This window comes from Antedon bifida, chromosome 1 (genome assembly GCF_963402885.1).
Source record: "Antedon bifida chromosome 1, ecAntBifi1.1, whole genome shotgun sequence".
Taxonomy (NCBI): domain Eukaryota; kingdom Metazoa; phylum Echinodermata; class Crinoidea; order Comatulida; family Antedonidae; genus Antedon; species Antedon bifida.
Genome location: NC_136226.1, coordinates 19,839,409 through 19,967,953, shown reverse-complemented (window position 1 = coordinate 19,967,953; position 128,545 = coordinate 19,839,409). Strand labels below are relative to the sequence as shown.

The 128,545-nt window shown below is 34.4% G+C and overlaps 5 protein-coding genes across 6 annotated transcripts in view; 2 read left to right on the top strand and 3 right to left on the bottom strand.

Annotated features, from left to right (window-relative positions):
- Window positions 1-8,241: 8,241 nt before the first annotated feature.
- LOC144845110 (max-like protein X) lies at window positions 8,242-51,425 on the bottom strand. Its single transcript, XM_078702265.1, has 9 exons — window positions 51,258-51,425; window positions 39,307-39,369; window positions 38,807-38,902; window positions 35,347-35,447; window positions 26,246-26,342; window positions 25,093-25,192; window positions 14,860-14,944; window positions 10,540-10,656; window positions 8,242-10,333 (listed from the first exon to the last, which is right to left on the bottom strand). The coding sequence occupies exons 1-9, from the start codon at window positions 51,271-51,273 to the stop codon at window positions 10,277-10,279; spliced, it is 732 nt and encodes a 243-aa protein (XP_078558391.1). The 5' UTR covers window positions 51,274-51,425; the 3' UTR covers window positions 8,242-10,276.
- Window positions 51,426-59,401: 7,976 nt separating this feature from the next.
- LOC144844521 (programmed cell death 6-interacting protein-like) lies at window positions 59,402-105,577 on the top strand. Of its 2 annotated transcripts, XM_078701469.1 has the most exons (16): window positions 59,402-59,647; window positions 67,952-68,006; window positions 69,224-69,293; window positions 69,495-69,622; window positions 70,468-70,621; window positions 76,130-76,356; window positions 76,699-76,921; window positions 79,892-80,015; window positions 87,030-87,207; window positions 88,585-88,806; window positions 89,153-89,312; window positions 89,887-90,035; window positions 90,220-90,354; window positions 91,490-91,655; window positions 98,700-98,765; window positions 104,149-105,577. In XM_078701469.1, the coding sequence occupies exons 1-16, from the start codon at window positions 59,439-59,441 to the stop codon at window positions 104,559-104,561; spliced, it is 2,679 nt and encodes an 892-aa protein (XP_078557595.1). In that variant the 5' UTR covers window positions 59,402-59,438; the 3' UTR covers window positions 104,562-105,577. The 2 variants fall into 2 exon arrangements, with proteins under 2 accessions (XP_078557595.1, XP_078557603.1); XM_078701477.1 differs by lacking the exon at window positions 98,700-98,765 and having other exon boundaries at window positions 59,403-59,647.
- A 6,246-nt stretch (window positions 105,578-111,823) lies between these two features.
- On the bottom strand, window positions 111,824-113,743 carry LOC144846623 (protein HEXIM1-like). The gene has a single exon (XM_078703564.1). The coding sequence runs from the start codon at window positions 113,542-113,544 to the stop codon at window positions 112,624-112,626; it is 921 nt and encodes a 306-aa protein (XP_078559690.1). The 5' UTR covers window positions 113,545-113,743; the 3' UTR covers window positions 111,824-112,623.
- Window positions 113,744-115,608: 1,865 nt separating this feature from the next.
- LOC144835260 (uncharacterized) lies at window positions 115,609-119,333 on the top strand. The gene is made up of 3 exons (XM_078690328.1): window positions 115,609-115,613; window positions 116,988-118,450; window positions 118,750-119,333. Exons 1-3 carry the CDS (start codon window positions 115,609-115,611, stop codon window positions 119,331-119,333), a joined length of 2,052 nt encoding a protein of 683 aa, XP_078546454.1.
- Window positions 119,334-125,397: 6,064 nt separating this feature from the next.
- Window positions 125,398-128,545, bottom strand: part of LOC144835253 (uncharacterized) — a 97,386-nt gene continuing 94,238 nt past the window's right edge. Inside the window, exons 157-158 of the mRNA XM_078690315.1 lie at window positions 127,808-128,019; window positions 125,398-126,054 (exon numbers count right to left, since the gene is read on the bottom strand). Of these exons, the coding sequence (XP_078546441.1) occupies window positions 125,899-126,054; window positions 127,808-128,019 (368 nt within the window). The 3' untranslated portion in view covers window positions 125,398-125,898. The remainder of the gene's footprint in view (window positions 126,055-127,807; window positions 128,020-128,545) is intronic.

The window sequence follows — 128,545 nt, the reverse complement described above, 5'->3', positions numbered from 1 at the left end:
TGTCTACATGAGGGTTCCACTTCATGTCAGTAGATAAGGTAACTCCTAGATGTTTATGTTGATGAAGAGCCTGTAGAGTGTGCCCAGATAACCGGTAGGAGTATTCCAAGACATTTTTCCGTGTGCTAAAACGTAGTATACTACATTTATCAGGCTTAAAGGACATAAGCCACTTCTTTTCCCACGTCTCGAGATGCTTCAAGTCATTCTGGATTGTTTCGCAGTCGGACAGGGATGTAATAGGGTTATAAATGACACAGTCGTCGGCGAACAAGCAAACTTTAGACTTATAATAATAATAATAAATAATATATTTATACAGGATAAAACAATCAGATAACAGTGTATCTGTTTTACATTGTGGTCCTGTCTTAATCAAAAAATACAAAGAGAAATTTAATTAAATATAATACATGTCAGTTTTATGAAAAGAAATGAGATTTGTATCTAGCCTTAAAGGACGTAATTGTTGGTGCCGATTTAATATTAATTGGTAAATTGTTCCATATTTTTGCGCCTGCAACTTTAAAGGACGAATTCATTTTACTAAGGGTGTATTTAGGTATTGTTACATTCAAATTTTCTACTCCAAGTGTTAAGTGGGTGTGAATATCGCGAATCAATTCAATTTCATTTACTAATCTAATTGGTGCAAGGCCGTAAACACATTTATACATTAGACATGCTAGGGAGAAATCTCGTTTCTCTTCAAGAGTTTGCCACGATAGGTTCTGGATGATGTTGTCACCCCTTACATTAATATAATCGAAGTTGTTAGTTACAATTCGAGCAGCTCTTTTTTGATGTCGCTTTAAAATATTTTTGTTTAACTCTGTCGTATTTCCCCAGACTGTTATAGCATAATCACTACAAGGCTGAATTGTACTTATATATAGAGTTTCTAGTAACGGTTTACTTAAACTACTAGCCATTTTACCTAGCATTGTTATTTTATATCCAATATTTTTACTAATACATTGAGTATTTTGTTTCCAAGTTAACATTTCATCGATTACGACTCCCAGATACCTTATACTATCAACTTGTTCTAATTTACTGGTTCCAATTTGTATATTTAAATCATTACTGTCAGCTGTATATTGTTTCTTAGTAACATAACCTTTGTTTTTTCAGTATTTATAGAGAGGTGGTTGTCATCATACCATTTACCAATGTTATCAATAATTATTTGTAATGAATCATTTACTATCTTAGCAGTATCACCTGAGGTGTAAACCACAACATCATCAGCAAAAACGCTGCAAGTTCCATTTACTATAGACTGCGAAATATCATTTATGAAAATGAGAAACAAGATGGGTCCCAGGACACTTCCTTGTGGAACACCAATATTGATTTCTTTAAGTGTAGATTTGTTATTGTTACAGTATACAAACTGTTTTCTGTTTTTTAAGTAATTACTAAACCAGTAAACAACATTTTCATGGAAACCATATTTGTAAAGCTTAAATAACAAAATCGAGTGATCTATCGTGTCAAAGCACTTGGATATATCTAAGAAACAAGCGCCGACGACCTCTGAGTCATTAAAACTTTCTAACCAATCATCAACTACTCTGTGCAAGCATGTTACAGTAGAATGGTTTTTCAAAAAGGCAAATTGATCAATGTTAATTAAATCAAACAAACTAAGAAAAGAAATGATTTGTTCCTGAACCACTCTCTCTATAATCTTTGCGATATGAGCAACGACAGATATTGGTCTGTAGTTGCTCATACTGTCTTTACTACCCTTTCCTTTATATATAGGAGTTGTCCTTGCTACTTTCCAATCAGTTGGGACAAGACCAGACATGAGAGAGAGATTCACAATATGACACAATGGATAAGCAATGTATGGAGCTGCTAACCTTAACAATTTACTATCAAAATCTAGAACATCTAAATTTGTTTCTGGCAAATTATAAAGCTTCCTTTTAATGGTATTTACATCAACATTTATAAAATTAAAGGAATATTCACTAGGTGGATTATTCCAACTTGGCAGCGTATCGTCAAATGACTGCGCCATCTTAACTCCTATGTTGGTAAAGTATTCATTAAAATGTTCGCAATCAATATTTTTACTAATGTTAGATTTCGTTTTACCAGTTAGTTTATTTAGCTCGTTCCACATTTTTTTTGGATTATTTTTATATTTTATATTTACATTATTAAAATAGTTATACTTTGCTTTCTTAATGTTAGTGTTAACCAGATTTCTAAGTCTTCTATACTCAGTTTTTAATCCTGGATTATTAACATTTACTTTGCTTTTAGTATAATCTCTTTTGTACATTAACTTTATAATTTCAGGAGTTATCCAGGGAGAGAATCTATTTTTTATTCTTGAATTTTTTATAGGCCCATGTTTATTACTTAAATTTAGAAAGCAATTTTGAAACGTACCCCATGCATTGTCAACGTTATTAATATTGTGAATATTTTGTAATTTCTGAGAATGGGAAATATCATGTAAGAATGCCCCTTCATCAAAGTTCTTATAATCTCTATAATATATTGTTTTATGTTTAGCTTCTTTTTCCTTAAATTTTAAACAGCTGTAAACCATAAAATGGTCGCTTAAAGCTATTTTAGCAACACCACTTAAATAGTGCTGATCTGGAATTGTTGTTAGTATCAAATCAATACAACTTGATGAGTGTGACGTAACTCTTGTTTTATCATTAATCAACTGGGTCATTACAAACATGTTTTCGATCATATTGATAGGATTTTTCGAGAGGTTCTCATTTAAGACATAATCAATATTAAAATCGCCGAGTAGTACAATTTCAGTGTTTTCCATACTAACTTTTTCAAGTAAATCAATAATTAAGTTAAAATATTCATAATTTGCATTTGGAGGGCGGTATAAACAGCATATTAAAATATTTTGACTTTTTTGTCCTAATAGCTCCAGCCATACAGCCTCCAGATCATTTACATATAAATCAGATCTTTCTTTATAAGATATGGTATTCTTAATATCGATGCTAACACCACCACCTTTTTTTCCAGAACGATCTTTACGGATCATATTGTATCCATCTATATCTACAAACCCATCACTGATGCCCTCATGTAGCCATGTTTCGGATACACATAAAACATCAATTTTTGCTTTTAGTGCTATTATACGAAACTCATCAATCTTATTTATAATACTTCTGGCATTAAGATGAGCTAATTTCAAGCCCTTACAATTTGATAATTTATCAATCAGATTTTTAAGCCCAGTAACTGTTTCTACAGAACTTCGATATGTGTCCGGATTGGCCGCAATTGTAGCATCTTCTATTGTTTCCTTGTCTGTATCCTTGTCTGTATCCTCTTCCGTTTCCTCTTCCGTTTCCTCTTCCGATTCCATTTTGCCTACGAAAGGATGTATCGCATTCTGTCCAGTTCTCAAGTTGGAGATTGCTCAAGAGTCGTTTTACTCCAGTTTCAGACAAGTGAAGTCCATCCGAAGATAAAAGAGTGCTCTCGAAAGTGTTGTCTCTATATTTGAAGTTGTCATCATTATTAACGAAGATTACGTTACTATCTTCCGTTACCGTCTTCATTATGTTATTAACTGTTTCAAGCTTCATAGGGTCATGATTTCTGTCCAAACGTGGTGGTATACTGGCTATCTTCACTTTATTTGCCTTTTCCTTGGCAACTTTTATGACATCGGTAAAGAGCTCAGTTATTTCATCGATGGACTTGTCCGATGCTATGTCGTTCGTTCCACACACTATATTTATTTCTTCGACTGCTTCTTTGGTTGTTAGGCACTCTTTTATTTTTTGTAGATCAGCTCCACTTATGGATTTAACTTCCATAAAATCACTTGTAGTGACGATATTCTTAATAAGAGAATCGCCAATTAATAATTTACCGACATTTTGTCTCTGTTCTTCAGCATTCAGACCATTTTCAGTATTTTCATGTTTTAAGTCTTTCACTGTTTGGGTTAAGTGATCAATCTTTTTTTCTAACTCAATTATTTTTTGCACTTGGTTTTCATTTACTTTAGCCATAGATTCAACGATCTCCAAAATTCGTGTGACTTCAGTTGGCATAGATCTACAGTTATAACATGGCCATACTCCTGTTACTTCATCATCGCTTAATTTTAAACATTTTGTATGAAACCAGTGTCCACATATACAACACCTTATAGAGTCGCCTTGCGGTTTCCCTTTTAGTGGGCAGCCTGAGGTGCAGATTTTATCTGGTTGGTCAAGCTTCTTTATTTTCCCGGTACTAGGCATAGCAGATTTGTTTACAGTTTCACCAGGTCTTACGTAACCAATCGATTTGTAAGAACAAAAGAGAGAGGATAGAACAATAGAAGTCCGAAAGGTGATCGGGTAGCGTATCGTTCCCGGTTTGATACCATCTGGACTTGATACCATCTGGAAGGTCATTGATATATATCAGGAACAACAGCGGTCCGAGGACGGTGCCCTGGGGCACTCCTGATAAAACTGGCTTGGATGATTCACCTTGAATGTTGACGACTTGTTGCCTACCAACGAGGAATGATTGGATCCATGAGTGGAGGCATCCATTTATGCCGAAGTGATTAAGTTTATGCAGGAGTCTTTTGTGTGGTACTGTGTCAAACGCCTTAGCGAAATCCAAAACGATAGCGTCCACTTGTTTAGTTGTCTCGTTGGCTTTCCATATATTGTGTTGTAAGCAACTGTGTTTCACATGATCGTCTGGCTCTGAAACCATGTTGGGAGTCACTAAGGGCATGGTGATGATCAAGATGTTTCATAACGTGACTATAAATGATGTGTTCAATTATTTTGCAACATATAGCGGTCAGCGATACAGGTCGGTAGTTAGCGGGATCCGTACGAGTTCCTTTCTTGTAGATTGCAGTGATATTAGCTTTAGTACATGCTGTAGGTAAGATACCTTCATTTATGCTTTGGTTGTAAATTTTGGTAAGAACTGGGGCTATCTCAGTGGCACATTCCTTCAGGACAAATTGGTGGATTCCATCCGGTCCCGGGGCTTTATGTGGGGATAGGTTATGCAGGGGTTTAGCTACTCCTTCGCACTGTACTTCTAAATCAGGGACTTGAGTAAGTTTTTTTCCGCTGCAGTTAGGTAGTCGACCACATCCTTCTCTAGTGAAGACGGATTTGTACTGTTTGCTTAGGGCTTCTGCTTTATCTGGAGCTGAATTCACAAATTTGTGGCCATTCCATAAAGTAGCAATACCCGATGAGTCTCGTCGTCTTTGTTTAATAAAAGACCAGAATTTCTTAGAGTCTGAGCAGAGTGAATCAAAAACTGTAGAAGAAAGGTAATCGTTTTCAGCTTTCCTTGGTTGTTTCTGTGCACCCTTCATCTCAGTATCCGGTAACGTTCCCAATTTTGATGATTGCTGACACACTTTGCTTTATAGAAGGCTCTTTTTTTCAGTGATGAACTAAATTGTGGTAGACCGCAATTATCGCACATCCAGGTGCAAGAGCTATTACCAAGCTCTTCGAAGATCTTAGTATCCATATTAATGCAAGACTTGTGTAGCCAAGTTTCACAGTTGTCACAAACGATGCAGTCCTGCTTCCACTTGCAGGCTTTAGAGCAGGCGCCACACGGGTACTTAGATGGTCCTGGGTTAGGATGAATGTCCCCACTTAAATCTAACATCAACAAAGATGTGTAGATTTGGGTCAGCATAAATAAGTTAGACATAGTAACGGCGATGTTATGCGCTTTGTAATACTTTGCCATGACATGGGAGGGAGACGTGAATAATATTTTGGTTTTGTTAAAGAAGTGTCCACTAGGCAAGGATTCAAAGCAGTTCCATAATGCAGGCGATGCAGGATAAAGCAGAAGACTCTCAACAACAACAACGGGTTGTTGTACTACTACCAGCCTGACAGTCACGGCTGTACAGTGAGATGCTTCCAATAAAAGTATAGCTCAGAATCTTGAATGTTGAGTATAGTAAAATCAAATAAGCAGGGATAGAAACCATGTGATAATAAGGCAAACATAATCAGCCAAGGCAGTGCGATTAGGTTTGGTCCAGACATCTTCGACTCAGTCAAGCGGGCGGCCATCTTTATTGCAATGCAGGCACACATGCTAAAATGGCCAGAGATAGAGAATTTAATACCTAGCTTTAGAAACACTTCTTTGTCAGAGTGAATAAATATATTCTAGTGGTAATAATAATACAATGTGTGTGCCTATATAAATAATCGATTACGTATGTGATTTATTTCTAAATGGATAATAAAAGAGAATAGGTGGTCAGGCCCGTAGCCAGGGGGTTTATGGTTCAGGCGACATGTCCAATACCTCACCCTCATCTCTGAAAATCCTCCAAATACGTGCCGTCGAGCGATATGTGTCTCTAAATTTCTAAGAGTTGCAAATGAATTGCCGATTTTCACCTGAAAAATACAAATTTTTGGTCCCTGGCTGTAACATGATAATCGTACAAAAGACACCTCCAGACAACTACGTACCTATTGTTTAGATAACTGGCAGTCAGCAAGTTGCAAAAAGTATATAGCCTTCCGACGTACATATGTGTGGCTATGAAGTATACAGTAGTGTATTATCATAAAGGATTATAGTGAATATTATATATGGTATCATGTACTGTAGTTTACATTATAGCATGGAGTAAAGAATTCTTTACTCCATGATTGTAGCATCCGATTATTTCTTTCTAGGCCACAAGCCCATACGACTCAGTATTCAGTATTCAGTATTTTATTTGCACTCACTTTAGAATCAGTGGCACACACCTTTCGGTGATGCGTCCATACAAACAACATATAAAAGTAAATGATGAGTACATAATTTACTTACATTGAACAAAATGAAAAAAAAAACAAACAAAATATAAATATATATATATAATAATATCTAACCCTAACCAAAATCTGTTTCTGTGATGGTAAAACAACACTCCATCGATCCTAAGATTGGACATCATGGCACAGGTTAATCCAGTTCCAGGCAGATTTTATTTCCTACCTAAAATCCACAAAGCAGGCAATCCTGGTAGACCCATTATTTCGGGCAATGGCACTGCTACGGAGAAAATTTCTGGACATGTGGATGATTTTACTTAACCATATGTGACTGATCTCCCTTCATACATTTCAGGACTCCACGGACTTTATCCGCAAAATTAACCAAATTCAAAATTTACCTAATAAATTCTGTTCTGGCTACATGAGATGTTTCATCGTTGTATACTAATATCCCCACGAAGAAGGAGCCGACGCATGTATTTTAAATTACAAACAAATTCCAGGCAAAGCTCATTTACGAGTTATTTTTGGAAATGACCATTACCTTCAAATTCATGGCACAGCGATGGGCACAAAAATGGCGCCATCTTCTGCAAATTTATCAGTTTTCTGTCCCTCCAACCTAATAAACCACTTTTTTGTTTGGTTTAGATACATTGACAACATCTTTATGATATGGACCCATGGTGAAGATAATTTGGAATCTTTTCTTCTCAATATTAATTCAGACTCAACTATCAAATTTACAGCTACCAAATCCACTAGTAGCGTTGATTTTTTGGACACTATTGTGACCATAGAAAATGGTACACTCAAAACTGACCTATTCCGTAAACCCACGGATAAAAATGTTTACCTGCTCCCTAGCAGTTGTCATCCCCGACACTGTACTAACAACATACCGTATAGTCAAGCATTACGTATATATCAGACGTATCTGTTCTTCAGATTTAGATTTTTAGAATCGTACCGAAGAACTAACCGGACATCTCCGGAATAGAAATTACAAGAAGAAATACATTGAAACTGCTATAAAGAAAGCAAAAGATATTCCTCGATGTCAAACACTGACGTACAAACCACGTCAGCCAAGTTCGGGCTATTATTAAGAAACATATGCCCATTCTACAGTCCACAGAACGTACGCGCGGTCTTAAAATAAATCTGTAGTGTACTATACATTATATTATGAAAATGGTCCAAAATATATTAATCCGCACCCACCCAATTAAAATCCTGCTTACGGCCGGCCCTGATTGGGCAATTTTTTTGTCAAACTAGTTTGATTGTGTAGACAGAGCTTAAAGCCAAACAATTGTGAAAATGTTATGAAATATAAAATATATTATTAAATTAATTATTTCTGATCATGGTATTTTAATATTAAAAGAGGATGTCTTCATTTGTATTTGCATATTAAATGTACTATAACAAATACCAAACACGTTTTCTTCAAAATTCTATTTAATTTTTGAGAAAATGGGCACAACAACTTTTCATATGAATAGGCCTACAGTATTTTATTAAACTACTTTCTAAAAATAAAATCACTTCTAATGGGCGTATGGCCACACGGCAGATCACATGGTGATCTAGTCCAGTAAAAGTACAAATTGTAACAGAATTTCTTTTTGTTTTGTCTGGTTGATATGTTCCAAATGAACATCATATCCAAAGTTTACCAAAATCTGATCGAGAAGTTGGTTAATAAGCATAAATTCAAAATGGCCACTATTTACATTATTCATTCCAATTAGCATATTTAAATTACCATATGACGTACCTACGACGTCATATATTATTCCTATTTTAAAAAATGTAGAAACTGCAGGAAAACAAGTTTCTTAACATTATCCAATGGAAAAAAGTTTACCAAAATCGGACATCAAAAAGGGGTTAATTAGCATAAATTCAAAATGGCCGATATTTACTATATCATTTTGAAGCCATGTATCTTCATAACGGTTGGTTTTAGACCACCTAAGTGCATTACTAGTTGATACAAAGGTGATAATTAATCTTTCAAGTTAGCATATTTTAGCATATTTTTTATATCAATATGGTGTTTCTGAACATGTTTCTGTTGAAATGAACATCATATAAAAGTTGACCAAAATTGGAAGGTTGTGTTGGAAATTATGCGTACCATATGAAGTACCATAAGATAGTTATGACATCATATTATATCACAGTAATGCTCATAATCACAAGGGAAAATGTAAAATCTGCATGAAACCAACTTTCTTAACATTTTTCCTGTTGAAATTGATCATTTACAAAATCTCATTCTACAGAACATTTAACACTGAAGGTTATGATCATCAACTGATATAAAGTATTTCGGCAACGTACATGTACTCATATGGTACACTAGCACTAGAAAACTCAGATATCAAGATCTGAGTAATCTAGTTTCCAGAATGGAACTAGATGAACCCAGATTATCAAATGGATTGTTCCATTTTTAATCAGAGGGTAGCTTGTTTGAAAAACTACAGTATTATACGTATATATCTAGATACATGTCTAGATCTAGAAATGTCAGATATCTGAATTTTCTAGATCTAGAAAACTCAGATATATCTGAGATCTGAGTTTTCTAGATCTGAGTTTTCTAGACACTTGGTATTTCTTTATGATTTATTCGTAGGCCGCTACTACAAGTTAAAATAATTATTATTCTACGATTCTACAATTTACGATTTTTTTTCTCTTTTTATTAATATGGATGATATTTCCGAAATAAAAAGAAATTGAATTATAGTAATAAGAAAACCTATAATACTATACTGTAGTATTTCAAACAAGCTACCCTCCGATTAATAATGGAACGATCCATTTGAAAATCTGGGTTTTCTAGTTCCATTCTGGAACTACTATAGAAAACTCAGATCTTGATATCGGAGTTTTCTAGATCTAGAAAAGTCAGCAACCCTTCAGCATGCCTTCAACAAACACTGGATGTAGCCAAAGTAATTGTACCTGTTCATTTAAATACTCACCTTTCTTTTTAATATTGTGCGCCACAACATCTATAAATATACAGATAGCTCCTTTCATCTGGCCAGACGCAACACATGGCATTTAATTCTGTTGCAATTTGTTCTAGGTTCACTCTAATTTTGACTTATCTTTACTGGACTAATCTCCTTATCCCCAGACCGTACTTGGAACTTTTCCGTCTTTTAACTTTAATGCTCCTCCTTTATATATCGGACAATATTCATCTTACTCTTCCTTTACATACATTTATAACCATCTCTTTTTAATTTATTGTTTTCATTGATTTCCCTTTTGATTCTAGTTTTTTTTCCCCATTACTTAATTTAATTTTGTTAATTTTTATAAATTCTATTTATTTTAATTAAATTTTTATGGTTTGTATGTTATTGTATTTTTGCGAGAATCCATAATGATCAGCTTCGGCTGGATGGACCACCATTGTAAAATATTGAAATAAATAAAATCTTCGCATTGCTTGAATATGTCTATCATCTTAGTTGATTGCCCATCTGCCTAAGCACACTTACAACTAATTCTTTGAGTGTCTGTCAATAAGAAAACATTACAATAATTATTATTATTATTTTGATCTTGTTGGGTAGTTTAAACTCATTTATGAAAACCAACATTGAATGAAAGTTTCTATTATTGTACTACTGTAATATTCTGTAAGTAATTAATTTGCATTTCTTGCATTTATATATCTTCACACATAATTAACTGGTACAATAGATGACTGTATAAATCATACCTGTGGTTTACAATACTCTTCCAACCAACTAAAAACACAAGCAGAAAGTTCAGCAAAACTGGCAACAGAAATTGACTGATTAAAAGTTTCAAACTGTGCATCCATTATTGCTTTGAACTGTGTAAAACAACAAGTTTTTAATTTTGAATTAAAACACTAGCCCTTTATTCATCATTGTTAAATGCTAGGTGTTTGTATGCGACGCACACAATGACATGTCGCACATAGAATAAGTGAAAATTATCATTTGAAAAGTTTGATTAGCAATAACCAGAATCAATCTGAAGTCCAACTTCGAAACATAGGGCCTATTTCTGCTACAAAAATTAAGTGATTAATTAACTGTGTGAATGAATTACCCCCAATTTCTTGGCAGCAGAAACAGGACAATTGTTGATGGTTGGCCATTTACTTGGGTATAAATAAGTGAATTTACAGTTTGAATCATAAAAAATGGTAATTAAGTAAAAGTAAAATTATATAATTGCATTAGTCCATACACATACCATTGAAAAATGTGTTTTAATTGTCAATAACTAATTAGTAAACAGGGTTACATTAGGTGGTTAAAATCAGTACTAAAAGTATATAACAACTTTCTATAACATTGAGTACAAATTCTAGAAGAATGTGCAATTTACCAAATGTTGCCCTTATCTAAACTTATCATATAAATACCTTTGTGGGTTTATGCGAATCTTATGCGCATGCTAATGATATTCTTTACAATGCAAAAAAGTCTATGTGTATGTTGTTTTGCCCAAAGGTGAGGAAGCTACAAGGTAATGCTAGGACTGTTTTAAACGATATCGAATTAGAGTACTGTACATCTGTAACATATCTTGGCCAGATCATTTGTAATGATGATAACATTAGGCGGCAATACAGATCTTTATGTATTCGAGATAATACACTAGCACGTAAATTCAGCAAATACTCTGTTGGTGTTAAATGCTTGCTGTTCAAATCTTATTGCATGAGTATGTATTGCACTTCTCTGTGGTCTAAGCACACTCAAAGTGCACTTAATGCCCTACAGGTATGTTACAACAATGCTCTTCGATTATTGTTAAGATTGCCTAGACACTGCAGTGCTAGTGACATGTTTGTTAATAATGGCATCCAATCTTTTGGTGAGTACTGTTGCTAAAAAAATCTGTCTTTTCACTGTTACAGAGAATGTCTGCTAGCAAAAATGAAATGATAGAATGTATTATGGTATCATCATTTGAATTATCCAGGCTCCAATACAAAATGATGGCGAGCCTGAAATGATCTGATACCGCTGTTTTCATTGTTTTTGTGTGTGTTTGCCTTTTTTATTTAAACTTGGTTTTATTATAATACAAGGCAAAAAAACAAGAGGAAACTTATTTTTACCTAAAATTAAATAATCATAGGTAAAACTTCTATTTCGTATACAGGTCCATTTAAAAAAAAATAAGTTACCCAATTAATTAAGAATAATTTAACAAGATCATTATCTTTTCAAATTCACTCGTTTGATTTTGCGTTGCTGTTCTATTGTTAGTCAACTGAAGCTATTGTTAATTGAAAGGCTTGTTACATAACCATTACACCAAACTCGGATACACATGCTTGTAGTGAAATTAGCCTAAATCACAAACAGCATTCAGACACACACAAATATATATATATATTTTTCCCGGAGAAATCTTATGAAGGAGAATTTTACAGTAGGCGGAGGTATGCACTCTCGGAGTGGCTTTCTAGTATAAATATGTAGTTCAAATTTGATTTTGAAATGAATTAGGTAATAAAAGAAGAAAGTGGAAGCTACCTTTCAACATAAGTAAATATACATTTGTGCCCCTTGGAAGAAAGTCACTGAACAAAACATATTAAAAGTTGCTTATTTAGCCTAAAAAGCACTTAAAATTCGATTCGATTGTAAATTTAATTAGCTTTCATTTGATACTAATATAAATGTATAAATTAACCAGCTATTGATTTAAAAAAACTTGAACATTTTTTACCTCAAATGATGTTAAATTACCTAAAATGAACCTTTTGCATGGTCAGATCTATATAAGTGAAATTAACTTAAAAACCTCTGTACACAATTATTTCACAGTTATCCCTTATTATTATTTATTACGGTCCATCTACTACAGTATATTAAAAAGGTCTGATCAGGGAGTTTACAAGAGCTTCTTTTCGAGATGGGTTTCTTTTCAAGATTACTTTTGCAAACTAAAGAGGGACTTCTTTTCAAAATGAAATAAAAATTTTGTGAATGCTACTACAATGATTTGATTTTTGAAACATCATCTGCCAATTTTACATATTTGTGATACCATTTTAAACTGTAAAATGAATGTATGATATAAACTCGATCATACACTACTGTTATCTGGAATTCAGTTGTGACTTTTCCAAAAAGTAGCCTATTCAAAATTAAAACTGCCCTTTCAGTGTAATAACCAAACAAATCCTTTTATTTAATTGTTTTCCCGTGATGGGATTCGAACCCGGTACCTTCGATACCAAAGTCGGTTGCATTACACATCGAGCCATATGAGAATCCGAAGAAAGAGTCCTCGTTCATTCGGTATGTTGTGAACCCCCTCGATGCAAGTTGATTATTACATATCGAACTTAAATCATAATTTTTACTATGATGAAATCTTCACAAATTTTAAACAGTGACATATTATGAAAGTGCATACTTTCAAGTTGTATATATTAACATGTAAAGAAAAAAGATAAACGTTATGTTTATTGTTTTACTCTTTGAATATGTTTATGTTTGTTTGATGATAATTATTTCAAAAATTACATTTAATATGCAAATAATGCAGCCATCAAACACTTTTTAACATTCAAGACTATAATAAATTAGACCTATGATTAATACACTGCAAGAAAATAAAATAAAAAATGGGGGTAACCTTGCATTCTGATGAACTGTTTCATTTTTAAAAGTAGACATATTTTGGAACATTTTCACAATTTAAAAATTAAATTTTGATATTCAAAAAGTCTCGAAAAGAAGCCTGTACTACCGTATCTTAAAAAGAAGCACAGTGGGCTTGATTTCGAGATGGGCTTCTTTCAAGATTAATTTTGCAGACCAAAGAAGGAAGCTTCTTTTCGAGATGGGATTCTTTTACAGTATGTACAGCCTGGCTTCCAAAGTTTGTTGTGATATGGTTCTTTTAGAGATATCCAGTAGAAAGCTAACCAACTTGCTGTGAATAAAAAATCTAAACAATATGATGACAGTATGGAATGCATAAACATTCTGTCATTGGAGTATAGTACTGGAGAAGGTGTAAATTCAAAAAATTTCAAAATTAAGAAAATGTGATTCAAAACCAATTGAAGAAAAAATGTTTTCACTATCAGTTGTAAATAATTGGAACAGTTTACCACACTATATTTGTTATGCTTCTTAAATATACAATTTTGAACGCATCTTGAAAATCATTGGAAAACTTTTTTAAACGCATCTTGACCATGGAGATCCATGTCCTAAATTTTATTTGCATGTATTTTAAAATTGTACATACATTAGCATGTTGAACCTTTGCGTATATATCGAAATCTTATTATAAATATTTGAGATATTGATACAAAACCGTAACTGGTTAATAGTCTAATAGTCAAGGTAAATCAAAGTAAATATGCCAGCATCTTTGATTTTTGCCTTCAGGTAAAAATGCTGACCAATGATAAGACATGACTGCAATTATCAGCTCAAAGAAAAGCATTTTATTTTTTTTGGTGTAATGTCTTAGAGTTAGTCTTTAGTTAGCAATGTAACTGTAGCTTTTTAAGTCTTTTATTTAGTTCATTTCGATGTGAAGCACGTTGTCACTTAAGTTTAAAGTGCTATATAAATCATTAATATTATTTTTATCTAGGCTTATGACAGTGAATCAGAAAATAGTACGTCGGCGATATGATTTCACAAAATTAATTAAAATTAAACCGATAATAATTATTTTTAAATTACTATCTTCAACGAAGCTCTCACCCCTAAAACACTAGACTTGAAAAATATACTACACACCAGGGAAGCTTCCCTAATACACACCATTCGCCAAAACCATTTACCATAGAGGAAGGATTAATTTGACCATTATATTCAATGATCAATGCCTACATTGACAGCCAGACTACCTGTCTCATAGACTCTCTTCGCCCAGACGTTCTTTAGGGTTTGTGCATGCCCAGTCCGAGTTTCCAAATACCCATTTTTACAGCCGTAGTAAGTAATAAGCTTCCATGTCTTGAATAGCTGCCTAAAAGGCATGGCGCAAAAACATAGAGAGGTTCTATAAACAAGATACTTACAACATTAAACTTGACATGGTCCGATACTTGGTTTTGCCCTTGACCAGGTTGACTCTGATGGGCCTTTACTATCTGTTCATAGTTACTAAATAGAATAAAACAATTAAATTTTCATTATTTTTACTAAGGTGCCTTCGGTAAATTATTGAAAATGACAATAACAATCAACCGTACACCTCATTAAAATTCATAAGCTAAATTCAATACAGTACAAATTACAACATGAAATATAAAATAGAATCATTAAAATTTATAAAATGTTCAAGTAAAGATAATACAAAATGTTAACATGTTTATACAATTTATTTAAGGCCAACAAAAATAAAATGTTTCGCCGGCATTCTTTTTTGGGGCCACCTCCGTTTTTTGTTATTTGTTAATTTTAAAATTTTAGTCCGGTGGCAGGAGGGGGGAATCACCACCCGAAAGGGGACAAATTGCAATCCAACTTTTCTAGACCAGAATTTTCCGTAGATTACGAATATGGAAGGTAATCGATCAGGATAGGAAGCGTTTTCGAGATATAAGGGGTCAAAGTTCTAAATTGACCAATTACAACAATGTATTATGTATATGTATTATAACAAATTTATTGAAGCACAATTTGGTCTTTTATTACATTTTTATGATTATAAGTGTCTATTCAATCACCTTATGAAAAAAAATCCTTTGTAATTAAGGGTCAAATGTCAATATTGACCAATCATAGAACGTACCTATAAAACCAAATAAAAACTTATATTTAATAAAAATTGAATGTTTTCTCATCCTGTTAATCAATCATACCCAATGTAAAAGAGCGAATACATCATTTCATCAGTTGACATAAGGTCAATTTCATCAGTTGACATAAGGTCAAAGGTCAACATTTTAATACACGTATTAGTTAACAAATAAATGCAAAGTTGTCCAAACTATAATATTGATGGTTTTACAAGTAATCAAATTATTTGATTAGTAAAGTTATGTTATTTCATTATAATTTTGATTAATATAATTATAATACTGTATTTAATCAAATCAGACTTTGATCAGGATAGGAAGCGAATAGGAAGAGATAAGGGGTCAAAGTTCAAAATTGACTAATTATAACAATGTATTATATACATATGTATTATAACCAATTTATTGAAGTTCAATTTGGTCTTTTAATACATTTGTATGGTTATAGGTATCTATTCAGTCGCCTTATAAAACAAATACTTTTCAATTAAAGGTCAAATGTCAATATTGACCAATCACACAATTTGCATATAAACCCAAATAAAAACTAACATTTAAGACAAAATATACACAAAAGATTCTAAAATAACCCATATGGATTTGCCCGAATGAACCCTCTAAGGACCCTTTTGGGATCTCTATGTGGTGTGCTACATAAGGCCCTGTATTAGAAATTAATATGGGGTAAATAGTTCATAGATGAACTATGGAATAAAACTAAAATGTTCACCCTCAATCTTTAAATAACATTTATGGATTTGCCCAAATGAACCCAAGGGCCGATCCTTCATGGACCTTTCGGGGTTCTCTATGTGGGTCTACAAGAGACCCTATATTGGAAATACTGTATGTGGGGTGAAAATTTGGGTTCATAGAGATATAATAAATATCCCTGTGCACCCTCGATCATCCATAAGGAACATTTTATGGATTTGCCCAAATTAACCCAAGGGCCGGTCGTTCTCCATGGATGGACATTAAGCCCCATAATGGAAATATAAGGGGTGACACTGTGAGTTCATATAGACAGGCGCGGCCCATGGAATAAAGCTGCCTGTGCACTCTCGATCCTTAAGGAACACTTATGGATTTGCCAAAATTAACCCCCCAAAGGCCGGTCCTCCATGGATGGACATTAAGCCCCATAATGGAAATATAAGGGGTGACAATGTGGGTTTATATAGACAGGCATATGGAATAAAGCTGCCTGTGCACTCTCGATCCCTAAGGAACCGATTTGGATTTTGCCTAAAATGAAACAACAGCAGGTCATCTATTTAGACCCTTCTCTACTGTATGTTCAGTTCTACATTTGGCCCCTGTATCGGATCAATGCATTTGGCTACATAAGTTACTGTGTTAGAATTATATCGGGTAACTAAAACTGTAGGTTCCAATATTAAGCCATGGGAAAAGCCTGTCTGTGAACCCTCAATCCTTTTAAAAGGAACCCATATGGATTTGCCAAAATGAACCAAGGGTAACTTCTGAATTCTCTATGAACCGTACTTTCCGTTTATTGGAGATACATGGATACCTGATTGAAATTGCTCAAATGTTTCTGAAAGACATTGTACTGTATAGTAGTAGTATTCCCCTTACACACCTCTTTGCATTAAATCCGCCCGATAGGCTCTTATGTACAGGATTTCAAAGCAATAATCACACTTGTTTTTTTCAAGCAGTATAATCTATTAGATTGAATAAAAATATCTATTATAAACAATTTGCCGTTAGAAATCTCTATGCCATGTCGTTATTTAGATGAGAAAAACAGGTCAAAGGTTAAAATTACAGAAAAATAGTGTTTCAGTCACTTTTTGAAAAAAATGTTGCATTATGGCAAGTATAAACATATATATTGTTAACAATTTGATACCAAAATTGGCTCCTTACGACAAATATTTATTAATTTATGTTTTTATAACCTTATTCAATTATGTCAAAGGTTAATAACCACACTTCCGGTCATTTTCAAGCAATATCATCTGTAACACTGAATATAAATGTATATCTTGGGAACAATTTGCTCCAATTTTTAATTCTCTGCGACCTGCCGTTACTTAGATATAGAAAAAAGAGGTCAAAGGTCAAAATTGCTAAAAATGGGGTTTCCGGTCAATTTTACAAAGAAAGTTCTGTTAGAGGTATTTGACACCAAAATTATCTCACTAGGTCCAGAATTTCCAGAGATATAGCATGTTTTTATATTGGTCAATTTTGAACTTTGACCCCTTATATCTCGAAAACGCTTCCTATCCTGATCGATTACCTTCCATATTCATAATCTACGGAAAATTCTGGTCTAGAAAAGTTGGATGGCAATTTGTCCCCTTTCGGGTGGTGATATCCCCCCTCCTGCCACCGGACTATTTCCATAGAAAATCGTCGTTAATACACTTATTTATGTTATGATTGGCATAACAACAAAACATATTTGCAAAAATGTTTTCATCAAACTCCAGTTTATTTCGATTTTATTATGCTGACGGAAATTTGGCAACTTATTCATGACATCACCTTAAAATTGGGTGTCGATCAAGGCTCACAAAAAAATCTGTAAATGCAGCAGTTGATATACACACTTGTTATTTCAAAACCCAGCCATGAAGAAAAACTAAGAGCACAGTACTGTAAGTCATGTGCACTGCCAGCACAGTTAAAGTCCTATTTCCTACGTTTTTTAGATCTAAATTAAGGTCACAAACTACATTTATTTTAAAAATAAATACTACTATACGATAACTTTTTTCGTCTTTAAAAGATTAAAAATGTGAAAAATAAGTTGATTCTAATAATTTGAGCATGCATTGCATGCAGACTTTAAAAAAAAAGTGTTTCCCACAACGGATTCTGGCAAAAACAGAAAGATAATTATTGCAGCAACTAAACAATGTTGGGCTAGGCCTATAGCTAGCGTACAATATTCGTACGTTACTGCAGGACCTACAAAACTAAGCCTAGCTAGGCTAGGCCTAAAGACTGTCCTCGAGCGGAATTCACCACAAGTTATTTAGGTAGTGCATTGTTTCTTTCTTTTTATCATAATTTACCATAAAACGTACATTTAAGACAAGGAATGACCTGGTTTAATGTTTTAAAGTAATACTTATGCATTATTTTACAAAATGTCAACAATTGTAGGGAATGGGTCTTTCACAATGCATGGTTAACCCAGGAAGCTTTATAACCCATTCAATCTAGGGTATTTAATAAATTTCTGATTTGTCAAATGGTCAGTCACATGATATCAGATTACGCGATTGCCTATTAGGGAGGTAACCAATACCTTCGATTTTGATCATACTAACATTTTCCATCTTCAAGAATTTCTATATTATTTTATGATAATAATGCACAAATAAAGCATTTCAATATTCAGTATTTTTTTAATCACACAGTGGTCAAGACACTAGTAAAATTAATTAGATTAATTAAAATAATGACACCCTCGTAATTAATTCGTATATAAACTGAAAATGTATTCATTTCTACCTGTATCAGGTCATCAGTAAAACAAATAAACATTATATTGTTTCTGTATCTACAATATTGTTTCATATATCAACATAATGTAAAGCTGTATCACAGGTCATCAGTTAAAAAACATACAATTATGTCAATGAATCTTCAATGAATGGGACCTCGTCTACCGATCCCACCAGGTTCTTGGGTTCAAATCCATGATGTCAGGGATTTTATCCCAGTACAAAATATAATTTATATATCGATAAAGATTCGGCTGATCATGTCCCATACAACGTATATAAAATACATCGAGCCATCGGCCACTTTTATAAGAACTTCTAACAGTCGGATGTTGAATGTTTTTTTTTCTTGTGTTAAAGGAAGATAAGCAATACAATAGTTTGAATAAATTCATCTGGTTCCAAATAATATTTTTGTGGATTTTTACTTTTATGTTGAACCAAAGAAACGATAAGGAATAAATTACCTTCGTGACGTTTCGCCGACAATCTGTCAGCTGCTTCAGACTAAAGCCTGGGTTGGAATGGTCTGGTTTTTTGTAAGTGACGCTGAACAGCGCCACCAGCCGTCTGGTTGGTATTGACGGTAGAGCGTCTCCGCTGGCCCCCTCCTGCTTCAACTTTTTCCAGTAAACTATCATATGTATGTGGGAGGTCATACCCACCAATGTCTCTGTTGATATTATGTGGTCTTTTTCTTATGCAGATAGATTCTTTTATCTTTCTTTTGTCTGTCTGTGCTTCTTTTTCAATAACTCTCGCATTCCAATTTGGAATATGGTCATTCCCTATAGCGTGGTCAGTTATAGCTGACTTATGTAAAACCTGGGACGAAGAATTTCTATTTGCACGCGTTCTAACTACTTGGTTGTGTGTTGATACGTCTTTTTTATGTTCCCCAATTCTTGTATTCAGTGCCCTTCCGGTCTCTCCTATATATACTTTCTCACAGTTTAGACAGTTCACTTCGTATATAACTCCGCACATGTCTTCTGTTTTTATTCTATCTTTTGGGTGGACCAGTCCATTCTTTAATTTATTACTTGGAATGAAGAAAGTGTTCACTTTGTGCTTAGAAAAAGTGCGTCGAATCTTTTCAGAAATTCCGTGTATGTATGGGATACCTATGTGAGCTTTCATCTTCTCCATTTCCTTTCTTTGGCGTTCTTCTGGTTTGTTTTTTGACTTTTGTTCTTTTCTCTTGTTTACGACTCTGTCTACTGACCATTTTGGATAGTTGCAAATTTTCAATGCTTTTCTAATGTGTTCCAACTCATGTTTTTTATCTTTCTCTTCACTAACAATTGTGTCTGCTCTATTCACTAACGTGTTAACCACGCTTAGTTTGTGTTCTAAGGGATGATTAGAGTGGAAGTCCAAGTATTGGTCGGTGTGAGTTGGTTTTCGGTATACCTTGGTAGCGAGTGTTCCATCTTGTTTAATCGTGATAATCATGTCCAAGAATGGTATTTGTTTCTCTGACATTATTTCTGTGGTAAACTTGATGTTACCCGACGGGTCAATGCTATCAAGATGGCGATTGAGGGGGAGAGGTGCATCTTTATGGACAATGGCAAAAACATCATCAACATACCGTCTCCAAAAACGTGGTTTGATGGTTCCATCTGCGCTCTTAATGGCTTCCTCTTCTAACCATTCTAAATAGATATTCGCTATCAGAGGGCTTACCGGGGATCCCATTGCAATACCTTCGTGCTGTTCATATATCTGTTGTTGAAATGTGAAATATGTTGCATCAATTAACTGGTAGATGAGTTCCATGATGTCTTCTACTGTTAATTTCGTTCTCTTATGTAGTGTTGTATCTTTTTCCAAGTATGATCTTACAACCTCCAAGGCTTGACCTGTGGGTGTTTTTGTAAACAAAGAGATGACGTCAAAAGACACCATCACCTCATTTTCCAGGAGTATCAGCTGTTTTAGGTCTTCCGCCAGTTCTTTCGCATTTGTCACATGATATTTACTTAGACCAACCAAGGGGCTTAACACCTCCTTTGCGATAAACTTAGACACGTGATAAAAAACAGAGTTGATGTTGTCAACAATAGGTCTGAGAGGCCAGTCAGGTTTATGGATTTTAGGCAGACAGTAAATTCTAGGTACTACCTCTGCGGTGGGGTACAAACTACATTTTTGTGCCCATGTGATCTTTTCTTCTTTTAAAAATCTACCCAGTGTCTTTATTAGTTTCTCCTTGTATTTTTTGGTCGGATTGGTAGTCAACTTTCCATATACCTTTTTATCACTCAGCATTCGATTGACTTTATTTACATAATCCTCTGTGTTTATAACCACCGTTGCACGACCTTTGTCAGCTGGCAATACCATCACTTCTTTATCTTTCTTTAACCCTTCTAAAGCATTTCTTTCTGTTCTACTTAAATTGGGGAGTGGGGGTTTAGATGATTTAAGAATGCTAGTTACCTTTCCTCTGATGGTATCCTTCTCTTCCAACGGTATGCTATCCAATTTACATATCATTTCCGTTGAAACAATTATTTCTTCAATGGACCTGCTGTTGTTCCGATCACCACTAACCGCGTAGTTCAACCCCTTACTGAGCACGTTTTGTTCGTCTGACGATAGTGTCCTAGACGATAGATTTACCACCCACTTTTCTTTCAATAATTTCCCACTTAAATCGATTTCCGTTTGTAAACTAGTATTTATTTTCTTTGCTTTGTCTTCCCACCATTTAAGCTTCTTAATCTGTCTGGATTTAACACGTGCAAATTCCGATTCTCTAACATTGTTTAAATGCTTCCAGGTGTTGTCGCGAACAACATGGCTACTTGGATTGACGCCATTATTATTCGTCCCAGGTTTTACATAAGTCAGCTATAACTGACCACGCTATAGGGAATGACCATATTCCAAATTGGAATGCGAGAGTTATTGAAAAAGAAGCACAGACAGACAAAAGAAAGATAAAAGAATCTATCTGCATAAAAAAAAGACCACATAATATCAACAGAGACATTGGTGGGTATGACCTCCCACATACATATGATAGTTTACTGGAAAAAGTTGAAGCAGGAGGGGGCCAGCGGAGACGCTCTACCGTCAATACCAACCAGACGGCTGGTGGCGCTGTTCAGCGTCACTTACAAAAAACCAGACCATTCCAACCCAGGCTTTAGTCTGAAGCAGCTGACAGATTGTCGGCGAAACGTCACGAAGGTAATTTATTCCTTATCGTTTCTTTGGTTCAACATAAAAGTAAAAATCCACAAAAATACAATAGTTTGTTTGCCATTTTGTTACAAATTAAAAATATAATTATATTTTAAATCCGATTGTTAGTCTAGGACCTGGGTCAGATTTGTATGCATTTAATTTAGGAGAGAATATCTCAACTGTTATAGGATAATTTGACCCCCACGAACAACATGAGTGTGTATACATGCTACCTAGTACATACAGATTATCCAATATGTATTGAAAATAAATCATTTTTTTTGGAAAATATAGAGTTATATAATATTATAAATAAACCAAAATAAATTTACACTACTTATTACTGTATACTCATTTTTGTCAAAAAAAAAGAAGAATATTTTCAAAAAAGTCGTAATTAAAGATTTTCAATACAAGTTGTGTACCAATGGATAGTATATTGTATGGGGTTTTATTTTTTATACCAAATATAACGCTAGAATTATTTAAACCAAAATAAATTTACACTAATTTATACTCATTTTTGTCTAAAGTTATTAAAATATGCACATTTTCCAAAAATAGCATCACATAATTAAAGATTTTCAATACAAGTTGGGTAGCTATGGATAGCATATTTTATGTGCTTTCCTTTGATACCAAATATGTCTTCCAAACATTTGAATTATTTAATATCATAAATAAACCAAAATAAATTTACACTATTTAATATACTCATTTTTAAAAAAAAAATAATAAAATATGTACATTTTTAACAAAATTAGCATCATAATTACAGATTTTTAATACATGTTGGGTAGCAATGGATAGAATATTTTATGGACTTTCATTTGATACCAAATAGTTTTTCCAAACACTTAAATTATTTAATATTATATAAATAAACTTAACAATTACGCTACCAAATATTCATATTTACATCATATGCACATTTTCCATACAATTAGCTTCATAATTAAAAATTTTCAATACAAGTTGGGTAGCAATGGGTAGCATATTGTGTATGCTTTCATTTGATACCATACAGTTTGTCCATTGGCATTTAAAAAAATAATTTAACCCGAAAATGTGTTTTTTGGTCATTTTTGGGTCAAAGGTCAGTAAAAGCATTTCCGGTCATTTTTTCGCTAAAAGTTGTGTTAAATTGAATATAAATATGTATATTCTGAACAATTTGACACCAAAAGCAAATCTGTACGACAAGTGGTTGTCGAGATATAAGAACCACACATTTTTAACATTTGACCCCGATTTTGGGCATGTTCGCCCCGGATTGCGAATTTGGCACACATTCCATGTTGTTCGTGGGGGTCAAATTATCCTATAACAGTTGAGATATTCTCTCCTAAATTAAATGCATACAAATCTGACCCAGGTCCTAGACTATGTACTGTTGTATTTAGGATCCGATTGTATTGTAGTTTAACATGTTTTAATTCAGATTGTACTGTAAGTGTAACCACTGTAGTATTTAGGATCCGATTGTAAATAATTTTAATCCTGAACGTACTGTAGTACTGTATTAGGATGTCTTCATTCCGATTTTACTGTAGTTAGAATTCCAATTAATTGCAGTATTTAAGATTTTTTAATTCCGATTTAAGGTGTTTAAATCCAGTATTTAAGATATTTATTTTATAGTATTAAGATATGATGGTTAAATCCCAGTAGGCCTAATATTTAATATATAATAAATATATGTTTAAATCCGGATTGTACAGTAAATATAGTATATTTTCAGATGTTTAAATCCCGATGGTAGGCATATAAGATTTAAGATAAATGTCATTGTAACATTGTGTTTATTGTAGTATTTAAGATGTGTAAATCCAGATTGTAATATTATAGGTACAGTATAAAGTATTGCTTGTTTTATTATTTTATAGTAATATTGTTTAAAAATCTTGGCATTCCGCAAAAGTGACCTAATAATCAATAACATGCCTTATTTAAAAGTACACGCTTTTTTTCTGTATTGTTCCTTGTACTGTAGGTTACATAACAAGACAACTGTTGTCTTCCCATTCAACAGACACCCTTTTCTACATAAAACAATACACTACACCCGTATTATAATAATAGTCTACAGTAGTCCATACAGGTCGAAGGTGGCCAAAAACAGCACCTGATCCTCTTGGGTATTAAAGTCACCTATGAAATGCAATAATAACTACCAAATTGACAGTATTGCAAATACTAACCAGGCCTAGCTAGTAGGGTGGTAATGTAGGCCTACTTCAATTTTTGTGCACACGACGGTCACGTCCACATCGTAGACAGATATACTTTAAGTGGACATTTACGTTGACATGCCAGTGGACAAATGACGTAATAAACTTGGGATCTGACCTTGTTGTAATCTCTATAGTAGTGCTCGTTCGTGGTGCTATGCGTGTACTTCCACCGGGCCAGCCCGGTGAAGTACACAGGCTTAAGTCAAGCTAAGTGTGTACTTTAGGCCTAGCCAAGATTCTTAATTTCTGAACGAAGGCTGGTGCCCCAGTGATAAGACCCAGACCATACTGTATTATTAAAAGCTTTATTTCAAATAACCAATACAAATCAATTATTCACAGTTTGCAAATATAATTTTACTGAAATTCAATTTACAACATTATCAGAAAATCATTGCGACACATTCTCGGCCATAATTTTGTTAAACATTTTCAGTGTTATGACGTCATGCGTTCACTAGTACTCATGTCAGAGAGTGAACGTCAAAATGCCCCTGAACAAATGCTCAAATTTGCCTTAATTGCACATGAATAAAATACCTGCACAAATTTCATTGTGAAATGCTAAAAAAAAATGAATATGAACTTACGCTTTCATAATCTTAAGAGCCATGACTTCTTTGCGTAATGCTTCAATGTTATCATCTTGTTCTTTTCTCTTTTTTACAAGATGCTGGATGTAGTCAATAGCTTAATAATAACAACAATATTTCACTATATTAATAATCTGATAAAAACATGACTACAGCCAAATAAGTAGATTATTTATTCGTCCATAAACTGGAAATTTGGCTTGCCTTTGGCAATTAAATAAAACTAGATGTACGCTCGCTTCGCTTGCGTACCATCTAGGTCGTGCCCACAGATGGTTCTCGAATACACAGTAATTTCACCGTAAAAAAACTGGCGATTTCAAATGTACATACCGCAGGACTATAATACATTATCGTTTACAGAAATGAATAGACACAATGATTTATGTCGTCAACTAAAATTGGCACCCTGGGAATTACTTTCGAAAGAGAAATTGAAACAAAATGAGTTTTTGATTTGGACTCATTTAAACAAACCAAATTTGTGTTTTGTATGTAACATTAGGGTTGGGGATGGGGAAGAGGATGGGTACAAAGAGGAACAATTTTTAAATATATTCTTTATCCACTCAGTAACTAAATATTTGTTCATGTTTTATAGGGCTATAAATAATATACCACTAAATACAGTAAAACATTTGCGATTTAATACTTTGTTAAAACTGTCACTGTCATAGTTGATCGAAATAGTACAACAAATAACGATACACCACTTGACGTTTATATTTTTTGTAATTAATAATTAATGCAAACGTTTAGAAGTAACTGTCAGAAATAAAGTCTAACAGTACCCACACTCACAGTAAGAAATTTGTGATTTAAATGGCGACCAAAAATGATTAATACATATTTACAGTATTGTCAAAGTATTGCAATACTATATCTAAAGGTTTTAAGTTTATCCACCAAGGGCCCATAAAATAAACCAAATGCTTATACTGGGAGACTGAGAGATTGGAAGGTTCCATTCATCGCAAATCAATACTATAAACGTATATTAAATCTATCAAAATAGTGTTTTTTTTTAAATCTTCCAACATTATGTACTCGAGCTGTTCAACTGGTTTTCAGCTATTAAAAACAATTATCGTAGAAGGAGATAAGGTCTGTAATAACTTGGAGTGGATGCCTTCAAATAGTACATGCTTACATCGTTGTAAAACAGTGGCTTTAGACAGTTTTCCAGAACCAAGTGGATCTGACTGATGACATGTTGGAACAATACTTTGCAAATCTTCATAACCTTTCTGAAATTACAATAAAAAAGTATTTCAGCATATGTATTTGCGCAAATTGAATATATATTTTTATACTTTATTTTATGACGGTGACATCTCAATGGTGTTTTTCATGAAGGCCGTAAGGAACTTTAATTTCAACGGAATACAAAAAGTAGAATAGGAAAAAAATACCAAATCAATGGAAAAAAATAGTAACATCACCAATTGTCGAAAATGTGAACAATAAATATGTAGATATATTAATTATTAAAAACAAATCTTTGATATTTTATAGAAACATTGTTAATAACAAAGCCTCCATTCCAATATCTCAAGCAAAGTGGGAATTTTAATTAGGCATTGAGTTTTAAATTGAAATAAAATATTTGTTAACAAAGTTGGTCGAAACTGATGTATGCAAGGAATCTAAAACTGAAATAGAAAATGAAAAAACATTATGATATTTCTTTGTAAAACAATCCAAAAATTCTGGAGAAACGAAACACGCCATCAATTTTCTAGTTGGATAAACATTGTTACAGGGAATACTAACAGCAAACTCATAAATTAATTCATTTCTATTTTCTGTTTTTGTATATATAAGTCATGTATAACCTATAATAATTCATTAAATGAAGAAAACATTTCACAATATAGAACATATACAAAACGGTACTTTCCAATTTAATTATATATGAAAAAGCATCTAACTATATCAAAAATGAGCTAACATAGATTTTTTTAGTATGTTAGATAGTTATGAATATATATCTATGCTCCGCCGTACCATGACGAGGATGTAAAAGATTCGCCATCAATTTAATTTGAACAATACCATAAAAACCCCAGTGTTCTAAGGTTAAGAAAATCTGCATATCAAGCAGAATGTTCCGGGTTCGAATCTTGGTTGTGGCGACTTTTCCATCCTTAGCGTTTTTTTCTGTGCCTGTTATGATTATATGTATATTATATATTGAATTTTTTCAATTCAATTCAAGTAAACATTTTTTTCTTTCATATTCATATTTAAGTATTAAAACATTATAATTTCTGATATTTTATATATATTTTTTTTGAGTTATAATACAGTAAATCATAATGTATGAAAAAGGTGATTCAGTTATATAAAATGAAAGAGGCAAAAAACCCAAGAAAGTTATCTATCAATTGGAAAAAAAAAAATCCAACTGAAAACTTGTATATTGGGAAGCCATGTAAGAATATTATATACTTATATATAAATGTAAACATAACTGCACATATACATCACAGACACAGACACACACACACACACACACACACACACCAACAGAAAAGGAAGCAATTTCGAAAACTTTCTAAAGTTAAACAATATTACAAAATAGAGAAAACAATTAGTTATAATTTGAAATAAGATAATCTTTAAGTTTAAAAGAGAACATTTTGCTAGAGGACGATGATGACATTTCGGGAGGTAGATTATTGAATAGTTTAGAACCACTATAGCCAATGTTATGTTTCATTTTAGTTAGTTTAGGTTGAGGAAGATGTAAATTATAGAAACAGTGCTGATATTCGGAACATGATCACATAATCGCGTCGAGCATAGCTCATTGGCGAAAGTTCCGTAGAAATATATACATATACATACACACACACACACATACATACATACACAATAAACACACATACATCACAAAATTGAATAGCTATACAAATATCTTAATATTGATGTATAAAAGACCTTTTTACTATAGAGTACAGCTAAAAATTACTGCAAAGTAACCCACATTCCAGCTTTGTGGCTATGAGGTATTGTTTTTTATCGCGATCCTACGAACTGCATTGTTTTTTTCTCGCGATCCTACAAGAGGCATGTAGGCTACGAAAGGTTACGAGTGGGAACGAAGCAGTAATTAATAGCTGTACTGTACATATATAAAGTGAGAATTCGTTAATTGTATTTCATAGATCTACTATATTGCACTCTTTTAATTTCATTAAAGACATCATTCCTTTCTAAATATCTCATTTTCAAACTTTTGCATTCATCTCATCTATTTTTGTCTTGGTGAAAAAGGAAAGTATTTTATATTCCTCCCCTGAGTTTATATCCTCTCTACCCGAACATGAACCTAACCCTCATCTATCTACTGCATTGACTACAGTATGTCTGAAAAACTAAAGGCTAAGCCAAACAAGAGGTTCTGTTGGACGTACGCCCAAGAGTTGGACCTCATTGATATTTGATGAGAGCCAGATTTCAATGAAAAAAAAAACGGAGGTGTTTTGACAGAAGGCAGCCATGAAAAAATGGCCCGGATGCAACGGATGCAGGACTTGGGCCATGCTGTTACTGCGGCAATCATAATCAGAATCTAAGGTCAGAACCGGAGTCATGCTTTGGAGAACTAGGATCAGAGGAAGGGTTCGGCTCAGCAGTGACATACAAGAAGTGTTTCGAAAAAGCTGAAAGTAAGTTTTATTTAAAAGAAATATATTACAAATGCAATTTTTTAGAAAGTTGAATGATGGCGTAGGCCTAAGTAAGTCTTGCCGTATGTGCTTCAATGAATTAAAAAATGTAATGTAATTGTAATGCATGACAAAAACATTTAAATATTATCTATTCATAATAATAATTAGTTAATGTTATTGTACTCTCCGATTAATATTTTTGTCATCAAGTCTTGGGCAGATGCTAGACACGTACACATTTCCTGAGATTCTTAAAAATATGCGAGATGTAAGATTTTGGAAGTAAGCTTTGCAGCAATTGTTGGTTCCTACATGAATTATAACATTATCTACATCACTGTCTTTCATTAAATTAAGCAGTTGCGATATAGTGGCTCCTCAATGTTCATCAAGTTTTCAGCCAGAACTTTCCTTATGCGGTGATATTGAACAAAATCCAGGCACCGCAGAGGAAAACAAGGACAGGGCTAGTGATAACACAAACACAAGTAACAACAGTAATAATCCAACATTTTATTACCAAAATATAAGAAGCCTTAAAAACAAGATGGACACATATCATTCTGAACTGAATGTGCACCTCATTAATAATACGTTCGACTTTGTTGCATTTACCGAGACTTGGCTAAATTCAACGGTTCTTGACTCCAAACTTTACTGTGATGGTTTTACAATTCATAGAAGGGACAGGAACGATGGCAGAAGAGGTGGTGGTGTTCTTTTCCTAGCTTCTAATCAGTATAAGTCTCGACGTCTGGAGCACCTTGAGAAACCAAATATTGAAATCCTCTGGGTTGAAATTAAGCTAAGCAAGACAAAACGAGTGCTGGTTGCTGTTATTTACAGGCCACCCAACAGCGGAAGAGATGTCATGTTGCAACTAGCACAATCAGTTGAAGATGCATCAGCCATGTATTCAAGGCATCATATTGTTCTTATTGGAGATCTGAATCTTTCTGAAATTACGTGGACCAATGATGGATCTGGAACTGCACCTGCTAACTCATTGGGTGAACTTTTTATTGACTGTTTTATTAATGGACATAATTTGTTTCAGTGCAATGTCAATCCAACGTGCAATAGTAATGTTTTAGATTTAATTTTGTGTAATAATTCAATTGATTTAATCTCGGATATTTCTGCTGGTCAGAATATTTTTGAATCTGATCATTCTTCAATTTAATTTATTCTTAAAATTTCAATTCAAAAACACTTTTCTAGGGATTCAAGACATATTGTTTCAAGGCTGTAAATAATGATGATCTTTTAAATGCTTTTAATGTTATACCTTTTGATTTAATCCATATGTGCAATGATATTAACGATAGTGTTTCTCTTTTTTATGATTTAGTTGATGCTGCTCTCCGTGATCTTGTGCCTATTGTTAGACCTAAAAGAAAAATGCCGCCATGGTTTGATAATGAAGTTAGAGTCGCTCTTAAAAACAAAGAGAAATGTTTTCGTATCTCTAAACGACTTAATACACATGAATCTAAACATGCTTTTTCCGTTGCCAGAAAAGAATTTAAAGTCCTTACGAAACTTAAATATAAAAGTTATATGCAATCACTTTCTGGGAATCTTAAGGCAAATCCCAAACGCTTCTGGTCGTGGATAAAGACCAAAACTAAATCGTCTTCTTATCCGTCGGTTATGTCGCATGGGCACAAGGTCGCGGAGACAACAAATGATAAGGCCAGTGTTCTCCCCAGGCCTTTGAAGCGTCACGGTACCGTGACGCTTGGGTTCTCTACCGTGACGCTTTACGGTCGGCCGTGACGCTTAAAACCTTATCCGTGACGCTTAAAAATATCAACCACAACCAATCTAAAAATAGATTAATAACAGGCAGGTACTTACTAGAGCTGAGGCGCGGCGTGGCATGCATAAAGAGCCTAATGCATACGAGACACGTGACATGACCACAAGCCATGCTTGAAACAAGAAAGAAACAAAAGACTGCGTGTTATAACAACTGAGACACGCTTTCACCGGCCGCCGTCGAGAGATGTAAACACATGTTTTGTTACTGCCATGTCTCTCTTTCGATCTATTGGCTGTTGTCAGAAAAAAACTTGTATATTGTAAATAAAACAGTGAATTGATTGTATTGTTTTTCTTGTAAAAATGTTATGTGTATTAAAAAATAAATATCAATGATATTTTCAATATCACACTGAATCGACTCTCTATGGATCGGTGGGATTTACTCTTTCGTCGGTAAAGTACAGGCCTCGAATTTTACCGCGGCCTCAGTGCCGTCGGTGCCCTCCCAGTTGGCCTCAATGTCCTCGAAAATGAACAGCACCCACGGCCACTACTGGACTGCCCTTTTTTGCGTTGGCCGTGAGTGCCCTTCCCGAGTTTTACCACAACAAAAACCACTGAAGTAGATAGAAAATAATGTCAAGAAGATTTGTTTCCACGACTCAGACGAGACGCAAAACTATCGCCTGTCTTCATTGCAAGGGATTTCCCTAAACGCATAATACACAGTAGACAAAACATCGAACATATTTGTGTAAACCAAAACAATATCGTCCCGGCCGCCGTGTGCGTGGTAAATCGTGGTATAGATAGTTACATACATTAAAATACAGGGGTGTACACTTTTAATAATCAAGCTAAAAATGGTCCTCGATCGGAGGTCACTGAAAGTAATAAAGTCGCACCACCCCCGCCTCAATAATCGAGCTAGCCGCCTTCGTTGAAAAAAAATTACACGTACTCCTAGCTTATCCTCCCACCACCGCCGATCCGATCGAACACACGCAATTCAATACATTGGGAAAACAATTCCATTTGACGCACACGCACCCTCTGATAAGAAATTTCACACGTGTACGTGTACGACACGAAGGATCGGATCGTTGGAAAAACAATTCCTTTTGACGTACACGCACCCTCTGATAAGAAAATACCATGTGCGTTCCTGCATGGTGTAGTCCATTATACGTGTAAAATTAGGGGTGGCCACTTTTAGTACCAAAGTTAAACCCACACCTCAACTCGGCGATCGTTGGAAGTATATTATATTTATATTTTATCGCACCCACCTCAATAATCCAGCCGACAGATCATCGAAAAATCTTGTTTAACAACGTCGTTGAACTACAGTTGTCCTACTGATGAGTAGGCATATAGTTTTATTTCATCGGGGACTTCCCCTTGACGTTCGTAATGAACGCAAAAAATGTTTCTTATCGCGTAGGCCTATGTTTACCGGCGGTAAAAGTAGATTACGATCGTGCTCTTTGCTAGCACGCTATAAAGTGTCCTTTCCGGCCAACTACAGAGTTGTTCTACTGATGAGTAGGCCTATAGTTTTATTTCATCGGGGACTTCCCCTTTGATGTTCGTAATGAACGCAAAAAATGTTTCTTATCGCGTATGTTTAGCGGCGGAAAAAGTAGGCTAGGCTACGATCGTGCTGTTTGCTAGCGCTCTATGAAGTGTCCTTTGGGGACGGAAAACTAGTTTTATTTCATCGGGGACTTCTCCCCGACGTTTGTATTGAACGCAAAAACATTTTCTTATCGCGTATTCCGGACAAACTAGAGGTGTCACTCAACATGAATGTTACGTGCGAGAGTACCATTTCCCGCCATCTAGGGTGTCAATTACCAAAAATCGCCTCGCCACAGCCCCAACCATGGCGGGGCTGTGACTCATGTACTTAGTGTCGGAATGGTCCCCCCCGGGGGCGGAAGCGTGACGCTTGATGTGAATCCTGGTGAGAACACTGATAAGGCTGCTTTATTTAACAGTTATTTTCATTCAGTTTTTAGATCTGGACCTTCTGTGACTGATGAACATCTGCCTGAGGCTTCTGTCGGCATTCTCAATGCTCCAATTATTCAATCTGAAATTGTTAACTCGTTACTGTCATCCATTCAGACTCATAAGGCATCTGGATGTGATAATCTCAGTAACCATGTTCTTAAAGTTTGTTCTCGTCCTCTTTCTATTCCTATTTCTTTCCTCTTTAATAAATCTCTTCAAAACCGGAAAATTTCCTTCCGTTTGGAAACGTTCCAATATTGTTCCTATTCATAAGGGGGGGGACCAAGAAATTGATTTCTAACTATAGACCTATCTCTCTGTTGCCTACCATTTCTAAATTGTTTGAAAAATTGTTTTTAACCATATTTCGACTCATGTTTCTCCTACCATTGCTTCCTGTCAGCATGGCTTTGTAACTGGTAGGTCATGTGAAACAAACCTTGCCACCCTGTTGACCACAGTTTACGAAGCCATTGATGACAAGAAGCAATGTGATATTATTTACACAGACTTTTCTAAGGCGTTTGATCTTGTTCCTCATAATTTACTCTTATTAAAATTACAACGTTTTGGTTTTCATAATGATTTTATCTCCTGGTTTCGTAGTTATCTTAATGGTAGGTTCCAGAGAGTGGTCATTGAGGGTATATCCTCTGAATGGCTTCCTATTCATTCCGGTGTCCCTCAGGGATCGATTCTTGGTCCTCTCCTTTTCAATCTTTTTGTCAATGATATCCCAAAACTCTTCACCCATTCCAGATGTCTTATGTTTGCTGATGATGTTAAGCTATACAAAATTATTGGTAGTGTTGGGGATGCTGACAGGCTTCAGGTGGACTTGGACAAACTATGTTCTTGGGCAGCTTTATGGGGTATGTCCCTCAATCCAGTAAAGTGCAATATTTTAACTATTACTTTGAAAAAGAACATTTTATTTTATAATTATTTAATTAATGACAATCCCATTAATAGGGTGCAATCGCAAAAAGATCTTGGTGGTTTTATTGATAGTTCCCTTTGTTTTTCTTTTCATATTGATTATCTTGTTGGCAAGTGCAATAGACTGCTTGGGCTGATGTGGCGTAATTGTAAACATTTTGACAGGCAAACCAAAATCCACCTTTATTATTCAATTATCCATCCCATTCTCAACTTCAGTTCTGTTATTTTTAATTCTATTTCGAAAACTCAGTCTACGCGCATAACCGTTTTTTACGCTACATCAGCCACAACCAGAATCCTGACTTTCATTTCCATGTCCGATCTCCTGAGTCTCGTAGAACCTTTTTTGATCTTGTTTTTTTGTATAAATGTATTAATTCTTTATTTTACTGTAACTTAGTTAGTAATTTTTATCTTAGAGTCCCTAGTCGTCGTCTTAGAAGAAATACTACTTTTCATATTCCTTTTAGTAGAGTAAATGTTTTAAAAAATGGTTTTATTAGTAGATTAAGTCAAACTTATAATTCTTTTACTTTAAGAAACCCTGAGTTAGATATCTTTAGTAATAATTTCCGTAAGTTTTGTAACATTGTTAGTAGTTTAGTTTAATGTTTTTTATTGTATATGTTCGTGTTTGTCTGTGTTCCCTCCTGTAAGTGGTGAACCATGAGCTCACTGTTGGTTGGGAAATGAATAAATAAATAAATAAATAAATAATAAATAAATAAAATAAATGAGTATTATGTAATCCCCTTATTTTGATATGTTTCACCATTGAATCACCAATAACCAAGTTTCGGATCATTGGTTTTGTAGATTTTTTGGCATACATATGTTGTATTCAGATTCACATCAGCATTGTCATGCAAAGCTTCATATTGGTTTTTAGTAGGCAAAGACTAGATACAAATCAACATTATAAATGTATGTTGTTAATTGAGTCGTTTCAATAGCGGGTATTGGCAAACTGCAAGCCAACGATTCATGCGATTAGTTGGAGTCAACGGCCCGCGTGACCATGTTAATTGCAATTCACGCAAGTCAGTACAAATGTAACTGCAGTATTGTAAGTGACATTGACAATGACAATAATTTGATATAAATTAGTGTATCAGAGATAATAATAAATTGACTGGTTTAACCATGTGTTTTAAAATCACAATGGGCCTGTTGGGTCTCGCTATCAAACGTCAAATGGACATATTGTACCCATCTGTATCGATAATAAATCTACCTAGCTTAATTAGTGTATACAAATAATGTTATGAGTTGGATGGTGGAGAATATTTTAAGTAGAATGATTGACTGCTATATTTAATGTGGTGGCAGACGAATTAAATATATAGCAGGCTATCTTTCAACGATATAAAAATATTCCACCATCCAACAAATACAACAAATTTTTTATTTGTTTTTTAATTATGTCAACAACTTATTCCTATGCCAGGCTAAACCCTGAATAGCAATATGAAAAAACTGAAACTGATCTCTAGGCTAATTCTGATTTTTCCAATCATTCAACACATCATTGTATAATTGTTCCAATTAATCAATCAAAAATCATACAAAATATCTGAAGCTAATTTAAATGATCTTTTGTCTTCAAAAATGTTAGATCTAAATAAGTGCCATTTTGAATGTTATTGTTTTATGACAAAAACAAGCAAAACAACAGGCAGCGCTATTGGATTTCACGCAGGGATGATGTTCACAGTTGGCCTTGGAGACTTTTTTTTCGTACAAAAAAAAACAAAAAATACTATCACAAAATCATTTCAACATTTTACCCACAATTGTCCAATCAAATGATTAGAATCTATTTAGGTGTGTTATAACATTATTTTTTTACCTTAATCGCATCCCTTCTCTTTTGCTCGGCTGCGGTGTGCGCACTTCGCCGACGGTCTCTTGGGCTTAAATATGAATTTTGATCACCTTCTTCTTCTTCATCTATAAGACATACAGTATGTTTTGAAAACATAACATTTAAACTTCCTTTTTCATGTTTTAAATCTATTGTATTGTAGTTAATAATAATAATAGATACTGCATTTATTCGATTAAACGTCCTGGTTGTCCTGGAAAGCCTTTTGGGGGGTGGGGAAGGGAAGTTTAATCACATAAATTCCTGCTAGATATGAAATATAACTAGTATTAAAAAGTGATAACATACAATAAAAATTGTATCAAAATGTTTGGTAGATCACAAATAGAAATGTTGTATATACATATGGCAGGGTGTTCTATGGGGGTGGGGGGTGGTGTAATTTATTCAATGCAGAGCGTTTATTTGAATAAATACGGTAAGTACATTTAACTGAATAAATTATAATCCCTCATAAGAATATAATATTACTTTGCTGCAGTATTGATTTAATATATGATATAACTATTCAATACTCTGGTTTGTTGCAATTAGTAAATTTATATCTACAAATTATTACATGCTATACCATGCAGACAAACATGAAAAACTAATAATCTTGCACTCTTTGGCATATTGTCTGACAATGATACTGACAATAATGTCATAATGATGTCATCGTACATCATACTAAACAACTACAGTATGATTGTCCCACTTTTGGAAAATGTTGAAATGTAATATGTTCTGGTGGGACAGGCAGCCTGTCCTGTTTTTACTACACACTACTGTACCTGAACACCACCATGATTCAGGCTCAGGAGGGGAGAACTATAGAATATTTAAGGGTAACGGGACGATTTGGCCCTGAGACGATTCGGCCCGGGACGATTCGGCCCTGGGACGATTCGGCCCGGGACTATTCGGCCCGGGACGATTCGGCCCTGAGACGATTCGGCACACTTACATTTATCGGCTTTGATATGCATTTATAAGCATAAAATAAGCTTTTTTCCCCAAACTTTATTTTCAGAGAGACTATGGGGTAGCACTACTAGGGATAAAGATGCAATAAAGCAAACATTTTGAAAACATTGTCGAAAATAATCATTTTTTAGTCACGCGAACGATGTAAACAAGTTACGCCCTCTGTTGGCCGTTTGACGAATGCACGAAATAAACAAGGTTTTCGAAGTAATAAATTGAATATAAAATTACGTTTTTTTAGTAATTTATTATATATATTATATCAACTTTGTCAATATCAATAAAATATGGATTGTTAAACACCTTTAAAAACTTGATAAATAAAAAAAAAATTAATATGAATTTGGTCTAAAGTGAGACGTTTCGGCCCAAAAAGTGGGATGTTTCGGCCCAAAAGTGGGCCGAATCGTCCCACCAAAAGTGGGCCGAATAGTCCCGGGCCGAATCGTCTCAGGGCCGAATCGTCCCTGAACCGAATAATTACCTCTAGGCCCTTGTCAATTGTAGCACAAACATTTCTAGTATAACACACTTTTTGAATAAATCGTAAAAAATATTTAAAAATGTTGAATTTTTTAATTGTTTCTGGATATTGAGTGTTTCTTCAAAATACCAGACTAAACATTTTGGCAAATTTAAGCCTAATACAGGTCAAATTAGCAAATTAAGTGACGGTACCTACAGTTATCTCTTGTATGTTAACATGACTCAAGAGGTAGATTTTACCATACACTTATATATCATAAATCTCGCGATTGTTCTGAAATCATTTGTACATGAAGGTTTTACTGTACATGGTTTTTAAAATTTCCTAAAGAAAAAATCTGCGACATTTCGCAAATTTGACCTTAGCGTGAGCGTAGTATGGGAGTTTGTGACTATCTTTAGATTACTGACCCTGTTTATCTTCAACAAGATGAACAGTAAGTCACAGTAAAATTCTAATTACATTCATCTTCAAATTCCAAGCCTACAACACCCAGTTGATAGCAGACTAGCTAGACCACATGGTGCACTCTCCAACAAGCTAGCTAGCAAGAGTAGAGTCTGACACAGACTAGGCCTAAGTAAAGTACTTAGTACAAAAACAACGATTTGATTACATTAAACATCCAAAGAGCACCAAAAATTACATGGCAGGCCTTTGAAATAAATAACAATAGAACCAATGACTGACATTTGTAATTACACTGCTGAATCAATTGTTTATGTACATAATGCAAATCAGCAAGAATTGTCTTGTATATTCACATGTGTGACTGCTGTAGGGTAGTCACCATTATCATTTTAGTTGTTTAAAAAATAGGCCTACGTAGTGAAAGAACTTTATGATATATTTATCTTCGGAAAATACCAACAACTGAGCTTTTTTCAAAACACGTACTCCTCCTACTACCAAAGATTATTTAGCGCAGCAGCGATATACAATCTTTGCTACTACCCGAGTCTAGCTAGCTATCTCTCTACACATGAATGCTGACATCACAACTCTCCAAAAATGCCAAAGCGTTGATCATTTTCCATTTCAGTTAATTACCGCCATGGTCCGTGTGCACATGTTATTCTTATTTACACCCCTGTGCAGAGTGGAGTGTATTATCGGAACTTTTTTCTCAAGTACAAAGGTTTTTATATAATTAAATAATGGTATGTAGTGAAAATAAAAAATAGACGAGAAACATAAGGCATAAAATAGGCATATTTGGCGTTTTATTTAGAGACACTGCGATCACTGCAACCATTATACTAAATTACATTGAGTTATTCACCTGGTTGTAGGGTATATATCTGAGGTTAACAGACCAGGTTCACCTCAGGCGTACAGTGGGGTGTTTTTCGATCAAAGATCCGTATTTAGGAAGGAAATTAAATTTACATTATCTAACATTATGGAATGTGATGGAAACAGTATCTTGCAATTGAGGATGCCCTATAACAGTGTGTAAGCATTTATTTTTTCGGCGCTATTGCGAGTAGCGAATAGGTGAATGAGAGAGATTGTGGTGCAAAAGTGCAGTAGCACCGGGCCATCTAGGGCCCATGGTCGATTGAGCCCACGGACGATCGGGCCCATCATAGAGACGATCAGGCCCATTTCTTTATGGGCCCGATCGTCTTAATTGTTGATCGTACATGGGTCCCACTGACTGTGCATCCTGTGTAGCATGTCGTGGTTGATGTTGATTTTATTCTTTATGTTCTTTTTTGCTACCAAAAATATACCGTTTAGCAGACAATTATAAATCCAAATCATTTTCGTGGACCGATCGGCTTCCCTTTATTTTAGAATGGGCCCGATCGTCCACATACGTGGGCCCGAACGTCCACACAGTTGGGCCAATTATTGTCAATCGGAGACAGAGGTGGCTATTTCTTGCTCTGTGAGGTGAAACATGATTGGCAAGGCTGGTTGTGTGCATTGATTTACCGACAGTAGCCTACATATAAGGTAACTGACCTGTTAACTGGAGGGAAGATGAGCTGCCATTTCGAGGCAAACTATTCTGTCGAGACAATGATTGTGCTTCCACTTTTACATCAGTTTCGGTGAAGCCTGTTGACAAAATCAGCATGCATTGAATGTGAATGTTAAACCTATAAATTTGATACTTGCATACCTATTTTTAATTTAGTTTATGCATTATAAAAAATTCATGAAAACAAATGTAGAACTGGAGATATCCACACTAAAACAATGCTTACCTATTTCGAGTATGGTACTCATGCATAACAAAGCACAATCACCAAATAAAATATTATTGAAAAAGAATGAATAATTGCAGTAAAAACCAATTATGTGATTTCATAAAGTTAGACTGAAAAGTGTGCAGTGGTTATATTTCTCCTGCAAGCAGTTTTAGAGGAGATTGAAATATGTAGTATGTACAATTATCATAGAATCATATAACATAATGCATGGCACAAAAATAAAACTTAGGTTTAAAAATGTAATCTTACTATGATCAAAACTCGAGTCTGCAAAACTTGAATCAGCTGACATTGTGACAAGAGACTTGTCATCTGAAATTAACAATAATAAACACAATAAAACATCAAGCTGCAACAAATAATTTGTAACATAATAATGCTCAATATATAACTGTGTAAAAAGAATTTTACTATAATTTGACCAACACACCAAATTCAAATACTACCTCCAGATCAACTTGTGTGTATCATGGAGGAAATGTTTTCCTCCTTGTGTGTATATACTGTAGATTGTTTAAATACTGACATCACATTTTCCCCACAGTACTTAAGGAGCAGCCATCTTGGTGGGCAAAAATTGGTTTTGTCGCAGCATACTATAGGTTGTCAACGAAATGGATTAATTTTCATTATTAATATTATTATTATTATATTAGTCTGAATAAAACTTTCATACTTTTGAGGAGATTCTGGCATAAAAATTGTTAAATAATCAACTGGCACAATGCTTCAGAAAAAGATATAGGCGTAATGTAATTTTTAACCGATTTCTGACATTCCCTGCAATATACTCAGATAATTTATTATTTTATTTGATTGCTATTTTGCAGTACAATTTTCATTTTGCTAACTTCATGCGTGGCCCATGAAAAAAGCAAAATATGAATGTCGCTGCCAACGGCCAACATTACCAGCTAGATCAGAAAGTGATTTCATCAACCCGGAAATTACTTATACCGCGGATGGTTGAAAATCTACCGATGAAATCAGAAATTCTGTTTAATAATATCTTCTTACGACTGCTAAAATGTTACACATGGACCAGCTAGGGTGACGTGCGTTTTACAGAATTAAGCATAATTTATATATAGATAAAATACAATTAACACTCTAAATATAGCCTATTTATATTTTAAAGATACTAGACCTGCAATTTTTGATGTTTTGTAAAAATGCATATATATATAACTTTAAAAACATTAAACCAGGTCATTCCTTGTCTTAAATGTGTGTTCTAAGGTTAATTATGATAAAAAGAGAAAAACAATGCACTACCCAAGTAGCTCGCGTCGAAAGTTCATAGACGTTGTACAGTAGGGTGAAATTACAGGCTTACCATATCTCAGAAACTACTAGTCAGAGAGAGTTGATTTTTCACTCATTTATTCAGCATGTACATTGCTCTAATGAAACATTTTACGAAAAAATGACCGGAAGTACAACATTTGATTCTCAATGTTTGCATACATAATACGATTAAAATGTCTGTAGAGACTTTGTTTTGGCCTCAAATGACTCAGATACAGGTTTCCAACAGCCATCGTAATTTTCGCGGTTTGTGAAAAAGGTGTGATTTTGGGAATTACAAAGCGGTCCTATTTTTTCATAAATATGTACATTCTGAATAAATGAGTGAAAAATCAACTCTCTCTGACTAGTAGTTTCTGAGATATGGTAAGCCTGTAATTTCACCCCAATTTTATTTTATTTTATTTCCAAACCCAACCAACAGCAAGAGAAATTCGCCAATAATAGGAGGGTATACACAAAACGGATACAAATACAAGAACAAATGCTAAAATAGTAAACATTATAATAAGGTAGCATTTGAACATTATAATAAACTTAACACTCTGTTCTTTACTGGTACTGGTACTGGTTCAAATAACCGTCTCATAGAGACATCTGGTAGCCATTGACTTAAAGTTGGCATTTGGATGTGTTACTTTTAAATGTACAGTACGAGAGTGAACAAATATGAACAAATATCAAGGCCATTATCTTTAACTGAAAGAGAATTATATAATTTACTAAGTCTACAACAATCCATTTGACAGGCATTCACCATCCTAATAGGAACATGAAATGTGATTCTTAATCTAAGAGAAGGTACATGGATAAAGAAACAAGAAATAAAATTACAATCAAAATTACTATGTACAGAATTATATAGAAACTTAAGATTAAGGTATTAAAGCTCGAAATAATTTAGGTGATAAAAATTTAATTAAAAAATTTAAAAAGAATTAATTTGCTCAGTTTGCTTATATGAGAAAAATCACATAAAACAATGATGGAACCTTTCAATACGATTGACATGAACCACACTAATTGAATTATAAATAACAGAACCGAAATCAAAAGGTCGAATTAGCATCTGATAAAGAGAAATTTTGGTTTGGGGGTGAAGATCTTTACAGTTTTTCCACATGAGTCCCAACATACGGTTAGCCCTTTTAACGGTTTCATTACATGAACAGAAATATTAAGTTTAGAGTCACCATAAACCAAGATCTTTTTGGGTAGGAACTCTTTCAATAAAATTATCAGTAATGGTATAATAAAAAATAATAGGAGCTTTCTTAAGGTAATACTTAAAATGTTACACTTTCCGGGGTTGAGTTCCAATCCCCACTTCTGTGACCATTCACACAATCGGTGAAGGTCATCTTGAAAGAGACTTGAATCTTCTCTGAAACTAAATGTTTTATAAATTTTAAGATCATCAGCATACATCAATATAACACAAGATCAAAGAATCCATTATATGTTGAAAAACCAAAAACTGAATACAAAAAAATCGCGGTGCTAAGTCTTGCTAAATTCAAAGAGCATATTTTAATTTAAATGCACAAGACTTGTAGGCAGGTTAATTTCTATGTTTTATGATGTATCTTTTTTATATTATACAGTACCTGAATTTGCATCTTTTAATTTTAAATTGTTTTTCTTTTTTATAAATTCTGTTCATTCATAAATAATCCTTTTTACCTTTAAATCAAATTATTATTACTTGCTTGAATGTATTGTGTACTGTAGCTTACAGTATGTTAAAATTGTTTTTATGTTTTTATCATGGGAAAATTTCCTCTATGGTTTTTATACCACACTGTATACCTTTGTTGTTAATTTTAAAGTGGAGCTACACTCAGACTTTCTCAGCTTATATTATGTTTAAGTATGTTTAATTGAAAGTGATTACATACAAAAAACAGGGAAGATATGGCAATATTTTCCAAAAACTAATTTCTACAAAATCGGTCAGAAAATAGTGTTTTTTACTACATTACACTTTTTCAGTAACTTAGGGGTTATTAGTTTACAATACGTCGCAAAACGCGTTACACTTAGAGACTGACGCGTTTTAGTCGCCGGTGAACGCGTTGGTGAAATGTCTCCCCTTTGGTAAATTATGTGTTGGGAAAATGGCGAATCAATTTTATACCAGGGAGTTGTAAAATAATTTTTACAACTCCCTGTTTTAATATACACACAATTAATACGATTTGTTTAGGCCCAAGTAATATTTCCGATAAAAATGTCAGCATAATTTACATGTAACATCATGATTTTCACTGTACAACAACAGCATATAATCTTAATCAAATTGCTTATTAATTTTAAGCTAGGCCTAGCTAAATCGTCTGCTCATCCTAGCTAGCTAGGCTTGAATTTATGTCTAGGTAGGACTGTAGTCATGGGTTCGAAAATGCTTGGTCGTTTCGTCCCATTTATCGTTCCTGGGTTTTCTCGCACATTAAGAATTGTGAAACACAAAATTCTCTACAAAACAAGACTGGTATTGCTCAGAATAGTAAAGAATAGTAACGGATGTGGAAGCTTATGTCTGAATGAAAAGCAACTATTCAGGCACCCTATCATGGCCCATGGGTAGGCCGAGATTGGGTGCCAGAACAAACTTCACTGCTGTAGTGTAAGGCTATCAGGCAGCCAGCTAGAGGCCAAGCAGCATCGTTACATACCGGGTGTGTAGAAAGCGACGACCTCAGAGCCATATATATAAAGAGTTACGACATTGAATTATAGTCACGTGATATGCAGATCAATTTGTGTCAAACTTGTCTCCGTTAATGCATGTAAAGTATAAGAGCAAGAAAATACTTTAAACTTTTTCTTATATTTAAAAAAATGTAATTGCACATTTTACAGTGAAATATCGATGTGCACAGCGTACAGAAGTACTTGCGGCAAAGAATATTGCGCGCGCGTGCGCTAGTACATTATAAAGTTCGATTGATTGATTTTGGAACGAAACATCCCATAACTACGTCCTATTATTAACAATTATGTAATATTTTCAATTCATAATGCATGCTTTGATGACTAAATAAAATAATAAAGTGTCGTGGATATATTTGTTAATATATTGAATAGAGTATGAACAAGATTAAAATAATAAAGGCAAATTATTACAAATGAAATGATGAACGAGTCTCTGAAAGTTTGTGTCAAAAACACACAGAGAGCCATATACTGTATAAAAAGAGGGGTGAATTTGTGTGTTTTTTGTATTGGTTCATGCTTTGATGTATCCTGACTTGCATGTAGGCCCTAGCATTTATTCTTTTGTTATTATAGACAAAATATATATATGTTACCAAATTAATACCATTAATAAAATTAATTACTAAAATAAAAACTGAATATAAGCGTTATTTCATAGACAAAAAAATCTAAAAATAATGCATGAACTATAGGAAAACGCTATACAAAAGAGACGCGCGCGCCCTCAGCGTGCGAATTCTTTGACACAAAAATGGCTTCTAATTTTCAATGTCGTAACTCTTTATATATATGGCTCTGGACGACCTCGAATTGGACGACCCCAACGACCCGGGCGACCTCGAATTGGACGACCTAGAATTGGACGACCCATTAACACGAAACCGACGACCCCTATAGCCTAGCCTAGCCTAGGCCTAAGTGTGGTATAACATCCCGAAGCCGAACATAGCCAAAGATCTTTAAACCATCTTATATAATACTCGCAAGCAAGCAATTGATTGAAAAAATACAGAAATATCGCCATTTGATACTGAATGTGTCGACACGAACAAACGAACAGATATGGAACGCCAGGAGTGCATCATTAAAACTGCATTCGACATAAATATAAATTAAAAAGAAATAAATATTATACATTACATGGTTAAACCATGGACGTATAATTACATCTTGTCTTCTTATAACGAACACTATAGGCCTACCAAGCAGCGTGTTGCGAACATGTGCATGGGGAGGGCCATAAGAAAGCTTTACAATACATTTCACATATGCATTGTATACGGTCAAAACTTACCCGCCGCTGAAAAAGGTTTACCATGTTTATGATATTTCGTGTGCTAATCGAGTCGAATGCAGTTTTAATGATGCACTCCTGGCGTTCCATATCTGTTCGTTTGTTCGTGTCGACACATTCAGTATCAAATGGCGATATTTCTGTTTTGATTTTTCTTTTTTCAATCAATTGCAATTGCTTGCGAGTATTATATAAGGTATGGTTTAAAGATCTTTGGCTATGTTCGCCTTCGGGATGTTATACCACACTTAGGCCTAGGCTAGGCTAGGCTATAGGGGTCGTCGGTTTCGTGTTATGGGTCGTCCAATTCTAGGTCGTCCAATTCGAGGTCGCCCGGGTCGTTGGGGTCGTCCAATTCGAGGTCGTCGCTTTCTACACACCCGTTACATACCTATACTCTAGTAGGCCTAGGCCTAGCTTTATTGAATATATAGCCACGTCTTTCTCAAATCTTGTTAAATTTGACATTTTAGTAATAATCTCATAATCACTTATTACACTGTGAAACATGATAGGGTCACATCCAGAATGTTTTAATATACTTTTCGCCCGTCAAAAATAACATCGCGACAATAACAGATCGCCAGCTGTGCAGTGTGAAAAATGTCGTGAGAAATGTCACGTGATCATACTCCCTAGCAAAGTAAAAAACCCAATTGGACCCAACGGGGGAAAGTGTCTATTTACGCGAAATTGCGCAATGTATTCGCAATAACAATACCAGAAATAAAAAGATCTGGAAAAATTACATATAAAAACATTTTACTTTTTTTTTTTAGTGAAGAAATTAATTTTTTAGGAATATTCAAATATACCCCCCTTTTGCATGTAAAAGAATAGGAAATTACAAGGTATCCCCCCAAAACGCAAAAAGGCGTGATTTTCAAGAAAATCATACTCATTGAAAAAATTTTCAAAAAAATATGAAGTATGAGGGATGATATTTTAAAAGAATAGTTGAAATGTATGAAAAATAGCAATTTTCTGGGTGGAGCTCCACTTTAAGAATAATTTATGGCCTTGCACAGCCTTGACGAAAAACACCTTTTGGTGATCAAGTTCTCCGTGTTGAAATAAAGCATTTATTATTATTATTATTAAACAATGTGATGATTTAAAGATGGTACAGTAGGAATGTCATTAACGTATAAATTAAAAAGTAAAGGGCCTAATATGGATCCTTGGGGCACTTCTGATTTAACAAGAAGCAAATCAGATGAAATACCGTTAATGACAACTCGTTGCTGTCTGTTGTTAACATAACTAGAAAACCAGGAAAATAAATTACTTGAAATGCCAAAATGTTTTAATTTTAAAAGGAGATGATTATGGGAAAATTTTACTCGATCTTGTCAAAAGCTTTGCTAAAATCCCTATAAATGGTGTCGCATTGTTTCTTGTCATCGATGGCTTTATAAGTAGTTTCCATGAGGCTTGCAAGATTGGTCTTGCATGATCTATTAGGCACGAAGCCGTGTTGGACATGAGTCCAAACACGGTTAAAAATAATTCATTCAAGGACTTAGATAGTCGGGAGTATATTAGGGAGCCATGTCCATGCTGTTAGTGTTTATGAGAAGCAGTCAAAGCCAACATAACTGTTTTCCTTAATTTACTACAAAACAGATTAAAACATATTTTATTTTACATTTGATTGTCTATAATTTATTAAATGGTTATATTTAGATAATACTTTAATTAATAAATACAATGCAGAAAGGTCATGGGTCAATCTAGCGTAAAGAACTTTTAAAATACTGACGGTTAAACATCATTTTCTCGAATTGTTGCATTTTTAGGTTCAACACTACGATTTTCACATAAGAATATTATTTTCATAATTATCTTAAAGAAATAATATAGTAGTAATAGTAGCCAAAAATTGGAACGAGAATGAATGATAGGATTTTCAACCGATGGCCTAGGCCTATACTCACTCAGATCTTGATGTCTGAGTGAGTTTTCTAGATCTATAAAACTTGGATATATCTTTGAGATCTGAGGTTTCTAGACAGTGAACAGATGATCGGGCCCATTTGTTTATGTGCCCGATCGTCTTATATGTTTGGCCTGATCGTCTTAGGCTTGGGCCCGAACGTCCACAAAGTTGGGCCCGACAGTCTTAACATTGGGCCCGATAGCCAAGTGTATCGTTTGTAAATCCGTTTCTCGGCAAAATAAATAAATGAGTATCGAAATGCACAATTTCTTTGGTATTTTTATTGTGTTTGGTATAGAAAAACAATAATGTACCCTTAATAGGGGTAATCAACCATTTGGCACACTCAAAGGTGTCTCCATTCCTTTATCCACTTTTGTTTCGTGGGAAAGTGTCCCATCAATAGAGGGTGTCCCAATAATTCTTTGTTTTTTTTTTATTGTGTTTGGTATAGACAAACAATGTCGCCTTAATAGGGGAATCAACCATTTGGCACACTCAAAGGTGTCTCCATCCCTTTATCCACTTTTGTTTCGTGGGAAAGTGTCCCATCAATAGAGGGTGTCCCAATAATTCTTTGTTTTTTTTTATTGTGATTGGTATAGACAAACAATGTCCCCTTAATAGGGGAATCAACCATTTGGCACACTCAAAGGTGTCCCCATCCCCTTAATATATCCACTTTTGTTTCGTGGAAAAGTGTCCCATGAATAGAGAGTGTCTCAAAGAAGATTCTACATACTGTATGCGCTCTAGCTCTACATACTGCACGATTTAAAAAAAAACTCACTAAAACATTATTTGTATGTAGACCACAGGGGTCCCAAGTTTAAAAAGTCAATTCGCAGGAGATTTTTTGATGCATTTTTCAAATGGTGATATGGTGGCGCTCATTGCTCCCAAACCCTTCCCACCATTCATCGCGCATGCTATTTGCGATAAACCTTTGCATTGTTGCATGCTGTTCATCGATTTTTTTAAATAAACAAGTTCGTTCATCGCCTCATAATTGCAAATTAATATAAACAGTAGGGAGTGGTATAATAAGCAATTTTGTTCTTGTCTTTATTATTGTCTCATGTTTTGATTTTTTAACCAAGGCGCCAAGCATTTCCAACAATGTGTACTAGGCCTACCTCATGAAAAGCTATAACAAAGGAGATTTTAGTTCTCGCAGTAGAAAACGTAGTGATGGCGGTAGATGGGTACAAACAACGGTAGACTACCGCGAGTAGCGGTAGACTTGGGAGGTCTGAGACCATGTGGATACTCTTTACAGGTCTAAGCCTCATGTACATACCGTATTTGTATCACAAACTCTTGGAAAGAACACCCTTAATTTTATGGTGAACAATTATAAATCCATTCGTTTTCGTGTACCCGATCGTCTTTCCTTTATTTTATAATGGGCCCCGATCGTCTAATTATATTGGCCCAATCGTCTTGGCGTTGAGCCTGATCGTCTTAGGCGTTGAGCCCGAACGTCCACAAAGTTTGGCCCGAACGTCCACAAAATTTGGCCCGAACGTCCACAAAGTTTGGCCCGAACGTCCGCACGCCTTTTCGGCGCTAGCTCCATTTCGCACCGGTCATTTATTTCGACTCAAAATTTGTTAAATAACTTTATCGTGAATACCACACCTTAGAATTAGGCCTCAAAAATACTTTTACGAAGGAGTTCACATAAAAAGTAACAAATAAATCCTTTAAATTGATGAATTTACAGACGTGTTTCTCGCACATCGGTTCGTAAATTTTTCGCATACGCCATGTTCAATGTTGTTGTTTCTATGGAGCGCCAAAAGAGCAACTATAATAGAGGGCTAAAAACTCAGTATAATGCATATATTTAATGCATTTATTGGTGAAAATTACGTTAAATTTTAATATATTTTGTCAATGTCAATGCAACAAAAATGTTGTAATAAAAATCGACAAATTCATCATCATATTACATGTACTGTAGATTTATACCTCAATGATCTAAATAATATTCCTCTTAAGCCCCTTTCTCACAGAGCTGTGTGCCAGGAATATACCATTACCATGACGGTATGGTTTTCTGTGAGAACAGGTCGTCTTGGCATCATGCCGGCATCATGCCGGTTATATTTCCGGCACGATAGTCCGATGAGAATGGGTATATGCCGGTAACGATACCAGCACGGCGCCAGCACTGTACCGGTATATTGCAGGCACATCTGTGAGAAAGGGGCTTATGTCTTAGGCCTAGGCTAGGTAGTGATGTTGATACTTGAAAACAGCACAATGATTATTTATTTAATTATTTACCAGATTTCTATAGCGCCCTTTTCATGAAAACTCATGCTCAAAGGCGCTTCACATCATAAAGACAAACATCATAAGCAATAATTACAAAAGTAACCTCAAATTATACGAAATAAGATTTCTTAAACTAAGTTATAAATATTCTTACTGTACATTAATTAAAATCGCATAAAATAGAAAATAAAATGAACGATATACAAAATAGGTCGGAATTTCTTAAACTACGATTACAAAAATACAATTTATTTACATATTAATTATTATTTAATTTATTTTTTTTAAATTTTTATTTTAATTTAATTAAATTGATTAAAAATTAAAAATATTATTGCACAATAATTGACCAAACAAATTGCAGTAGAAAAATACAAGATTACAAAAATAGGCATCAATATACTATATTCAAATTGAAATAAATCATTGAGACAAATAAGTGTGTTTTAAGTTCCCCCTTAAAAATGTTCAAGGAGGAAGCACTGCGGAGCTGGTATGGAAGAGCATTCCATAGAGTCGGCGCAACCTTCATGAAACACCTGTCACCATACGATTTAGTTTTAACTCTAGGAACACATAAAGTAAAAGAATCCTGTGATCGTAATGGCCTATTTGGTTGATAAACCTTCAGCATATCATTGATGCAAGTCGGCTCCTGATCATGCAATGCCTTGAAGGTGTGTACAAGAAACTTATACTTTATGCGTGCCTGCACCGGTAGCCAATGGAGCTCCTTCAAAATAGGTGTAATGTGCTCATATTTACAGGTTTTCATAATTATTCGCGCTGCCGTATTCTGGACTTTTTGTAATTTATCAATAGTTGTAGTCGACAGACCATAAAGTAAGGCGTTACAGAGATCACCAGCGACTGTATCAATGATTTCGTGGCATCATATGTTAGATGACGTCGGATATGAGAGATGTTACGTAAGTGCATATAACACTGCCTCGAGATCGATTGTACATGTGAATCCATAGTAAGATGTTTGTCGAAAATTACTCCGAGGTCTCTCACAGTCGACGTTGGTTTTAGAACTATGTTTCCGACATTCACGTCCAAATTTATACTGGTCTTATTGTACCGCGACGAAAAGAGTATCACTTCCGTTTTTCCTTCATTTAATTTAAGTATGTTTTGGGTCATCCATAACTTGAAATCTGAAACACATTTTTCCATCGAAATTAGAGCAGATTGTATTTACTGACTTGTCATTTGGGCGAAAAGAAACGTACATTTGCGTATCTTCCGCATACAACTGGTAGCCGAGTCCATGTCGCCGAACGATGTCTCCAATGGGCTTCGTGTACATCGAATAAAACTTCGGTCCAAGGACCGATCCTTGCGGTACTCCATATTTAAGGGGAAGTGGATTCGAATGCGCATTATTAATGAACACTGATTGATAACGATCCTTCAGATAAGATGCAATCCATGCTAGGGCATTTCCACGTACTCCAAAATGATGATAATAATGATAAAGCCGTTGAAGTAGCAGTAACATGTTACAGCATTTTTATTGACAAAATATATTGAAATTAAACTTGTATTTCAATAATGCATTAAAAGAAGACGCATTCCACTGAGTTTTTAACCATCTATTATAGTTGCTTTTTTTTGGCGCTCCATAGAAACGAAAATATTGAACTTCGAGTATGCTAAATTCGCGAACGGTATGCAAGAAACATGTCTGTAAAATCATCAATTTTAAGGAGTTTTTTGTTACTTTTTATTTGATTCTTTTTCATAAACGTACTTATGAGGCCCAATTCTAAGGTGTGGTATTCACAATAAGTTACTTAACAAATTTGGAGTCAAAAGGAAGTCGAAATAAAAACAGGTGCGAAACGGAACTAGGGGCCTAGCGTCCGCGTTTGTACCCGATCGTCTTAAAAAAAGTCCGATTGTCTGGCCCTGACCGTCTTTGGCCCTAATCGTCTGTCAATCTTCTAGACACCCGAAGATCGGGCCCATAAGAAATGGGCTCGATCGTCTCTTTACAGGTAGGCCTAGGCTAGTATTATGATGGGTTCGGGGACGATTCGGCCCGGGACTATTCGGCCCACTTTTGGGCCGAAACATCCCACTTTAGACCAAATTCATATTCATTTTTTTGGGTATTTATCAAGTTTTTAAAGGTGTTTAACAATCCGTATTTTATTGATATTGACAATTTTGATATAATATATATAATAAATTATCAAAAAAACCTAATTTTATATTCAATTTATTACTTCGAAAACCTTGTTTATTTCGTGCATTCGCCAAGCGGCCAACAGAGGGCGTAACTTGTTTACATCGTTCGCGTGACTAAAAATTGATCATTTTCGACAATGTTTTCAAAATGTTTGCTTTATTGCATCTTTATCCCTACCTAGTAGTACTACCCCATAGTCTCTCTGGAAATAAAGTTTGGGGAAAAAGCTTATTTTATGCTTATAAAATGCATATCAAAGCCGATAAATTTAAGTGTACCGAATCGTCTCAGGGCCGAATCGTCCCGGGCCGAATCGTCTCAGGGCCGAATCGTCCCAGGGCCGAATCGTCTCAGGGCCGAATCGTCCCGTTACCCCGATACTAGGCCTAGGCCTAGTGGATCGTCCGTGTGTCGTGTGAGCCCGATCGTCTGTTTACCTGAAAAACAAGTTTTAAATTTACCATTAAGATTCTCCATAACCTCGAAATCATTCAGATTAGACTTTCACCTAAACTAAAACAAAAGTCAGAAGCGGTTACAGTCCAGATAGGCCTACCCTAAGCCTACCACCACTCTAGTAGCTAGCCTAGGTGATGATGGATGATAAAAATTGGTGCTGCAACCTGCAATCAGTCTCCAAATAGTGTGTAGTAGAGGCAGTGTTGCCAGCGATAAAATTTAAATTATGCCGTCCTGTCTCAAATAATGCCAGATTGGGAAAAATAATGCCAAATCCCCAAAATGTGGCCATAATTAAAAAACGTCTGTAAAACCCCAACTGACACAAAGTGGGCTAAAACTGTTATCCCATGTCGTTAATTACAAATTTATATTTTAGTTTTGTGTGTAATTACTAATAACTAATATAATTCCCAATATCTGAGGTGCGAAAATGGTAATTGCAAATGTCACCAATTTCAAAACCTGCTACAGCCACGGACTTTTTAAATTTTTTTGCTGAAATATGTTTGGAAATATCCTAAAAATATATTTATTTATTATTTATTATATAAGTTGGGGACCCCTTGTGAAACGTCACAAAATAAACATGAATATTCATTAGTCATATCCATAAGGTGTTAGTTATATTTAAGAAGTAAGTACTGTAGTTCGGCTATCTTTCACATGGGGTCCCCAACTTATGTACGAAAAAACAAATCGCCGGCCGGAAATGGCACAAATGAAATAATTAATATATTTATTAGTGCCTCCAGGATCTCAGCCCACCATGTTACGAAAATGGCACTTATAATTTAAAATAGGAAATAAAAATGTATGGGGCTGAGGTAAGAAAATTTGGAAAAATAGAGCTGCTCGATGGCCGGAAATAAGAGTCTCTAGGACCTCGGCCCACCATGGTCACTGGGGCTGAGGTAAGAACATTTGGAACAAGGCCATACATGGCTGCAGTGCAGTCGCGTGCTAACCTTAGTGTTTACCGACTAACCGACCGACATAGTGAGCTGTAGAGTCGCGTTGCACGCGACTAAAAATAGGGCTGCTACGATGCAAATGGAACTGAATTTGAAATTTGGAAAACAAATTCTCTAGGAGAAAATGTTTTTGGTTATCCGCACTTCGCGGATAACCCCTTGTTATTGTCAGGATCTTTTTTTTTTCTTATTTTTTCTTATTCTTCTTTCTTTCCACGAATTTTGCTGTGCGTGTATCTCCCAATCTTCTCAACATAACATTGTATAACTATATCAGAAGATTATGACCTGTATCTGAAGATGTCGTAATAAGATTTTCGGTGCTGTCCAAGTTGCGCAGCGTAACATACGCATGCTTATACAATTTTTTTAAATTTATCTTAAATTCAGAACCAAAAGACATTTGTTATTGAAACTTAAGAAAATGATAATTCATTTCAAGGGTCAAATTTCTATGGAGTAAAAATGGAGTGTTGCACGCAAAATTACGCGCGCACGCGTGTTTAAAATTTTAAAATGCGAACCATCAAATCAAATTGCTCTAGTAACTATCGTTTGGATTCTCTCAGCTATACTAGCTGGGGATCAAATCTGTATGCATTTTTTAAAATAAATACAAAATGTTAAAGAGAGATATTTAGAGAGTCAAGTTAATTTAGGATAATAAATGTAAAAGATTAATAACATCAAAATTCAACAGTGTGGCGTGTTGACCGCCGCGAATGACTAACAATTTAATGTCAGAAAAAAAGGAATTATAACTCCCTTCGTTACGTGTTTAGAAAAGAATTTATATCTCCTCGTTGGTATGTCGGCGTTGTTATGCAAATGAGTTTGTACAGGTGTAGTGGGAAAGATGATTTTGTTAATCATTCGCGGCCAACACGCCACACTGTTAAATTTAGATTTTTGTGCTAAACATAACATTTACAACATCAAAAATCGGGTGGCGAAAGCCACAGAAAAATAAAAGATGTTATGGTGTGCTCTCTCTGCCTCAGCACTAAGGACAAGTGAAGCCAAATGTGCTCCTTCAATTTTTGTACTCTTGGGTGGGCTTCTTTTCCAGATGGACTTCTTTTCGAGATTACTAAATGAGGGGATCTGCTAGGTTCCCGCCCTGAGAAAGTGGTTTTTTTTACATGATTTGAATAATCTTCTAATGTAAAGATTAACAACATCACAATTCAACAGTGTGACGTGTTGACCGCAATGACTAACAATACCATTTTCCCCACTACACCTGCACCAACTCATTTGCATAATAACGCACGGCATACCAACTGTTCAATATTTGTATAGGGATAGCAATCAATGGGTTGGTTGGATGGCAAGGCTTGTTCATCATTTAATTCATTGTATCAGTTGTTTTGATTTCTCATTATCAATTATTCACTTAATTCAATATCATTTATTGATGCTCAAATACATTAAAATGTAGTACATGGTTTGAAATCCTTTTCGTTTGTTCAAAGTTAAAATACACAACAAATTGTGAAAATTATTTATTACAATAATGTATATGTATTTAAATAAATAGAGAGAATACACTGGCCAGGCCAGGCATCGGCATCTTTACACATTTCTATTTATTTGTTCCTAATTTTCTGACATAACTTAGGTGTTCTTAAAATTGAGGGCGCCAAACATAAAATTATGAGATCGGAAAGAGGCAGGTAGCCAAAAAAAAAAAAATGATTGTGTGCTCCCTTGCCTCTAGCACGGTAAGGCTCTCTCACAGCCTTGGGGGTACCACACATCAGATGCTTTGATGTTATTGCCTTATGATGTGTGGTGGAAAGGGGGACGTTTAAATCTGTGAACCCCAAACACAGAAGCTCGCATAGCTTTAACTCTTTTCCACCGACCGGCATGGGGTTTGAACCCACGATAATCGTGTTCCACGACGCTCTACCGACTGAGCTATCCGGCCCTCTGGTTTATAGCAAGGTTAAAACTAGATTCGTTTCCTCAAAATTACGTAATGGATATGCAAATTTATGACGTACCGATTAGAATGACGTAATATGAAGCGAGTATAAGACTATACTATTGTCACCTTTTATTACTCGTGTACATTGTGGCATAACGGGTAGTGCTCTAGTAACTATCGTTTGGATTGGATTCTCCTAGCTCTACTAGCTGGGGTTCGAACCTCTACGGATTTTTTTTTAAAAATAAATATAACATGTTTTTCTTTTATTTTGAAAGAGAGATATTTAGAGAGTCAAGTTAATTTAGGATACTATAATTTAAAAGATTACCAACATCTAAATTCAACAGTGTGGCGTGTTGACCGCCGCGAATGACTAACAATTTAATGTCAGAAAAAATGGAATTATAACTCTCTTCGTTACGTGTTTAGAAAAGAATTTATATCTCATCGTTGGTATGTCGGCGTTGTTATGCAAATGAGTTTGTACAGGTGTAGTGGGAAAGATGATATTGTAAGTCATTCGCGGCCAACACGCCACACTGTTAAATTTATATTTTTGTGCTAAACATAACATTTACAACACCAAAAATCGGGTGGCGAAAGCCACAGAAAAATAAAAGATGTTATGGTGTGCCCTCCCTGCCTCAGCACTAAGGCCAAGTGAAGCCAAATGTGCTCCTTCAATTTTTGTACTCTTGGGTGGGCTTCTTTTCCAGATGGACTTCTTTTCGACATTACTAAATGAGGGGATCTGCTAGGTTCCCGCCCTGAGAAAGTGTTTTTTTTTAACATGATTTGAATAATCTTTTAATGTAAAGATTAACAGCATCACAATTCAACAGTGTGGCGTGTTGACCGCAATGACTAACAATACCATCTTCCCCACTACACCTGCACCAACTCATTTGCATAATAACGCACGGCATACCAACTGTTCAATATTTGTATAGGGATAGCAATCAATGGGTTGGTTGGATGGACAGGCTTGTTCAGGCTGCTATTGTTCATCATTTAATTCATTGTATCAGTTTTGATTTCGCACTATCAATTATTCACTTAAGTCAATATCATTTATTCATGCTCAAATACAGTAAAATGTAGTACATGGTTTGAAATCCTTTTCGTTTGTTCAGAGTTAAAAATTATTATTTTTATTAAATTATTTATTACAATAATGTATATGTATTTAAATAAATAGAGAGAATACACTGGCCAGGCCAGGCATCGGCATCTTTACACATTTCTATTTATTTGTTCCTAATTTTCTGACATAACTTAGGTGTTCTTAAAATTGAGGGCGCCAAACATAAAATTTACGAGATCGGAAAGAGGCAGGTAGCCAAAAAAAAAAAAATGATTGTGTGCTCCCTTGCCTCTAGCACGGTAAGGCTCTCTCACAGCCTTGGGGGTACCACACATCAGATGCTTTGATGTTATTGCCTCATGATGTGTGGTGGAAAGGGGGACGTTTAAATCTGTGAACCCCAAACACAGAAGCTCGCATAGCTTTAACTCTTTTCCACCGACCGGCATGGGGTTTGAACCCACGATAATCGTGTTCCACGACGCTCTACCGACTGAGCTATCCGGCCCTCTGGTTTATAGCAAGGTTAAAACTAGATTCGTTTCCTCAAAATTACGTAATGAATATGCAAATTTATGACGTAACGATTAGAATGACGTAATATGAAGCGCGTACAAGACTATACTATTGTCACCTTTTATTACTCGTGTACATTGTGGCATAACGGGTAGTGCTCTAGTAACTATCGTTTGGATTGGATTCTCCTAGCTCTACTAGCTGGGGTTCGAACCTCTACGGATTTTTAAAAAAAAATAAATATAAAATGTTTTTCTTTTATTTTGAAAGAGAGATATTTAGAGAGTCAAGTTAATTTAGGATACTATAATTTAAAAGATTAACAACATCTAAATTCAACAGTGTGGCGTGTTGACCGCCGCGAATGACTAACAATTTAATGTCAGAAAAAATGGAATTATAACTCTCTTCGTTACGTGTTTAGAAAAGAATTTATATCTCATCGTTGGTATGTCGGCGTTGTTATGTAAATGAGTTTGTACAGGTGTAGTGGGAAAGATGATATTGTAAGTCATTCGCGGCCAACACGCCACACTGTTAAATTTAGATTTTTGTGCTAAACATAACATTTACAACATCAAAAATCGGGTGGCGAAAGCCACAGAAAAATAAAAGATGTATGGTGTGCTCTCCCTGCCTCAGCACTAAGGCCAAGTGAAGCCAAATGTGCTCCTTCAATTTTTGTACTCTTGGGTGGGCTTCTTTTCCAGATGGACTTCTTTTCGAGATTACTAAATGAGGGGATCTTCTAGGTTCCCGCCCTGAGAAAGTGTTTTTTTTTTACATGATTTGAATAATCTTCTAATGTAAAGATTAACAGCATCACAATTCAACAGTGTGGCGTGTTGACCGCAATGACTAACAATACCATCTTCCCCACTACACCTGCACCAACTCATTTGCATAATAACGCACGGCATACCAACTGTTCAATATTTGTATAGGGATAGCAACCAATGGGTTGGTTGGATGGCCAGGCTTGTTCAGGCTGCTATTGTTCATCATTTAATTCATTGTATCAGTTTGATTTTTCACTATCAATTATTCACTTAATTCAATATCATTTATTCATGCTCAAATACAGTAAAATGTAGTACATGGTTTGAAATCCTTTTCGTTTGTTCAGAGTTAAAAATTATTTTTATTAAATTAATTATTACAATAATGCATATGTATTTAAATAAATAGATAGAATACACTGGCCAGGCCAGGCATCGGCATATTTACAAATTTCTATTTATTTGTTCCTAATTTTCTGACATAACTTCTTATGTTCTTAAAATTGAGGGCGCCAAACATAAAATTTACGAGATCGGAAAGAGGCAGGTAGCCAAAAAAAAAATGATTGTGTGCTCCCTTGCCTCTAGCACGGTAAGGCTCTCTCACAGCCTTGGGGGTACCACACATCAGATGCTTTGATGTTATTGCCTCATGGTGTGTGGTGGAAAGGGGGACGTTTAAATCTGTGAACCCCAAACACAGAAGCTCGCATAGCTTTAACTCTTTTCCACCGACCGGCATGGGGTTTGAACCCACGATAATCGTGCATCTGATGTAGTGGGAAAGATGGTATTGTTAGTCATTCGCGGTCAACACGCCACACTGTTAAATTTTGATTTTTGTGCTAAACATAACATTATGCACTTGTCAATTGTATGACCCACTATACGACCCCCGGGAGAGGTGCGTCATGGGTGCGTCATTTACAAATAATTACTGACGCAGGGGTGCGTCAAAAAACCTAGATGGTACGTCACATCAATGAACAAGGTGTGTCAATGTCCGTCACTTTACCACCCACCATATCATAAACAACATGGTCACAGTGCGTCAAAATGGGTGCGTCATGGTCACCTAAAGGTAAGTCACCTTTTTGACGCACAGGTGCGTCATGGTATTCAAAAGTATGACGCACATCGGACAAATGACGCACCTCTCCCGGGGGTCGTATAGTGGGTCATACAATTGACAAGTGCATTAACATCACAAATCGGGTGGCGATTTAATTTAATTTAGGTTAGGCAGGGGCTGGTCTTGGAGACTTATATTCTTTCCATATTTCGAAGTTCAATTTCCGGGCAACTCTATTTTTCTAAATTAATAACTCCACCCAACCATGGTGGGCTGGTCCTGTAGACTTATAATTTCGTTTCATATTGTTTTTATTTAACCATGTTTCATGGGGGTAGCCCATCGAGCAAAGCTGATCGACAATACAATACATAATTGGTCAATCGCGGCTAGCCTCGTCGGTTTCGTTGTGCTGCCTATCGCACACACGGTGGTTTGTGAGCAGCCTTCCTATCCTTAGAGTCGATCGAGTCCGAAACAAATAAAAAAAAGGATGGATGCACTATTGTACGAAAAAACCTGACAAACCTGTTTTGTACGATATGATATTGTGTAAGGTGATATGTACGAAATTGCAAGATTAAACAAAATATTATTCTTGTTCTGTGGTATATTATTTTTTTAGTTGTTCAAAAAACACAAAATTATGCCAGATTATACTAAAAACGGATAAATAATGCCGCGGCATTATGCCAGATGCAGTGTAAATACCATGTAAATTCGCCATCACTCTCAACCCATAATCCGGCCCTCGTGGCAGTTTTCAGACGTAGTAAACATTCCCAGTACAGTTTCGGTCATGGTGATAGGCGTACACCCCCACCCAAATTCCCAGCCCCTTCCCAGGGATAATTAAAATACATTAACAATTTCCTACCACAATTCTGGGAGTCTAGAAAACTCAGATCTAGAAAACTCAGATATCTGAATTTTCTAGATCTAGAAAAGTCAGATATCAAGATCCGAGTTTTCTAGTTCCAGATTATCAAATGGATCGTTCCATTATTAATCAGAGGGTAGCTTGTTTGAAATACTACAGTAGGCCTATTATACGTTTTCTTACTAATAATAATAATTATTGTAACTTATAGTAGCGGCCTACGAGAAATGCAGAATACTCTTTTTAAAATGTAGGCTTAGCATTTAGTTTTCTAGACACTCTGATTTAACGTGTAGTAGCCTATACCTATATGGATGTGTGCACAGCTTCTCGCTATGCTCAGGATAGAGATGGGTGGAATGTCATCATAAGCAGGAGCACAAAGGGTCAGTCATGACTCACAGGACCACGACGACGAGCCTATACCGAATGCAAAACATCTTTGTATAAAATCCTTGTCATCATTTTACTGTGTAGGCCTACTATGTTTAGATCTCTCAACCGAGGAAAACTTCAAATGTTAAATTTTTATTTTTCACTATACTATTGAGAAAAAATGTAAAGCTTGTTGGTGCTGTGGTGGCGTACCACCACTAAGTTTTATTTCTTTTCTTGCATTATATTAATATGTTCATATTATCGTTTATAAATTGTGGAAATGTTATTATTATTTGTTAATTTTGTAACTTCTGGGAGGGGGGGGGGATCCGCGGCCCTGTCTCTAGCTATCTGTTTTTAGGTTCTGTTGACTTGTTATCCCGTGATAATTTTTCAGCAGATGATGATGCCGCCCGCGCATGAGTCACACTAAATGACGTCATTTGACTGTCATACACACTCGCCCCTCTATTTTTAATATATACAATCTTTGCTACTGTACGCGATATCCGAGGCAATATCATCCAGCCTCGACTCCTGGTGGGTCGGCGTCTAAAGAGCAAAATGGCTGCGTTTATTTCAGTTCCTTTAAAGAATAGTCAGGAGGTTAACCTTGTTCCACCATTGAAGAAGTTCATTCAACGTACATACAATAAAGATGGTGGTTCTGATGAAGATACTGTTCAGGCCTTAACCGATTTAAATACACAGAGAATTAATGCTGTTTGTCGAAAACTAGACAAACATGAAAATTCGATTGACACTCTTCAACGGTACGTATCAATTGGGAACATACATAGGCCTAGGCCTAGGCCTAGGAGGCGTGTAGGTCTAGCTAAGCTCATAATGGATATATATGATGCTAATCTAGGCCGAAACCCCGTTGTCTTATTATGCCGACTTTTAGGTGCGAAACTGCAGTAGCGCCGTTGTAGGCCAGGCCTAGCCTAGGCTAGCTAGGCCTAGAGGCTATCTAGTAGGCCCTGAGGAGGTTTACGATGAAATCGGTCGCGATAAAATCAACTTCCGGTATTTTGTATGGCGCGCCGCTAGAGTTATAATACGTTTGAAATCGGTCGCGCTATTTTGTATGGAGCGGGATGCAAGCGAGCGGGATATACATTTTCTTCGGTTATGAGGTGTATAGATTTAATTGATATTTTTTAGGAACTAGGGTAGATGTACCAGACCTCGGCAATGTGCCAAACCTCGGCAGGTTGTATTTATATTATTTATAATTAATTTGTGACGTTTTGTAAAAATAATACATATATATTACTTCAAAAACATTAAAATACGTTTTATGGTAATTTATGATAAAAAGTGAGAAACAATGCACTACCTAAGTAGCTCGCGGCGACTGACCTCTCGTGGACGGTCTTTAGGCCTAGCCTAGCTAGGCTTAGTTTTGTAGGCCTAGCTGGTAAACATCGGTAACGTACGAACATTGTACGCTAGCTATATACCTAGCCTGACGTTGTATAGTTGCTGCATTAATGCACTTGTCAATTGTATGACCCACTATACGACCCCCAGGAGAGGTGCGTCATTTGTCCGATGTGCGTCATACCTTATGAATACCATGACGCACCCATGCGTCAATAATGTGACTTACCTTTAGGTGGCCATGACGCACCCATTTTGACGCACTGTGACCATGTTTTTTATGATATTTTGGGTGGTAAAGTGACGGACATTGACACACCATTGGTCATTGATTTGACGTACCATCTAGGTTTTTTGACGCACCCCTGCGTCAGTAATTATTTGTAAATGACGCACCAATGACGCACCTCTCCCGGGGGTCGTATAGTGGGTCATACAATTGACAAGTGCATAATTGTCTTTCTATTTTTGACAGACTCCGTTGATACAAATTGGGGAAAACCCGGTATTTTCTCTGAAAAGTTAGGAGTCTTCCATTTGTTTTGGCCTCACGATCGATCGAAAAGTGGGTGAATTACAGAAGAAAAACAGAAATATCAATCCGTGCGCAATGCATTTTGGGATTTATAGCGGGCCACTATAATTATTAGAATCGACTTATTTTTCACATTTTTAACCATTTAAAGACGAAAAAAGTTATCGCAATAGGACCATATAATATTATTTTTACATTAAATATAGTTTGTGATCTTAAAATAGATCTAAAAAACGTAGGGAAGGTGTCTTTAAATAATTGATATTTGTTGTTTATTTTAACGTATAATATAATTTATTTATAGGTGGTAAATATAAACCACTAATCGTTTACTAGACAACAGCGAAACATGTCTGCCAGTAGCCATAAAAACTGAAACCTGAAACCGGAAGTGACATTTCAGCAAAATAGACCAATCAGCTAACACGTGATTGCTCCATTTAAAAGTCCAGGGTACGAAAAATTACACACGAGGGACAAGTCTGGGATTGAAATAGGCTCCTACTGTACTGTAGCAACATTCCAGAATATTCCATTTTCAAGCCAATGAAAAAATATAGGGTTTATGAGGGGTGTTAAGATGTTTGGTTGATAATTAATGATATGTGCCAGACTTGGGCACCTGACGAAAATAATTAATTAAATGAAATTGTTTGCAATGTTGTTTATTAAATTTTATTCAAAATATAATTGTTGGTAAAATAAAGATAATATTGCTATTTTTTTACTCATTTATTTCACATCTGGCCATGGCTAGGCCTAGCCTAGCTAGGCCTGCTATTTCATCGACGATCGATTGCGCAATCGCTCGCACGTAATTTCAGTGCGTGCGTGGGCGGCGTATGCCGAGGATTGGCACACACATGCCAAGGTTTGGTACATAAATAAAAAATAATTTTTTATTATTGTTTGTTAATTATAAATTACTAATTATTAATACTATGGGGTTTATGGCGCACCCTCCGAAAAAGAAAACAAATTTGGGAAAAAAAGCGTAAGAGTAAAGTACTTTCACTTTTGATTAAAACACATTGATTCAGTGCCGTGCTAAATTACTTTTTATTAGAGGTCATCATTTTGGTCCCTGGATTTAACATGATATTGACGCGTGTATCGTACCCATACAGCGAGCTGGGGGCATGAACGATTCGTACAAAGGACACCGCCATACAACCGCGTAGGCCTACCTACTGATCCATCCAGCAATTGCTGATCAATAGGGACCTTCAGAGGTTCACAAGACAAACATACGCAAGATGCTCTACATAAACAAGTAAGCAAGTCTTTGGGAGGGGAGTTGTAATTTTGTCCTTAGAAAAAATCCTGACATAGCCAAGCATCATAACCACCAAGCCACAACTCCACTCCAATGTTAATAATAATATAGCACACTAACTGTGGTAATATATATATATTATAGCAACCAATTGATTATATTAATTATTATCCACCCAACTGTATCAATAACTATTAATATTTATATATTTAATTTCCTCAACAAATTGATGTAAATAAATATTGAGCTATAATAAGCATTCAATTTTGCGCTTTTTCAGGGCTTTCCCTAGATGTACGTTCGCATTGAACTCGAACGCAACGCAATAAAAACTAAATGCTGAGTGAATGAAATCGGCAAAATGTTATCGTCCTTTAATTTAATAGTCACATGTGTTTATTGGAGGAAAAAAGTATGATCGTTTTGCTCATTGGTAGCATGCTACATATGAGAGTGTCTTTTCCTGCAAATTAGAGGTGCCATTTATCATGAATTTTATGTGCGAGACCATTTCCGGCCATCTGGGGCGTCATTTAACAAAGTTCGCTTTGTCATGGGTCCTTTCGACGGCCCTGGACAAGCACCTTTTTCCGCCATGTGCAAACACTGACTTTGCGCGAAGAGCCCAGTTGTGACGCTTTTACTCAAAATAGGCCTATGCGGAAAATGTAACCCTTTAATAGGCTAGTACCTTAGTTTTCATATTTGAAATATCAATTTTTAATACATTTATAATAACGTGAGAGTGCCATTTCCGACCATCTAGAGGTGTTATATTTTCATCTTTAAATCATCTAAACTCAGCCTCAACCATGGTGGGGCTGAGTTTGTGTGGACTCTCTACACCTTTCACTAAATCCTGGATCCGCCCCTGCTACTGTAGGCCTGGTAGATTAATTTATAACGGCATTATCTATATATTATATTAGTCCTAAAACCATGCTCACGTCAGAGTGGCGAATCAAATGCAAAAATCATCATGCATCATCTTCTTTTTTTATTGCAGGTATAGAATGAGTTTCGTAATTAACTGTGATTTAAAAATATGCAATAGGCGCATCTACTTTTTGTATTCAATTATTTCAACATTTTCAAAACTTATAAACAGTGGCATGCCAATCTTTTCAAAAACTTTCACAATAAAAAATAAAAATAAAAATATTTTTAAAACAATTTTCTAAAAGAACACATTAAAATTTATTAAAACCTGTAAGATAAAATGAAAACTCAAATTATTTATAAATAATAAGATAAATATTTATATTTACTGTACTTAAAAAATAATACCGATCGAGGTTTAAAAAAATGTTAATAGTATTAATACAATATCTATATATATATATAATGAGCGTTTTCATTAAAAACGCCTAGAAAGAGCGATAATGTATCTAGTGCGCCCCATACAAATTAGCACGACCAAATTATTATAATATCAGCCTAGATTGACTGTCAAATGGGAGTCATTGTAAATACTGGCCTATAGGTTGACAGCCAAAATAAAGTTTTGATTATTTGACAGTGAATTATTATAATATCGGCCTATGTTGACAGCAAGAACCAAGTCATTATTTATTTTAAAAGTTTTACAGATTATGTATCTCAATAATACTGTATTATCATAAAATTTTCTTACTCTCTTCTCCCAGGCGTGCTTTGGGGTTTGTAATTTGAGTATGGGTGTGTCGCTCGAACGCATTGTTAACCGTGTACTGTAACTGGTAGTCACCTGGCTTTACGCTGCGGGAGGTACACCCATTCGAGGGTAAATTGCGTGTTCTCCACAACCATGTACATTTTTTTACCGGAAGTCGTCATCGTAATCTAGCCCATCATCGCATGCCTGGCTGTTTGTGTGAAGTGTTTAAACTGAAATTATGGAAAAAGTGTGGAAAATACCTTTACTTTCATCAAAAATAATTTGTAACTGTGAAAATGGAGGTCATGCGGTTCAAACAGTAAAATACGATTCTAACATTGGTTAAATATTGAGTTGTACTAACCAAAGATGACATATTCTGTGTATTAAGAATACAGAGACCATGTGAACTAAAGATCTTTAGAACAAATGTCTATAGTTTACTTTTGCATAAGAACGAGTCCTCTGCTCTCAAAATGACGCAAATACAGAAAATATAGAGATATAGTACCTCAAAATAGAAACTTTCGTAACGCCCTAAATTTTTCAGTTTGAGATGGATGAAAATGAAAAAAAAATCCAACCATTAAAAATAGATGCGGTTTGTATTCATATAGTATTTAAATACCCTTAGTGTGTTAAAATTGATCTAAACAGAGATATTTAGTATTCGTTAAATAAATGGTGCTTTAATCCAGAATCCTAGAATACAGTAAGTAAGTGAGTGGAACTGTCATTATGATACTTACTAGTAGTAAAGTCGTTTGCAACTGTTGTTCCTTAGTTTATTTGTAGTTAATTTGATTTTTTTAAAAATAAATCGAAGATAATTTAAATCTTACTACTAATTATCAGAAAGCTAAGTTTATTGGATGTTTTGCTCTACTCCGATGTAATTTTACTGAATTCTCAGTGCAGCGAGAATTGGTCCAGAGTATGGCCAAAACATCTTAAAATTAAGTCCATTGAGTCGAGTCCAACCCAAGAATTATTTAGAAATGTTTGTGAACAATGTTTCAGAAATGTAAGGGTACTAAGAGTTTTTAAAATGACTTTATTTAAAAAGAAAAATTTATTATCAGAATAAGCTATACTGTAGGGTGTAAAGTAAATGACCTACTGATCCTATATTAATGTATTAGTTATAATATTCAATTTGTTCAAAATGTTTAAGGTATATATAATCATTGACCTACTGTATTGATCTCTGGGTGGGAGGGGTGTGGGCGCAGTGTGCAGACATCAATCTGCTGCAATGTCTATATATACTGTATATGCTATGTTTTTAGTAGTAGTAAGACTACTTATGCAAATTGAGGATAGGATAATTTGAATGGTTTTACATTGTGACCTTTGACTTGACCCAGTGACCCCAGGGTAAGATGAAAAATCAAATGTGCTATTCTGAATCTTAAGGGTCATGTTTATATTTCATTCTTATTCAAAATACCTATTGGATTAAATATTAGCATATTTCAGATGGCATACTGAAATGACTTTTGACCTTGACCCCACAAACAAATAAAATAAATTATTCTGAATCTTTGGGGTCATGTTTATATTCGTGTTTAATACATTCTTATAAAAATTTCTTTATGGTTTAAGAGATAATTAGGATGAAAGTTGTCAAATGGCAGCCATTTTGATTGGAATCCGGACCACGGTTCCAATTCTTGACCACTTTTTAAAATTATTTTCAGACTTGCTAGTGTTAAAAGATAGGACAGAAATTTCAAAAGCCGGTGAGCAGTCTTAAAGTAACAAGTAAACTAAAATTGTATTTTCTCAACACTACTTGTCCAAAAAACTTCATTTTTGTACAAGAGGCAAGAATTATATTTTGTGATTTGTAATTTTAAAACATAATTTGATTTAATGTGCACGTTTTTTGATGCAAGTAGTTTAAAACACCTATTTCTTTTCAAATTCACTCGTTTGATTTTCGCGTTGCTGTTCTATTGTTAGTCGGCTGAAGCTATTGTTAGTTGAAAGGCGGGTTACATAACCTTTACACCAAACTCGCATACACAGTGAAATTAGCCAAAATCACACACAGCATTAACTTTCCGGTGACTAAATCTGATGTAGAAGAATTTTACAGTAGGCGGCGGAGGTATGCACTCTCGGAGTGGCTTTCTAGTTAATTATCTAATTACAATCAACTTACATCAAAATAAACAGACATTGCTTTATACATTGATACCAAAAATTATGAGCAGGAAAACTGCACTTACAGATATTTGTGTTCCCTACCCCAAAATTGTCCAAAACTGTGGAACTGATTGGTATAATTAGAAATGCGTTAAAATCCCACCTTAACATCAATTTTTGTGTTAACTGGATATAGGTAGGCATGCATAAAGATACCAAAAAATGTACGTAGTGTAGACCTCTCATATCCCATGTACTGTAATTTTGTTGCTTGTAACTCGTTTTTCCCTTCACTACTTCAATGTTCAAACTTGTGGCCATGTCAAGAACTCCTGATTTTTGTTAATCTTCCTCTGGCCAACAGAATAGACCACTTTCATTAGTATAGTGTGCAAGGCTATCAAACAACTTGATAGCCTTGGTCTGTTCCCCTTCTAGGTGACATTTTCTTTGAAGTTGTCTTTTCTATAAATATATTGGATGGAATAACTCAGTCATCATGTACTTCATCGGAGTAATAATCTAAGTTCTTGAACTAATCTGATACTATAAAGACTCTTTTTTAAAATTATGATTTTATTAGGTTAAATAATTTTTCGTTTCCATCAATTTTTTTTTTTGTCAAAGTGAATAAAAAAAAAAAAGTGTGGAGGGACCTTTAACCTTGTGTCTCCAGAAAAAAGCACAGGTTAAATTTTATTTGAAAGCTTTTATATTTGTACCTAATACATTCTTATTCAAAATACTCAAGTTTAAGATATAAAATAATTGTATAATAGTGTAATAAATTGACCTAGACTCCAAAGGCAAAATTAAATTAGTTATTCTGAATTTTAAGGATAATGTTATTGTTTGTATGTGTTTAAAACTTTCTTTACAAAAGAGATATAAATTAGGGAAAAAGTTTTCAAATGGCAGCCATTTTGAATGTATGGAAAATAAGTTTTAGATACTAATATCTATATAGGCCTATATTTTAGTATGTTTTAACAACAACAAAACAACATTGTGGACTGAAAAAGCTATACCACCTATTTCTATATTACAAATAACATGAGAAAATGCAAATTTCAACCATTTATCTAGAAACACTACACAGAAATGACATGATTCCCCACGATAATTTTAATGGAAACAGCAAGAGCAATCGTTCAACTGCCTGCACCTTGGTTGCTTTTGAAGCGTTACCATCGGAGTAGCTCTTTGAAAAACATAAAAAATTCCCATGTATGAAATTCCTGAAATCACCCCTAAGAAAAATAATGGTATTTCCTAAATTCAATAATTGATTTACGTAAATTTTTGATTTACATTAGAGCAAGATTGGTACAAAAAGATTTCACAAAAACAATTCACAAATTCTTTTTCGTTTTTCATTGGTGCCATATCTAAATAAGGGCAAAATTCACATGCCAAAATGGTAAAATTTGCGTTTTTTGGGGGGAAAATCACACACCTGTTACTATGGCAACCATTTTTTTTTTTATATTTTAGTTTTTTTATATTTACCTAAAGTGTGAAGAAAATCCATTTTTTGGCATTTGGCCACTTAACTTTTGAGATAATTGTTATATTTATAGTGTAAAAATAGTGTACAGAGAGAAATAAAGAAAAAGAATAAAAAGAATAAAGATTTCATACAATAACAATAGGTGATCATTTTATTCTAAATGATCACTTAATAAAAGAAGCACTATATATAAAATGGAATAACCCATCTATAAACAAATAACTTTATAAAATCCATCTGAATATTTAAATACTCACCTGTATAAAGGTATAAACAAGAATGTCTAATACCGTATTTCATTGCACTGATGATGTTGTTCAGCGTAACAATGAAACATGTATGCACAAATGTTTTTTATCAAACTCAAGTTTATTTTAATTTTGTTATGCTGTTGGAAGTTCGGCAACATTATTCACGACATCACCTTAAACACTTCAGTGTCAATCAAGGACTTAAGAAAGTTGGAAAAGCTCTCGAAAAAATCTGTAAAAGCAGCAGTTGATAAACTACTTAAAAAATATTGATTCTATTATGAATAAATATTTGCTCATTAGATTGACAAGTACTTGATTTTATTCCATAGATACTATGATCAGCTTGCTGTGATGGATGCAAAATTACCTGTATCAGAAGACATGGTATGTAAAATTGCAGTCTTATGCTGCCACTTTGCTTTTCCTAACTCTATAAAGAGTCACTAGTGTCCGATTATCAAGGATTGTGAACATTCAGGGTTCTTACCACACTGGCAGCCCCATCCAACATGCTCCTGCCCAGCACTATATTTTAAATTGTCTATAATAAAAAACTTTATTTTTAACAGGGACATACTGTATTAAATTTGTATGTGTAAATCAAAGAATATGGGGTATTAGTAACAATTACTCATTTCTTAGACAATGAGCATCCTAGTGAAAATAGATTTAAGACAAAGCTTGTCACTTGCGTTGCTATCATTAAGTTCAGCACTATTTTTTAAATTGTCATTAATAAAAAACTTTATTTTTAATTGTAACAGGGACATATGGGACATTAATAACAATTACTCATTTCCTAGACATTAGGGACGTTCACATAAGATTTATCGTGCTTTCGTAATATCGTGATATTGAATATCACGTTAGCAGGAAGAATGTTCACATAGAATTTAACATCATGTTACTGCATGCTAAAGGCCCATTTACACAGACAACACAATACTACTGTAGGTCTTTTCTATAAGTCAGTTATGGAAAGTATTTTGATATATGGCTGTTTGGTGTGGTTCAGACCTTAGTTAATTCATTTATCAGAGTAATTTTTGTTTTTTCAAATATTATTGTCTTTTTTTGTGTTACTGTTACTAACCTTCAACTAATTTTTGAGCAATTGTATGTTAACATGAATTTCTTTTTGACAAATAAAATTAACTATGAATAAAATGTAGGACAAGCCACCGCTTATGTAGTAAATCATCCAGCTAATGTAGACACACCAACAGCTAAATATATCTTAATAAATAAACGTCTAAAACAAATTTATGCAATGGCTCCCTGTAGAGCTGGGTAATATTGTTTGAAGGTTTGCATCGTGAAATCAATATGTTGATTTACAGTTTGCGGTACATAACCTATATGGGATTTGTTTACGTCATTGGGTTTATGAGAGGAGGTCCCATACCGTATGTAAAGTGGTCGCTTACAAGAGGTGGTCACCAATGAGGGTGTTCTCTAAGGATGGTCTACGCTCGCGCTAAGGTCAAATTTTCGGTTTAACTTAAAATTTATTTGCCATTGCAAGAATTGTGTTTTTATTTATTTTTTTTTTTTTATACAAAGTCGTTGATCCTTTCCTCCTCCTTTTTTTTGTATTTTAGGCTGTTATTAAATTTACTTGGCAAGATACATTTGACAAAGGGTCCCTCTTAGGAGGAGCAAAAAAACAGAGTAAGTATCACCCTGGAAAAGTTTAAATTTTAACAACAAATGCAATATCATACAATTCTGAATATTATTTCTTAAAAATTCTTAAAAACATATTCCTAAATTTGTTGTGGTTTAAAATAAATAAATAAATGAATTGCAAGACTTTTTAAAATAATTCATTCTAAAGTCAAATTTTTCTTTCCAAATTGGTTTGTACTGTAGGTGTTGTGTCATTGGGATATGAACAAGTGTGTGTTTTGTTTAACTTGGCAGCAATGCATAGTAACATTGCAGCTTTACAAAGTTTAGATGATGATGGAGGATTAAAAGTTTCAGCAAAGCATTTCCAGGTAATTCATTATTTTCTTACTACACATATTATTGAATTGGATGAAGAATTGGAAATTATGTTGTCAAATGTATATTCCATTTAAAATTCATAAATAGATCAAAATAATTATTTTTCTATTTCTGCAACATTTGCAAAATAGAAAATATGTTAAAGGGTTCCAATTGTCTTGCTCCATAGGTTCCCAGTTATTTTAGATACTAAAGACACTTTCCATGCAAGCAGTATAATAAACTATTTAATTTCTTTTCATAAGTGTACATTTTATGGTCAATTATGATAAAAAGAGAAATCAATACAACGTAAATCGCAGGGCATGCTTCACCTACGCTAGTTTGTAGGCTCTCTTCCTAACCTGTTAACAGCGGTAATGTACAAATATACCCTAGCTATAGATGCTAGGCTATGTTATTTCACTAAAGTGGGTAAATTATAAAAGTGAAACGAGCATCAATTCATGCGCTTGATGCATCCAGTATTTATATTGGGCCGTTTAAATGATCAAAATCGACTTATTTAAACAACATTTTTATATAAAAGGGAATAAATTATCACAATAGGCCCATTTCAGATTGATTAAATATGTAGTTTGTGACTTTGAAATTGACTGAGGAAATGTAGGGAAGTGTCTTTAATTATCATTGTATAAAAGAATACCACATTTGTATTCAGATTTTAAAGAAACTGTGTTTTCCTTAAGCAGATTGCTATAATTCAGTACTGTATAAAAGTATCTTTGTTTATTTTAACCTTTAAAAAAATCTTGATGACAAATACACCTACTGGAAAATATTAAACAATTTTGTAATTTAAAATTGTTTTCAAATAAATAACTTTTTGACACAGAGTGCAGCTGGAATATTTGAACATTTAGATAGCATGGTGTGGTCATATGAAGCTAAGATAAGCACACAAGACCTACAACCAGATGTTCTAAAATCACTGAGTTTAATCATGATTGCACAAGCACAAGAGAGCTTCTTAAAAAAGGCTAGACAAGGTTAGTTTAACATTATTATTTATATAGCGCCACTTTACATGGTGAGCATCACATTAGGGGAACCTCAGACATTCCAACCCCTGGGCTTTCAAAAGCGGGACATTTTTTTAAGGGGGGGGGGGGTTGCGTTCGTTCTGTGTAGAAATGTCTCCGGACAAAGCCTGAATACCATCACGTACCCTGCCTGATTAATATTCTTCCGTTGTCACATGGAAGACCTTATGACTCGCGTATCAGGCCTGTAGCCAGGAAAGGTTTTATGGTTCAGGTGACCCCCTAACCGACTGCGAACCCCCATCCTAGACAAGCCCAATACCCTCACCTAAATCTCTGAAAGTCCTCCAAATTTGCCCCACAGTACAAAAGGTTATTCGTAAATTGAAAAATTTGTAAGCTCGACCGTACGTGAATAACTCACACCTTCTTCCCTGTATGTGCGTACATCGAGTGATACGTTGCAATGAATTGCCGATTTTCACCGGAAAAATAAATACGATTTTTGGTTCCTAGATGTTACATGATATTGACGCGAATACCGCACTACTGCGAGCTAGGTAGGCCACGAACGATTCGTACAAAGTACACCGCCAGACAACTGCGTACCTATTGTTTTAGATGATTGTTGACAGACGATCGGGACCAAGGACGATCGGGCTTTTTCAAGACGATCGGGTACCAGCGCGTCTGGACGTTCGGGTCCAACTTTGTGGATGTTCGGGCTCAACTGTGTGGACGTTCAGGCAAATATAAATGAACGATCAGGCCCATTATATAAATAATGGATATTTTAATTTCTTAAAAGGCCCAAGGGGACGGGGACACGTGCAATATGAACATTTAATTAAAAACTGCGACACTGACTTATTTGCTGTTATTACGTTTTCATTTTAATTATAATGATTATTACTGTATTATGTACTTAGGGCCTATACTAAAAACGAAATAGATAGTACTAAAAACCATCTTTATCGCCGACGATACGCAGCTCAAACACGTGCAGGTAGCCTTTCAGAACGTTTATATTAGTTTAGTAAATAAGACGATGTCCGTTTCTAGCCATGGAAAAAACGATCGTACGTCATTCATTTGACACACATAATGCATATTTTAACAACCAAGCTTTTTCGTTAAGAACTATCTCAACGCTCAAAATACTCTGTTAAATAAGGGACGGAAAGGTAAATCAACGGAAAAAACTATATACTCAACGGTAAAAGTCCCAACCTTCACTGCCCCGTTTAATTGAATTTCGGTAAAAAATATTGTCGTAATGCCGTCTAGCCAGGGAGGTATAGCAATTTTCTTTGAAGTGAAAAATGTTTTTACAAGAAAGCCCATGGAACAGCAAAATAATAAATTATAGGCCTAAACTTGTAATTTTAGTACGATTGCAGGCAGTCTTCAATTTACAAAATTAATTGTACTGGGTTCGCTAACCAGATGTGTAAACAATTCAACGCACCAACCGCATCCATCTGTCTGCTGGGTTCCCTGCTCTCTAGCTGGAAGTCACGCGAGGCTGGCCACCACCAATGTCTTGCATGCGAGTCAAGTGAGTTTTAACCGCAGATGATTGATACTATAGATAATAAGGAACCTAGGCCTGGGCCTACTTTCGTTAGTCGTAACAATCGTAATCCAATCGTTGTGTAGTCTGTACTTCAGTTCATATAAAATTCACCGATTCACCTAATAATTCATCATATCGACATTCAATCTTGGTAGTTTTCAAAATATTATTTCATTATTTTTTTTTCATCATAAAATATTTTGAAAGCGGACAATTCAATGGTTGGGCGGGACAGCGGGACAGAGCATCAAAATGCGGGACAATCCCGCACAAAGCGGGACAATCCAGCTGAAGCGGGACAGTTGGAATCTATAGAACCTTCCATTAAAACTGAAACATCACTTTCATTTTCACATCTTGATTGACATATTTAATGTCATTACAATAGCTAGGTTCACATTCAGAAATTCGTGAGTTTCTTTATCATGATGTTCTATATGAACCTGCAGGAAGTTGTTAACGTGATCTTGTTTATCACATTAATTCTGGTTAACATGCTCTCGGAGAGAATGTTAATTATCATGATCTTACGAAGTTACCATGATATATGCAGAGACGAAATTCAACCAATCAGCCCTTGGCTATTTACTGCGTCATCGGCCACCCACCGGAAGAAGTCACCATTGTTGTTGTTGTGATTTCGTTGACCGCCAGATTCAACAAGTTGTATTTGCTTTGATAGTTAAATTGCTTAGGTTTAACCACTATATCGTTTCGGACATCATGCATCAAGTTAGTTAGACGATTAAAGAATAAAATACCTGATCGAACCAGAAATTAATGTGAAACAGCCAGGACTATTTCGGAAGCTAGACCGTCAAACCCACTCGATCCACCACAAAGGCATTCACGACCTTTGAAAAGGCTGACACTTCTGCTATTTGCACGTAAGCCGCAACTTGCCTTTATTTTGTAAATTATTGATTTTTAACCACGAAATGGATAATAAAATATCGTTGTGGTGCAAGTGTAGATGATTTCATATTCTTCAATATATAGACTTGACGGGGAACTGATTTTTAAAACAAAGCTAATTCCTAAAGCGACATCGTAAATTTTTTCACAAAGTAAAACAAAATATTGTTGTCATGAATTTCAGTAAAATAAAGTAATGTAATAATAAAATATTCGATGTAGTACAGTTGTGGTGTGATTTATTTTAGACCAATGTATCATGTGACGGGACACTAAAAAATACGTATAGCCTGGTGAATAAATTCGTCCACGTTCAATCCGTCGTGCAAATAGAGGGTGTACGGTGGAATGTTGATGTCCTTATAAAATTTATAAATGAATGTTTTTCCACGACAGACAAAAAACTGTTAGACAGCGTACGATCTGATAGATCATGGTACACTTATTGAAAAAATTAGGAAACTTGTGATAGATTACCAGCACCAGCATATGTAATGTGGTTGGTGTTTTCCTCTTTTTTTGATTTTCCTCAATCTCATCCCTGGTACCAATACATACATCAAGCCCTATTGACAATGTTGTAAACTATCGTCCCATCTCCCTGACGTCAGTGGTTGGGAAAATGCTCGAGCGCTTTATTGGAAAGCACATGGTTTCTCATGCCGATAAACTTGACCTTTTGCCTTCCACACAACGTGGTTTCTGTAAAAAAAGATTGTGTGTAACTCAGCTTGCCACAATTTACCACCAATGGGCTAAATTTTTGGATGTTAACAACCACCAAGAGTTGATGCTGTGTTTTTAGATTGGTCACTCAGCATTTATTGAGTTCATAATCACTGCATCTATCCACTTAGTGTAATCTACTTAAGCAATCGGCCACCTCATTCTGATTACAGGGGTGATAATGCATAGTATAATTGTAAGAATCTACTATAATAAAAAATGACCATGTATGGTCCCATGAAATCTATGTGTCTATGTCGAGACCATGGTTCTTTGGAATCCTCCCACATACTTAAAGGCATCTCGGCAGGTTTTTTCCTGATATTTGGTACATGTTCTAACACATTTTTCCAATTCATTATCTATTCACCATACATATTGTCTACTTATTGGCTTCATTAGGGCTTTTCCTGGATGACAATCATTTAATTCTTTAATGATAAGATTGTGACCCCCACAATAAACACTCAATTCATCTTTACGTCTGAAATAGTGAACTCATCTTGCAAGTCAATGTGCAATGTCTAACATGTAATAAAATGGGATCTTTATCTGTCCACTTTCTGATATTATCAGACTTTACTGGAGAGGAGGTGTTGTTGATATGTTCCATCAACAAGACCATGCCACCGGCACAGGAACATTGCTCTGAGTAACGGGTAAAGGCAATCTACTTAAGCAATCGGCCACCTCATTCTGATTACAGGGGTGATAATGCATAGTATAATTGTAAGCAGTCAAAGTTAAGACCCATCTCTGTATTCTAGCAGAGGCCATTGACGGAATACCTAAACAGAGATTGGAGTGGCTTATGATCTGATGATAATACAAATTGCAACCCATACAAGTGTTGGTGGAATTTCTTCCTTTTCGATCATGCTGTAATTGCGCTCTGCCAAAGACAGAGTGCATGAAGCATACGCAATAGGCTTATCAACACCATTGATGTGGTGTGCCAAAACAGCCAAAATACCGTAGACTGATACATCACATAACAATCTAATTTCTTTAGGCTCATAATGCACTAGTATTTTTATCACTCTTTGACCAACACCACTGAACACCTTTGCGCAAGAGTCTGTTTAATGGCTCTAGCACGGTTGATACATTGGATAAAAACGCACATTAATGATTTAAAAGTCCAAGAAATGTTTTCAACTGAGTCATGTCTGTTGGTGGTGGAGCATCCTTGATTGCTTGTACCTTCTCCTCGGTTGGACTTACTCCTGTAGCAGTCACACGTTTTCTGAAGAATACCATGTCCGGTTGGTAGAAGAAATCTTTCTTTAAACGCAGTCCGCATCTTGACAAACATCTCGAAACCTCAGTTAGGTTTTTAAGATGTTCTAACTTCGAGCTACCAGTTAACAATATATTGTCAAAACGAATCCTTAAATACCTGACTTCCCTGCATATTCATATGGAGCTTGGTGTTATTGCTGGCCGGGCCTGTAGCTCAGCTGCATCAATAGGCCTATCACTTGAAATGGGCCTAGAAGAATTATTACTGACCTTTCTGTTGTAACTTGAACCAAAGACTAGTCCCACCAATGTTAATATCTTTTTCACATTCGTGTCTGCTTCCAAAATTGCATTTGCAATTTCCACTGCCGTTTTAAAATTCAGCGTGGTTTTCAACACCATCTTTCTTCGAATTCGCTTGTCATTTATGCCAAGGACGAGTCTGTCCCTCAACATTTTCTCAAGCGTATCGCCGTATCGAACGTAATTGCTTACTGATTGACCAGCTGGTCTTGTACATGAATAGAACTTGAATCGACTTACAATTAAACTAGATTTAGGCTTTTAAATCTTCATTAATTCAGTCAAATCCTTCAAAACACAATTGTTCATTAGAAACATAGAATGGAAGGGTTTACATTTACCCGGTTTTCGTTATGCAATTAACTGCTTGATATATTTTCCCTTACCGCCTCTTTACGTACTCCATGAGTGGTGCCTATGTTGTTTTTTCACACATGGTTTCTGTCTTGATTGTGGCTATGGTAGTAAATTTGTTACACGGAACTTGTTTTATGTTTTTAAATTGTTGCTTATTTCAGAGCTGTTGTTAAGTTCGACAAAGGGGCCATAACTACAACTATTTGCTTGCCTGAACTAGAGCCCTGTCAGCAGCAGTTGTACAACTACAGGTGTACGCTGTGCATACTGTGGTTGTCACCAGCTAAGAATGTGCATATTTCAATGTGTCATATTACACGCATGTTATGCTTTAATTCCTGCTTGCTAATTCAAATAGTAAATTTGTATTTACATTTCTCAATTTCCTTTGTTAGACAAAATGAAAGATTCAGTAGTGGCTAAAGTGGCACACGCAACATCAAACCTGTATCAAGATGCCATGAAACAATGTCAGAAGCTTAATGTAAAGGGCATTCTTCCAAAGGATTGGATCACAACTGTAACCGCTAAACACTCTTACCTTCAAGCTCTTGCCCAAAAATACCAAGCAAGCGTCGCAAAATATGCACAGGCATTTGGTGAAGAAATTTCGAGATTACAGGTAAATGGAAGTAAGGTATATTTTATTACTAATTGATTGGTTGCCATTTTGCCAGGTATGCCTGCATGTCAAGAGGGATGATTAGAATTGCCCAACAAGTAGACTGACCTACATATTTTGCCACTCACTTAACTTGAGTGGTCACAATCTTGAATTGCAGATAATTTATGGTAATCACAATCACAGTAGTAATTCAAACTAACATTTTTTATTATATATTTTTTTTAATGGTAAACAGCATGCATTTGCTATATCTGAAATATTGATGTTAGGAATACTATTCAAACCAATGCATAGGTACTATTTAAAAAAAGTAAAAATCTCATCTTTTGTTTTTAAAAGCAAGCAAAAAAACTTTTAGCTGATGCTGCAGCTGTTGGTGGTACCCTGCTTGATTTCACAGACTTGCAAGGTACAATACAAAGGTCACTTGCAGCAGCAAAAAAAGACAACGACTTTATCTATCATGACGTTGTTCCAGAACCTGCAGCTCTTAAACCAATTGATTCAGCAGTAATTGCAAAGCCTACAGCAATCTCAAAACCTATGAATTCTAAATCTATTGGTGAGTTTTAAAATGTTGATATTAGTAAAGTAGTACAGCTAATAAAAGTATTTATTTATATTTTAATACCAAAATCAAGTCTCTAGCAACACAAATTGCCGAAAAGTTAAAATGGCTTTAAACTCTTCTGGTGCATGGAAAAATGTAATTTATGAGCACTGAATTTGGTTTAACATGATAGTTGTTTGTGAAGAAATTGTTAAATTTGATTTCATTAAATTGGCGAGACCACATAATTTTTTATTGCGATTCCTCGGCATAAAATTATGATTTGAAAAAATTGATGCAGCTTGATGATGGATCTCAAAATAATGCTATATATATTGAAAGAAAAGAACAATAGTTTTTAAAAATATATGTGATATCTTGCAAAACTGATTTGTACAGTACAGAAAGAAAGTACTGCAACTTTACCTACGAAGTAGCTTCGTAGATAGAACGTAGGCTACGTTGTTGGCTTCGTAGGTTCCATTGTTTGGCTTCGTAACCTCAATAAACAACTTTCAATGAGCTACGTTCTGAACTTTGTAGGGAGTTCGTAACCTATATAAACAACCCTGCGATGTTCTTAGTGAAGTAATTAAGAAGGTGTGAAATTAATGTGTTAAATTTAACTGGCGGAGGACCAAGTTGTAAATTACTAAAAAATAAATAATATTTTTTAATCGTAATCTTTTCCTTCGTGCGTGTTTACCTACTCAACGGCGAATATAAATTTCCCACGATGTAAACGTAGAGACACGATCCAACACAGGTGAACCGCAACGAACAGGCCAACTAATAATAATATAGCGAACGTCCAGTCCATCCAGAAACGATGCCGAGAAAAAAAAGATCGTAAACAATTCATTCTAAATATAGTATCAGAACGTTCAATCGGTCGCTCAAAAAGACTGCCGACAGAAGACCGTAATTAATACAGACCTAGTTTTTTTTGGTCACATGGCATGAAACGCGATACTCTCTGCTTTACCGCAATCTTCCACGTGTTTTTTTTTAACTTAGTACAAGAGGGTGGCTGCCGGTCTGACGACGATTAATAAGATCGTGTACCTGGATTTTGTGTCACATGACATGAAACATAATACTCTCTCTCTGAAACTGCTCACATGTTTTTTCCACTCCAAATTCTGTTCGGGCTTTTTTCTTTACACATGTCGTAATCATTTTAAAAGGCCTAAGCCAGGCCTATGTTAAATCTTAATATGGAATATATATTTATTTTGCATATATTTTGTTGGGTTAGGTGTCGTTGTTTTTATAATTCGTAGGTATTCCAAGGTAGGATTAAATAATGTTTAGTGTAGGCCGCCGAAACAGGCTAGCCTCGACTCTCTCTACGTGAGCTGAGGTCCACCGGCCCGATGTCGTTTCGTCGGCGGATTTCCGTTCAAATTAGGATAACCGATACGTAGGGCGGCTACAAAAATTGACGTCTACTATCTTTAGATAGGATTTTAATTAGCAAACAATACATTGTTTGTCTGCATTGTCAATGCTTCTAAAGGCGATAACAATGGTGTTTACTAGCCCTACGAACCACCCTACGTAGGCGCGCCTAGATAATTATCATAACAATACATCGTAGGCTACGAACAATACATCGTAGGAGAGAACAATACATCGTAGGAGAGAACAATACATCGTAGGAGAGAACAATACATCGTAGGCTACGAACAATACATCGTAGGCTACAAACAATACATCGTAGGTTACAAACAATACATCGTAGGCTACGAACAATACATCGTAGGAGAGAACAATGACCTACGATCTACCTACGCGTAGGCTACGAAAGGCTACGCGTAGATACGAAGCAGTAATTTCTTTCTGTACTGTAGATGTCTTGCCCAGGCTCCTGCAATTATTGTTCTTGTTTTATTTGTATTGCCTCTTTCAAAACAGTTATATGTAAATTATCATTATCAATAGAACACAACTTGTGGGCTTACACTAACAACCAAATTTTATCAATATATATTTTGTGAAAGCATAAAATCTGAAAAAAAGTTCACTGGCTGATTGTGAAATGCTTAGTTTGTTTATTGCATTGATGTTGAATTCATGCCCCATTTTGGGCAACTTCAAGTAAGACTGTCTCTGTTATTTCTTTATGGGAGGTAAATACTGTACTATACTGTATAACTAGAGAAATGTGATATCAACTGCTGGATGATGAAGATAAGATAACTGACCATTGATTGTTTAGCCAATTACCGAGAATTCCTTGCGAAAAGTATTCTCAAATGTACTTAGTATGAAATTACGTCAGAGTAGGGCAAACATCTGACCAATTACTCAACTTCCTGACGCAAAGCTACTCCACAGTAGTTTAATACAATTACAAAAAACAGAATGTTACAAATAAGTATTATGAGATGTCTGTAATCAGCCGAATTGTAAACTCAACAAGTACAGTAATAGTTCACTTGATAACAATTACTATAGTGATAATGATTTTTTATTTTGTATGGCATAAAACAAATGTGGTTATATGATAAAGAAATTAATTAGCAAAAACAAGCTACCGTAGGTAACTTAGGCCACAGTACATACAACTATTGATATTAAAGTATGCTTCATCTGTGTGTGTCACAGGGTTTCAAAAGCCTCTGCTAAGAGGGGTCAAATTGAATCCTTACCAACCATACTGGTGGCTAAATCTCTGGCTGAAGATTATTATAAATATAACCACTATATAGCAAAATATAATCGGCATTAAAATTAGTTTTATATGTTATGCCTACACCTGTAGCATTTTAATTTATGGGTAGTATTTCCATGAATTATAACATAGGCCCACATTATGATGGTACAGTATTTCTCATGAAATTTGACGTGAGGCTTACTTGATACAGGGCCGACTATACTGTGACCGAGATCCAATTCTAGGCTACACCTGCCTACTACTAGGAGTACCTACTGTAGCTAATCCTTCACCAACTAATACAGTATTGTATTTACTTTCAGATTTATTTGAGAAACTAGTGCCATTGGTTGTTCATGAAGCTTTAAATGCATTTGAAAGTCGCAGATCTGAAATAATTAACAGGGAAATTAGTAAAGTGCGAGAAAGTACTCAATTATTGGATAGGTAAATATATAAAACTTCATATATATCAAACTTTCTATAGGGAGTCTCCCAATACTAATCACATTTCTCAGACTCCTGACTTTTCCTCTACGTGCAGTCCGAGTAACCAGTCAAAATGACAAAATAGTGAGAAAAAAATGTCATAATAACATTGCTAACAGTGATGTTAACATTCCCCTGTCATATACCACAAATTTGTATTGACTGCAGCCGGAATCACTGCTTCAATCGCAGCCTTTTCCCACATGTCTTATATTGGCAAACCTAGTTGAGTAGGTATGGTCTATGAGCAGAAATTACTATTTTTCATTGCAATACCACATCTATGTCTTAACTCTTTATTGTCAAACTTGGGTCATTGGTTTAATTAATTGTAATTTGTTCCAGTGATAATCAACCAAGATTATGCCGTATGTCAAAAAGGGAAATAAAATTTTACTTTGACACATTAGAAATTTATTCATCTTTTACACATAATTGCTTAGGGGCCGTGTCAAAATTATTATTGTATGTAACGTAATTTAGCACAATATTTATACGATCCTAACATATGTTTGTTACGCATAACACTGTGGATTTTAATTCTGTTAGTAAATTGATTATTCATAAATGAATATTCGTGATGATAGTATCAGCAGAAGCAAGAGACATGCTCTGTTGATTTTTGGAGTTCAACAATACAGATCCAGCTGAATTTGATTAAATTCTAATTTACTTAGGTAGCTACCAAACTAATCTTGAAATTTGCCCTCAATACCGTATTGATGTAATTTAAAAATAATTCATTTTCGCCAAACACTGTCAAAAGCTTTAGAATGTCCAAAAAAACAGATAAATCTTCATTTTTCCCTAACAGCGCACACGTAATTTGCATTCATTCGAAATTGTCTAAAACTCCTGCATCTATACATTAAGTATTTAGAAAACCTTTTCAAGACAGTAAGAAAATTGTGTTTTTTATAATAGTAGTTTTACATTTTTTGCCGGCAGATTAGATAGGATGAACACACATGTACTATGTTTGTTGTTATTTCACCCATACAATTATTTTGTATTTAATATCGTGCATCTATTGATCCGGGTCATTTTGAACGGTTCATGGATTCCCCTTCCTTCCAGCCCGAAGATCTATTTTCCGGTCTGTTCGCATCAAGGGAAGATTCTTGGGCCCGCGAGCTAGAGGCGCGTCACCAAACCAACTCTAAAGCATCTGGCGGCGCAAATCGCTATGACTGTCGTACTTCTCGCTCACAATGCTGGGCCACTAACCCTTGCCAGGTGCCACGCCAACCGAGGCCTCCACCTCAGCCACTTTCCTCTTCTTCCATCCCACCTTTCATGAGCCCTACTTACTCTCCCCAAGCTCGCATATAAACTCCTGTTGTCCCGACCGTTATCCTAGCCATGATTTGGCTGAAAGTTCTGGGATACTTTGTGAGTTTTGTAGATTTAGTTCCAGACTGCAGACTTCACATGCGTCCAATGCAACTCCACCTTCTTTATCATTTTTCCCCTTCCTCCAGAGACAATCTCATCCAGGTCCCGCTAAATACATTTGTAGCTTCTCATGTTCAGTGGTGGCTTCAACCAGGAGGTTTGGACGAGGGAAAGCCATTCTCCGATCCTATTCCGTCGGTGCGAGTCACCGTCGACTCATCCGCCACGACCTGGGCCACCGACGCCCTGTCAATCTCATGGGACGGGATGTGATGATATGACTGAGGCCGCTCATGAGTCCGGTAGGTTTTTGAAAAATCGTCTTGATTACAATTTTTAAAATCGCAAAAAATCTCATCTGTGAATATCTCCTGCTTTTTATATTATTTTTGTGCCAACGCTGTCGACCCATGATATATACACCAGGGAATAGAAGCCTCATACCCATACTTCTTATTGCCCTTCTCTGGGCCTAGCCAGTTGATGTGCATGAATACTACGATGGATGTAGGATGTAGTTATTGTTATAAACATATTGAGAACACCTCGCTTATTTTATGTTCCATCTTTTTCAATGAATATCATCAACGTTGCCAAGGAGTGACAGATATTGACTTTAATAATATTATTTCATCAAGAAAAGATTGGATTTGTCTGAAATGCCTCGTTGGATGGACCAGCTGGTACTTGCAGCAGTGAGTCTTCTAACAGTGTGGTTTTTCCTAGTACACAACAACTTACTGGACTGCTGTATAATGCCAGAAGTGTCTGCAATAAATTAACGGAGTTGCAGCTTGTTGTGGATACAGAAAAACCATACATTCTTGCGATTACAGAAACATGGCTTGGCAATGAAATCAATGATGCAGAAATAACTATAGAGAGTGGTTACCAGATATTCAGGAACGATTGAAATAGGCATGGTGGTGGAGTGATGCTGGTCATCAGTGATGCGTGTAAACCAACAACACCTGCGTTTAATCACAACAACTTGGAAATTTTATGGGTTGAGATTACATGTAAGCTTGGTAAGATCTTGATCGGATGCTTCTATCGCCCACCCAATGCACCTATGCTGTACACATAAAACTTTTTAAATGCCATGGAAGAAGTACTAGATAATAGTCATCACTACAAAGCCATCATTCTTCTGGGGAATTTTAATATTTGTCAACAAAGACAATATCTTGTAAATAACTTTGAACATCTTATTTTTGACTCCATGGACTCGCTTGATTTCGTACAAAACAACCTTGGATCTAATTTTTGTTCAATATTGAACAAACTGTAGGTCTGGGTAAAAGTGATCATGTGGGTGTGAAATTCAATATGAAAGTAAAGTTAACTGGTCTTCGAAAACTACCAGTAGAAGAAGTACAGAAATTCAAGACGGGCCTGCCTTGTTGGCAGCACAGTCTCGATTGGAGTCGACAAGAACACTATACAACAGCCTACTTAAGCGTTTTTATCAATGATGTGCCGGTTATGAAATCGATCCTCATTCCGCCTCTCTAAGGCGAGGTTTCCCGGTTTCTTTATGACCTATTTTGAGTCAGGACTCCAGGTCAGAACCATAGCGGGCGACTGGTCAGCTATTGCGGTAGTATTACCGAGGTTCCCCGACAGATCGTCAGTATCCTCCTCTTTAGAATTATCAATGCTAATAAGAGGAATGTTTTAATTTTCCCGGTTAGACTTAAACTCGTTCCTTCAGGCCCTCACAAAACCACCATACGAACCCCTTGGTTCAGCTTCTCTGCTCGATATGTCTATTAATAGCTGCAGCGTCATGTAAGCTTAAGGGTGAGATTCACACACTTTCCTTAGACCCTGGCCATATTTGGTTTGAGAACTCGCTTTCCGAGCAGGGTCTTTTTTATTTTTTTTTATTTTAATCATTTCGGCAAAAGACATGATAAACTTGACAAAACATAGAAATATATAAAAGTAGAAGACGGAGCCGAGGAGAGACAAAAGCATTAAAAATGCTGTCACCGGTAGGGTGTCTCTCTCCAACACAAAATGACTAACTACATAGAAAATACATGAAAATACATAATATATTAATAAATGATTTAAAAAGTTAAAGTTTCTCTCTGACGTAAACTTTCGTTTGCAAGACAGTTTCGTCTAGCTGTCAGCTTGACTTCTTCAGTTGCTATGCGTTATGACGCCGATTGGTCTCCTTTCCAGCCACTGGATGTTTTTGGTGTGTAGCCTAGGGGACCAGTCGTCGTCAGTAACTGATCATAAATATGTGATAGTTGGTGCGCGCTTTCGTCTCTATTCATCTTTTTATCTTGCTTCCTTATGCTGATGCTTTCTTTAATTTTACGTTTAAGCCAAACTATATTATCCCAGTTAGGTATGTGATTATGTGTGGTCATATGGTCCGTGATCGCTGATTTATGTAAAATGGAGGACGAAACTTTCCGCGATGCGCGTGTCTGTATGTTCTATGTGTTGTCATCAACATCTTTCTTGTGTTCTTTTATTCTGGTTTTAAGTGCCCTACCCGTTTCTCCAATGTACACCATCTCACAGTTGATGCAACCCACTTTGTAAACAACACCGCAGGAATCCTCTTTGCATGCTTTATCTTTCGGTCGGACGATTAAGTTTTTAATTTTGTTAGATGGTTTAAAGTATGTTCGTATGTTATGTTTTTTAAATGTTCTCTTGATTTTCTCTGAAAGGCCTTGAACATATGGATACCGACCCTCTTATGTCAGTGCAATCGGTCATACTGCCAGAATTACTTCATGTTATCTGCTTTTCCCATTAATTCATGAATGTGTTTGCTGTGGGAACGATTAATGATATATCTTATTTTATTGCGGAGCATTTTATAAACATTCCAGATATGACCACTATGTCTTGCACGGTTAAACAGTTTTATCTTTTTGACTGCAATTTTTTTAATTTCTGGAATAATCCAAGGCTTTGTTTTATGATGTTGATTTCTGTGTGGGATATGTAAATTTAAACGTTCCATAAACTTTTTTATGCTGCTTTTCAATAGTGCAAAATAGTTAATTTTAGTGACTAAATAGGTTAAAACCAGTCAAATTGACCATCATGCCCACGCTGCTAAATATCGCACACACTTACTGGTATGATGTCATTGTGTTTTAGACCAAAATACCACGTTGCTACGGAATGAGTTTTCAGAGTGTATCAAAAAGAATTTCATTGAAAACCTCAAACGCAATTTTCTCGTAAACTAAATTGAATGACTTGTAAGTTTTAAAATGTAATAACTTTTTAAATATTTACTCAATTTTTACGTAATAAACACCATTGCAAAGCGTATGATTCAAAATCCAAATATACAAAAAATACAAAATGAAAATTTCCGACAAAAGTAGGGTTTTTGCCAGATCGGGTCATATTTATGTTATTTCTTTAATATTGTTTTCCTCCTTTTTGTTATTTCTTATATTTGTCTTTGCATCATTCTGCTCAAAAATTTATCAGTAATCTTTGTAAATTTTTGTTCTTCACATATTGTTTCCAATATTATCCTTCTGTTTTCATGGTTTTCTTATATTTGTTCTATTTATATACATTGTTATTGCAGATAGGCAACTAATTTTATTTTGGGGTTTTTTTTTTTATTAATTAATTAATATGTAACACTCAAAATATAAATTGGAGTGGTGTTTGGATAAAAAAAGTGAAAAAAACAAAAATACTGCTGTTACAAAATTACAAGCTGCCCTCGAGCAAAATATCATTCCCTTGGAGATGTCAAATCTTATATTTTACCTCTAAGCAGGCACTATCTATATAATAACACTCTCATTTGTCTATAATTACTTGTTTTTTACTTTTTCTGGATTTTCTTCTTCTCTTTGAGTCTGGAAAAGTAGGAGAGATGTTTTCCTCGTCATCCTTTTGTTCGTTGGTGTTTGACCTCTTTTCCCTTTACATTTTTCTCTCTGGTCGAGGCTTTTTTCAGGGAGTCTGTAATCTTGCCTTGCTTCTCTTGATTTTCATGTCGTTCACTTTCTTCCTTGTCATTCTCTTCACTGCCTTTCCTCCGAGCTTGAAACTTCATCATTAATAATTTCTTTGTTTTCATGTGTATTAACTATTAGCATCTTTCGTATTTTTCTTAACGATGATCGCACATATCTTGAATTAGTCTTTATCTTGAACATCCGTTTGCTCATTGTGGACGAGCCTAACTTTTTTTTTTCATTTATGTTCAGGAATCTTGGTAATGTAGTTTGTAATTTTCCAACTTAAAACATCCGATCACCATTCGACAACTAGTGAGTTGCTCATCAACCCTTCGTTTCATACGTTGAATGTCGCCTTTGATTCAGTCCGATTATAATCAGCTTTACTCTATCTTGGCAATTTATGTATACTATAATCTCCACAAATTCTTGATTCTTTGTATTCCAGTAATGTTTCGACTTTCAACACACTTCACCAGTACCTTATAAATATCTTGTGGTTCAACATATTTATTGCTAACAGTATTTACTCTGTCTCCGTCTTTGGCGTGTCTTTTGAGTGACTAGGCCGATTCGATTCATTTTTTTAAAGCTCAGAATTCAGGCTATTTCCCAAACAAATCAATTATACACTGTACCTGGTTGTTCACTTATGCTATGCAATATATCACAACATTGAAGTAAAAAAAAAACGATATTTTAAGTAAGTTTCTGTAGATCTGATACACATATACGTCTCCATAGAGAAAAGTATATCACCCTGTTTTTATCACATTATTGATCTGTCGCATCATGATGAATATGTTTGATGTTGGTAGTATTTCAGTTATATGAGCAATGGTTTTTAGTAAAAGCTTCAAGAGTACACAAAATGCACAGGTCTGCTTTTAAAAGAGATCAATTAATGCCCCAGTCAGTTAGGGTAGATGGTAGGTAGGCTTGCAATTGGAAGATAGTGGTGGGCTAGGATTTCATAGCTTTTAGGCAGGAATGGATGTGTCCGGGCAGTGTGCATTATTGGGGTATAGACATGGGCGCATGAGCTGAGAATATCCGGTTCGGGATTTATGTTCGAAATAATTCAGTACAGCATGGTCGCTATCCTATGCACGCGATTGACGATGACCTGCTGCCTGTGGCGCTCTTTAACTGTTATTGTATATCGCATACTCGATTGATTTTAAGAAACGGCATAGGATTGTTGAACGCTGCATGGATTGCCGAAACGCTGCGTTCGGTGGTTGCAAAGAATTTGGTCTAAAAAACATATTTTTCGTACAAATTTGCCATTCTGATATAGACTAATGGAAAAAGGGGAATTATATCAGACTTTCGGTTTAGTAGATTAGAGACAATAAGCTGCCATTTCAATACAAGGCAAAAACTATCTGGCTATGTTGACTGCTTCTAACATTCCAATCCTTCTAACTTGATTTCTAGGCATCTTTTTCAGATTTTGTTAATAGACTATAAAAAAACCTTATTTTTTTGGAACTATAATTTTTAGGCCCACCCATTTTCTCTAATCTTTAATACTTCTTTATTCCAAAAACCTAATTGAATCCAAATTTAAATTACTGCCAATTTAATGCATGTTTTTATTTGTTACTAGCATTCTTGTGTCATTAAATCTACCAGCCTCTATTGAAGATCTTAGTGGTCAAAGTGTACCACAATCTGTGGTTGAGAAATCACTTGCAGTCCAAGCAAAAGGTGGACTTCATGCACTTGAGAGTATGATGAATAACCTACCAGAATTGCTTACAAGAAACCGAGAAATTATAACTGAAGTGAGTCTTTATTCTCTTGTAATAGTAGATAATTGTAAAAATATGTTTAGAATCATTTATGAAAAATATACATTTTTTAACACCTCTGACCAAAAGGACAACAGACATAGGGACAGGTGACTGAGGAATTATGAATTATGTATCCACTCTATATATGAGGTTCATGTTTTCCCAAGAATAATTCTAATGCCACACTGGAAAGCATACTCCGTATTGATATCTCATGATCCATTTCACAGACTGAACTTCAGTTTGTTTCTGGAGAAACAAATCCGACCTTAAATTGTTAGTGACATTAATAACCAAAAACACTCAATCCATTGCGACCTTCCTTAACTTGAACTGCAATGTGGTATGGATGACATGATTTTTAAAAAGCGATTACTAGATAACCGATTATATCGGAGGAAATTTTCAGTTGCAACGCGGTCAATTCTGTGGTTTGTGGTAATTTTTTCAGCAGAAACATACCCTTAGTGAATCATGTCAAATAGTTTAATTTGTAAACAATTCATGTGATTGGTGTGATAGGAATTGTCTATAGAAAATGAAAAATTGTTATGGAATAATAACACCACCAAAGATTGTACTTTTTGAGAAAATTAAGAAACTTTAAGATTGGTAAAGCTGCACTGTTACAGGCAATGATACAGTCCATATTAACTATTATGTGGTTTAAAAGCTTATCTAAAAACATTAAAAATAATTTACAGAGAATAATAAAATTGACTAAGAAGGTAATAGGTGTAGGCGTCCCATCTGTTCAGGATATCTGTGATAAGGCTATAGAGAAAAAGCTAAAATGTATGATTAATGCCAAATCCCAACCTCTTTTTAATTATTGAAACTTTAGTAAATCCGGTCACAATAATCCATTCCTTTAATAAGCAATTTAATCAATAAGTGTTCTGTATTTTAGAATCTTAACTCAATCATAGTTTATGTCCAGTTTTTACTGTTTTAACCTTTTACTGTTTTTACATATATTAATATTATATTGTTTTATGTATGTATTTTTATGTTTTTTAACCTTGGAATACAAATTTCAATTACTATGTATTTGACAATAATTTTGAATTTGAGCCATGAAATGGTTATGATAATATTGGCTTCACCCCATGATGCTTGATCTCAATCCTGAAAAAAAAGAGAGAAAATGTGTTAGGCAAAAAGATGATAATTTTTCTTGCCATAACCATTTATGCTTCTGATAAACATATAATAAGATTGGTTATTTTTACAAGAAATGTAGGAATATTGAATAGATTGAAACATTTTATTTCATTTTAAATAAAAATATTGTTCCATTCAACATATAAACATTCAATGTTTATATAATATCTTGCAAATAGAATTATATTACTTACTGTTTTGTAGTCCACTAAATTGCTTGATGAAGAAGCTGCTAGTGATGCTCAAATGCAAGAAAAATTTGGACAAAAATGGACTCGAACGCCATCAACAAAGTTAACAGAAACTTTGAGATCTGAAGCTGATAAGTATAATGCAATACTCAACAATGCTATCCAGGCTGATAATATTGTACGTGAAAAATTTAACAACAACAAGATATATATTGATATATTGGGAAAAACAGAGGTAAGAAACAACATCCCAATAGTAGTAGCTAAAATATCTGTGTCAAGTCTTTTACTCTCCAATAGCACTTTATGTATGTTTAAGGGTCCCATTCAACAGCAATTTAGTTTTTGGAATGCCCTGTCTCATGTTTCTTGTTTCTTTCTGCTATTTTTGATACCCACTATTGTTGAACCTTTGTACTGGTCTTGTATTGAGACAAAAAATATGCCTTTGATTAACAGGGTCCTGAAACCACAATTTTTTTTTGAAAAATTTACTTTTTTGTTATGCTGGTCGATAAGGAATCATCATTTTTTGATCTTGTACTACCACACTGAACATTACACTTTTTTCTGATTTAAAGGCAGAATTGTCCAAAGCATTGCCCGCAGCTAATGCAGCATCAGCTTTAAAGGACAGTCCAGTTGTCAAGAAGTTGAGAGAATTTATGGCAGAAGTTGATGCAATTAAAGCTGAAAGAGAAGTTATGGAGTCTGAGTTAAAAGGTGCAACCTTCAACATGAGTAAGTAACTACCTATTCTCCGCCTTTCATATCGTGATTGGACACTTGCATTTTCCAACGCTGTTTAGCTTCCGAATCTTACTGTGTTTAGTGTGGTACTTATACTGTATACAAAATGCAATCAACTTTATTACTGCAGTTCTACCACCATCCATCCCCAACATGTAAATCAGTACTTCTGTTTATTCAATTGATCAGACAGTTCAAGAAAAACTATTTACAATTATGAAGATACCACTCCACCATCAAATGTACCAAGATTGGAATTTGGCAGGCCAATAACATGCAATAAACCAGGTTTACAAACAAATCATTGTTGCAAAAATGATGTTTTTACAAACACATAAATGATTAATGTGATAACCAAATGCAAGATTTTATTTTTGCAAATCACAAACATCTTATTGCATCTCAATTACTACAGTCTTAATAAGTTCCATTTTTCATCATTCAAGCAACTTCAACAATCATTGATAGCTTAATTGTGATTGATACAGAGGTAGAAGGTAACCCTAAACATGTTTGAAGATTATCTTTTGTTTTTAGTGATCTATTATTTTGTATTATGTTGCAGGTAGTGCTTTCCTATCTTCATTGGCTAAGGATGGTGCTATTAATGAAGATGTCATTTCCAATCAACAGTTGGATCAAGTTTATGGACCTCTTGTGGAGCAAGTTCAAGACAGTTGTAGACGCCAGGAAATGCTTCTTTCTAACATACAAGTGAGTGCTTCTAGATTACTTCTACTTAAATGACCATTTGTCCCATATTTATGATGGCATCAATTTGCAGAAAAAGAATTGTTTTCCTTACTGAATATGGTTGACTTCAATTTGACCAATGTATATTGAACAATTAATTGGAATTGAATAGATTTGAAATGAAGACTTTTTATTCTTATCTCAGGATGCAAACACACAATTTAGTTCTGCTAAGCAGACTGATACATCTGCCCAGCAAAGAGAAGAAGTTTTGCGTCAATTAGCAACTGGACACAACACTTTTATGGAATTAATATCAAACCTTGAAGAAGGCACCAAGGTAAAACCTAAAAGTTATTATCTGTATTGTAAATAGTCATAATATTTTTTTTTATTTAATTTATATGTTGAATAAATATACTGAAATACATAAATAATTTTTAATTTGAACTTTGTTGTCTCTTATGAGAGGCAAAATAAATCTGAATGCCCAATGCAATTAGAACAAGACTTTCAAACTTTGCCCAGCTATATGTAGCACTATAACTGAATAGATATGAGGCAGACAAAACAACTATATTATGAAATTTTATGATAATTGTCCAGTATAACAAAATTTGAAGGCAGAAATTTCAAGAAGCTCATGAATATTAATGACCAGAGCAGCCTATTTTTAAATCAATAATAACCATCCTGATAACAACATTGAACACTCTCAGTCATATCGTGCCAAATTTTTGGAGAGATATACATATTAATTCAAACTAATAAAGCATTTAAATTAACTGGTAAATAATTTACTGGAATTGTTGGAAAAAAACAAAATTAGCCTAGAACAGTTTTAGTTGCCTGGTAAAGTTTCATAATGATATCTCTACCTGTCTAGCCTACGCCTAGGCGCTTTGTAGCCTAACTAGGCCTAGGATTTTTTGGCATTCGTTGACATAATTAACACTACATATAGTAGGTGTGTTTTTAAAATCCAAATAAATATAACATTTAATATATTGAAAAAAAACAAATATATATATAATTATTTTGTAAATATGTTACAAAAATCCAAATAAATTTTACTTTTTCAATGTGAATCAAGTGTAAGTCTAATTATTTTATTTAAATTTTTTTTTTATTGTATGTATTTAGGCACATACCAATAGTAAATGAATCACTATCCTAGATAGGTGGTAAGTTTCCTGATACAGGGACTATTTTGTGAATGAGTTCACCAGGGTATCCCCTACTCGTCTCGAATGATGAACTGTTTTATATATCGGCTGTTGCCTCGTGGAAATATAACTTTCATCATTCACTCACTCATAAACATTCATTATTTGTAACACCCCTGAGTAGATTTTTGTCATTTGATTGAAGGATTGTGTGTCACATGATATTCAATACCCAGTAACAGTTGTAAATTGTACAAATTTTGATTGTTAATGATGGATTATAAAAGTATTTATATTTTTTTTTTTTAGTTTTATAATGATTTAACTCAAATACTTGTAAAATACCAAAGCAAGTGTAGTGATCTTTGTTTTGCAAGAAAAACTGAAAAGGAAGAACTATTACGTGATTTAACACAGAGTATTGCAAATCAACCATCACAGAATACACCCTCAGCTCCAGCTCATCATGCTACAGGTAAAGTTTATTCTGTAATGCTTTTTGTTGCAGCTGCCACAGCAATAACGTTTTATACTATTATGCCTTTAAAGTTTATTATTACATCTATCATAAACTTTGTAAAAGTGGATTGAGTAGGTTATTTATATAGTAATAATAACTTTTTAAAAAAATGGAAAACTTGATCACTTGAAGGGTAAATCTGATTATAAATACGTAATAAAATAAGCCCCTTTTTATAAATGTGATGCTACAGGACTTTTTCACAATATCATAAGAGTTTAACTGGGTAACTATTTCTAATAGAAATAGTATTTTCCTGTATAAAATTAATTTTTCTTCTGATTTATATAATCATTTTAAATAGAAAGGCCTCAAATTTACATAATTGGGGTTATTATCAATGTTGTTGCAAACATTTATATTTTACTCAGAGACAATGCAATTAACAAGGCTGTTTTATACAATATTAACAGCTATAAATATAAATCCAAAGGCAAATTACTGAAAAAATGACAATGCTGGCAGAATCTCAATGGACATACAAAATAAAATAAGCAAAAATAAGTAAAACAGCCAGAAAAATTAGAAGCGCTTTTGGACAACACTAGCCCTTCATCAGTGCAAGATAACAACTATAAATATATTTACAAATACAGTGGAATCTCCCAAAACTTACCACCCTTGGGACCGCCTAAACAAGTTTGATTTTCCGTTCGATTTCCCAGATTGAAGTATGTTTGATATATATATATATTCCTAGCTAGGCTAGGCAATTTAGTTAGTTTAAAAGATTATTTGAGACTAAATTTTATACTGTACCCTACTTAAAATAAAACTAAAGTTCAAAGTTTGGTCTGCTCAATAGAGCGTGTTATGTTAGGCATTGGCAAACACATTTTTTTTACCGCAATCATAATCTATCAAAGAATAAAATTTGCCTCTGATAATGACATTACGGAATAAAATGGAGTAAAAAATGGCTACTGGAAATCAAAGTAAGTAAGTGGAATATTTTGGCAATCCCTAAAGAAGGGGCTAAAAAATGTACTTTGGAGTACTACATTTTTTGCACAGATTATAGTTTTGCCTAGTCTAATTTCAAATCCATTTTAAAATAAGATTGTTGAAGAAATAGCTCCCTTATAAGAAATAAAAAAAAATATAATAAAACCAAACTGTGGATTGATAAAATTTTAGAAAATATTAGATTACGTGACTCTTTGTTGCGAAATGTAGAAATCATAGAAACTAGCAGTAACCCGTGCTCCGCACAGTCTTTTTCTGCCTTTTACTTTGCATGGGCGAGTATAATAAAAGCGCACTCTGATAAAAGTACTTTGACAAATTATTAAAATAAAAACAAATATCAAGAATAAAATTTTGAACTACTGTACTGTATTTACGGCCATTGATTTTGTTATACACTATTCACTCACTTAGAAATATATGTAGACTAAAAAATGAAAGTAATACTGGATATGGAACTTTATACTTTACTTTTGACTGTTCAGACTTTGCAAAAATAAAAGATGCTAAAGAAAAATTGTGCTGTGTGAATTACGATAGATGATGCAAGCGAAAGTATAAAATGCCAAACTATTTTGGATGTTTTTTGTGGTGTATTAATTATTTAATACATATAGATAAATCAAAAATGTTTAACATAAATCGATTGAAAAATACTTTGCTGCGGAAACACGTTGTTAAGTTGTTTTCATGTTCAACTATATAAAACCATTTGTTTGGAATCGTTTTGTTTGTGTGTGTTCATTTTTATTCATTTACATTTTATTTTTATTTCAATGGTTTTAATACTTTGCAATTTTTTTGTGTGGGAGATTTGTTAGCTATTTGCTACTTCTGTAATTAAATTGTGGTCTATAGCAGTAACCCGTGCTTCGCACGGTCTTGTCTGCCTTAATAATAATTAGGATGGGATTATTAAGCATAAAAGCGCAATACTGGATATGGGATATGAAAGTGACAACGTGCATGATTTTTTGCGCGAGGTTTGGTATCTTTTTTGCTACTTTTGTAATTACATTACATTGTGGTTACATTTGATTTGTTGGTTTAAGCGGTGATACTTTACTCCCACGTATTTACACATATCGCGGATTCGAACTCGAACGTACTAAGCATTTGTATCAGTGGCCATGGCGTTTTACTCATTGAGCCAAACCGTGAAAATCATTCTGTTCAAAGGATAGGTGTAATTAATTAAAACGATCATTCCATAGGTTAACTGTCAACAAAGGATGTTGCATAGTTGATACGCGACGCAACAACTCACGAAACATGTCAAATTACTGTTATTTTTGCCTTTTTTAGTGTTTATCCTTAAATTTCAGGAAAATAATATAGTCTATCGTGTGCGGCCCCTCAATAAACATCAGTGTGCCAAATGTGAGCATGTACCATTCATCAGCTTCGGAGAAGATACGCAGAATTACGCAAACAATTTAGTAGCATTAATATATAGATAATGAAGTATTATAATAAATTGAAAATGATTGTTGCACTAACAGAAGGTTAACTACAATTGTTTACTCCTGTGCTGAGCTGTCTATACACCGATGTCAATAAAAATAAAGACATTGACCGTGATGAAGCAATAAAAAATGCCAAAATTTCATAATCGCTGCTTCATGTAGGTCCTGTCTTGCTATATTGACTAACCTCTTGTTTACAATTAATCAATTATGTACGATAACATGAACTAAGCCTAGATCAATCCAAGCTTGGTAAGCTAGTTGTACTCAACGAAAACAGCAGTCTGTATTTATTGTCTTTTTTATGTTTACACCAGGCAGTGTTTCCATTTTTGTCTGAAAATACAGACTTGTAAAGGACATATAGAAATCGGTATGTAGACCGCAATCATCAGATAAGAATGGCATAGGTTATCATACTGTATCTGGCTAAACACTGACTGATTGGATGACGCTTTTGTTTGCGGTGGAACTGCATGGCTTCCATCGTAGTCTGTCGAATGAACATTTCAACTTTTTGTTAGTCATTTTTCTCAATATATTTTTTTAAAATTAACATAAAATATAATATATTACATAGCCTATGTAAATAGGTGAACATGATTGGTTGAAACTGCATCACATGACTACTGCTGCGAGGATCGTAAATAGTATATGTCCTCGAGTATGATAATATTGACTGAGTAATTTTCGCGTGATTATCGTGTCCCGGTCATTAATAAAAAATCCAGTAAAGTCTCGAGGAGTTCAATATTGACTATGTAATTTGTGTAATTTGCATGTGGCAACACTCATGTTTGGCGATAAGTCATCTACTGGGACTCGAACTCACGAAGATTAGTCCACATCATCACTACGTTTTACACACCGGGCCATGTAACTTGCTTGAAGAAATAATTCAACTAAACTATTTAAACTATGCATACATAGCGCCCTCATTTTGTTATTTGCCCTCTATAGATGCGAGCGACTGTTTGTGATTGGTCAATACACACGGTAGTAACCTGGTACGCGCGGCGCACTGAACATCCGGTGAATCGGCTTGAAGAAGACGAATTATTATTTACTAGATGGTTCGCTCGCGTACCATCTAGGTCGTGCCCACAGTTGGTTCTCGAATACATAGTAATTTCAGCGTTAAAAAACTGGCGATTTCAAATGTACGTACCGCAGGACAATAATACATGTCATTTACAGGAACGAATAATTAGACACAGTGATTTATGTACTCAACTAAAATTAGCACCCTGGGAATTATTAAAGAGAAACTTGTCACAAAATGAGACCAATTGTTTGAGTCAAATTTAAACAAACTTAATTTGTGTTTTGTATGTAACATTAGGGTTGAGGGATGGGGAAGAGGATGGGTATAAAAAGGAACAATTTTTTATTTTTTTTTTATTCTTTATCCATTTAGTAACGAAATATTAATTGTTTTCATGTTTTACAAATAATATACCACTAAACACAGTAAAACATTGCGATGTAATACTTTTTTTAAACTGTCACCATCCTAGTCGATCGAAATAGTACATTAGTAACGATACATCACTACGACGTGTATATGTTTATATGTAAAACAATTTTTGAAACCCATCTCTATTCGTGGCAAATCATAAATTCGCTTTAATCGTCAATAAATATTAAATTACCTGACTCAACTTAATTAGTATGCCTAATGGTTATCAATTGTTTCTTAGAGCCAATTCATACTTAAGTTGGTTCCTACCCACCAAAGTTGTTCTACGTTTAGGGCATGTGATCCTTCATACCACCGTAGGCCTGTCCTCTACTGGCTTTACAACGCTACTCATGCCATTGAGGCGGGAGGGTGATGATGGTTTAACTGCAATAATAACGATTTGTACATAATAGACGGCGACTGAAAATGCTAGCTTATCCTTTTAAAAAAAAACCTATATCCAACCTCTGCAGCACAGATTGAAAAAAAAATGGATCGAATTTATGGTATGAGTGTACTTGCCCTTACGACGCCTTAGGGAATAGACACTTGTGGAACAGCGATTGGAATGTTCCATTCATTGCAAATCAATACATTTGTATAAACGTATATTAAATCTATCAAAATAGTATTTTTTAAAGAAAAACGGCCTGTCTTCAACATTATGATTCTGTACTCGAGCTGTTCAACTGGTATCAGCTATTAAAAACAATTATCGTAGGAGGAGATAAGAAAATGCGAAACATCCTTGTGTTATTGTGTGCGGGTATTTTTCAAGATGGACATCCATTAGACAGTGTATACCACGATCGGAAAACCCCCTAATTGGGGAAAATCATTCAACCTAAATTTGTTTTAATTGTCAATTACTAATTATCTAACTCAATTTAATTAGTAAACAGGGTTACATCAGGTGGTTAAAATCAGTACCGAAAGTACGAACCAACTTTATATACCATCGAGTAAAAATTCTAGAAGTAAGGCACGATTTACCAAATTTTGCCCTTACGTAAATTTATATGATTCGGCCTACCTGATAATATTATTATTATCAATGTAGGCTTATTGATGAAAATTCTTCTGTTAATTTAAATAGACCTAGGCCTAAGTGAATATTTTATTGCCAAGGAATCACTAACAGGAAATATCTGTATAATGTACCACATAATGATAGCTTTTTAACTAATTTGCTATTTTTGAGGAGAAATGGCGAGTCTTGTCCGAGAGTCTTGTAGTGTTGGTTGGCAGGATACGCTAGGACTAGCTAATTGGCGCCGCTTAACTTGTAACGCAGACTTCTCGCAACATCGGATGGACATAACTTTGTTATGAATTCATATATACATTTTAGTAGCTTTCATAATAAATAAGTTATAAACATCAAGGTCACTTTTAATTCTGAAGAGCTGTGAGATATTGAAATTTATATGAATTTTTGTAGGCGTGATGATGTCATCATGAAAATGGTGGCAACTCATGAGAAAGATAATTGATTGAGCAAGCACATTGAGATTTGAGAAAATCGGGCACAGATAAGCAACATGCGCTCTGTTGAATGTAATTTTTATGACAAAATAGAACAAATACATTTTTTAAAATTAAGGCCATATGATGACGTCATACCATTTTTCACGTGTGTGTGAATGTGTGTACATGAATTCATATCTATAACTCATTGGCTTTAATAATAAGTTTTAAAAATTGAGGGAGAGTTGTAATGTATCCAACTCCCAAGACAATATAATAATACACTCTTGATATAACTAACTTAAATATTTAATAATAACGAAATCATGTATGCTGCCACCTACATCTAGAATCAATAAACACTCTGATAAAATGGCGATAATGAGTCAGTGTCATGTATAAAGTCCCTGTGTAGAAAAAAACACAGATAAACTCCATATCCTACAGTCATCGTTCATTCTGGGGACAAATTTGCATTAAATTGCCCATTGCATGATTTTTTAAGTTTCAGAAATGAAGCAATTTACCACATACGATATAAAAAACAAAAATTAACTGTAAAAACGGAAGATTTTTAGAAACCTAATATAGCGCATACATCATCTTAGTTGTTAAATATTTGATATTTCCAAAAATACATATTACAATATTTTTGATTATGAGTAGCCAATTGCATGCAGCTGAAACTAGTTAACCGGATAATCTTTGCCAAAACATGTGACATGCACGTCTTTTCCTAGACCGATAATACGAGCTGATGTGTTATACATATAAAACACCATATGTGCCAAAATATTTATCATTTTTACTAATTTCGGTCTAGAACCTAGACTACGAAAATAGGTAGAATGGTGTTCAGATAAAATGCCAAAATCAATAAAATTGTATAAAAACATTACAGTATTTTTACTTTTATTCCATGGTTAGTATGGTCCATATTGTTTGATATTGCATTATGTTTTAACAATGTTCTACAAACCAAACTTCAAAAGAAACCTGACAAATTAATGGGAAATTCCACTGTAGTACACAAGTTTATCATGTATACTGAAACTACAGTATAATCCTTTGTTGTAAAGACTGTAAAAAATGTTATTACATTATGGTAGACCAAGTAGCCAAATTGCATGTAATATCACATTAAATGTAAAAAATATATAATCTGTATAAAAATCACAATTCAATATAAAAATTCAATTAAAATATACAATATAAAAATTACAATACTATATAAAATTTTGAAAATGATGAAGGACCAACTAAAAACAGCACTAGTTGGTTGAATAGGACAAATACATTTTAAAATGGGAAAATTTATGAATCATTTTTTAGAAGTCTAATATATAAGGCATCGGGCTGTTTAAATTATCTATTTAGTTTTTAAATTAAATTGTGTATTTTGTAATAATGGAGGTTTCTATTATGGCATTAGAAATGGGTACATGGAATAAAATCATAAGAATGTGATGTTGAAATGAGATGTTTTCCATTTTGAATTCACAAGTTTCTAAAGCATTATCATGAGGTGTAATTTCTTGGCCGTATTTGACATGCCCTTTTCTCTATCGCTTCAATGGTGTAAGAGTTGACTGTGGTTGGTTGAAATAGTAGAGAACATCCATTTCTATATTGTTTCAGAAATTCTAACATCATATTATGGCAATCCATATCATTTAACTGTTGATGGAGCACATCATTCACTGGGTAATGAAAGAATGCCAAATGATTAATGTATTGCATTTTATGTATCTGTACTACTGCTTGACTTGATCACTTTTTTGAGAATTTTTTCCACATTTCTCAAATGTTGCATGAAACTATTAACATAAAATTGTTATTGTTATTACCTCCGCCAAGGAGGTTATGTTTTCACCCCTGTATGTTTGTGTTTGTGTGTCTGTGAACAGCCTGGAGGCCACAGTTTTTATCCGATTCTCACCAAATTTGGCAACAATGATCTATGCCCCAAAAGCTCGGACGAGTTCGAATTTGAGGGGAAAAGGTCATAGGTCAAGGTCACAACTAACAAAAAACTATTTTACTGCCTAGAGACCACAGTTTTTATCCGATTCTCACCAAACTTAGCCACAATGATCAATGACACATCATATAATTGTGGTTAAATTTTGAAGGGTCAGGGTCAAAGATCAAGGTCCACAAAAAACAAACAAAAAAGAAACTAGAATTTAATTCGTCACTTTGACGAATTATAGGTGATCATTTTTATCATTTTTATTGACATTAATATTTTTAAACATGCACGTATGTTAACATACGATCGGAAAATGTTGATGTATGCCATCCTATTATATACGCTTATAGTGCTGAGTTGTGCCTATTATATGCCATATACATTATGTACAGTATATACTGTATATCTATATACAGTGTAGCATTGGTGAAATTACAGACACACATCATGTTCTAATTTTTTTGGTATGATGACATTATCAAAATAAACTTGTGGATAAGAAGATCGAAAGATAATGAATTAAGCAATAAAATATAACAATTGCAAGAAAATTTGGCACATAGAAGCGCAGTGAACGCTCTTTGAAATTTGTATAACTTTTATGAAAGAGACAAAAAAACTACTTTTTAACTTCAACTGGCCATATCATAATGTCACAACATCCGATAGACTTAACTTTTATATGAATTCATATCTACATTTCATCAGCTTTCATAATCAATTATAATCATCAAGGTCACCTTTAATTCTTAAAAGCTGTGAGATATTCAAATTGACGGTGAAGGTCAAATTACACAACCTACGTTATTCAAGTTTTTACAAGTGATGACGCCATCAAAATAAAATGATGGCAACTCATGATAAAGATAATTAATATAGCAAGCACATACTGAAATCTGAGTGAAAATCGGGCTCAAATAACGGAGATACGCTCTATTGAATGTGATAATCTACAAAAAAAGAAAAAAAATCCTAATTTTTAAATTCAAGTGGCCATTTGATGACGTCACAAAATTTTGTACGTCAAATGTGTACATGAATTCATCTCTACAACTCAGTAGCTTCCATAATAAGTTTAAAAAATTGGGGGTCACCTTCCATTCTGAAGAGTTATATTCATTTTAAAAAGGTCTTATTTTTTACCATTTTTAGCACTTTTGTACAATTAATGTGCGCATTTTGTCATTTTTAACGTGCTCGTATTGCACTATTTTAAGTCAGAATGGACTCAAAATCGGTGAATGTACTAAGAATTGTGAGTAGAATATGATTTATACATCACATTTTATTTTTTACACTTTCTAAGATTTGCGTGCGCAAAAACGTGTTTTTGCGCAGTAATTTTTTGAAACACGCAAATGGCCTAATTCATGCTCTAAATTGATCAAAACTTAATTTTGAGCTTTTTAAATTTTTAACACGTGATTTCACGCTTATGACCTTGAAACGCGCAAGTTCTTATTTGCTAATATTTTTACCCTTGACCTGAAGTTTACGTGTAGTGAATTTCATTAATATGTGATAATGAATTATGGAGATATGATTGATAATGTGATTTCACAAAATGGCGTATAAATGACGTCACGGTTGAGTGATCACGCTGAAAAGCTTATTAGGATTAAGTTACAGTATTTGAAAGGTATTGTGAAATTTTTGTGAACATTGACATTTTACTTTTTGAGATAATTGACACACAAAATCTGTACAGAAAGAAATAAAGCGGAATAAGATTTCATACAATAACAATAGGTGATCATTTTATTCTAAATGATCACCTAATAAAAAAATAATTAAAAAAAAAAAACCTAAGTGGGACTTGAACCAGCGATCTCAACTGTGAGAGGCTGGATACATAACCATTACACCACACTGTCATCCACAACTTTGTAGTGTGCAGTTAACATATTTAGACTTAGAACTAATAACAAAAAATGTAAAAAAAAAATATTCAGGGGGCATTTTATGTAGGGGAATTTTACAGTAGGCGGAGGTTTGTACTCTCGGAGTACCCTCTAGTTATTATTACTATTGAATTTATTATTTAATGGTTATCCGGACTTGGCGGATAACCCCTTATTAATGTCGGGATCTTTTTTTTCCCACAATTGTTATTGCCGCTCTATCTCTAATTCACGATTTTATGAAACTTTATGGTTGACCATAAATTCTGAACAAAAATCTATTTTTCAATGAAATTTTACAAAAGTGTACTTCATAATATGGAGCAATTTTTGACATGATAAAAATAGCGTGCTACACAAACAATTAAGCGTATTTAAAATTTCAAAATGTGTAAAATTAATTTCTAATCAATTCCACGTATATTTCAGGTCATTTTGAGAATTTCAAAATTTTCTAAAATATTTGCATTTTTACACATGCATGCACTGCTCACACAAAGCGTAGAAAAATGGTTTTTGCAATTGATTTTGGTTTTTCATACCTTCTGTAGTAGATTTCATTCATTTTGATGAACTTTAGTTGCAAAACAACGATGCACATGCATGTTAAACTTTACTAATTTGTGCTTAAAAATAGGTAATTTAATGCAAATTTATGCAAATATATACCAATTTTTAAACGGTTCTAGCTTTTCGGGATGGCTGGTGACCCATTTTTAAAAATGTTTTATGGAAGCTGACAAGTTTGTAGACAATTCTTCAGGGGCGGATCCTGGATTTTTTCGTTCGTAGTGGGCAAATACACTGGGCAAAATGCGTTTTATGGTGTTCTAGGAGATCACTAATGCACTCTGATTCCATCATCTACAGAGGGTCTTTCACACCTGTTCCGGCACACTTCCGTTTTGCCGCCAGCAAATCAAACATTAATTTTTGTTTTCAAGATGTTCCACACGGTTATGTGCCAATAATCGATATGTGAAAACAAACATTGACGTATGTTTGATTTGCCGGCATCGGACCAAAAAAAAATGCATTTTATTGTGTTCTAGGAGATTACTAATGCACTCTGATTCGATCATGTATACAAATCTACAAAAAAAAATTGGTAACGTATTCAGATGTAACCGAACGCAATGACGGGCCAAGCGGTATTCGTAAATTTTAAAAAAATATGCATTCGTGAAACTTGTAACTTTATTTTGTATGAGCGGGCGCGATATAATTAGTACAGGCTTTATTCTAGGCGTTGGAGTTTGTAAACAACCCAACAAAAGTGACAGTGGACAGACTTGTAAATATAGGCTAGTTGCGAATGAATTGCTCATTCTTACAAAAGGAGGATATCGCCTTGTAACTACGTATTGGTCCCTGAATGTAGCATGACCCAGATATCGACGCCCGTGAGCTGGGCCAACTTCTAAATATAGAATTGTTAATAAATTCATACAAAGGGACACTGCCAGGGTAATAACTATTAACTACTGTACACGCTTTGGTCCTCGTAACTTGATACAGCCTAGATATCGACGCTTGGACCTCTATGAAAATGAGTTTGTTTGCCTGTTGCCATGCTATAGCAGTTATACATGGGACTCTCATTTTATAGCAAAAATAACGCAGTATAGCCTAAAGTACAGTAATATTATAATAGTATAAGAAGAGGTAAAAATAAGGAAAATAATTATTACAGTAGGCTGAAAAAAAGTAATATATGTTGCTTCTGTTTTTTGGACATGATGAATAGTGTGTCCTGACGGTGTAGTATACGATGTTTGGAGAGAGAGGCAAGCAAATCAAACTTGTTATACAAATTACCGACGATACTGTAGTTCGCACACGGGTCTGTCTGTACAGCACATGCTTGAAATAACGTGTCTGTTCAGCTATAGGGTATTTCGGCAGTAAATCAGACTGACAGAAGAAGTACCGCCCCCACTAGAATCTGCACCTGTTCATGTAAAATTTTTATCTACCGGATGTTCTGACGTCACAATATGGCCAATTGAATTTTTCAAATAGGATTTTTTTCTCTTTTGTACTAGTTAATTCGATTTAATAATAGAGCGCATCGCGCTATTGCGTACCCCATTTTCTCCTAGATTTTAATATGTAATGTTCTTTCTCAATCAATTCTCTTTCACATGCGTTACAAAAGCTAAAATTTGTATTACGTCATCATTTTAAATAATTAGAATAACGAGAGTTAATTAATTTCATCTATACAGTATATGAATGAAAAGTGACCCACATTACATATAACCAGTTGAATTAAAAATGTCTGATTTTCATTTCTTTCGTAAAAATTCACCATGCATTTCTTTTCTATGTGTGCAATTATCTTCTGAGTTTAATATGATTGGGCTCAGACAATCATCTTGAAATTTTTGTCTTTTGAAATGTGTTATTTTGATGTTAAAAATTGGATTAGAAGATGGATCTCGTAATTTCATCTACGCTACACTGTATATAACATATACAGTGTATTCTGTAAATACTGTAATATGCTGTATGGCACAAAATAGGTACAATTCATCACTGTAAACATATTTACTTTTTGTCATAGGATGGCATAATTATTTTCAGCGTACTGTACAGTACTGTATGTGCATGTTGTTGCGTTTGCCCGGATAACCCAAACTCATCACAAAGACAAGTTTAAATCTAGTTAAAATGATTATTTTTAATAAATTTTGATATTATTTGGAGACAATGTTTTCAGAATTCTGCTAAAGACATGCATTTTTGCTAGTAAAGCATGAACATAAAATAGAATTACTGATTTTCAGATATGCTTTTCAAAAACAGCCTTCCATAGTAGCCTTGGTTTTTCCTTCAAAGTGATTTTGACTATAGACATAAGCTTTTATATCTAAGGTGTATAGTAATTAATTTATTACTATATTCATATTACTTACACTACAGTAGGTATATTCTTCTGTTGAGTATGAAGTGTATAAACACAAGTAGCATGACAAATTGCCTACTAACTCGTAACATTTAAAAATTAACATTTAACTGAGCAATAGCAGATCTGGGAGAGGGAGTAAATATTGGCTATAGCCACCCCTTTGCCCCATTAACATAAAGAAAGAACATTAGAAAAAAGAAAATACATTAGAAATAAATCAGACACAAGGATCCCAGTATTATATATATCTTCTATACATATTTAAATAAGAAATTAATTAATTTTTTTATTTCATTAACACAGAACGTCATCCGCCAGAAAGGCCTCCTCCACCAAATTTCCAACAGGGAACAACTGCGCCACGACCAACTGCTGCACCACGACCAACTGCTGCACCACGACCAACTGCTGCACCACGACCAACTGCTGCACCACAACCAAATGCTGCACCACAACCAACTGCTCAACAAGGAATGCCTTACCCTACACAACCTGGGTACCCAGGTTACTCTACACAACCAATGTATACACCACCTTACACAGGATATACTCCTATGCCTCTAGGATACAATCCATATAGTCAACCTCAACAAGGTGCATACACCCAACAACCATACGCTTATTCTCAACAGCCATTTGGTCATGCCCCATACCCACAGCAACCAGGGTATCCCCAACAGCAAGCTCCTTACCCATATCCTCAACAGCCTCGCTAGTTAACTTACCCCTTAAACTACTTGACATAATGCTACTATAGAATTAGCTTTTAGATTTGTAATATTAAATATAATGTAAACTAAATAAATATATTTAAAATGATGATTTGATTGTATAGTAGTAGTAGTACCACTTGAAAAGCACAAGAAAATATCAAAAAATAAACATGAAAATTAAATAACAGTGTGTTAACAAATAATCAGTAATTAAGTATATTGATCTATGATTTTGTTGGATGTAATTAAAGTTTAAAACACATGTACATGTGTTTTGTACAATTTACAGTATAAGTGAAAACAATTTCATCAGATATGATTAGAAAGCTTATGTGTCAAGATAGTTATAACTGGAGTATAATTTGCATACAAGATTAAAATAAATATCCTATGAAATCTTCAGATTTAAGATACAATATCATCATTATGCTATTCAATATTTTTGTAGTAGTAAAATCTTGTAAGCCGCAATGAAATGTGCTAATTTTGAAAATTTCCAAGCAAAATAAACCTTTTTATTGTGTCTACTAAATTTAAATAATTTGATTTTAATGGTAGTGGTATGTTTAGTATATATGTATACCCTATTTTGAATAACGATTTAGTCTTTTATCAATTGCATAATTGTAATTACCATGAATTGTTATTTTTATATTCATTTAAAAATTTAGAAATGCTGTAATTAATTTTTGTTTAATTTATTTTGTAAATAATTGGATTTTAATCTAGTTTATACTTTTATGAATGCCATTGATCCACATTGACAAACAAACTTCACTTGTGAGATTGTGGTGGCAGAAAAATTGTTTTCTGGCCAAATCCAATCAATCCTGTTACTCTATCCCTAAACGTTAATGCTGTTCTGGATTAAATAAAAATTGTAGACTTTTGTTTTAAAATATCATTCTGGGTATTATTTAGGGCCCTGCAAATTTGCTTTTCACCTGCCCCGATTTTGTGATCTTCAAAATAAAAAACAGATTTCCAACTTACTTTTAATAAACATAGTGTAGTATCTACTATATGTGTATGGTACATTGATTGTACATTGGTATCCTTTTAAAGATATTCAGATCTAGCCTTGTGCAACTGGTCAAAGGTAAAAACTTATATAATTTATTTCGCCAAATACAAAAACAAACATACAGACACTACAGAACAAATCCTAAAGTTATAGAAATACAATTATACATTCATTACATATTTTGAATTAATTTGTCACCAAATATGTTTCTAACTACCAAATAATATATTCAAATACCAATAAAATGTTCTGAATTCTATACTTTACAATCCACAAGATTGATTCTCAATTTGAAAATGCTGTACCGTAATACATATAATATATAATTTTATATTTGTGGCACATGCAAGGGAAATAAGACATAAGTCGATATTTTCAAAATTGAGATTTTCACAAATACTGAAACTACATAATCCAAGATTTAAAATGCTGAAAAAATATCTTGATACCATGTCTGCTTCCAGAGATATCTCAGTCTAAAGTTTTGGCTGTTTGTTACAATCAGTGTTTTGAGAAAAATGCTTTTAAAGTTAAGTAACAGGAAATGACAAATACAAAAAAATAAACAGGGCGTTTAAGTTTATGCCTTTGCAAAAGGGTATTCTAATTGTTTTATTTAAATGAAACTTCGCACCTTCGTTAATTAACTATTGTTCTATTATTATGCAATTAAAACAACCCATTGGAATGCTTTCAATTTAAGCATAAAACATGATAGGTTTTATGGAAATCATACATAATTTACACCATCTTTTTAACCAACATACCACACAAAATGTTAAAATTTATTTGTCTCAAAATAGAAAAACATCAATGTAAATACTGTTTCAGTTATCATTTTCTGTAAAAATGACTTATGTCCGATTTCGTTTGCATGTGCCACATTTTAATTACATAATATAATTTTATAATATATATTGACTAACTACCAGGACGATAACATTTTGTTTTGCTTATGTATATGTGGAATCTCTAGGATTCTATAAATTTCACAATTACTTGCACATTTTACTGGTAAGTATAGCGAAACATGGGGTTCCTCTTTAAGCACACGGCCAAGAAAGTAAATTTTGAACAAATGTTTGATGATGTTCTTAATTGGTACCTTGTTTCCTAAATTGTTGAAAAACAGAAGTTTTAGAAGTGAAACTCTATTGCCTGAGGGTGCATGTGAACCCTTTCGCCTAGTCTACGGTCTTGGAAATGAACAAGAGCAAGTTTAAACACTACAACTGTGTCCCTGTACCGTAGTTGTAAGTTTGTGATGAGAGTAGTATTATTTACCTTTATTTGATGGTCAAGTTGCTGAGAACATTCTATGACCGGATGCATATACGCTTATAATGCTGAGTTGTGCCTATTATATTTCATAATAGAGAATACTGTACAGTACATTATACAATGTATATCTATATACACTGTAGCATAGGTGAAATTACGGGACCCACATATGTTCTACTTTTTTTGGTATAATTATGTTATCAAACATGAAGATGATAATTTCGGGAGATATATTTAAAGTTTGTATAAACAGATGAAAAACTTCAGCTGGCCATATGATAATGTCACAAAATCTGGTAGGCACAATTTTTATATGAAATCGTATCTACATTTCAGTAGCTTTCATAATAAGTTATAAACATCAAGGTCACCCGTTTTTCTGAAGAGCTGTGAGATTGAAATATACAGTGTAGATGAAATTATATGACCTACGTTATTCAAATTCATGAGAAAGATAAATTGATTGAGCAAGAACATATTAAAATTTGAGAGAAAATCGTGCACAACGAGACGCTCTGTTGAATGTGATTATTATGACGCAAGAGAATAAATCCAAATTTTAAAATTCAGGTGGCCATATGAAGACGGCATTTTCATGTCTAGTGTGTATGAATTCATATCTACAACTCATTTGACTTTCATATGTTTAAACTAGATTTTAACACATCACTATGGACGAGTTGGGTTACCTGCCGCGCAAACGGCACGTGCACGTCATACGTTAGAATATTGCGCACAGAAAAACGATTATGCCATTGTGACCTGAAGAAAATAACATTTTAGTGTGCCCTCTATTTTGTGTCACGTCTAAGTATATACATATATACTGTATACGTACTACATACAGTGCAGAATAGGTGAAAATAACGGGACCCGTCTTTTTATCCAATTTTTAACATGACATTTGACATGATCAAAATGAAACATGTAGATAGCAATTTTGGAAGGGAATTATCTGAGCGACAACATATCAAAGTGTTGAATAAATTTGGATACGTAGAATATGGAAGCGCGCTCTTTTAAATGTCATGAACTATGACGCAAAATATGAAAATACGACTTTTATAATTGAACTGGCCATATGACGTCACAACATCCGATACGCACAATTTGTACATGAATTCGTATCTACAATTCAACAGCTTCCAGAAAACGTTTTAATTATGAGTATCACTTTTCATTCTGAGGAGCTATAACATATTGAAATTTATTGGAATGATGAAAATTAGTTACCAAAATGGTAAATCATGCGAAAGATAATTGATTGACCTAGACAATGTGGATAAAAATGGAATACGGATAAGTAGAGATGCGCTCTATTAAATGTGATGAGCTATGACGAAAGAGAAAAAAATCCTATATTTTACATGCTTAAAATTACATGAAATGCGTAGAAAGTTGATTAGAAATTGATTTTTCGCATTATAAAATGTTAAACTTTTTGTAAAACATGCCATTTTTTTTCCACAGATAGTTAGCACATGACATAAATTTACACTTTGCTAAGTTTCAATTTAAATTGTTGTATGGTTATCGACCTATGTTAAATACCAGAAATTCATAAAATCGCGCCTAACTTACGGTACGCACATCTACTGTACAGCTACAGGCCAATCTTATGTTTCCCAGAATTAGAGGTACGCTGCGAACAAAATTCGTGGAAAGAAAGAAGAATATACACAAAAAAAAAGATTGTGACAATAACAAGGGGTTATCCACCAAGTGCGGATAACCAAAAATGATGGGTCATTGTTCATTCTGAGGAGCTATAAAGAGATTCAAAATAGATAAGTTTTACATGTGTCGTTATTTGCAATTTGAAGCAATTTACCACATACGATATGAAAAGTAACTGTTTAAAAACATATTTTTGGTATTATGTGCTATGCGAACAAAAATGCGAATACAAATTTTGAAAATGTCCTGAATGATGCTCTAATTTGTTTAGAAATTGATTTTGAGCATTTTAAAATGTATACATACCCATGCTTTTTTTTGTCTTTTGACTTATATCTGGCGGTTATGACTATATAATTGAAACTTTGAATTCACAAAATGGGGCATTTGTGATGTCAAAGTTGATTTTCCAAGTTTAAAAGCTTACTATGGCCAGTTTTTATTATGTGAAACATATTTGAATTGAAAATGTTCAGATAATCGGTACACAAATTCTCTACAGAAATAAATAAGAAGAAAGATTTATACAATAACAATAGGTGATCATTTTATTCTAAATGATCACCTACAATGAGTGAGTAATAACAACAACAATTGGGAGATTTTGGCTATTTAGGCAAAATTATGCTAGAATGACATTGCATGGATCCAAATTGAAGACTGTTGGCAACACATCTCATATTACTTTACTGAAGTTTCTTATATTGACAAATCATTCTATAAATACAGTACAGTATATGAGAAATCCAGTGCATGAGGAATAATCTGGGTCTGTGTTTACAATGGTTCATACAAATTCATCATTGTGCAGTAAAATCTTCATAATAGTCCAGTCAGCATAAAAACAAATTGCAACATAATTTTGTTCTTCAGGTATATCATCTATATAATGCTTAGTACTCAGATTGGGGGAACAAACAGTTCTAGGTTAATTTCCCCAATATTTTTCCTCCTGGACATTTTTCCCCCACAGCTTTATATTTTATCATTATTTGAACAAATTTAAATCTGTTTTTGAAGATTATAGTTCAGTAAGACATATTTACACAACCCAATACAAAAACTAATACATTTTTTTCAGATTGGGTCCTAGTACTGTTTCTATAAACTCTTCATCTTATTTCAAAATGCCACTCCTTCAAGTTTCAAATAAAGATCAGTTCAATATATATGGGGGGGGGGGGGGGGGGGGACTCTAAAATTGTTGTGTTTTGTATATCTGACCAATTAAAATCATGCAACAATGATGTGTGGAAATGTATGGGGGAAAGGGTGTGTAGATGTCATATCTCTAAAATATGTAAACATAACATTTCATAATTTTGTCATTTACTTGAAGATGTACACCTCCTATTTTTCAATTTTCAGTTTAATTAATATCAAGGGCAAGCTTTCTTGTGTGGATTAAAAATGGCATGTTTTTACAAAAAGTTTAAACATTTTAAATTTTAAAATGCGCTTTTAAAAACTTTCTATGCGATTGATGACATTTTGCGTATATAAAAAATTCCCATGCGCGCGACCTATTTTACGCGTACGGTGCGCACCGAGTATGAAAATCATGTTTTTTTTTCTCTTGAATAATAAAAATATAAGATTTTATTCTCTTTCGTCATACTTCATCAAATTTAATATTTTCATCTTTACAGTAAATTTCAATCTGTTATAGCTCCTCGGAATAAAAAGTGATAATGATGATTAAAAAGTTTTCTGGAAGCTGTTGAATTGTAGATATGAATTCATGTAAACATTTTGCTTATCGGATGTTGTGACATCATCATATGGCCAGTTGAATTTAAAAAGTCAGATTTTCACATTTAAAAGAGCGTGCATCTATATTCTATGTATTGAATTTCTTCAACATGTTCATATGTTTTGCTCAGACAGACAGTTTTCTTCCGAAATTACTATCTTTGTGTTAAAAATAAGACGGGTCCCGTAATTTTAGATTTAGATAACTAACTCGTCAAATCTATTATTATCAGAAAAATATAACCGGTTCTATGGATGTTTCGAAACTAAAGACCTAATACAAAAAGTGAGACCCAGACTAATGTAGTCCGACGAAAAAGAAAACCCTCAGCTTTATGAAAAGGGAGACTAAGTAGACCGAGTAGTTGGCAATGAACCAATATTTTTTAGAAATGACATATTCCATATTGAATAAAGGAAGTTTGAGTTGATCTGTTAATATCTAAACTTCCTTTCAATTATAAAAAATGCTGGAATAGATGCCGCAAAATGCAAAATTCTTGCCCCAAATAATGCATTTAATCAGTAACGTACACTTGAATATCTGGTATGTCTGTTTTTTTCACATTGGCTGACAAGGAAGTTTGGAGTTCATCCATTAATATCTAAATGTAGGACCTGCTGGATGCACTGCACTGTTTGATGCTGGAAGGGCTAAGGGTTTTTCATTATAGGAAGCTTTCTTTAAGCATACAGTAGCTAATACCAAGAACTATTCTCTCATGGCTAGTAATCATCAAATTGCTATGTGATGGTACACTAATTGAAACAAATTCATACTGAATATTATGAGTAACCAAATTTATAGGACAGTACTATAAAACGTTTTTCTTTTAAATAAGGTCTCATCTGTTTATAACATTTGAGATAGTCCCTGAATGTTAAGATTATCCCTTTAGCTATCAACTATGACCCTGCTGTTTTTGTTCTACAGTACTGTACTGTGATTATACAGTAGCTTTTTCAATGCTACTGTATATATATTGAATATATTCAATCATTTTACCTTATTTCCGAAAGCACATGAATTTTCACGATGATCATCTCCAGGCTTATGTCACACATGTTTAACGTAGCCATAGTAAAACTATAGCTTAGGAGCAAAGAAATACTAGAATATTTTTTAATAAAGTACTGTATATAGTTTGCAGATAACCTAAATTTTGGTTGGGGTGGCTAAAATAATTTTCAGTCATTGGAGTATCACATAATATTAGTATCTCTTTGGAGAGAGCACATATCAATCTGTGATCTATTTTGCTATCTAATGACATATATCAGTCATATCCATTTTAAACAATACTGTGAACATAATTTATAGTTATATACCAACATGTGTAACCATTTTCAAATTTTCTATACAAAATCTCCACTAATAAAATCTTTTAAATCCTTCACCTGTAAAATTTGGATTACTTTTATAATTTATTTATTAAATTATTATTAATATCGCCAGTAATCCAAAATTCTTTACTCCTTAAAAATCCGCCAAAACCAGAATCTAATTTTGAAAAAAACAATAACCAAAAACACATTTTATTCAACATTTATTTTTTCTATCTAAATTAGGATTTTATCTGTAAGATTGATTAAACATTACCGGTAATTCAAAATTCTTATTTTATTACATTAAGTCAAGTTTAGTTTTGGCAGTGTTGATTGTATACTGCATTGTTTTTGGTAAATCAAATGATTTATTGCAAAGTCTGCATTTTATTGTACATTATTGATTGTCCTGTTGTACAGTACATGAATTGAAACATACTACAGCTTTCTTCATACTAAAAGCCCATTATCTGAAATGTTACAAACATGGTGAAACACTTTTTTTCTTACAATACAATAATGTACACATTCATAATTAATGATGAGGGTACTGGTTTTTAAACTACATGAAAGTAAATTATTATGTCACCATTTTGAAACATTTGAGGTGATCCCTATTTGATATTAACACATTTTCACACTAATGTATTATTATTATTAATTTACAACTTACAGTGTGAAAATACTCAATTTTTTTATTGTATTTATGAATAAACAGGAATAATGTAATACTGGCAATTTATCAATTAATTTGATGAAACATGTGTATATTTTAAAGTCCAAATATCAAGTAGTATAAAAACAAATACAATAACTAGGCCTAAGTTATAAAATATTTCATTGTTTTAGCTGTACAATTTCAAAACCACTTTTGTCTGTCCGTCACTTCTCGATTATTAAAACTTCAAATTAAAATGAGACTAAAAAAACTAAATTTGCAGCCTCCCGGTGTCAAGGAGGACTTTTTATTTATTGAATTGTTACATTTCAAACATTGTACACTATTTACATTTCATAATTTGTGGAGCATGAAACTAAACGCTTGTTTTCAGACAAAAGTCTTGAGTTTTCCTCACGTAATTGTGACACAGTCGCTTCCAGATCTCCAACAGTTTGTAATCGTGCACATACTTCAGGACTAAATGGTAGCCCATCATTCCCATTACAATTGATATTTTGTTGTCTTTTTACTTTTTGAATTCCCTCCAATTCATTTACTTTACTTGATAGTGCCAACACCTCTGACACAAGATCTTTTTTTGACATATTCTCTAGTCTTTCAGATTGAAAATCATTGTAAACAGCAGTAAAATCCTTCTCATGATATCCGCCAACAACACTATCATCAAATGCATCATCCGACGATTCTAAGTCAGTTTTTATCATTGCAACACTAGAAAAATCTGGAGTCTCAACTTTATGGTCTTCCATAAGAAATTGAGTTGTATTATAAGGTGTGGGTCTATTTTCTCTTCTTTTTGCTGCTCTTGCAGCTTCACGTTCGTCGACTTCCTTTCTCTCTTCCCAGGTCAACTCTGTGTAAGGTTTCCACTTCTTTTTGTTGTTATTGGTAGTGTTGTGTCTCTTTTTTCCTCTTCTGCGTTTTTTCACATTACCTCCATGGTTTTTGTGTACTACTCCAACTCCGTTATTATGGCTTCTTTGAATGTGTTCATTCTTGTGCGGCATTGAGTCAGATATGTTTTGAAATTCTAAATTATCGCTAGGTCCACGCTGCTGCTGTCCTACATAATTTTGTTGGCGAAGTGCCATCAACGAGCCAGGCGTACTAATAGGCCTAAGCCTAGGCCTGGTAGGACTTCGTTCGGGTTCTGTTCCTTCGTCATCCCCGTCCGTACCTTCAGGTTCAAATGAAACATTTCGATCACTTTCGTCCGTCAAACTCATAATTTCTACTATGGTCATTAAGTCCGATTGTCTTTAATGTACAGAAAACAGTTTAATGTTATGCTTTCCACTAGGCCTAGCTACTGCAGTAGACCACGTACCTGCCACTCAATATTTTCACCTATCTAGGCTATACTAGGCCAGGTAAAAAAATCAACAAACCAGCCAAGCACAACAACATTCACATCATCACGTCACGAACAAACGACATCGACTCTCTCCCCCCGTCACACACACGCCACCACCAGTATTCGCCAAAAATAGCGTCGCTTGGCGGCGCAAGTTCATAAAGTCAAATCTTTGATAAAGTCAAAAGAAGATTAAACGAGAACTTATTAATATATTAGTCCATGGGCTGCTGGAGGAGGGGCCCCCTGCACTCCTCCCCTACATCCCTACATTTTTAGTATTTTTATGTACCTATATATCCGGTGAACTAAAAAATAGATGTTAACATCAAATATCCACATTCCCGAAATGTAGTTTAACTGATTTTTAAAAACGATTTAATTTCAGTTTCTCAGAACCAATTTGGGTTTGGGTGTAATACAAATAGCCATAAGTACAGTTTTCCTTGAACAAATCATTCATTCTTGGTATCAATGTATAGACATTAATGACATTACAAAAGGTCACATCTTTTTTGAAAAGGAAAAAATTCTGATATCTACAAATATGTCAATATCTTTTAAATATGCCAACATTGTTGTTTAAAAATTTGCTAAAATGATTCATATATGATAGCTAGGTAATGTATATGAATTCTGATTCATCCATATAACCATTTTTAGGTATATGTATATAGCTATAAATATGTAGGCCTACACAACTTAACAAAGTCAGTTATTTTTCGTGCATTTTTGGGAGTAAACAATACATGTGAGTTTGATCGGAATTTCAAGTAATTATATAGTGGAAGAGATTATGAGATACGAGCGTGTGCACGCGCAAATCAGACTTGAACGCTATGAATGTACCAGTAGGCCTAAATATAAAATTGTAATACTGTATTATGAACTTGAAATATTTCACTCATTTGGGCAAGAGGAGGGTGGGCATATATAGGCTACTGAATCTACCTAAAAAATATGGTGAACTAGTCAAGTCGCCCCATCGCAAAGTCGCCCCATACAAAGTCGCCCCATACAAAGTCGCCCCTTACACAGTCGCCCCATCGCAAAGTCGCCCCATACAAAGTCGCCCCTTACACAGTCGCCCCATCGCAAAGTCGCCCCATCGCAAAGTCGCCCCATCGCAAAGTCGCCCCATCGCAAAGTCGCCCCAACGCAAAGTCGCCCCATCGCAAAGTCGCCCCATCACAAAGTCGCCTTATCGCAAAGTCGCCCCAAAACGTTAAAAAATAGTTTACAAGTGCGTAAAATGTCGCAATGATACACAAAATAACACGGAACGTGTATGCATAACAGGGGAAGCCCCGCCATGTAGTCTCAGGTTACACGATCGGCACGCACCCCCATCATCAGAGAGGAAACCCCGACTAATCACTCCGCGGTCGCACTAACGTGCTAGCTTACCAGAGGGAAACCCCCGTAATTACTCCGCCGTTGTCGCACTACAACGCACCATCTGAAGATGGGGAAACCCCGCCGGAGTTTTACGATGATATCAGTCGCGTTCGAAATCGGTCGCGTTTAATTTTGGTCGCGATAAAATGATGTTATACGATCTAGATTATTTTTACTTTGGTCGATGAATATTTATTATTATTATTAGGCCTATATTAATAATTGATTTTTGTTTTTATTTTACAGGTCAGTATGATGAGAAAGATGTGTGCCTTAAAAAATGACAATTTGTAAACATAGTTTAAGATTATAGTATTATCCAGCATAATGTCATTTAGGCCTAACAGTACATAATTATTTAAATGTGAAATATTTTATAGGAAACGTAGGCTGCGCCTGTGTCTTTTATTTTATATGCAACAAATTACGTAAAACAATTTATTTATAAACATTCAGTTTACTATTATATACATAGTATTACAATGCACATTGATTCTAAGCCTGGAAAGGCAATCCCATCATTATATCCATTATAAAATTGCATCATATCACCACTATGTCGTAAATGATGACGTGCGTGTGTGTATTCGTCGTACGTCCGTGTACGTATTATTCCGTGCCTCTTCACTGTCTTGTTTAATTTAAAATTAAATAAACACCCGATATGAGGATATTTATTAGGCATGATAATTAGAATGTTCTATAACCAAAAGGGTTGAAAAGAATTTCTTCAGTAAAATGATCATTGTGCTGTTGAATAAAAGGCGACTCGCCATCTGAAACATTCTCTGAAACCAATCGGAGCTGCGCCTTCTGGTATCTGTTTCCTCACAGCTGCTACGTCTTTCTGCTGACCGTCGGGGATTCCCCTTTTTAAAAAACACGCACACGATACTGTACGATGGTTTTTCCATGGTCAAAATGTAGCGTTTTAAATTTTACTAAAATACCTGCATGTAAAACAATCATATCGGCGATGAAATTTTTTATTTTTTTTTTCTTCATTTTGAAAAGTCATTATAAAATTAAGACACATAACTTGTCAATAAATGCAAAATGATCAATAAGTAGCCTATAACACTCATTGTCTTACAACACTGTTATTGTTTTAACTACTGTAAATCAGGTCAGTCAAAACATCTGGACTGCTATCGGTCAAGCTGTATTCCGATACAACCTGTATCAGCCACAATACTACCAAAGGTCTAGTTGTCATCAAGTCTGAAAGCTATACTGGCGGGGACATTTTGTCCCTAGTAGGTTTAACCAAGTCAGGCAGGTTTCAGGCTCTTCAGGCCTATGGTAGTATTAGTTAGTTAGCTCTATCATAAAAGAGCAGCCCTTAAACCATAGAAATATCCAGCTAGTGTCTGGGAGGGTTTAGTTTTCTCACTCGGAGCTGAAGTCCCGTAAGGCAGTTTAGTGAACTTTGTTCTACTTTTCTGGCAACTTCTGCAGCAGATCTAGTACCAGTCGTATTGGTTTCCATTCCACTGGACACTACTAGTAATGCCGAGAGGGGATTCCTGATAATTGGGCAGCTCAAGATTCCATATATTATGCCCTGGCATACTTGGAGAGGCCACTCCAACTTTGTTTGTACAAAGGATCAACACGGGGATCGTCAGTTACCGGTTATAAGTCTGTTGTCCGATTGGCGTAGGACTTGACGCCAGGGGTCGATCTCGACAGTGGGAGGGATTATTTAATTCCATTGAATAGCTACCGCCCGCCTTAAGCTGGGCAGCCCCCAGCCAATTAGGTGCTATTCCGCCACCGATTGCTTGTCTCACTGGGTGCGTGGGACTTATGGTTTTAATTAGCCTGACAGGCAGTTAGATTGAATGTACCCAAGACAAAAAGAAAAATTAGAAATAGAAATAATTATAAAACAAAGCATTTAAAACTTGGTACATGGAATATTCGTACTCTTAGAACTGGATTAAATAATGATCTGCAGAAAATAGATGATGCACGTAAAACAGCAGTCATCGACTCTGAGCTCTTACGTCTTGACCTTGATATTGTTGCTCTTCAAGAAACACGCTTGCTAGAATCTGGTTCACTGCAGGAAAGTAACTATACTTTTATATGGAAAGGGAATAATACTGGCTGTGTGAGGCAACATGGAGTTGGTTTTGCCATCAAGAATAACCTGTTCAGAGATGTTGTAGTATTAGGAGGTAGTAATGAGAGGCTGCTTGCAATTAGGCTTTCAAACTCTATTGAGTCACCTGTCATCTTGAGTTTGTATGCACCAACACTTATGAGTTCCGACGAGGTTAAAGATCAGTTTTGTCAATATCTGCATTCTTTTATTAAGAACATTCCTGAGAAAACACCTTTAATTTTGCTTGGTGATTTTAATGCTCGAGTTGGTGACAACAGGGCAGCATGGCCAGCATGCTTAGGGAATTTTGGTGTTGGAAAGCTAAATGAAAATGGACAGAGGCTTCTTGAATTATGCTCATACTTCAAACTTTGCGTAACTAACACATTTTTCAAATCAAAGCCATCTCACAAAGTTTCATGGAGACATCCTAGGTCTAAACACTGGCATCAGCTCGACTTAATAATCACACGCCGTTCTTCCTTAAATGATGTTAAAAATACTCGTACGTTTCATAGTGCAGTTTGCAAAACAGACCACTCTCTGGTCTGCAGTCGACTAAAAATTGTGCAAAAGCAAAGACCAAAAACCAAACATCACCCTCTTCGGAAGATCAATGTCAAGGAAACATCCGACACTGATAAATGTGCAAAGTTTGAACATCAATTAGCAAAAAATCTTGCTATGCAAGATGAGTGCAAACATATTGAAGAATACTGGGGGAAAATGAAAACTGCAATTTATGACTCTGCTATAGAAGTGTTTGGTAAGAAAATAAAAAACAACCAAGACTGGTTTGAAGAAAAATCTGAAAAGTTACTGCCCGTCATTGAGAAGAAACGTACAGCTCTGTTAGCTTACAAGACTCACGCTACACGGCATAATCTTGCTTCTCTACGTTTAGCAAGGGCTGATGTTCAACGAGTTGTGCGCCAGTGCACTAATGAGTACTGGGAGGAACTTAGTGGTCAGATACAACAAGATGCTGATACAGGGCATTTGAAGGGAATGTATGAAGGAATCCGAAAAGCCATTGGGCCAGTGCAAAAGAAAACAGCACAAATTAAAGACCGAAATGGTAATGTGATAATCGATCAGAAGAAACAGATGGACCGATGGGTAGAACATTACTCAGAAGTTTACCAAACTAAGATGCCTGTATCCCAGGACGAACTAAAAAATGTTCAAAATTTACCAACTATGTTGGAACTTGATGCCTACCCAACTATGGATGAAGTACGATCAGCAGTAAAGCAACTGTCTTCAGGCAAGGCTCCTGGTGATGATGGTATACCAACTGAAATTGTTAAAGCAGGCCTGACTCATACATCATCTGCATGAGCTTATTAGTCTCTGTTTGGTCTCTTGGTAAAGTTCCACAGGATTTTAAGAATGCATCCATTGTCACTCTATACAAGAATAAAGGTGATCGTGGTTGCTGTGATAATTATCGCGGCATTTCTCTGCTTAATATCTGTGGAAAAGTATTTGGAAAAGTAGTTTAGCTTTAGCGGAAAGGGTATATCCAGAGTCTCAGTGTGGTTTTCGCTCTGGAAGATCTACCATTGATATGATATTCTCTATTAGACAGCTGCAGGAAAAATGTTGAGCAAAAACAGCAACTCTACCTGGCATTTATCGATCTCACTAAGGCTTTTGACCTTATTATTAGAGACTGTCTATTTGAAATCCTAAGGAAAATTGGATGTCCACCACCTACTCTATTAAATATTATCCGATCCTTCCATCAAGGAATGCAAGCTACTGTCAAGTACAATGGAGCAGTGTCTGACTCATTTGATGTCGAGAGTGGGACAAAACAAGGAGATGTTCTTGCCCCTCTTCTTTTTGGGATTTACTTTGCAGTCGTCCTCCAAAGAGCTTTTGAACCTAATCTTATGGAAGGAGTTTTATTGCATTATAGATCTACTGGCAAGCTGTACAACCCGGCCAGACTTAAAGCTAAGACAAAAATATTTAAGGTTCTTCTTCGTGATTTTCTTTATGCAGATGATGCCTGTTTCTGCAGCCATTCTCCTAATGGTCTACAACTTCTACTTGATAAATTTTCATGTGCCTGTGAACACTTTGGTCTCACCATAAGTGTAAAGAAAACAAAGATTTTACCGTTTAAAACAACTGGTCAAAACAATTGTGGCTCTGGTAACTAATTTTAAAATCATATTAAATTAACATTTTCGAAACTATAAATCAGGGATAATCTTTTTAGAACTTTCAAACAAGGGACTATTTCTTTAATGATTTTTAAAAAGCACATCACTCCATTAAAACCTGTAAAATAAAAATTAAAACACACATTATGTATATAATAGGATAAACATTATAATGTATACGACATTTAGCGCGACCAAAGTAACAACGCAATCGATATCAAACGCAACCGACTACAGCGTACTACTAGCGGCGGCGCTTCATAATCATACCGAAATAAAACCGTGGGCGACTTTGCGATGGGGCGACTTTGCGATGGGGCGACTTTGCGCTGGGGCGACTTTGCGTTGGGGCGACTTTGCGTTGGGGCGACTTTGTTTTGGGGCGACTTTGCGATGGGGCGACTTTGTATTGGGCGACTTTGTATGAGGCGACTTTGCGATGGGGCGACTTGACTGGATCCCCCATCATCCACCGCCTTCATATGTAAATGAGCATAAATAAGCATTTTCAGTGATCAAATACCATGTATAACAGGTGAAAACGCAATTTAATTCACGCTTGAGTGATTTTTGTCCAAAATTAACATGTTTTCTGTAGATTTTGGTTCAGATAACCCGCTACCTATTGTTTTTATGAACCACGAACAATTTTAACAGATCACTAATGACCTTATGTGATTTTATTTGTAAATTGCATTATATTGACTGAAATGTATGTGTAATGTTAGAGATACAGACGTACTACAGTACTATACATATTGTATATTCACCTTAGTTACTATAACTGAGTCCTCTACATGATTCCCACAGGTAACGGTACGTTCTAATTGTACTTGTAACATACATGCAGTAGACGTTATACCCTTGTTCACAATTACACCTATAGGCCTACCTATGTGTGCTCATTATTTTTTGGAAGAAATAATATTTCATTTTAATTACATAGACTAAAAAGAGAGGAGATAGGCACCGCTGGAAGATATGGCTTATGCCTGTGTATCGTATCATGATAAGTACTCACTGTATCTCATCTGATACGCTCCTATGATCTAGGTACGTCATAGGACAACTAGAACTAGAAAAATTTAAATATAAACGAAAACACACATCGTTTCTAATTAAGTTTTTCCAAAAGATATGATATCTCATTATCATTCTAACCATGTTAGGAGTTGTAGTTTTATACAGTTATATTTTATAATGATAATCAATAAATTTCATAGTTTAGCATGACTTAAGTTTGCATCCAATGACAAATTTAGTTTAAGCAATGGTTTGCCTGGTGGTAGACTCGATAATAGTCATAGTATTTTTTTTAATGTACTGCTTTTTAAAGTTTCTAACTAAACTTTACTCTGGTCTTCTTAATGGTAAACCTTCTTAATTGCCATTATGAGATTGAGAACTAAATTATTTCTCACGTTATTTGCTTTTTTTTGTCTGGTTAAAGGAATATCAGGCTGCCTTTTCCTAGTCTGCAATTTAAGACATGTATTGCATAACAAAAAGGAATGCCACAAAACAGAATCCTCTGGTAAGCAACTGACTTTTTAACACAGGCATTAAACCAATGACCATCACATCGCATCTTTTAAATGTCTTATGGCTATCACTCTATGGTCAATAAATTACAATTATACTCACCCCAGAATTTAGCGATCTTTTCTATTTCAAGATTGCCTTTTAATATCGATATGAGTTTTTGTGTTTTTTTATTCTCGTTTTTTGAAAATGTAATTAACTATTCGGTATTATAATGAAATATTATTTTTCCACACAAATAAGAACACACATACAGATGTAGCCGGCCTGTGGAAATAAAAATTAAACCTTGAAAAAAAGCCCATGGCTTCTTTAGTACTCTTAGGTGGCTTCTTTTCGATGGATTCTTTTCGAGAATACTTTTGCAAACTAAAAAGGGGGCTACTTTTCGAGGAAAAATGATATAAACTGGATCATCCATTATTATCTGCATCACAAGTTTATCTGGAATTAAATCCCCTTGTTTCTTTGATATCTCGAAAAGAAGCCCATATTATCTTGAAAACATCCATCGAGTGGAGCTGTAGCTTGGTGGTTAACATGCTTGCTTTCCAATCCAAAGGTCCAGGGTTCAATCTTGACCAGTTCCAGGGAAACTCATGACTCTTATGCGTATGAAGTAAAAAATAAAATAAATAAGTGAATTCAAGATGGGCTTCTTTTCGAGATTACATTTGGCCTTCTTTTCGAGGGATGCCTTCTTTTCGAGATGGGCTACATTTCAGTCAATATGATGTGCTTTTCAAATAAAATCACATAAACAATGTCATTAGTTAAATCTCTTAACATTTTTCGTGGTTCATAAAAACAATAGAAAGGGTAGTCGATTATATCGAGGCTAAATTTCGCAAAAAAGCATGACTTGAATTGCTTTTCACCTGTTATGAAAGGAAGCAAAATTTAGGATCTTGTTTGTTATGTAATTGTGGTGAAAAAGAAACAATTTATCATTTTGTATTTAATTGTACTAGATTAATTAATATTAGAAACTCGAATATTTAAACAACTTAAAGAAGATCTATATCACAATGATTTGCATAAAATATGGGACTTATTCACGTCAAGCTCATCTGAACTTAGATATCACCTTTTTTTGACGACCTAAAAATTCATGAAGAATATCAAATCCAATTTATAACCAATATTAACTATGTACTATTAGCAAGTAAAATCTTTGACAAATATCGTAAATTATTTTTAACAACTGCATGGAAAGAACGCAACGAAATTTATAACATCCTTCCATAACACAATCTTTTTACTTTTCGCTCAAATGTATTGAATGTATTTTTATGACCTAATGTTTATATACCTTTTAATGTAATAATATTTTATAAATGTTTGTATTTGATTGTGTATTAAGATAAGTCCATATTTATTTTATTTTGTTGCACATCTCTTGAGAATTGTGCCTCTGTTATAAAAGAGAAACAATAAAGTTATTATTATTATTATTATTATTATTATTATTACTACATGGCATTTGATCACTGAAAATGCTTTCAATGTGTTTATTGGCTATGAAAACAAAATTATAATAAATAGATTATTAGTTTAGGAGAAATCGTGCAAATATTTATAGCTAATTTACTTATTTATGCTCATTTGCATATGAAGGCGATGGATGACGGAGAGTGTTTTAAGCAGGTCTGAGATATAAGTACACAAGTAACCAATTCATCTACATCCCACGTGGGGTATATCTAGGCAATGGTGGTTTAGCATTAAAAACACCTCATAAATCGCATTCATCAAAACAGTTCAAGATATGCACCAGTAGATTGAAATCCCTTCACCATTCCTTCAACAAACACTGCATGTATGTAGCCAAAGTAATTGTACCTGGTCATTTTGCTAACACCTTCGTCTTTTAATTATTGTGCAGCGGCACAACATCTATAAATGTACAGGTAACCAAAAATGAATGAAAATCAGTATCTATATATAAATTATGGTTAATTCTGACATAGGCGAGCACAATGTAAAAACTTCGGTACAAATCTCTGCCTTGGATACCCACCTGATCTATCTCAGATGTACCGTGAAATGTAAATTTGATAACATTAGTTTTCACTATTACGATATTGTTCCATATTTCTATCTTAGGAAGATATTATAAAGAGTTTTTTAACAAAATTTATGATTTCAACGGTAGATTTTCAACTCAATTTCAATTCTACGAGGTCAAAGTAATTTCCGGGTTCACGATGAGTTCACCTTGCAACAACCTGGTTTCAACTGAGTTGGCCGTTAGTGGCTATAGCCATTTTAGTTTTTTTGTTTATATTAGGAACAGACCGCGCGTGTGAAGGTACAGTAGTTAAAAAATTTAAATTATACTGCAAATTAATAAAGATCAAATTAAATATACGCCATAACGCATCGGAATATATTGTGGGGAATAGTATTATAAAATTACATAGGGAGATTTGATGATAAGAAATTTTGTTTAAAATCGAGTGAAATCCCGATAGCCGAGTTTTATTGAGTAAGCTGGCAGGAATAACTGTAGGCTATCTGTGTCCCGTTAGGACCGGGATGTCTGCCCATGTTGTACGCCGTAATGTCTTCTTTCTCCAAGAAATTAAATTAAATAATGTATTAATTATTAGGATGGTATTTATTTGAATAAACGCCTCTCCAATAAAACATCACTTTGAATAATAATTCCCCCCACCCCACCAACCCAACTATCTAATAAACGTCCATCCACATTTATAATAACACAATTATACTATTTGTAGTAGAATTCATCGCACTGTTATCTACAATTTACCAAGCATTTGTTATTCTTTTTTACCACTTTTCATATCAGAGGATTTCATTTGATTATAAATGTTACCATATTATTAAAACTAAAAAATTTAACATCCCTCGAATAAGCACCTCCCTCAAATGAACTCCGCCTCCCCACCTCCGCCCTATATACAATAAACACTATACTTTAAAATGTTATTAATCATCTAAGACACTTCGAAACAGAGTAGGTTTAGTTTTACGACTGTCAAGCATTTTCAATAATGGTAACCGACAGAAAACGTACAAGGAGAACGTCCTTCTAAAACCTTTTTACCCGAGTCATTATCATTCCGAGAACCATCGTCTACACTTCCTAGTCTAGTTTTCAAAATTTATGATAACTTATGATAGGTTTATAACAAAAACTTCCATTACAATGAATATGAACATTATCATTGGCTTTCATTTAATGTATGATTTAGCATTCTACTACAAGTAGTTTACGACATAACATTTTTTGCGATTTTTACCCAAAAATGAATAAAATCAGTATTTTACATATACAAGCTCTAATTGTAAAGCAAATTTAAAATTTCTTTTTGATATCCACTCCCATATATTTATGGTAGTTTTTAAATGTTGTTTGAAAAAAATTCAAGCATACAGTATGTTACAAAAATATTATAAAAATGGAAAAATAACATTATTTTCCATATATTTTGTAAAATAATGACTCAAATGACTTTTAATGATAATCAATGTGTAGTATGATTCATCAGCCTAATTCCAAAAGAATTTATGCATTTTATCTAATACTGTGCCATAAAATAAAGATATTGGTAAAATTGCGTGAAAAACAGGTCATTGACCTCTGACCCGAAAGTGCATCACCAGATTCACTTAAGAATTGGGTTTTCAGATGTACCAAAGTGTCTCAAACAAAAATCATATTAAGACCAATGGTAAAATATTTCAACTTAATTAGTAAACAGGGTTACATTAGGTGGTTAAAATCAGTACCAAACTTTTGTCAGATTTTTTGGAGTATTTTGTCTATCATATATAGGCCTACTGTTTAATTCTGGATATGAAGTCCGAATAAAGAGAAATGAAATGCAACATTTTATAGATCCATTGTGTAGTTAAGGTGAGTCTTATTTAGATGAGCGAATTAAAAATATGGCACCTAGAAGACTAGAAATTGTACTCTCATAGAAAGGTTTTTTTTTGGTGAGTATATGCAATGTTATTTTTAGGAATATTGACATCTACTGCAGATTTCCGAAAAACGCACTCTTTAAACGTCTTCGGATAGCGGGATAATAATTATAAATATAATTAGTTTGTACTGAATTGAGAAACGTTTAGGAATATAACCATACAGATGCCCAAAATCGCACACTTTAAACTTCATCGGTTGGGATAAAATTGATAAATATAAATGTATTGAAGAAATTTATGAATATGGACATCCAGATACCCGGAAATGGAACTCTCATAGAATGTTTTTTTGGGAGTGTGCAATGTTATGAAATAATTTTAGGAAAACAATATCATGCCGCCTATGGTTATTTAGAGTTTTATAAAACTGTGGTAAAATTGTATTCAAGAAATAAACATAAATGGATATCCTGCATGGTAAAACGAGAAGTCGACATCAAGTCACTTGGATTGGTTGCTGTTTAAACTGAGAATTTTCATTAAAATTGTTTTTAAATTTTGGTTCACTAATTTTTAGGTGACAAATAAAAATGTAAAATAAACAACATCAATACAAATATTTTATACATTTTTTCTTTATTTTTTTTGTAATCTATGCAAGTAAAACAGTGTACATATTAAGCACATTAACCTTAATGTATAGGACTACTCAATGTTATCAATACTATTTTCATTTGACGACAATGACTGAATTCCCTAATTCCAAAATGCTATTCACTAGTTGGAAAAAAGTTACCAAACACCTGAAGATTTAGAAAGACTGCATACTATCTATTTTACATATTCATGAATAACAAAACAAAATCTAAATAGAAATTATTGTAAAATATTACAACCCATTGCAAGAATGCAATTATATTAGTTAAAATGAGAATTTTTATTTGATTTTTAACAATCATTTCAGAGATTTATTTCAAATATATTAGTGACAAGAGTTTTTGTGACTATTAGAAATTATATGAAGTATACCTTTTTTCCCCTAAAAATGTGTGTTACTGATTTTCTAAAAAATAAATTTGATGTACAGCTACAGGCTTAAAAGAATTGATCAAATTAATCACTAATCTTGAAATGAGTCATTTTCTACATTCGAACTGATTGACTGTTCAATGTCTGATGAAGAATCTTCAAAGGTTGAGTAGTCTTCATAATCTGAGCTTGCCACAGCTTCACCTCCCTCCTCATACACACAAGAACATGCTTCAATTGTATCCACCTATATTAAACAAAATTTCAAATATTTAATTTTTTTTGTTTTATCTTTAAAAAACAATAAAAAATTGTATTCTTATATCTGACTAGGCTAGAGAAGGAACTAGATATTGCAAAGCTGAGAATCGACAATTCAAAATAGTATAAACACATTTTTTCTACTTGATCTTTATTTTCCAAATTTTCAGTTAAATCTTACATTATTAGTTATCTACAAAATGCGGATAACTCCTTGTTATTGTATTGGATCATCTTTTTTTTCTGTATAATTAGTTATCCGCTTTGTAGCGGATTACTCTTTTGCTTTTTTTTCTATATTTTTCTTCGTTCTTTCTGTAATTTTTTTGTGGCTCTAAAATGTGTTAACATAACATTTCATAACTTTGTCAACATATGGACATTTATATGAAGTTGTGCAGCATTTATTTTTTAAAGACGTCAGAGTTGCGCAATGTGACTTACGCACGATTTTATGAATTTCAATGATTGTTCATATATTAAAAACCAAACATTATTTTTAGTGACATTTTGTGAAAATTTAAACTTTTTGTTGATTAAAAATGGCATGTTTCGCGTAGAAAGTAGAAAATTCCAACGCGCACAAAATATTGTACTCGTACCATGCGCATGGAGTATGAAAATCATGTTTTCTTCTCTTGAATTATAATTTTCCAGCTTTTCCTAGTAATTTAAAAAAAAATCAGACATTTTCCATTTTCCACACGATTGTTCATATATTAAAAACCAAACGTTATTTTTTAGTGACATTTTGTGAACATTTAAGTCATATCAATGGCAAACTTTTTGTTGATTAAAAATGGCATGTTTCACAAAAATTTAAAATTTTAAATTTGTGTGCGTTTTAGTTGAAAAGGTTACAAAAATCATGCCTATTTTGAATCTTTTATAGCTCCTCAGGATCAACCGTGACCCCAATTTTTTTATATTATTATGGAAGTGGATAAGTTGTTGATGTGAATTCATGAAAAATGTTTATCTCTCGGATGGGGTGACGTCATCGTATGGCCACACAAATGTAAATAATAAGATTTCTGTCTCTTTCGTCATAGCTCATCACATTTAATAGAACACATCTCGCTTATTTGTACCTCAATTTCTCCTAGATTTTAATATTTTTTTGCTCAATCAATTATCTTTCATCAGAATTAGAAACATTTTAATTTTGATGTCATCATCATGTCAACAAATTTGAATAACACTTATTTTCATCCTTATAGCAAATTTCAATGTGTTATAGCCCGTCAGAATGAAAACTCACCCTCAGGATTAAAACGTATTATCGAAGCTGTTTAATTGTAGATATAAATTCATGTAACAATTTTGCCTATTGAATGTTTTGACGTCATATGGCCAATTGGATTGTAAAAGTCGTATTTTCATCTTTTGCGTCATAGTTCATCACATTTAAACGAGTGCGCATCTATATTCTACATATCCAAATTTCTTCAACACGTTAATATGTTATGCTACACTGTATGTAGTTATATAGTGTATACTGTATATACTCAGACACAAAATGGAGAGCTCACTATTAACAACATTTTATTTTTCTCAGGTCATAATGACATAATCTTTTTGTGCGCATAATTTGATATGCATATAATGTGCGTGGTATTTGTCATGCAGATAACCAACTCGTCAAAAGTGTGCCCATATATATTTTTTTGATAGTGTAGACAGCGGAGCCTCAGAGAAGTTGGCTTTTAATAACTCAACTACAAAAAAATGGAACATACCTCTATGTAATCAGTGGTACCATCTGGACACACAAGATTCTCTATTGATGAAATAACTCTTTCTGGTTGACAACAATGTTTCATGGTTTCTCCACAACCACCACGACAGATACCAAGATCCCTCTCAAATACTGCCCGACAACCACGCTCGTTTGTAATATTTACCCAATTCTCTAACAAACCACATTCTAGAGGCTCTGATCCACTAGTACCTATAAATAAGTTAATTGGTTACATTTGTATTAATATACTACAAATTGCAGATGAAGGGTTAGTGCGAACCAAAAATTCTGTCTTTCTGCCTTTTTTTTTGGTTTTAATTGAGCTTTTTGCTCTTTTTACCTCTGCCAAGGTGGTATATGTAGTCATTTGCGTTTGTTTGTCTGTTTGTTTTGTCTGTCTGTTTGTTTGTTAGCAGGATTACTCAAAAAGTAATTACAAGATCTTTACCAAAATGAAAATACAGATAGATATGTGGTCAAGGACCACTCCATTAAATGTTGGAGCCAATCCGGACCACGGTCCCAATTCTTGACCACTTTTTAGTATAATTTTCAGACCTGCTAGTGTTAAAAGATAGGACAGAATTTTCAAAAGCCGGCGAGCAGTCTTAAAATAACAAGTAAACTGAAATTGCATTTTCTCGAGAACTACTTGGAGGCAAGAGTTATAATTTGTGATTTGTAATTTCAAAACATGAATTGATTTAATTTACAGGTTTTTTGATACGAGTAGTTT

Excerpts from the sequence above, each read along its gene's own strand:
- LOC144845110 (XM_078702265.1), bottom strand. Across the intron at positions 38,903-39,306 it reads AGACTCGAGTTTTGATCATA|GCTTCACCGAAACTGATGTA; the intron begins GTAAGATTACAT and ends TTTTGTCAACAG. Across the intron at positions 26,343-35,346 it reads AGAGAAGGGATGCGATTAAG|AAAGGTTATGAAGATTTGCA; the intron begins GTAAAAAAATAA and ends TTGTAATTTCAG.
- LOC144844521 (XM_078701469.1), top strand. The coding sequence starts at position 59,439 with ATGGCTGCGTTTATTTCAGTTCCTTTAAAGAATAGTCAGGAGGTTAAC. Across the intron at positions 59,648-67,951 it reads TCGATTGACACTCTTCAACG|ATACTATGATCAGCTTGCTG; the intron begins GTACGTATCAAT and ends TTTATTCCATAG. Across the intron at positions 69,623-70,467 it reads TTTCAGCAAAGCATTTCCAG|AGTGCAGCTGGAATATTTGA; the intron begins GTAATTCATTAT and ends TTTTTGACACAG.
- LOC144846623 (XM_078703564.1), bottom strand. The coding sequence starts at position 113,544 with ATGACCATAGTAGAAATTATGAGTTTGACGGACGAAAGTGATCGAAAT.
- LOC144835260 (XM_078690328.1), top strand. Across the intron at positions 118,451-118,749 it reads CAAGGCTCCTGGTGATGATG|ACAGCTGCAGGAAAAATGTT; the intron begins GTATACCAACTG and ends ATTCTCTATTAG.